The 125,219-nt window shown below is 34.4% G+C and overlaps 4 protein-coding genes and 2 long non-coding RNA genes across 6 annotated transcripts; 2 read left to right on the forward strand and 4 right to left on the reverse strand.

The window, feature by feature from the left end:
• Positions 1-3,346: 3,346 nt before the first annotated feature.
• On the reverse strand, positions 3,347-7,598 carry LOC126729197 (uncharacterized). Its single transcript, XR_007656537.1, has 5 exons — positions 7,490-7,598; positions 5,959-7,137; positions 5,260-5,357; positions 4,418-4,536; positions 3,347-3,522 (listed from the first exon to the last, which is right to left on the reverse strand). It is a non-coding gene; the product is annotated as an uncharacterized LOC126729197 (long non-coding RNA).
• Positions 7,599-47,690: 40,092 nt separating this feature from the next.
• On the forward strand, positions 47,691-48,697 carry LOC126729205 (uncharacterized). The gene is made up of 2 exons (XM_050434886.1): positions 47,691-48,178; positions 48,306-48,697. The coding sequence occupies exons 1-2, from the start codon at positions 47,837-47,839 to the stop codon at positions 48,468-48,470; spliced, it is 507 nt and encodes a 168-aa protein (XP_050290843.1). The 5' UTR covers positions 47,691-47,836; the 3' UTR covers positions 48,471-48,697.
• A 6,286-nt stretch (positions 48,698-54,983) lies between these two features.
• Positions 54,984-62,497, reverse strand: LOC126729219 (pumilio homolog 2). Its single transcript, XM_050434888.1, has 9 exons — positions 61,276-62,497; positions 58,972-60,494; positions 58,743-58,884; positions 58,536-58,643; positions 57,918-58,130; positions 57,722-57,832; positions 56,817-57,011; positions 56,217-56,391; positions 54,984-55,459 (listed from the first exon to the last, which is right to left on the reverse strand). Exons 1-9 carry the CDS (start codon positions 61,951-61,953, stop codon positions 55,422-55,424), a joined length of 3,183 nt encoding a protein of 1,060 aa, XP_050290845.1. The 5' UTR covers positions 61,954-62,497; the 3' UTR covers positions 54,984-55,421.
• A 4,297-nt stretch (positions 62,498-66,794) lies between these two features.
• Positions 66,795-68,756, reverse strand: LOC126699117 (uncharacterized). Its single transcript, XM_050396749.1, has 2 exons — positions 68,648-68,756; positions 66,795-67,282 (listed from the first exon to the last, which is right to left on the reverse strand). Exons 1-2 carry the CDS (start codon positions 68,754-68,756, stop codon positions 66,795-66,797), a joined length of 597 nt encoding a protein of 198 aa, XP_050252706.1.
• A 15,171-nt stretch (positions 68,757-83,927) lies between these two features.
• On the reverse strand, positions 83,928-86,909 carry LOC126729235 (uncharacterized). Its single transcript, XR_007656569.1, has 3 exons — positions 86,580-86,909; positions 85,394-85,456; positions 83,928-84,151 (listed from the first exon to the last, which is right to left on the reverse strand). It is a non-coding gene; the product is annotated as an uncharacterized LOC126729235 (long non-coding RNA).
• Positions 86,910-114,268: 27,359 nt separating this feature from the next.
• Positions 114,269-116,148, forward strand: LOC126729246 (E3 ubiquitin-protein ligase RDUF2-like). The gene is made up of 2 exons (XM_050434889.1): positions 114,269-114,726; positions 114,817-116,148. Exons 1-2 carry the CDS (start codon positions 114,357-114,359, stop codon positions 115,605-115,607), a joined length of 1,161 nt encoding a protein of 386 aa, XP_050290846.1. The 5' UTR covers positions 114,269-114,356; the 3' UTR covers positions 115,608-116,148.
• The last annotated feature ends 9,071 nt before the right edge of the window (positions 116,149-125,219 follow it).

Raw genomic sequence — 125,219 nt, forward strand, 5'->3', positions numbered from 1 at the left:
ATTGCTGAGATGTACCTTCCGTACTTTCACTTTTCCTGGTAAGCTTGTGTCGTGGCTATGGTTAATTTTGCAGCTTAAAGATCAAGTGCAACTCTATAAAGAACAAGAGGTAATATCACAAAGGTCATAAACATTTGTCCACGCCATTAAATTTGAACTTAAAATGCATGTATTGATATTTCTTTAATTTTTATCTATATTTACTACATATTTAATTCAATTGGATGCATTTCTTAATAATAACCGATGTAGGATCTCTCACTTAACTTTAGTTATTTGTCAAAACCATCCCCACCTCGTCTCTTTTCCCCAATTTTGTTTTTGTTAAGTTTTTCCAATTCTTCATTTTGACTAAGTTCCCCTTTCCATTTAGTTACACTGATGATATGGAGCTTGATGATTCTGTGCATATGGCTATTTTGATGCTGAAGGAGGGGTAAATGAATGTTAAGCTTTTTTTATTTTTTTATAAAGAAATATGTTTTTATTTAAAAAGCTACGGTGGGGTGCAGCTAGAATGGTAAAAGCTAGGGCATTGGTGGAGCTCGATATATGTTTTTATTCAATGATAGTAATTTTTATCGTTGAGTTTTTTCTTCATTATTCTTTCTTCATCTCTAAAAAAATCAGGCTTCCATCATGTTTAAATATTTTTTATTTTGAGAACTATTTTCTGTTTGGCAATATATTCTTTTGACATACAATATAGACTTTACCTTTTGGTGCTTCTCTTACATGCACGCCATGTTCTAGGATTGTGCCCTGTATTGCGCCTTTTTATTGAGAATGTTTTACCTGTAAAAATACAAAGCATCATACAACGTATACATCTTTTTAGGGGGATGTCTCATCGTCTCTTGCTCAGCTTCCTCCAATGCAGTTACATCAATTATTGATGGCTTGAAGAGATTTTACATTGAAAAGCCAAAGCCACTAGAAGTTGCATGTCTTTTGTTTGCAAAATGGAGATATTCTGATCTTTCTAGCTTTGTTGTCAAGTTTCAACTCTGGTTTTTAAGACCTCTGTAACAGAGGATTGATTTTTATTTGTATTTTTGCAGACGAACAGTGATTTTGTTGCTAAACCCATGATCTTTTGGGTCAATAATCAACTGGAGAGACAAATTCTATAAACATTTGCTAAAGTGCAACTATCCATGTTAGTCAAGTTTTATTTTTGTTTGTCCCTTCTGATTTGTTAGTATGACTAGATCTCAAAAGATGAATGTCCCTTATAGTTTGTTTGAACAGGTGCTCAAATTGGACCAAAGCCTACAAAAGACAGATCTTTTGTTGTTGTTATGGTATCACTAGTCACCCTCACTTTCCTATGTTACTTCTGAAGGCTAATTAGGTTTAAAGGCGCTATAAAAACAACAATGTCGCATCAACCCTTGGTACTAGACACCAGCAGCTTATTATAAGAGGCAGTTTATTAGTAAAGTTTTTATCATCTTTTTCAATTGAAGGTTAGGGTCACGTGCTTATTAATTGATTGTGTCATGTGCTTAATTGTTGATTAGTTAGGAGCCATGTACTTAACAGTCAGTTAGTTAGATCAATAGATCGGTGTAGCCAGCTGGCAGTTAGTGTTAGTCAGTTAGTTGTGTTCATGAATTGTGTAAAGGTGTGGAGATGGATTGTAAGAGGCCTGCAATCAGAATTCAGACTGTTCATATTCCTATTCTTCTCTAATCCCTTTCAATTCTTCTAGGAGGCATGGCTGCCCTCTTAGTCAGCCACTCACCCTTCATCCATTTCTATTTTTCCTGTTCTTTAATTTCCTGTTACAATGTTTTGATTTGTCCAGCATCATTGTGATAAAAGGTTCTCCATTATCCCAAGAAGTTTCTTTTGTGCTTTGTTGTGGAGTTTGGTAATTCAATTTGAGTTGACATGGGGTTTTTGCTGTATCATGTGGTGGGCTTTCAGGTGTGTGTAAGAGATATTGTCCGTAATTGTCCTTCTCATTTACTTTCGAAATTGTTAGATATTGATTTTGTTGCTTCATACAGGTACTTGAAACAATGCTAACTGTGTTGGTGACTGTATTTGAGGACATCGAATGCTCCGATATGGCTGATGTTATTGTTGAACTGAATCTTCTGAGTGCTTCAAATGCCCTTTAAAGAAGGATTTTTTTTTTTTGATAAGTGCCCTTTAAAGAAGGTAAGGTAGTTCTTTCATTCCTTTGGTTTCTTTCTAGCTACTCCAATATGTAAATGTCCTTAACACAGTCAGCCCTATCAAATTCGCAACTCAGTGGTTCACCGAGTAACATTGCTACAGTTATCATTTCTTATTGACTTGATTTTTATCATTGCTTGAAGTTATGAGTCAAAATTAATGTTAGTTTACGTTTTGGTATCTGAAAGATGTTTCTGTATGGCTTTACTTGAAATTTGGTCGATTGTGACCTGTTATGTTTATCTTTACTGTTTGTTTTTGTTTCTTGGTGAAATTTTATGGCTTTGTTATACTTTTGAAGGAGAATTTACATATGATGTAAATAATTCTGTCATATGTCTTTTGGGTTTTAGTTGGACAATAATGAGCTTATCTACTGATGTTGCAAAATTGTTTCTATAAGAACTTTTGTCAACCAAGAATTGAAATTCTTTTCCTTTTTGTTTTTTGGGTGAGATTAAGAAAATATTGCAGGTTTACTGCTTGGTGACTTGTAAAAGTAAAAAGTAATATCCAATCCTTTTTCCTTGATGACAATCCTATGTTGTGACTTCTTGATTGAGGTAGGGAGATTGTTATATTTGAGGTAATGTTGCACGTGTTCCAACACTTGGCCAAATTAGTTTGACTGATTCCTGGTAGGTATTGAAATTCGAAGTTATTATGGTTGATTTGTGTGTAGGTGAAAGTCTTATTTGTAGTGTTTTCTTTTTTGGATAAACTTATTCATTGCTTTTTTTACATTTTTATTCAGTTTTGTTTGATCTTGGGCATCATTTTTCTGTGGACTAATTGGTTTCTACGAAGTCAACTAAAACAAAAAAAAAAAACTAACCTAGCATGAATGAAGGTGCACAATTTGGATAGAATTGATAGTCATAAAAGCTTCACTAATTTAGACTGCCCTGAATACAGTATGGAAATATGTCTTCTTTGCCTTTTTAGATTGGAAATATATGGAGTTAAAAGGGATATGGATGGTAGGGATAAACGCAAGTCTTTTTTTCCGAAAACCGTTTATGTTTTTTAAAGGTGTAAATGATTTTGATTTGTAAAAAAAAAAGCTTAAATGTTTTCTGCCTATATACTGTAATTTTCCGTTGACTAAAATTTTCTGACACACCAAATACCTGAAAACACAATATCAGTTTATGCCAAAAACAAATGAAACCTTAATAGTTTTGTTGTTTATTGGATTGGTAAGTACTTATACATGCACACAACATTTCTTGAATCATGATCTCACACTCCTTTCCATTATTGTTGAATCTAGCTCATTGGCTAGACCTTAAAGGTTTTGTGATGCGTTGTTTGCTTAGAATGGAGCAAGAGACCCTGCCAAAACATAAAGTTGGGGACTGCATTTTTTTGTCGTTGCCTGGTATAGAGATTTATAAATTCATCTTTTTCTAATTAGTCCACAGAAAAATGATTCCCAAGATCAAATAAAACTGAATAAAAATGTCAAAAAAGCAATGAATAAGTTTATCCAAAAAAGAAAACACTACGAATCGGACTTTCACCTACACACAAATCAACCATAATAAATTTGAATTTCAATACCTACCAGGAATCAGTCAAACTAATTAGGCCAAATGTTAATTAGGCCAAATGGAACATGTGCAACATTACCTCTAATATAACAATCTCTCTACCTCAATCAAGAAGTCACAACATAGGATTGTCATCAAGGTTAAAGGACTGGATATATTATTTTTTACTTTTCCCAATCTCACCCAAAAGTAAAAAGGAAAAAGAATTTCAATCTTGGTCGACAAAAGTTCTTACAGAAAAAATTTTGCAACATCAGTAGATAAGCTCATTATTGTCCAACTAAAACCCAAAACACATGACAGAATTATTTACATCATATGTAAACTCTCCTTCAAAAGTATAACAAAGCCATAAAATTTCATCAAGAAACAAAAACAAACAATAAAGACAAACATAACAGGTCACAATCGAACAAATTTCAGGTAAAGCCATACAGAAACATCTTTCAGATTCCAAAATGTAAACTAACATTAATTTTGACTCATAACTTCAAGCAATGATAAAAATCAAGTATATTAGCTTTAAAATCAGGTCAGTAAGAAATGATAACTGTAACAATGTTACTCGGTGAACCACTGAGTTGCAAACTTGATAGGGCTGACTGTGTTAAGGACATTTACATATTACATATTGGAGTAACTAGAAAGAAACCAAAGGAATGAAAGAACTACCTTACCTTCTTTAAAGGGCATTTGAAGCACTCAGAAGATTCAGTTCAACAATAACATCAGCTATATCGGAGCATTTGATGTCCTCAACTACAGTCACCAACACAGTTAACACTGTTTCAAGTACCTGTATGAAGCAACAAAATCAATATCTAACAATTTCAAAAGTAAATGAGAAGGACGATTACGGACAATATCTCTTACACACACCTGAAAGCCCACCACATGATAAAGCAAAAATCCCATGTCAACTCAAATTGAATTACCAAACTCCACAACAAAGCACAAAAGAAACTTCGTGGGATAAATGGAGAACCTTTTATCACAATGATGCAGGAAATTAAAGAACAGGTAAAATAGATATGGATGAACTTGGACTCAGCACCTAGGGCTGGCTAGAGAAATGATTAAGCAAAGGAAAAATGGTGAGTGACAGACTAAGAGGGCAGCCATGCCTCTTAGAGCTGGCTACACTGATCTAATGATCTAACTAACTGACTGTTAAGCACATGGCTACTAACTAATCAACAATTAAGCACGAGACCCTAACCTTGAATTACAAAGATGATAGAAAACTTTACTAATAAACTGCCTCATATAATACGCAGCTAGTGTCTAGCACCAAGTGTAGATGCGACACTGTTATTGTTTCTATAGTGCATTTAATCTTAATTAGCCCTCATAAATAACATAGGAAAGTGAGGGTGACTAGTGATACCAGAACAACAAAAAAATCTGTCTTTTGTCCAGTGTGAGCACCTGTTCAAACATATTATGAGGGACATTCATCTTTGAGATCCAGTCATACTAACAAATCAGAAGGGACAAACAGAAATAAAACTTAACTAACCTGGATAGTTGTATTTTAGCAAATGTTTATAGAATTTGTCTTTCCAGGTGAATATTGACCCAAAAGACCATGAGTTTAGCAAAAAAATCACTATTCGTCTGCAGAAATACAAATAAAAATCAATCCTCCGTTACAAAGGTCCTAAAAACTAGAGTTGAAACTTGACAACAAAGCTAGAAAGATCAGAATATCTCCATTTTGCCACCGAAAGATACCCAACTTTCTAGTGGCTTTGGCTTTTCAATGTACAATCTCCTCAAGCCATCAATAATTGAAAATTAAGACATCCCCCCTAAAAAGATGTATACATTGTATGATGCTTAGTATTTTTATAGGTAAAACATTTTTAATAAAAAGGCGCAATACAGGGCACAATCCAAGAACATGGCATGCATGTAAGAGAAGCACCAAAAAGGTAAAGCCTACATTGTAAATCTAAAGAATATATTGCCAAACATAAAATAGTTCTCAAAATAGAAAATATTTAAACATGAAGGAAGCCGGATTTTTTTAGAGACGAAGAAAGAATAATGAATAAAAAACTCAATGATATAAACAGTACTATCATTGACTTATATATATAAATTTCCATCGAGCTCCACCAATGCCCTGGCTTTTACCATTCTAGCTACACCCCACCACAGCTTTTTAAATAAAGAAATATTTCTCTTTAAAAAAAAAGGCTTAACATTCATTTACCCCTCCTTTAGCATCAAAATAGCCGCATACACAGCGTCATCAAGCTCCATATCATCGGTGTAACTAAATGGAAAGGGGAACTTAGTCAATATGAACAAGAGGAAAACAAAATTGGGGACGGTTTTGACAGATAACTAAAGTTAAGTGAGAGATCCTACATCGGTTATTCTTAAGAAATTGAATTCAATTGAATTAAATATGTAGTAAATATAGATAAAAATTAAAGAAATATCACTACGTGCATTTTAAGTTCAAATTTAATGGCGTGGACAAATGTATATGACCTGTGATATTACCTCTTCTTCCTTACAGAGTTGCACCTAATCTTTAAGCTGCAAAATTAACCATAGCCATGACACAAGCTTACCAGGACAAGTGAAAGTACAAAAGGTGCGTCTCAGCAATGTGATGGGTAACCTGGCGGGCTTTTACATGATTCCAAGGGGGAGGCAAGTCAGCGAATCATTTCTTCACAGAAATCTCAAGAGACTTTGCATGCTTGAAAAAGGTGTGTTTCAATAAATTCCGCCCCTTTCCAGGATCTTTCACCAGACACATTGCAACCATTTCTTTAAAAGACTGATCACATAAGGAAATCATGCAATTAGAATATTATTCTATAAGAGAGACATTGGAAGATGGCAATCACCAAAGAACATATCTTATGAACATGAATACCTTAAAAACTTTCAAAATTACAAATAAAGACACAGAAGACAAACCTGAAAAATTTGTTTTATAACAAAAATATTTTTAAATAATTGTTAAAAAATCTTTTAGAAGCATATTAAAGTATAGCCACCTAAATAATGAAATAAGAATTGTAAAAAGTTGACTACCTGGCTTGATAGGAGGTAGAACTCATAAAAGACAAAAAAAGAATTGAAAAGAAACATCTATTTACACATCTTTTGTTCAAGAGGGTGGCAGGAGATAAAAGAGCTCTTAATGTGGGACACTGTGAGGCAGACAAAGCAATAAAAAGCACACATGGACAGAAAGGGCAAAGGGCAAAACAGTAAAAGTGAAATAGGATTATAGATCTAAGAGCTAAAGAAGAAGAGATCGGCGTGAGTGGAAGAAGATCAGTGTTAGAGGTAGTGCGTTTCAGCCTTTTATTTTGGAGCAGAAAAACGGTTGGGACACGCATGCGGCCATGTCCAACAAGTTTCCCGTGTCCTTTACAAAAAAAAAAAAAAAAAAAAAAAGAAAAAAAAAAGTCAATAAAAACAAGACAAGTAGACAAATTTACAAGAGGAAAGTGCAAACCCTTAGTGGCGCAAGCTTTGAATCCACCACATGTAGCAAATTGAAAAAACACATACCCAGCTACATAGTTCAACTAGCATTTAACGAAAAATAAATTTACAAAGTAAAAGAGAAAATGAAAAACCCTAACGAACAATTGTTAAAGCTAAAGTAGATTGGAAACAACTAGTTAGGGTAGAAGCACAACCAAAACTTAGGTAACATAAAGCAAACAGTGACTCAAAATGAGATATATAACATGCACTACGAATGGCCATATTACCAAACACTTAGCAGACAAGGGGAAAGTGCAAATCCTTGGTGGCGCAAGCTTAGAATCCACCATGTGTAGAAAACTGAAAAAACACATACCCAGATACACAGTTCAAGAAAAACACTTCCAAGAATATAAAAAATAACAAATAACAAAACAAATTCAACTTAGAAGAATATACAAAAGAGAACAACAAAATCAAATCAACCTTACATAAAAGGATAAAGGATGCAAACATAAAAGGATGCAAATGCATCACCACTGGAATTAAATAGATTATACAAAACAAAAAATAAATACACAAGCATCATTTAACGAAAAATAAATTAATAAAGTTAAAGAGAAAATCAACAACCCCAACAAACAATTGTTAAAGCTAAAGTAAATTGGAAACAAGTAGTTAAGGTAGAAGCACAATCAGAACTTAGGCAATCTAAAGCAAAATGCTAAAAAGATTATGATAAATAACAGTAAACAGTGACTTAAAATGAGATTTATAACATGCACTAAGAAAGGCAGGAGTTGCAAAACAACAAATAGAAAAACTAGCATATTACCCAACAACTATAAAGGTAAATCCAATTAACGCTGAAAGAGGGTTATATAAAACAGTTTAGAAGTGTGACATTTATGCAAGGTACTTGGAATATCAACCCAAACCAAGACAATTTCACATCAAATGTAAGACCATCCACATACTTAGCGAGGAAGGAAAACAAAGCTTACCTGAATTTCTTGTCGGTACTAGTTATGCCAAAGTAATAGAAGAAAAGATGTAATTTACTTTCATCTCTGAATAATAAACAAAGGATATATAGAAATAGGCCCAAAATAAACCACTCCATAGACAGAGGATATATAGTAATAGGCGTAATTGGGTCACCAGTTTGCTGCTCCAATTCAGACAAGTTGGAAATTTAATCCTATCAATTAATCTACATTAAATTGATCACCCTGCTACAATGTGAACGAATGCAACATATATTTGATTAATAATATCTCTTCAAAGACATGGCAGGCAAGAAGAGCAAGCAGTAACCTACTGCACTTGAGCTAAATATCATCAATTTCAGCTGGGGTTAGTTTTCTACAAAAAGCAAGTACAACAAAACTAATATGAATTAAAAACTACAAAAGAAACTTCAAAATAAGAGAATCATAAAAGTCTAGGAATGATAAGAAAATCAGAGTTTAACGGGGACAGTATCAATAATAAGTAGAGGAAACATAAATGATAAATTTTTATGGGAAGGAGGCTAATTAAAGACGATATCAAGGAAAGGGGGTTTTATGTTGCCATTGTGAAATTAGTAATGACAAAGCAGAAGGGTTTCATCATCATTCTAAATTAGTTTTTTTATTGGAAAGCCACACCATGTGAGTTTTAAATCCACGACTTCTGTCCCACTATTGAGGGAGAAGAAGTGCTAATCAAGAGCTAAAGCCCATTGGTGAAATTAGGTGGTATGCTTACCAAAAATTAACTAATGATATGAATATTTCTAGTAGTGTCCATAGATTATACATGTTTTTTTAAGGTAAGCTAAGATTATATACCAATATGTGCATACTGTTACCAAAAATCATGCATGGTCTGGAGCTTCAGCAAAATTTGTGATGTTCTATCAGCCAGCTGTAGACATGTATTAGCCTAGCAAGTGAACAGTGAGACTATTTTACCTGGGGATTTAATTACAAATGTTTCATCAGAACACATGAAACAAAAGAGAAGCTGCTCTGCATAATTACTTGAAGACTGAGAAAGTAGTCGTTAATGCAATATGACAACAAACATGACCAAAGGCTTATGAAAAAAAACAAATGATTGATGAGCATTACATTTGTAAAAAGGAGCATACAAGCAACAAAATAAGAATACTAATACCAAGAAAAAGCATGATATTATAGACAAACCTTAGTTTAAGAGAATCTCTATTCTTTATCTGATGTGAAAAAAAAAAATTCAACAATTAACTGTTAAGCACATGGCTTCTAATTAATGTTAATTAAGCACATGACAATCAATTAATAAGCACGTGAAACTAACCTTCAATTACAAAGATGATACAAAACTTTACTAACAAACTACCTCTTATAATAAGCGGCTGGTGTCTAGTACCAAGTGTTAATGCTGCACTGTTGTTGTTACTGGTGCTTACTGATACAAAACTTTACTTACTCATGCTTATTGGTGCTGCATACATAATGCACTAGCTGCATCATATGCATTAAGCCAAGCTACTTCTCACAGGTGCCTAACATGAAGAACAGTCAGTACCTAGGCTTGCATGGATAGCACCAAGCTAGGAAAAAAAACACTAGAAGTCAACACTTAGGGCTGGCTGGAGTCAGCACCAAACCATGGACTCAATTTCAAAAGAAACTTTATTCATCAAAATAATCTCCCTTTCTTGGGGTACATACTTGGCTTATATAGACTATTGTATTCTAATTCATCACAAAGTGACACGATACATGGAACTCATTACATAACAAATAACAATAAAATTAAAAGAAGGTATCATTCATATAGAGATATTAACAATGGCACCATTAAGCATCCATATTAAAGAAAGTCACATTAAGTCCAGAAATGTACTCCATACCATACTTACGCGCCCATTGGCCACCAGTTGCCAACCATTAGTGCCGCCAACCACTGACCACCAACTGTCACATGGTCCACCTGATTCCAAGCCCATCATTACATGCCCGTTGCCAACCATTGGCTACCAGCCAACACTTGGCCTGCCTGTTGCCATCAATCATTGACCACGAAGAGTCCAAGTCACCTAGTAGGGGTCAAATAAGTTTGCTTGTTTTAAGATTATATTTCTACAAAATTTTAATTTTCATAATAAGAATCGAACATAAATAATCATCAATTGTTACATTATAACCTGATACCATGAATGAAAAGTGAAAACCAAAACCAAGAGAGATAAATCTAAATCTAATTATAAAATAAATGCAACTTGAAATCATAATAAGTCTGTTTTTGTCTACATTCTCAGTCATAATAGAATAGACAACAGACCTCATTATTAGTCAAAGATCAGACACAAAATTGTAAAATATCAAACTGGGGTACTTAAATGGTAATCAAATAAAGAGAGACGAAGAAACTACTCCATTTTGAGGACACATCTCTAGTCAATATATTAAATAGCATTCCTTTTAACCGCAGTCTAATATGTTACGCAAATTAGAAATCAAATATCAGGGACAAAACAGGGCAGAGCACATTCTAGTGTTTATAAAACGGGAGCAAGATTAGTAAATCAATGACAAACCCAGTAACCTAAAAAGAGAAAGACAGAAGCTTACATGGGAAAATGCATGTCCTTTGCAAGAACAACATTGTTCAATTTGCTTTTAACCAAATAATCAATTAAATTTTCCAATGACAAAATAGAACCATACAAAGAAGATTGTACATAGAGAACTTACAACAGTTGTATTGACAATACGAAAGAAGATTCCATAAACAAAACTTACAACTACAGTTACTGATCTGAACATTGGTAAGCCATGCAAAAGACATCTCCGTATTACTTGCCAACTATAGTCAAACTGCAAATTTTTCTCAAAAAAATAAGTCAGTTAAGTATGAGGATAACAATATTAAGTAGAACAATACAGAAGACACATATGATCATTAATAGGATTTATATTTTTGTGATACGAAAAAAATTTTCTTGCAAAAAAAGTGGAACTCAACCACACAAGAGTGCACAGGAGAATCCCTTCATGAAATTTATAGAACTAAAAAGTAATAAAAGTAATAGACTTGAACACAATTTAAATTTCCGTAGTCATTTACAATATCTTAAGCAAAGACCAAAAAATTCTCCATATATTTCCAAACATAATGTATTCAGGGTAGTCTAAATTAGTGAAGCTTTTATGGCTATAAATTGTATCCAGATTGTGCACCTTCATTCATGCTAGGTTAGTTGATTTTTTTTTTTTTTAGTTGACATCGTAAAAACCAATTAGTCCACAAAAAAATGATGCCTAAGATCAAATAAAACTGAATAAAAATATCAAAAAAGCAATGAATAAGTTTATCCAAAAAAGAAAACACTGCGAATAAGACTTTCACCTAGACACAAATCAACATAATAACTTCAAATTTCAATACCTACCAGGAATCAGTCAAACTCATTAGGCCAAGTGTTGGAACACGTGCAACATTACCTCTAATATAACAATCTCCCTACCTCGATCAAGAAGTCACAACATAGGATTGTCATCAAGGTTAAAGGACTGGATATTACTTTTTACTTTTCCAAGACACCAAGCAATAAACCTGCAATATTTTCTCAATCTCACCCAAAAAACAAAAAGGAAAAGAATTTCAATACTTGGTTCAGTTGGTTGACAAAAGTTCTTATAGAAACAATTTTGCAACATCAGTAGATAAGCTCATTATTGTCCAACTAAAACCCAAAAGAAATATGACAGAATTATTTACATCATATGTAAATTCTCCTTCAAAAGTATAACAAAGCCATCAAATTTCACCAAGAAACAAAAACAAACAACAAAGACAAACATAACAGGTCACAATCTACCAAATTTCATTTAAAGCCATACAGAAACATCTTTCAGATACCAAAACATAAACTAACATTAGTTTTGACTCATAACTTCAAGCCAAAAAGAAGTTTTTCATTACAAACAAGAACCAAATCAACAAGAACTTGAAATTCAATTCAAACAAATCAGAATCCAAAAAAAAAAAAAAAAAAAACCATTAGTCTAAACCAAATGAAAGCACAAAAAAAAACCCATTAGTCTAAAGCCTATGAATGCACAAAAAACCCATCAGTCTAAACCGTATGAAAGCACAAAAAAACCCATCAGTCTAAACTATATGAAACAAGTGAACTGTTAGACTATTTTACCTGGGGATTTAATTACAAATGTTTCATCAGAACTCATGAAACAAAAGAGAAGCTGCTCTGCATAATTTCTTGTAGACTGAGAAAGTAGTTGCTAATTCAAAATGACAACAAACATGACTAAAGGCTTATGAAAAAAACAGAAGATTGATGGCATAACATTTGTAAAAAGAAGCATACGAGTAACAAAATATGAATACTGATACCAACAAAAAGCATGATATTATAGACAAACCCTAGTTTAAGAGGATCTCTATTCTTTATGTGATGTTAAAAAAATTCTTCAACAATTAACTGTTAAGCACATGGCTTCTAATTAATCAACAATTAAGCACATGACAAAATCAAGTAATAAGCACGTGATTCTAACCTTCAATTACAAAGATGATACAAAACTTTACTAATAAACTACCTCTTATATAAGCTGCTGGTGTCTAGTACCAAGTGTTAATGCTGCACTGTTGTTGTTACGGGTGCTTACTGATACAAAACTTCACTTACTCATGCTTACTGGTGCTGCATTCATGATGCACTAGCTGGATCATATGCATTAAGTCAAGCTACTTCTCATAGGTTCCTAACATGGAGAACAATCAGTACCTAGGCTTGCTTGGATAGCACCAAGCAAGGAAAAAAACCACTAGGAGTCAACACTTAGGGCTGGCTGGAGTTGGCACCAAACCATAGACTCAATTTCAAAAGAAACTTTATTCATCAAAATAATCTCCCTTTCTTGGGGTACAAACTTGGCTTATATAGACTATTATATTCTAATTCATCATAAAGTGACACAATACATGGAACTCATTACATAACAAATAACAATAAAATTAAAAATTGGTATCATTCATATAGAGATATTAACAATGGCACCATTAAGCATCCACATTAAAGAAAGTCACATTAAGTCTAGAAATGTACTCCATACCATACTTAGGCACTCATTGGCCACCAACTGTCACATGGTCCACCTGATTCCAAGCAGGCCATCATTACATGCCCATTGCCAACCATTGGCTACCAGCCAACACTTGGCCTGCCTGTTGCCATCAATCATTGACCACGAAGAGTCCAAGTGAGGAAGCAAAACAAAGCTTACCTGAATTTCTTGTCTGTGCTAATTAAGCCTAAGTAATAGAAGAAACTTTCATCACATAATTATACTCTTAATGCTACAACCAGAGTGGAAAATTCACATTTACAACTAGCCAATTTTAAGTCACTAACAGCATCAATTAATATTTTAAAGAGTAAATCATATTGCATTTGAGACAAGGCAATGCCATAAGAATTTCATAAATTTAGTGTAAAAGAAGTTTTCGGTATGCCAAAATGCTCATAGGTGCAACCTATTAGATAATCCAGTCCTTAATTGGAGCTAGTTATTAACTATAATTTAAAGAATATCAGAAAAACAAATACCTGGTATAATTGTGGTCCATAGTTATCAAACCCAGCAACCAGCAGAGAAACTCCAAAGGGCCTTACACCACTAGCAAGAAAAGTAAAGACTCAACTGTACTCAATTTCAAAAACAAATAAATAAATAGTAAACACGCTTCCCTAATTTTATGATGCTTAGAAAAATATGGTGAAGCTTACTAACCTTAGTTCCATTCCCATAACAAAAGCAAGGCTGGTAGTTGCCTTGAAATATAATAATGAAAAAGTCAGGGACAAGAAAGTCAAATAAATTTCTCAAATTTAATAATAACACTAAAAATGCAGGTTCTAGGAGAATTCAAAAGTTCTACAATTTCAAAAAAGAGAAAAAAAAAAAAAATTTACATTCCTAGAGCTTGTATCCTTTCTTCCTTTTCAAAATAGGTAATTTTGACCAACATGCCAAATATTTTGGTTCAGAAAAAGATGAATTTATAAATCTCTATACCAGGCAACAACAAAAAAATGCAGTCCCCAACTTTATGCTTTGGCAGGGTCACTTGCTCCATTCTAAGCAAACAAAGCATCACCAATGAGCTCCAGCTTAAATGGCACTTCTGCTTCCAACAATAATGGAAAGGAGTGTGAGGTCATGATTCTAGAACCGTCAAGTGCATGTATAACTACTTACCAATCCAAAAAACAACAAAACTCTAAGGTTTCATTTGTTTTTGGCATAAACTGATATTGTGTTTTCAGGTATTTGGTGTGTCAGAAAATTTTATTCAACGGAAAATTACAGTATATAGGCAGAAAACATTTACACCTTTTTTTTTATAAATCAAAATAATTTACACCTTTAAAAAACATAAAACTGTTTTCTGACAAAAAGACTTGTGTTTATCCGTACCATCCTTATCCATTTTAACTCCATATATTTCCAAACTAAAAAGGCAAAGTAGTGTTCTATGTAGCCAAAACTTCTCCATATATTTCCAAACAAAATGTATTCAGGGCAATCCAAATTAGTGAAGCTTTTATGACTATCTTGTATCCAGATTGTGCAGCTTCATTCATGTGAGGTTAGTTGATTTTTTTTTTTTTTTAGTTGGCATCGTAAAAACCAATTAGTCCACAGAAAAATGATGCCTAAGATCAAATAAAACTGAATAAAAATGTCAAAAAAGAAAACACTACTAATAAGATTTTCACCTACTCACAAATCAACCATAATAACTTTGAATTTCAATACCGACCAGGAATCAGCCAAACTCATTAGGCCAAGTGTCGGAACACGTGCAACATTACCACTAATATAACAATCAAGAAGCCACAACACAGGATTGTCGTCAAGGTTAAAGGACGGGATATTACTTTTTACTTTTCCAAGACACCAAGCAATAAACCTGCAATATTTTCTCAATCTCACCCAAAAAACAAAAAGGAAAAGAATTTCAATTCTTGGTTGACAAAAATTCTTATAGAAACAATTTTGCAACATCAGTAGATAAGCACATTATTGTCCAACTAAAACCCAAAAGACATATGACAGAATTATTTAGGTCATATGTGAATTCTCCTTCAAAACTATAACAAAGCCATAAAATTTCACCAAGAAACAATGACAAAAACTAAAGACAAACATAACAGGTCACAATCTACCAAATTTCATGTAAGGCCATAGAGAAATATCTTTTAGATACCAAAACATCAACTAACATTAGTTTTGACTCATAACTTCAAGCAATGATAAAAATCAAGTATATTAGTTTTAAAATCAAGTTAGTAAGAAATGGCAACTGCAGCAATATTACTCGGTGAACCACTGAGTTGCAAACTTGATAGTGCTGACGGTGTTAAGGACATTTACATATTGGAATTGCTAGAAAGAAACCAAAGGAATGAAAGAACTACCTTACTTTCTTTAAAGGGCATTTGAAGCACTCAGAATATTCAGTTCAACAATAACATCAGCTATATCGGAGCATTCGATGTCCTCAACTACAGTCACCAACACAGTTAACACTGTTTCAAGTACCTGCATGAAGCGACAACATCAATATCTAACAATTTCGAAAGTAAAAGAGAAGGAAGATTATGGACAACATCTCTTACACACACCTGAAAGCCCACCACAAGATAAAGCAAAAACCCCACGTCAACTCAAATTGAATTACCAAACTCCACAATAAAGCACAAAAGAAACTTCCTGGGATAATGGAGAACTTTTTATCACAATGATGCAGGACAAACCAAAACTTTGTAACAGGAAATTAAAGAACAGGAAAAATAGAGATGGATGAACTTGGACTCAGCACCGAGGGTTGGCTAGAGATTTGATGCAGGCCAAACCAGAATTGTAAAACAAGAAAAATACGTACATAAAGGATCGATAAGAACTGATTAAGCAAAGGAAAAATGGTGAGTGACTGACTAAGAGGGCAGCCATGCCTCTTAGAAGAATTGAAAGGGATTAGAGAAGAATAGGAATATAAACAGTCTGAATTCTCATTGTGTGCCTCTTACAATCCATCCCCTCACCTTTATACAATTCTTGAACACAACTAACCAACTAACACCAACTGCCAGCTGGCTACACTTATTTAATGATCTAACTAACTAACTGTTAAGCACATGGATTCTAACTAATCAACAATTAAGCACATGACACAATCAATTAATAAGCACGTGACCCTAACCTTCAATTACAAAGATGATACAAAATTTTACTAATAAACTGCCTCTCATAATAACCTGCTGGTGTCTAGTACCAAGTGTTGATGCGACACTGTTGTTGTTTCTATAGTGCATTTAAACTTAATTAGCCTTCATAAATAACATAGGAAAGGGAGGGTGACTAGTGATACAATAACAACAACAAAAAATCTGTCTGTTGTAGGCTCTGGTCCAATGTGAGCACCTGTTCAAACAGATTATAAGGGACATTCACCTTTGAGATCCAGTCATACTAACAAATCAGAACGGACAAACAGAAACAAAACTTAACTAACCTGGATAGTTGCATTTTAGCAAATGTTTATAGAATTTGCCTTTCCAGCTGAATAATGACCCAAAAGACCATGGATTTAGCAACAAAATCACCGTTTGTCTGCAAAAATACAAATAAAATTCAATCCTCTGTTACAGACGTCTTAAATACTAGAATTGAAACTTGACAACAAAGCTAGAAAGATCAGAATATCTCCATTTTGCAAACAAAAGATATGTAACTTCTAGTGGCTTTGGCTTTTCAATGTACAATCTCCTCAAGCCATCAATAATTGAAAATTAAGACATCCCCCCTAAAAAGATGTATACATTGTATGATGCTTAGTATTTTTATAGGTAAAACATTTTTAATAAAAAGGCGCAATACATCATTGTTGAAACAAACAGAGCGTTCAATGTAAGATCTCTTCAAGCCATCAATAATTGATGTAACTGCATTGGGAGAAAGCTGAGCATGAGACGATGAGAGAGGAGATACAATAGGCAACAAATGAAAATTAAGTCATTCCCCCCAAAAATAAGTATGCATTGTATGATGCTCTGTATTTTTATAGGTAAAACATTTTCTATAAAAAGGAGCAATAAGGGCACAATCCTAGAACATGGCATGCATGTAAGAGAAGCACCAAAAGGTAAAGCTTATATTGTATATCAAAAGAATATATTGTCAAACAGAAAATAGTTCTAAAAATAGAAAATATTTAAACACGAAGGAAACCTGATTTTTTTAGAGACAAAGAAAGAATAATGAATAAAAAACTCAACGATAAAAACTACTATCATTGACTTATATATATTTCCATCAAGCTCCACCAATGCCCTAGCTTTTACCATTCTAGCTGCACCCCACCACAGCTTTTTAAATAAAAATATATTTCTTAAAAAAAAAAAAAAAAGCTTAGCATTCATTTACCCTCCTTCATAATCAAAATAGCCGTATGCACAGAATCATCAAGCTCCATATCATCAGTGTAACAAAATGGAAAGGGGAACTTAGTCAATATGAAGAATTGGAAAAACTTAACAAAATTGGGGAAAAGAGTGGGGTGGGGACGGATTTGATAGATAACTAAAGTTAAGTGAGAGATCCTACATCAGTTATTCTTAAGAAATGCATCCAATTGAATTAAATATGTAGTAAATATAGATAAAAATTAAGTTCAAATTTAATGGCGTGGACAAATGTTTATGACCTGTGATATTACCTCTTGTTCTTTACAGCGTTGCACTTGATCTTTTAAGCTGCAAAATTATCCATAGCCATGAGACATGCTTACCAGGACAAGTGAAAGTGCGGAAGGTGCATCTCAGCAATATGATGGGTAACATGGAGGGCTTTTACATGATTCCAAAGGGGTGGCAAGTCAGCGAATCATTTCTTCACAGAAATCTCAAGAGAATTTGCATGCCGAAAAAAGGCGTGGTTCAATAAATTCCGCCCCTTTCCTGCATCTTTCACCAGACACATTGCAACCATTTCTTTAAAAGACTTGACCACATATGGAAATCATGTAATTAGAATATTATTCTATAAGAGAGACATTGAAATATGGAAATCACCAGAGAACATATCTTTTGAACATGAATACCTTAAAAACTCTCAAAATTACAAATAAACACACAGAAGACAAACCTGAAAATTTTGTTTTCTAACAAAAATATTTTTAAATAATTGTTAAAAAATCTTTTAGAAGCATATTAAAGTCCAGCCACTGATACTGTCTACCTAGATAATGGAAAAAGAACAGTAAAAATTTAACTACCTGGCTTGATAGGTGGTAGACTTTTAACTCATAAAAGACAACCAAAAAAAAAAAAAGAAAAGAAAAGAAACATCTATTTACACATCTTTTGTTCAAGTGGGTGGCTGGAGATAAAAGAGCTCTTAATGTGTGACATTGTGAGACAGACAAAGCAATAAAAAGCACACATAGACAGAAAGGGCAAAGGGGCAAAACTGTAAAAGTGAAATAGGATTATAGATCTAAGAGCTGAAGAAGAAGAAGAGATCGGTGTGACAGGAAGAAGAAGATCGACGTGGAAGGAAGAAGAAGAAGATCGGCGTGAGTGGAAGGAGATCGGTGTTAGAGGTAGTGCGTTTCAGCCTTTTATTTTGGAGCAGAAAAACGGTTGGGACACGCATGCGGCCATGTCCAACAAGTTTCCCATGTCCTGTACAAAGAAAATGTCAATAGAAACAAGACAAATAGACAAATTTACAAGAGGAAAGTGCAAACCCTTAGTGGCGCAAGCTTTGAATCCACCACATGTAGCAAACTGAAAATACACATACCCAGCTACATGGTTCAAGCAGCATTTAACGAAAAATAAATTAATAAAGTAAAAGAGAAAATCAAAAACCCTAACGAACAATTGTTAAAGCTAAAGTAGATTGGAAACAAGTGGTTAGGGTAGAAGCACAATCACAAACTTAGGTAACCTAAAGGAAAATGCTAAAAGGACTACGATAAATAACAGTAAACAGTGACTCAAAATGAGATATATAACATGCACTAAGAATGGCAGGAGTTGCAAAACAACAAATAGAAAAACTACCATATTACCCAACACTTAGCAGACAAATGTACAAGAGGAACGTGCAAACCATTAGTGGCACAAGCTTTGAATCCACCACATGTAGCAAACTGAAAAAGCACATACCCAACTACATAGTTCAAGAAAAACACTTCCAAGAATATAAAAAATAACAAAACAAATTCAACTTAGTAGAATATACGAAAGAGAACAACCAAATCAAATCAACCCCACATAAAAGGATGCAAACGCATCACCCCAAGAATTAAATAGATTATACCAAAACAAAAAATAAATACACAAGCAAATAGAAAAACTAGCATATTACCCAACAACTATAGAGGTAAATCCAATTAACACTGAAAGAGGGATTATGTACAACAGTTTATAAATGTGACATTTATGCGAGGTACTTGGAATATCAACCCAAACCAAGACCACTTCACATCAAATGTAAGACCATCCACATGCTCAGTGAGGAAGGAAAACAAAGCTTACCTGAATTTCTTGTCGGTGCTAGTTATGCCAAAGTAATAGAAGAAAAGATGCAATTTTACTTTCATCTCTGAATAATAAACAGAGGATATATAGTACTAGGCCCAAAATAAACCACTCCATCGACAGAGGATATATAGTAATAGGCTCAATTGGCTCACCAGTTTGCTGCTCCAATTCAGACAGGTTGGAAATTTAAGCCTATCAATTAATCTACATTAAATTGATCACCCCGCTACAATGTGAAGGAATGCAACATATATTTGATTAATAATCTCTTCAAAGACATATGGCAGGCAAGAAGAGCAAGCTACTCCACTGGAACTGAATATCATCAATTTCAGCTGGGGTTAGTTCTCTACAAAAAGCAAGTACAACAAAACTAATATGAATTAAAAACTACAAAAGAAACTTCAAAATAAGAGAATCATAAAAGTCTAGGAATGATAAGAAAATCAGAGTTTAACGGGGACAGTATCAATAATAAGTAGAGGAAACATAAATGATAAACTTTGATGGGAAGATGGCTAATTAAAGATGATATCAAGGAAAAGTGGTTTTATGTTGCCTTTCTGAAATTCGTAATGACAAAGCAAAAGCGTTTCACCATCATTCTAAATTAGTTTTTTTATTGGAAACCCACACCATGTGAGTTTTAAATCCACGACCTCTGTCCCACTATTGAGGGAGAAGAAGTGCTAATTGAGCTAGAGCCCATTGGTGAAATTAGGTGGTATGCTTACCAAGAATTAACTAATGATATGAATATTCCTAGTCACATCCATAGATTATAGATGTTTTTTTAAGGTAGGCCAAGATTATATACCAATATGTGCATACTGTTACCAAAAATCATGCATGGTCCAGAAAAATTTGTGATGTTTGATCAGCCAGCTGTAGACATGTATTAGCCTAGCATTACAAGTCCCATGCAAGTGAACAGTTAGACTACTTTACCTGGGGATTTAATTACAAATGTTTCATCAGAACTCATTAAACAAAAGAGAAGCTGCTCTGCATAATTACTTGTACACTGAGAAAGTAGTCACTAGTGCAATATGACAACAAACATGACCAAAGGCTTAGGAAAAAAAGAGAAGATTGATGAGCATGACATTTGTAAAAAGGAGCATACAAGTAACAAAATATGAATACTGATACCAACAAAAAGCATGATATTATAGACAAACCCTAGTTTAAGAGGATCTCTATTCTTTATCTGATGTTAAAAAATTCTTCAACAATTAACTGTTAAGCACATGGCTTCTAATTAATCAACAATTAATTAATAAGCACGTGATTCTAACCTTCAATTACAAAGATGATACAAAACTTTACTAATAAACTACCTCTTATAATAAGCTGCTGGTGTCTAGAACCAAGTGCTAATGCTGCACTGTTGTTGTTAAGGGTGCTTACTGATACAAAACTTTACTTACTCATGCTTACTGGTGCTGCATTCATGATGCACTAGCCGGATCATATGCATTAAGTCAAGCTACTTCTCATAGGTTCCTAACATGGAGAACAGTCAGTAACTAGGCTTGTTTGGATAGCACCAAGCGTGGAAAAAAACCACTAAGAGTCAACACACAGGACTGGCTGGAGTCGGCGCCAAACCATGGACTCAATTTCAAAAGAAACTTTATTCATCAAAATAATCTCCCTTTCTTGGGGTACATACTTGGCTTATATAGACTATTATATTCTAATTCATCATAAAGTGACACAATACATGGAACTCATTACATGACAAATAACAATAAAATTAAAAATAGGTATCATTCATATAGAGATATTAACAATGGCACCATTAAGCATCCATATTAAAGAAAGTCACATTAAGTCCAGAAATGTACTCCATGCCATACTTAGGCGCCCATTGGCCACCAGTTGCCAACCATTAGTGCCGCCAACCACTGACCACCAACTGTCACATGGTCCACCTGATTCCAAGCAGGCCATCATTACATGCCCGTTGCCAACCATTGGCTACCAGCCAACACTTGGCCTGCCTATTGCCATCAATCATTGACCATGAAGTCCAAGTGACCTAATAGGGTTCAAATAAGTTTGCTTCTTTTAATATTATATTTCTACAAAATTTTAATTATCATAATAAGAATCGACCATAAACATTATAACCTGAAACCAGGAACGAAAACGAAAACCAAAACCAAGAGATCTAGATCTAAATCTAATTATAAAATAAATGCAACTTGAAATCATAATAAGTCTGTTTTTGTCTACATTCTCAGTCATAATAGAATTGACAACAGACCTCATTATTAGTCAAAGATCAGACACAAAATTGTAAAATATCAAACTGTGGTACTTAAACGGCAATCAAATAAAGAGAGATGAAGAAACTACACCATTTTGAAGACACATCTGTAGTCAATATATTAAATAGCACTCCTTTTAACTGGAGTCTAATATGTTACGCATATTAGAAATCAAATATCAGGGACAAAACAGGGTAGAGCACATTCTAGTGTTTATAAAACGTGAGCAAGGTTAGTAAATCAATGATAAACCCAGTAACCTAAAAAGAAAAAGATAGAAGCTTACATGGGAAAATGCATGTCCCCTGCAAGAATGACATTGTTCAATTTGCGGTTAACCAAATAATAAATTAAATTTACCAATGACAAAATAGAACCATACAAAGAAGATTGTACATAGAGAACTTACAACAGCTATAATGACAATACGAAAGAAGATTCCATAAACAAAACTTACAACTGCAGTTACTAATCTGAACATTGGTAACCCAAGCAAAAGACAACTCCGTATTACATGCCAACTACAGTCAAACTGAAAATTTTCTCAAAAAAAAAGTCAGTTAAGTATAAGGATAACAATATTAATTAGAACAATACAGAAGACACATATGATCATTAATAGGACTTACATTTTTGTGATACATAAGAAGTTTTATTGCAAAAACAGAGGAACTCAACCGCACAAAAGTGCACGGGAGAATCCCTTCAAGAAATTTATAGAACTTATAAGTAATAAAAGTAATAGACTTGAACACAATTTAAATTTCCATGGTCATTTACAATATCTTAAGCAAAGAACCAAAAATTCTCCAAATATTTCCAAACATAATGTATTCAGGGCAGTCTAAATTAGCGAAGCTTTTATGACTATCAATTGTATCCAGATTGTGCACCTTCATTCATGCTAGGTTAGTTGATTTTTCTTTTTCTTTTTTTGTTGACATCGTAAAAACCAAGTAGTCCACAGAAAAATGGTGCCTAAGATCAAATAAAATTGAATAAAAACGTCAAAAAAGCAATGAATAAGTTTATCCAAAAAAGAAAACACCGCGAATAAGACTTTCACCAACACACAAATAAACCATAATAACTTCGAATTTCAATACCTAGCAGGAATCAGTCAAACTCATTAGGCCAAGTGTTGGAACAGATGCAACATTATCTCTAATATAACAATCTCCCTACCTTGATCAAGAAGTCACAACATAGGATTGTCATCAAGGCTAAAGGACAGGATATTACTTTTTACTTTTCCAAGACACCAAGCAGTAAACCTGCAATATTTTCTCAATCTCACCCAAAAAATTTCAATACTTGGTTGACAAAAGTTCTTATAGAAACAATTTTGCAACATCAGTAGATAAGCTCATTATTGTGCAACTAATACCCAAAAGACACATGACAGAATTATTTACACCATATGTAAATTCTCCTTCAAAAGAATAACAAAGACATAAAATTTCATCAAGAAACAAAAACAAACAATACAGACAAACATAACAGGTCACAATCTACCAAATTTCATGTACAGCCTTACAGAAACATCTTTCAGATACCAAAACATCAACTAACATTAGTTTTGACTCATAACTTCAAGCAATGATAAAAATCAAGTATATTAGTTTTAAAATCAAATCAGTAAGAAATGGTAACCGTAGCAATATTACTCAGTGAACCACTGAGCTGCAAACTTGATCGTGCTGACAGTGTTAAGGACATTTACATATTGGAGTTGCTAGAAAGAAACCAAAGGAATGAAAGAACTACCTTACTTTCTTTAAAGGGCATTTGAAGCACTCAGAATATTCAGTTCAACAATAACATCAGCTATATCAGAGCATTCAATGTCCTCAACTCCAGTCACCAACACAGTTAACACTGTTTCAAGTACCTGTATGAAGCAACAAAATCAATATCTAACAATTTCGAAAGTAAAAGAGAAGGAAGAAGAAGATTGGCATGAGTGGACGGAGATCGGTGTTAGAGGAAGTGCGTTTCAGCCTTTTATTTTGGAGCAGAAAAATGGTTGGGACACGCAGGCGGCCATGCCCAACAAGTTTCCCATGTCCTGTACAAAGAAAACGTCAATAGAAACAAGACAAGTAGACAAATTTACAAGAGGAAAGTGCAAACCCTTAGTGGCGCAAGGTTTGAATCCACCACATGTGGCAAACTGAAAATACACATACCCAGCTACATGGTTCAAGCAGCATTTAACGAAAAATAAATTAATAAAGTAATAGAGAAAATCAAAAACCCTAACGAACAATTGTTAAAGCTGAAGTAGATTGGAAACAAGTGGTTAGGGTAGAAGCACAATCAAAACTTAGGTAACCTAAAGCAAAATGCTAAAAGGACTATGATAAATAACAATAAACAGTGACTCAAAATGAGATATATAACATGCACTAAGAATGGCAGGAGTTGCAAAACAACAAATAGAAAAACTAGAATATTACCCAACACTTAGCAGACAAATGTACAAGAGGAAAGTGCAAACCCTTAGCGGCGCAAGCTTTGAATCCACCACATGTAGCAAACTGAAAAAACACATACCCAGCTACATAGTTCAAGAAAAACACTTCCAAGAATATAAAAAATAACAAAACAAATTCAACATAGAAGAATATACGAAAGAAAACAACAAAATCAAACTTACATAAAAAGATGCAAGCATAAAAGGATGCAAACGCATCACCCATGGAATTAAATAAGTTATACAAAACAAAAAATAAATACACAAGCATCATTTAACGGAAAAATATATTAATAAAGTAAAAGAGAAAATCGACAACCCCAACAAACAATCAATTGTTAAAGCTAAAGTAAATCGGAAACATGTAGTTAAGGTAGAAGCACAATCAGAACTTAGGTAATCTAAAGCAAAATGCTAAAAAGATTATGATAAATATCAGTAAACAATTAATCAAAATGAGATTTATAACATGCACTAAGAAAGGCAGGAGTTGCAAAACAACAAATAGAAAAAGTAGCATATTACCCAACAACTATAAAGGTAAATCCAATTAACACTGAAAGCCAAGCTCTTCTCTAAACTAAAAGCCAAACTATAAAGACTTTCTGCAATGAGCAATATTCAAATAAAGGCAATAACAGAAGCGGGTATGCTAAATATGTTTTCAAAAGCTAAAATGCTAATGCAACAAATAACAATCCATACCTGAATAACCCTCTAAAAATCGTCTATATGACATGGACCATTTGCGTTACTTTCAAGACTTCCTATAGGAACCCCCAGAGAATAGGATTATACCTTTGTAAGACATGGCAGAAAAAAAAAAAAAAAAAAAACCAAATTAAGCAAATAGAATGTAAAGAAACCAGATAATGTCATCCAATTCCTTTGTCTGGGAAGAATGGGGAAAAGTTTAAGAATCACAAGCTGAACTTGAAAACAATCTTACAGGCAATTCCAGCTTTTCATCATTAACACCAAGAAATTGAAAGGTTGGCAATTGATGAACATGATTAAGATCAGCATTTAATATTTTTTTATGATGGAGCACAATTTGTAAATCCTTCAAGAAATATACTCACTATTAGATATATAATAAATTTTTAAATTAGCCTTTCTTAAACCTATTAAAAAGTTACACGTAACAGAATGAGCATGCTTATGTAACTTATCAAAACCACAACAAAAAAAAAAAAAAAAAAAAAAAAAAAAAAACAAAGAGTATGCTTATGTATAATCCATAAAATTATTTGTTTCATTTAACTATATTGCTAAGTAATTGGTTTCATTTACATATGTATTAGCCTAGAATTACAAGTCCCATGCAAGTGAACTGTTAGACTATTTTACCTGGGTTACAAATGTAGTTGATCACAGGTACATTTTTCCGTCACAATTCTTCAAGACCTGGCACACAGAAAAGATAAATGCCATCTCATGAACATGCATAGACCAGAGCTACCCAGACACCAGTACTGAACTTTCAGCTTCAGCGAATAAACTTCAAAACAAAGGAGTAGCATGCCATATGGAGAATGGTGATGTAGACACGTTCTCCCAAAAATCTTAAAACATGCAATCACATGACCAGTTTATATCCACTTGAAAAACAGTTTATAAATGTGACATGTATGCAAGGTATTTGGAATATCAACCCAAACCAAGACCAATTCACATCAAGTGTAAGACCATCCACAGGCTTAGTGAGGAAGGAAAACAAAGCTTACTTGAATTTCTTGTTGGTGCCAATTATTCCAATTCCAATGTTGATGCTCGAAATTTGTCCTTCAAATCTGATAAAAATAAATCCAACTAATTAGAAAAATCAAAACACATCACCTCAAAGTCTACAGGAGATTGGGACTGAACATAATACCTTAATAATTAGCAAAGTCCTGCAGTGTTTTGACTGTTAGGTTGGTATGCTACTCCCTCAAGTGTTAAAAATATTTTCTACATTTCTGTAATTATCAGCAAAGCAACCATATACATCACCTTCTTAACTAATTTTTAGGTACAAAAATGTAAATTGTTAATAGTAGAAAATCTAAGTTACATTATCCTTTCCTTCTCCATATATGTGAATAAATCATACACTCATCTAAACTCCTTTGGAAATACAGTAAGAAAACAGAATATAAAGAGAATTCCTAAATGAAAAATAAGAAAAGAAAAAATGATTACCAGTGAGTTTACAAATTTGGCACAATTTGAACAAGGTCTGAATTTTAAGTTATGTTTGTTCCTTGCCTTATCCATAATGTGTGAGACATCAAATAACTGATAAGTTCTCCAAAATAACTAAACCTCAACAAACAAGAACAGATTATTGGTGTTTGGTTCTGAATAAAAAGTGAAACACGTGAAGTGGTTAAATAGGCTATCAGATTCCAAACTGTATGTGTAGAAAAGAACATGCATAATACTGCCTCAAGTTCAAATGGGACTCCACAGTCAAAAGAAGCAAGGGCTAAGGCTTACAAGGTAGAGAAAGAGCCAAAATAGCAACGACATAGAAAGCTAAAAGTTCTTATACTTTTGAGCACAGTGTTGCTCTAAAACTAACATTATTCAAAGGAAAAAAAATTTGAAAATGATGGTATCCTCAAGTCTTTAGTTATTATTCAGGCAGGAAAAAAAATTAATCTATAATTTCTAATTGGGTAACACATAAAAAATCCGATCCAATCAATCCCTGAATTCTTTCGTACTTCTTTGACTTTAAAGTCAGTCTTCAAACAAACATGTGATGATGCAATAACCACCAGTTATTAATGATGCAATGAGTAAAATAATTATTTGTGTAATAGATTTTAAGATATACAAATATGTGGGGAGTTTATATAAAGGAAAATTTTAAAAAGGAACCAAGAGAACACCTTTATAATAAGCCAATGCTTGTAGTGTAGTTAGAAACACATTTTTAAGTACACACACAATAGAAGGGTTATGAAGAATCTATTAGAAATAACATTTTAGCACAAGAAAAGTACTCCCCCACCCCAACAAAAAAAATTATGAACTGTGCCATTTTTATTTTTTTTTTTAATATATTCTATAATAACTAAAAAATTATAAATTGCGAATTCGTTAGATACTCAGTTAAAGATTCATAAAACTCAAAGATACCCTACATGTACAAATTAAACAGATATACTCAGTCAGAAAGAGAGGGAAAGAAGCATGCAAAAGACAAAAAATCGAACACAGAAAGAGGGATTGTATAAAACAGTTTATAAATGTGACATTTATGCAAGGTACTTGGAATAAAAACCCAAACCAAGACCAATTCACATCAAATGTAAGACCATCCACATGCTTAGTGAGGAAGGAAAACAAAGATTACCTGAATTTCTTGTCGGTGCTAGTTATTCCAAAGTAATAGAAGAAAAGATGTAATTTTACTTTCATCTCTGAATAATAAACAGAAGATATATAGTAATAGGCCCAAAATAAACCACTCCATAGACAGAGGATATATAGTAACAGGCTCAGTTGGCTCACCAGTTTGCTGCTCCAATTCAAGAACAACATTGTTCAATTTGCTGCTAACCAAATAATCAATTAATTTTCCAATGACAAAATAGAACCATAGAAAGAAGATTGTACGTAGAGAACTTACAACACTATGTTGACAATACGAAAGAAGATTCCATAAACAAAACTTACAACTGCAGTTACTAGTCTGAACATTGGTAACCCATGCAAAAGACAACTCCGTATAACTTGCCAACTACAGTCAAACTGCAAAATTTTCTCAAAAAAATAAGTCAGTTAAGTATGAGGATAACAATATTAATTAGAACAATACAGAAGACACATATGATCATTAATAGGACTTACATTTTTGTGATACGTAAAAAGTTTTCTTGCAAAAAAAGAGGAACTCAACCGCACAAAAGTGCACAAGAGAATCCCTTCAAGAAATTAATAGAACTTATAAGTAGGGCAGTCTAAATTAGTGAAGCTTTTATGACTATCTTGTATCCAGATTGTGCACCTTCATTCATGCTAGGTTAGTTGATTTTTTTTTTTTAGTTGACATCGTAAAAACCAATTAGTCCACAGAAAAATGATGCCTAAGATCAAATAAAACTGAATAAAAATGTCAAAAAAGCAATGAATAAGTTTATCCAAAAGAGAAAACACTGCCAATAAGACTTTCACCTACACACAAATCAACCATAATAACTTCAAATTTCAATACCTACCAGGAATCAGTCAAATTCATTAGGCCAAGTGTTGGAACACGTGCAACATTACCTCTCTGACATAGGCATCATCGGCCTCGGCTTCCGTGCCAGCGGAGGCATGGAAAAAACCCCTCACCGGAAAAATGTTGTTGTTGTTCCCGAGAAAATCTTCGAACCCTTTTCTAGAGCATTCAAGAAGAGAGAAAGAGGGTATCAGATTTTCTCCAAAACACAAACATGCGATGTGATATGGTGAATACTGATGAAACCCTAACCATTTTGGAGAGAGAGAAGGATAGAGAGAACTCTGGGATTTCAAATTTGGGGATTTGGGAGAGAGAATGAGAGAGCCGTTGGGATGTATGATGGAATTTAGAGCATCTCCGTAAGTCTCCAACATTTTTCCAAATTTTTTATTGTTGAAGTAATTAACAGTAAAATTTAGCTTTTACCTGTCCACTTTTTCAAATACATTTTTAATAAATTCTCTATCTCATTTAAATATTATTTTTTCATTCATTATTTATTTTTTTTTAACAACTACACATCTTCTAATATTTTTTTATATAACACATCATTATTATAATAGAAAAAAAGTATTTGAAGAATGAATAGTAACCCATCAGACTTGATGGGCTACTACTCATTAGCCAAAAAAAATTCATGTTTGCCAAAGCTGTTGGAGCATCTACAATACACCTCATTCTCCAAATTTTAGCTACTAGAGCCGGATGCCCAAACCGTTAGAGATGCTCTTATATACAAAATTATGTATTGTGTTTTACAAAACTGCCACACGCCCCAATAAGTTGATTTCCATTTTCTTTTCTTTTTTTCATGGAAAATGCCGCCTCATTGATAAATACTCTATTTAAAGAAAAATTGTAGGTGAAAAAAAAACAATTAATATTTTGACAGTTTTTTCATATCTCATAAAAATTGTGTCAAAATTTTTCTAAAATAATTGTTAACTAATACCTTAATAGCACTCATTAGCATGATCTTTTTTTTATCCCAAATCCAACTTTTACCTTTTTTCTTGAAAGGTAATTTTTATTTTTTTTTAATTATTAATGCATTTTTCAATCACAAAATTAACTAAGGGTGTAATGCGATTTATATCCAAAATTATTTCACCAAAAAAAATCACAAATCATCACATTTTTTGGTATTTTTGTCATTAAAAATCTAGCAACCTTGAATTATTAAAAATGAAAATTATTACCGTATAGGGAAAAAAAATGAGAAATTAGACTTGACACACATGTGATTAGACAAGTTTGATAGTCCTTCCTCCTCTTAAATAATTTCAAAAAGTAATTTTCATCACTCTATTTTTACTAATATATAATTTTATCATTTTTTATGTTTTTGATTGATATTATTTTTTTATGAAATTGTCATATTCTTCTAACTATTTTTATTATGTATTATATTTTTCTAATTTCTTTTGGTACAATTAAAATTTTTAAGTTTCAAAGTTATTATTCAAATTCTCATTCTCTTAAGGAGATTATTATGATAACCAAAACTTATCATATAATTATAATTGATATAACTCAAATAATTAATAGTACTCTCAACCCAGACTCATATTTTGCTATTCTTATGTAGGTACACTAAATTGGACCGAAATAATCTGAAATTGGCTAAATAAACCGAATGGACCAATATAGACCGAATGGACCAATGTGGACCCAATTGGACCGAGTAGATCAACGTGGATTGAATTGACTGAATTGGCCAAATTGGACCAAACTAGAACAGATTGATCATATTGGACTGAAATTGACCGAATAAACTAAATTGATCGAAGTAGACCAAATGGACCCAATTAAACTGAAGTGGACCAAAGTATACCAAATTGGACCAAAATTGACCGAAGTGAACGAAAGTAGACCAAACCAAACCAAATTGATGAAATAGACCAAATGTCAATCTGTTCTTAGCATAGCTAAGATTGTATTTTGATATAAACTCAAATTATTACTTCCAAAATAATCAAGTATTAACTCAAACAAAATCAAACAAACCAAAACTGAGAGAGAGAGAGAGAGAGAGAGAGAGAGAGAGAGAGAGAGAGAGAATACTATTTTAATGGGGAACTAAAAAATATAACACCAAAATGTATGAACCCAAAATAGAGTTTTAAAAATCATAATGATTCATCAATATAAAGTAGAGTTGCAAGAAAGAATAAAAAATGAAGAGAGAGAGAATAACCACTTTTCAAGAAAGAATGCGAGAGAGAATAATTAAAATTTGATAGAAAATAATATAAGAATAAATAAAAATAAAAAATATTGTAATAATCACCAAATTATCCAAGTCATGTTAGTGCATTGTTTAAAACGTACTTTGGTTCCCATGGCCAATTCGGAACAGCCTCCAAAACGGAATTCAAAACTTTGGTTGTCAAAACACCATCACATAGCCGCCTAGAACTAGGCAGCTATGTGAAGGTGTTCCAGCAACACCTTCACTTGTTCCCTCATATTCCTATAAATAGACCCACCTCATTTTAGCAATTTCATGCACAAAAATCCCAAAAATTCTCCTCATTCTCTCTCTCTTTCTTTTATGAATTTCTTTAGGAATAGTTTTTCTCCCTTTTTCTTTATAAAATCTCTCTCCAAACAAAAATTTCAGTTCTCTTTTCCACCATTTTTACACCTCCAAAACCTTAGGCAAGTGGGTAAGTTTGTAAGAAATGGGCTAGCCCCAATAAGTTGATTTCATTTTTTTTTTTTTTTATCCCAAATCCAACTTTTACAATTTTTTTTTTTCTAAAAGGTAATTTTCATTTTTTTTTAATTGCTGCATTTTTCAATCACAAAATTACTTAGGGGTGTGATGCAATTTATATACAAAATTATTTTCACTGAAAAATGCACAAATCATCACATCCTTAAATATTTTTGACATTAAAAATCTAGCAACCTCGAAATATAAAAAATGAAAACTATTAATAGTTGTTCAAATCATATTATATACTCAGATTGTATGCTTGGGAAAAAAGAAGGACATCCTTAATAAAAAGTACTATATTCCTCAAGGCCCACACCAAATCCTTTCCTAAAGAGACAACACGTTATATCTGTTCATAATATAAATATTTCATACGCATGGGGACATCCTGTCCTTGAATTTCTAGTTGAACAATTAACACTTTTTACATTATATATTTAATAAATAATTGGTGTAGGGATTGTGTGCATGCTGAACTGTTTTGGATTTGTTTAGCAATAAGAGTTGATTAGAACATTTAATAGGTGGTTAGGTACCTCTACAAGAACACTAAAGTTCCAATGAAAAGCACACAAAGGTTTAAGATCACTAATTCTCAGAAATTGATTACAAAAATGAGAGTACAAATGTACTTATCCAATTTGTCATACAACTAACAACCATTAATTTCTTACCAAGTGTTAAACTAATACTGATTCCATCTAATACAAGTAACTAATTCACTAATAAGACTAACTAATTCAGATAACAAACACTGCCATATAATTCATTCTTTTAAAATTTATCGATGACTCTCAAGGCATAAAGGACAAAGCACAAAGCACTTTCACAATAATAATTACTCTAAAAGAGGGGGAAAAAACCTGCAACAATTGAGACAAATCAGTGGACTGCTCACTGAAAACGGAGTCCAAGAAGTAAAAAGGAAGAAGGTAAAAATGGGAAAATACTCCTTTAATTCCAAGTATAAAAGGAGGTATCCTTACTGGCCAACACAAAACACAAAACAGAGAAAGAGGAGAAGAGGGGTAAGAGACACAAAAGGAGAGATAAAATAAGGAGAGAAACAAGGAGAAATGAAGCTTCACAGACTTGTGCACCCTTGGAAATAAAGCAATAAAGTTGTGAGTTGAGGCCGAAAATCTTGTGACACTACCCCCCTCCACACACACACACACATATATATAGTTTTGAGAATACATATACTAACTTGTTGTAAGCTAACATTTACTTGAAAGTATTTGCATGAGAATTCAATATTTACATCAAGGCTTATACCAATAGAAGAAAAGAGAAAAAGCCCATTGTATGGTAGAAATTGGTGAAAGGTTCTTACTGTAGTAGAAGAAATTCCATAACATAATTTTTTATACTTGTTTAACTTGTTGATAATGTCATAAAATTCAATTCACTTATTTTAAAATGAATTAATAAAATTTAGAAATTCCAAAATATAATTCTAAAAATTCTACAAAATTTAAATCCATCTTTTAAACAAGTTATTGAAGTATATAAAGAGGAAGGGCATTTTCTATCCAAGAGCTAAAAGAAGTCCACTGCCATCTAAGGCAACTTCTTGTCGATCGGATAGAAACAAAAACAACAAAAGAGAATGAGAGAGCCGTTGGGATGTGTGATGCGATTTATAAACAAAATTATGTATTATATTTTACAAAACTGCCACACGCCCCAATAAGTTGATTTCTTTTTTCTTTTTCTTTTTTTATCCCAAATCCAACTTTTACCATTTTTTTTCTAAAAGGTAATTTTCATTTTTTTTTATTGATGCATTTTTCAATCACAAAATTACCCAGGGGTGTGATCCGATTTATACACAAAATTATTTCACCAAACAAATGCACAAATTATCACATCCTTAGGTATTTTTGTCATTAAAAATCTAGCAACCTCGAATTATTAATAATGAAAATTATTACATTGTAGGCGGAAAAAAATGAGAAATTAGACTTGACACCCATGTGATTAGGCAAGTTTTGATAGTCTTTCCTCCTCTTAAACAATTTCAAAAAGTAATTTTCATCACTCTCTTTTTACAAATATATAATTTTATCCTTTTTTTATGTTTTTAATTGATATTATTCTTTTATGAAATGGTCATATTCTTCTAACTATTTTTATTATGTATTATATTTTTCTAATTTCTTTTGGTACAACTAAAATTTTTAAGTTTCAAAGTTATTATTCAAATTCTCATTCTCTTAAAGAGATTATTATTGTAAGCAAAACTTATCATATAATTACAGTTGATATAACTCAAATAATTAATAGTACTCTCAACCTAAACTTGTATTTTGCCATTCTTCTGTAGGTACACTGACTTGGACCGAAATGATTTGTAATGGACTAAATAGACCGAGTGGACCAATATAGACTGAATGGACCAGTGTAGATCCAATTGGACCGAATAGATCAACGTGGACTAAATTGACTGAATAGGCCAAATTGGACCAAACTAGAACAGATTGACCAAATTGGACTGAAATTAACCAAATAGACTGAATTGGGCTAAATTGATCGAAGTAGACCAAATGGACCCAATTAAACTGAAGTAGACCGAAGTATACCGAATTGGGCCAAAATTGACTGAAGTGAACGGAAGTAGACCTAACCAGACCAAATTGATGAAATTGACTGAAATAGACTGAATGTTGATCTGTTCTTAGCATAACCAAGATTGTATTTTGATATAAACTCAAATTATTACTTCCAAAATAATCGAGTATTAACTCAAACAAAATCAAACCAACCAAAACTAATAGAGAGAGAGATAATACCATTTGTAATGGGGAGCTAAAAAATATCACCAAAACGTATGAATCCAAAATAGAGTTTTAAAATTTATAATGATTCATCAATATAAAGTAGAGTTGCAAGAAAGAATAAAAAATGAAGAGAGAGAGAATAAAAACTTTTCAAGAAAGAATGCGAGAGAGAATCATAAAAAATTTATAGAAAACAATATAAGAATAAATAAAAATAAAAAATATTGTAATAATCACTGAATTATCCAAGTCATGTTAGTCCATTGTTTAAAACATAATTTGGTTCCCATGGCCAATCTGAAACGGCCTCCAAAACGGAACTCAGAACTTTGGTTGTCAGAACACCATCACATAGCCACCTAGTGCCAGGCAGCTATGTGAAGGTGTTCCAGCGACACCTTCACTTGTTCCCTCATATTCCTATAAATAGACCCACCTCATTTTAGCAATTTCATGCACAAAAATCCCAAAAATTGTCCTCTTTCTTTCTCTCTTTCTCTTATGAATTTCTTTAGGAATAGTTTTTCTCTCCTTTTCTTTAGACGTAAATGCACTTTTAGTCTCTACATTTTTTACTTTTTTTCATTTTAATCCCTACATTTTATTTTTATTACTTTTAGTCCCTAAACAAATTAACGCGGGACATTTAAGTCATTGAAGCACTATTCCGTCACCAAACTAACGGGAAAGTTGATGTGGCTGATGGATCAATAAAATAATAGGGAAATAGGGAAAGCTCACATACCAAGCAATCTGGCGCGCATGATTTCTCCAACTCCATTTGGCAGAGCTACTTCCTTGAATAAGATACCAAAAATGCTTGGGAGAGATACACATGCAATTTCTTTTAGTAAATAGCAAGATCTTTCTCTAAAGATCTGTTTATTTCAGTGAAACATATTTTCCGGTATTCCATACTACAGAAAACAAACATCAATGGAAAACTAACCATTTAAACTATGAAATCCACCCCATTTGAGCGGTATAAGTTTTCCAGAACATTACAGAGCTCATAAACCAACCACTCTCACTCTCACCTGCACACCACAGACCACACACCAACCAACAGTAATGCCACTCTCTCACTCTCTCTCTCTTCTCGGCTTGGTCCTTGAAGGCAAAGTCGTTAACCCCACCATCGCCATGTCACCCAACATGAAGTTTGTCATCACTGACCTCATCACTAGTATTTTAGTAAAATACTAGGACTCCTTGCCAATTTGTTTCACAAGGGCCATTTCGTCGTCATTGAAGGCTTCATCAAGCACTTCATGGAGGAGATCAGAAAGGAGGTCTCAATAAAAAGTGAATCAAAAGCAAGCAATCACTTGGAATTACAAGAAATGTTAATGATTTTCCATGCACGCAAAATCGCAAAAAAATGCTTTCTAGCTCATTTTCAAGATCACAACTAAAACACAGGAAGACAAGTTAGTTTTCCTAAAAACATTTTCTAGAAAATGAATCATTTTTAGGAAAATGTTTTGTGCTGAGACAAATAGAACGTTAAGTCTTTAAGGATATCTAATTGGAATTTGAAAAGAAATGAGAAACATTAAACATAGGAACTGCACAATGATGCATCTGGCCCTAAAAAGGCATTCCATAATTGTGTTCGCTTTACATTGATGTTTTTTTCTGTAGTATGGAATACTGGAAAATATGTTCCACTGAAATAAACAGATCTTTAGAGAAAGATCTTGCTATTTACTAAAAGAAATTGCACGTGTATCTCTCCCAAGCATTTTTGGTATCTTATTCAAGGAAGTAGCTCTGCCAAATGGAGTTGGAGAAATCATGCGCGCCAGATTGCTTGGTACGTGAGCTTTCCCTATTATTTTATTGATCCATGTAAAAAAAAAAAAAAATCATTATTTTATTGATCCGTCAGCCACATCAGCTTTCCCGTTAGTTTAGTGACGGAATGGTGCTTCAAGGACTTAAATGTCCCGCATTAATTGGTTTAGGGACTAAAAGTGGTAAAAATAAAATGTAGGGACTAAAATGGAAAAAAGTCAAAATATAGGGACTAAAAGTGTATTTACGCCTTTTCGTTATAAAATCTCTCCCCAGACAAAAATTTCAGTCCTATTTTCCACCATTTTTACACCTCCAAAACCTTAGGCAAGTGGGTAAATTTGTAAGAAATGGGCTAGCCCTAATAAGTTGATTTCATTTTTTTTTTAATCCCAAATCCAACTTTTACAATTTTTTTTCCTTCTAAAAGGTAATTTTCATTTTTTTGTTTAGATCGCTGCATTTTTTAATCACAAAATTACCTAAGGTGTGATGCGATTTATATACAAAATTATTTCATCGAAAAATGCACAAATCATCACATCCTTAGATATTTTTGTCATTAAAAATCTAGCAACCTCGAATTATAAAAAAATGAAAATTATTACCTTGTAGGGAAAAAATGGGAAATTAGACTTAACCCACATGTGATTAAATAGGTTTTGATAGTCCTTCCTCCTCTTAAACATTTTTTTTTTTTTTGAAAAGTCTAAAATTTTATTTATTAAGAAGACAATATAGAAACATCATGGATGAGAGTTTGTTCCAAGAAACAAGGACACTCCTCTATCCAAGTAGAGAAATCAACCAAACCAAAAGTTTGTTTAGCTAACAAATGAGTAGGCTTATTACCTTGTCACCTCACATTAGAGAACATTACATTCCCAAATTCATGACATTCTGCTAGCATCCCATAAATCAATGGGGAAACAGAGGAAGGGGCATGTGACCATTCCTTGAGGGCTTGAACAATAACCAATGAATCTCCTTCCAGTACAAAGTCTCTGATTCCCGTTTCTTAGCAAAAATGATCCCAACTTCGAATGCCTTCGCTTCAGCCTCAATAGTTCCCAATGGAGCATGAATCTTCTTACTCAAACCTGCAATAAAATTCCCCACATGATCACAAACTATAACCCCAACACCAGCATTCTTTTAAGCCTAAAATATTGCAGCATCCACATTGATTTTGTATGATGGAGAGGTAGGTGGAGTCCAATTAATTTCCAGCCGAGTATATTGTTTCAGTGGGATGGAATTTGCAACCCAATACTCTTCCAAATAGCACTTACACCAATTGAGTAACTACAGGCCAAATTTTCTTTCCTTTCCATGACGAACATCATTCCTATTTATCCATAAAGCCCAAGCAATTGTTACAGCAAGACCAGTTTCCTCCATACCCCACTGAGATTCCATCAAAATATTCCATAGAAAATCAAAGAAACTCTAGAAGTTGATGTCATCGGGTTACAAAGAGATGAACAGTCCCAGGTTTCTCGAGCTTTTGGACACACTGAAAACAAATGCAAAAATGACTTAGGTAACTCACCACATTCATCACATACACTATCAATCAATACCTTTCTTCGAACCAAATTTTCCTTAGTTGGCAAAATGTCTCGGGTAGCCCTCCAAGCAAAATGTCTAATTTTGTAAGGGATTTGAATTGACCACAATTTCTTCCAGAACCAACACAAATTATTTTCATTAAAACAAGAGCATGCCTCCTTTTCAGATTCTAATTCTAAAGCCACCTTATAAGCACTTCTTACTGAGAAAAAACCATTGGAAGTTTCTGCCCATACCTGTTTGTCATCTGGTAATCTAACACTCAATGGAATTCCTACAATTTCCTCAGCTTCAAACGGTAGAAATGTTCTTTGTATTAGCATCTGATTCTAGCTCCTATTGTCAACATTAATAAAATCACGTATAGACTTTAGTGTCTAATGGAGATATACCTCTTGGTGAAATTACTTTATGCGAGGTAAAGCCGGACACCCACTTATCTATCCAAACTTGGATTTTCCTACCATTTCCCACACGCCAACAAATCCCTCTTTGTACAATTCTTTGAGCAACCATTAAACTCCTCCAAACATATGATGGTTTCTTACCCAAAGATGCATTCACAAAGTCATAGTTTGGAAAATATTTGGCCTTAAAAACCTAATAAACAAGGGAATTCTGCCCCATTTGAAGTTGCCAAACTTGTTTTGCTAAGAGCGCTAAATTAAACTACTTCAATTACTTGAACCCCATTCTCCCACATGACTTAGGAACACACATTATCCCGACTCAACCAAGCCATTTTTCTTTCATCCTTTTTGTTTCCCCACCAAAAATTTCTTATCATAGTAGTCAATTGATCACACAGGGAGTCAGAAATTTTAAAACAACTAATAGTGTAAGTTGGAATTGCCTGAGCAATTACTTGAGTCAAAACCTAGGTGATGGATGAGAAAGCAGCTAGCGTTATTCATCTCAACTTAGGTGATGAGGTCATTCACAACATCCTAGAAGCAAAGACCGCAAAGGAGGTTTGGGAAAAACTAAAGGTCTTTATATGAGAAAGAATCTGACGAACAAGTTGTACGTGAAGAAGCAATTGTATAGTTTGCATATGAAGGAGAGTTCAGATCTGTTGGAGCATCTCAACACGTTTAACATGTTGAACACCCAACTGTCAAGTTTTGGGGTGAATTGTGAGGACGAAGATAAAGTGTTACTCTTATTAGCGTCGCTTCCTGCTTCTTTTGATCATCTAGTGACTACGTTGATGTATGAGAAAGAGACTATAGTACTTGAGGAGGTGACTAGTGCTCTCTTGTCACACATAAAGATGAAGCAAGATGGTGATGATTCTCAGGCTAATGGACTTATTGTAAAGTCTAAGTCAAGCAATAGAGGCAGAAGCAGGTTAAGAAGACGAAACTCCAATAGGAATAGATCACAGTCTAAATCACGTGCAAAGAAAGATATAGAGTTCTTTTATTGTCACAAGAAAGGACACTATAAGAATCAGTGTAAAGAGTTGAAAGAGCATTTAGAGGAGAAGAAGAATGAAAAGAAGCCCCTAGAATCAGCTAGTGTTGCTGAAGAAACATTAGATGACAGTGAAGTTGGTGCAGATTTACTTTCAATTTCATTAGGAAACAATGTTCTATTGGAATCTTGGATTTTAGATTCAGCATGCTCATATCATATGACTCCAAAGAAAGATTGGTTTGACACGTATAAGCCTTACAACGGTGATATGATCCAAATGGGTAATGATGCTACATGCCCGGTTATTGGAATTGGTACCGTGAAGATCAAGATGTTTGATGGAGTTGTGAGAGTTCTTAGTAATGTCAGACATGTTCCAGATCTTAGAAAGAATTTAATTTCTTTAGGAGTATTGGATGATTTGGGCTATTCATACTCATCAAATGGTGGAATCATGAAGATTACCAAAGGTACTTTGATGGTGATGAAGGGACAGAAAGTAAGCACATTTTACAAATTGATTAGGAACACAGTTGTAGGAAGAGTTGCAGTCACCACTCCGATGGAGTCTAGCACTGACGACACAAAATTATGGCATATGCGACTTGGCCATATTGGTGAACATGGTATGTTAGAGTTGCACAAGAGAAATTTATTGAAAGGGGTGAAAACATGCAAGCTAGACTTCTACAAGTATTGTGTGTATGGGAAGCAGCATAGAGTCAGTTTCAAGACAGGCTCTCATACAAGTAAGGGTGTTCTTGACTACATTCATTCAGTTGTTTAGGGTCCAATATCAGTTTCTTCTCATAGCGGTGCTCAGTATTTTGTCAGTTTCATTGATGACTACTCTAGAAAGGTATGGATTTATTTTATGAAGCATAAGTCTGATGTGTTTGGCATATTTAAAAAGTGGAAAGCACAGGTTGAGAATCAGACTGGCAGGAAAATAAAATACCTTAGAACAGATAATGGACTATAGTATAGAGATAAAGAATTCATAAGATTTTGTGAATTAGAAGGCATTACTCGTCACTTCACAGTTAAAGGAACTCCACAGCAGAATGGGGTTGTAGAGAGAATGAATAGAACCTTAGTAGAAAGAGACAGATGCATGAGATTGAATGTAGGGTTGCCTAAGATGTTTTGGGCAGAGACAGTTAACACGGCAAACTTCATTATTAATAGATCTCCATCATTTGCCATTGATTTCAAGATTCTAGAAAAGATTTGGTCAGGTAGACCTGTTGATTATTCGAGTCTAAAAATCTTTGGTTGTCCAGCTTATGTGTATTTGCAGAGTGGAGAGCGTTCTAAATTGGATTCGAAATCAAGAAAATGTGTATTTCTTGGTTTTGAAAAAGGTGTTAAAGGCTACAGGCTTTAGGATCCAATCTCAAAGAAAACGGTGACCAGCAGAAATGTCATATTTGATGAAGTCTTTATGTTGAAACAGAATGAAGCAGAGACATGTGATGATAGTCCATAGGAGAAATTAATTGTTGAGGTGGAGCTTGACAAGAATAGTTCACCCAATGATAAGGGTGATGTTGAGATTGATCCACAGCAGCAACAAGAAGAGCCTTATCCAATTGCTAAAGGTAGAGAGAAGTGGGTTCACAAAGCACCACAAAGATATGGCTTTGAAGACATGGTTAGTTTTACTCTTATAACCAGCGGTGTAGATCCATTCACTTTCAAGGAGGCTACAAATAGGAAAGACAATGATAAATGGCTTGTAGCAATGTCAGAAGAGATGGAGTCACTACTGAAGAATAAGACTTGGGAATTAGTGAAATTGCCTAAGGGAAAGAAGGCTATTGGTTGCAAGTGGATATTCCGCAAGAAAGAAGTATTGTCAGAAAAGGAAGGTGAAAAATTCAAGGCACAGTTAGTGGCTAAGGGTTACTCACAAAGAGAAGGAATTGATTATAATGAGAATTTTTTCACCAGTTGTGAAGCACACCTCAATTCGAGTAATCCTAGGATTTATGACAATGCATGACATGGAGTTAGAGCAGCTAGATGTGAAGACCGCATTCCTTCATGGAGATTTAGAAGAAGAGATTTACATGCAATAGCCCGAAGGCTTTAAAGAACCTGGCAAGGAAGATTATGTTTGTCTGTTGAAGAGATCATTATATGGCTTGAAGCAGTCTCCCAGGCAATGGTACAGACAGTTTGATTCATTCATGTTCACACATGGGTACATGCGCTGTGAGTATGACTGTTGTGTTTATTTTAGAGTACTTGCTGATGGCTCTTATATATTTCTTGCTCTATATGTTGATGACATGTTAGTAGCTGCAAAGAGTAAGCAAGAAATTGTGATGTTGAAGTCTTTGTTGAGTAGTGAATTTGACATGAAGGATCTTGGAGCTGCCAAGAAGATCCTTGGGATAGAAATTCTTCGAGATAAAAGGGCTGGTAAATTATGGTTATCTCAGAAGGGATATCTTAAGAAGGTGTTAGAAAGGTTTAGTATGCTTGATGCAAAACCTGTTAGTACACTGCTTTCTGCCCATTTTAAATTGTCCTCATAGTTGTGTCCAAGTTTAGATGAGGAGTCAGAGTATATGTCTAAAGTTCCATATGCAAATGCAGTTGGGTGTCTCATGTATTTGGTGGTGTGCACAAGGCCTGATATTTCTCATGCAGTCAGTGTGGTCAGTAGGTATATGGCAGATCCAAGTAAAGAGCATTGGAATGCAGTAAAGTGGATCTTTAGATATCTTACAAGCACTCGTGATTTTGGTATCCTATTTAATAAGAGAGCTAGTATAGAAGCTGTGGGTTATGTGGATTCCGACTATACAGGGGACCTTGATTCTAGAAAATCTATGACAGGCTATGTGTTTAGGTTTAATAGTGGCCCAATTTGCTGAAAGTCTACATTACAAGATGTAGTTGCTTTATCCACTACAGAAGCAGAATATATGGCGATGACAGAGGCAGGAAAAGAAGCCGTTTGGCTTAGTGGACTGGTTAATGAGCTTCGTTTCAAGCAGGATAGCATGGTGCTACATTGTAATAGTCAGAGTGCAATTCATTTGGCGAAGAATCAGGTATATCGTGCAAGAACAAAGCATATTGCTGTACGGTAACACAAGATCAGAGAATGGGTTTCGTTTGGTGATATTTCTTTGTCAAAGATTCTCACTAGTGAGAATGCTTTTGATATGTTAACAAAACCAGTTCCAACAGACAAGTTCAAGCACTGCTTGGACTTGATTGGTGTTTGCAGCTTATGAGCCCTTAAGGGTTAAGGTGGAGGCGATGGAGGAGTTTGCTAGCGTAGCTTGATCAATTCAAGCCAAGGTGGAGATTTGTTGATGTTGGGCCCTGTGTGGCTTGAATTAGCCAAGCCCAATTCGGTCTTCTAAACCGAATACAACTAGGAATAAACATCCTAGTACAGCTGACCTATGACATATATATATATATATATATATATATTAGGTTTGGGATATACGGCAAGAGAGAGAATTAGAGAATTCCTAAAACCTAGCAGTAGCCGCATAAGAAGAAAAATAGAGCTTTCTTGTCTTGTGGGTGAGAGAGAGTTAAGGTGTAATTGGGATTTGGGTTTCTTGAGAGTGTTCTTGTGCACTATTATATCTCCCTATTTTTTTATAGTGAAATTTCTCCATTATCTTCGTGAAGGTAGGCAGTTTCTCGAACCACGTAAATTCTTATATTCTTTATGTGTGCTTATTATTTAATTTCCGCTTATTTACTGTTATTGATTTGAGTCCTAGGATGCTATCTGCACAACACCAATTATTGCACAAACCCATCTATTCTCACCTTTTGACTTTCTACTATTTTTGTCTCCTCTCTTTCCCATACGTTGATTGTTATTCGGCTCAAAATGATACCCAACATTTTCTACCTACTACAAACTAGGCCAAATGTTGTTTGCTCTCAATATTCTTTTATAATTCTCTGTTGAGTGACAACTATTTGTTTAAAGCAAATGCTATCAAATTTGTACCAATCTTGCTTTTATAGACTTCACGACACACTTTTTTTTCTTTTTTACTAAGCGTAAATAGGATATATATCTTTGCAGTTCGATTAAACCATACTATTACTAATTCTCATGGGTCGGTCCATTTCCTTAATACTATTGCAGAGATAGCAGGTTATTCATGTGTATCGTTGAAGCATATGTCAAGTACAGATCTTCAATGCACGAGACCCACCAAGAGTTGTATACATTACGAGAATGAGTTGATAAAACCTCACATGTTAAGGTTTCGTTGCAGTACCTGTATTTCATGTTTATTTTCATACTAAGTAATATCTCAAAAAAATTTCTTGAAAATTTTATTGTCAAAATTAAATGGATTCTGGTTTTTGGTTTTTTATGTGGTCTGCTAAGGTTGTGAGTAACCTGGTTGAAGCAATTACTATCCTTCTGCTCTATTAGTAGAAGAAAGGCAATTACTATCCTTCTGCTCTGTGAGTAGCCTGGTTGAGGTGTATTCCTTTGGCAAGCTTTAGACATTCTTGCTAGGGGCAGAGCTAGGATTTTTTGTTTAGGGAGGCCAAATTTTGGTATTAATATATTAGTTTCAAGTCAAGATAAACCAACGTATATACGCAAATATAAACATTAATATTTTAATTTTTGATACTAGAGTAGGTCATAATTTATAAATATATTGTACATAAAATTGACAACTTTCAAATATGTATATTCGCAAGATAATTTTTTAGGAAAACTTATCATTTTTTAAACTCCAATGAGTATACAAAAGTTGTCTAGTTTGATATTAAACATGTACAAAAAATGAATTAGAGAAAACAAAAACTACCTTGTCTCTATAACTACTAGACCAATTGACAAATTCTATTAATTTTCAAGAGCATTATTGGACTAATTCAAACATTTGGGGAGGCCAACTTTTATATTTGTAGCTAAATATTTTAAGTTTTAATACTTATATATAATATAAAATAATTTTTTAAAATCTGGGGGGGTGGGGCAATGGCCCCCCAAGCAATGCTATAGCTCCGCCCCTGATTTCTTGCAAGGACATGCTAAACTCCTTGTTGCATATGTCACCGTCACATACGCTGACATGAACAAAAAATACCATCATTAATTAATTCAAATTATTAAATTTGGTTCTAATAGTCATATAAACAATCTCGAGTACGGTGTTGTAAGCTGGTCGTTCTGAAAGCGCTGTTGGCCAATGCTTGGTGACACTGGTTCAACATGAGTTTGTGTAAATTTGTCAAAAAATACTAGGCTATAATTATTTAGTCAAAAACTTTGAAGGATAAAATTATCCCCAAATAGCCGTTAAAGCAAGCAGAGAGGTCAGATTAGTAACGTCAAATTTGCTGTTCCATAAAGTCTTTCTGTATTGTGCTTCACCATGCAGTTAATTTCCATACGAGTGAAGCTTTGGCAAATATGGTCCAGACTTAATTACTCCATAAAATAATAGGTACAAGTGATCATGTGAGATGTAAATGTCAATTCTCTTGTTTATTTAATACAAGTAGTTTGATCAAGGGTTCATCAGTCTCTTTCTTTTTTCTTTTCTTTTTTAATTTTTTTTTTATCTTCAGAGTACTATTTTAATTTTTCTAATTAGTTGGATTTTTTTTTTTAATCAGATTTGAAAGACAAATTTTGAGCAAGAACATTGAGACTGGAATAATTAGCACCGACAAGAAATTCAGGTAAGCTTCGTTGTCCATCCCCATTAAGCTTGTGGATGGTCTTACGCTTGATGTGAATCGGTCTTGGTTTGGGTTGATATTCCAACTTGCATAAATTTCACATTTATAAACTATTTTTCAAGCGGATATAAACTGGTCATGTGATTGCATGTTTTAAGATTTTTGGGAGAACGTCTCTACATCACCATTCTCCATTTTTTTTTTTAGATTTTGCTAGGCTGCTATTTAAGGCCTTTGTTGCACCAAGTTGGCTTTTGTAAATCGATTTGATTCTGTTCTATAGTAGCATATGTATACTTTATTGCCCCTTTGTTTTGTATAGCTGGTAATAATAAGTTGCCAAATTTAAGTTCACTTTGTTACTGAAAGTATGTGCATCCATTTTGTGTATTTTTAGGCTGCATTTGTGGATTTTATTTAGGACAAAATTTAGTTACAAAATTGATTGTAACCTAAGGCGACAAAATTGGTTGTACTCAATATCTTTTTATTGGTAGTGAATTTTGACAAATCCATCATTAGATTACATCTTCTTCTTAGATCCTCCATACTTACAAAATTTCTAAAAAATTAAAGAATAATAGTTATGTCATTAATAAATTGTTTATGTGGTTCCCAAACCCAATGGCACTTCCTGTGCAGGAATTGGGCTTCCAATTTATTTGTTAGTGGGTATCCCTGAACTCCTACTATGGCAAGTTTCAAATGCTACCTTGACAGCCCAACTATATAACCCTCATACCTCTCGTGCTTAATTCCCTCTCTTTCTTGGTATCTTTCTTCTCATGTTCACTCCTATTTCTCACACCCCAATTTTTACCAACCAACCCCTTTCTGCCCTCCTACCTTCCCTTTTATAGCCTCTTCTTAGTGGGGACCCAAATAATTACCTTTCCATCTTTTCCCATGTGGTCCCCACCTCTGTCCAAAATCCTTAGTAACTTGGTCAATTCTAAAGACTTTCTTAAAACTTGCACCTGAAGCCGAATGGTACTCGGTAGCGGATTCCCCCAAGGCACTAACAACATTTGAGAACCGATCCAAGTATTGATTGTTACCCCTTCAGTCATCCCCAACCCATTCATTGATACTGGGCCGAGTCCAGTTCAATAACAATAGGCCATTACCAAACATTGATCCTATGTCTCTATGATATTGCTACTTGATTGGGCCCATCCTAACAACAATGGGCCAACACCGGCCACCGATCCCATGTCCCTATAGTTTAAATTGCAAGTTTTTGTAATTTAAAATTATGTATAAAATATAAGCTTATAGATCATATAGTAAATAATATCCGATTGACACAAAATTTGACATATGTATTAAGAGCGTAAAAAATATGCAATTCAACAATTAGGATTTTAAAATATGTAGTAATGTTTATTTAATCGAGTAAGGTTATAGCCCTGAGCTACAACTTGTTTTGTAGCTAAATTTTGTCCTTTTATTTAATCCCAGTACTCTCAGCATGTTTTTAGCTGGCTACTTTTTAAGGAGTTTGTTGCAGTAAACTTGTCTTCTCACAATTTGCTTGTAAGTGTTTTATATTTCCCTTAATCATGATAGTATCCTTTATTAAAATTATTTTATGAATATTGGTGCTCAACAGTTTTTTTTTTTTTATAAGGTAATTTCTTCCTCCTTTTATACTTGAAATTAAGGGGTATTTTTCCATTTCTTTCCTTTTTTTACTTCTTGAACTCCGTTTTGGTAAGCAATCCATTGATTTGTCCTTATTGCTGCAAGTTTTTTTTTTTTTCCTCCCTCCCTCTTTAAGAGTAATTATCATTGCGAAAATGCTTTGTGCTTTGAGAGTTATCGATAAAATTTAAAAGAATGCATTATTTATTAAAAATATAATGTTAAAAGGGTTAATTGTGCAACTAGAAATTCAAGGACTAACCACATACATATAAATTTAAGGATGAGATTTGTAAAAATCTCTTCGAAATATTGCCATTCAATTGGTTTCTTAAAAGCCATTCTCAAAAAAAATAAAATAAAATAAAAGAAGGTTTCTTAAAAGCAATTCCTTTCCTTGTTCTTAATTCCTTTTTCACACTTGGTTTGAGAATACGCAACAATATGTACTAAGCCTTATCCACGTGTCTTAGCCTTAAATTTTTTTTTTTTTTAAATAATGCTAGAGAAACACCTAACTATACACCCCATTGCTTTCCTTGTGATTGATGCAACTAAATTTTTTTTTTCAGCAAGTACCCATGGTGGTTTGTTGTGTAAGTGCTAAAATTCATTCTCAAATTAACCCCCACTATTTTGTGAAATTAGTTGTGGGTGGCAGGAAAAAAAAAAACCATTTTGTACACAACCGTCAACATACTACCACCAATTTGGCAAGTTGTTGCCTCCATTTTTGTAGAGTCCATACTCAAATAACAATAATTGGTGAAATGATTGAATAATATTATTTATAGTCTAATGGAACTGTTAAATGGAGACATAAGCTGATAAGCATTACAATAAGATTAAAGACCTATCATAAATCACATTTTGGAGTGCAACACCTAATCAACTAATCTGCAAATATTGGGATATACCTCTAGGCAATGAATAGACACCATATCCTCTACTAATTGATGTATGGCAAGGTCTGAATTTTATTTTTAATTTTTCATTTTAAACTTTGGTTATTTCAACCAAAAAAAAACACCTTATGACAACACACACATAATATAAAATGGAACACTCCGAATAGAATCTAGGATTTGTATCCATTACATAGGTGATAGGACTAAAGCCTAATTGCTTATCTTAAGACATGGCTCTTTGTACACCACTCCCCAATCCAGTCCAATTTTAACTTTCAGTTTTTAAAGGTTGGAAGCTAGAAACAGTCTTGTAGCCCAACCTTCCATAACTTGGGGTTGGCCTGATGGGCTTTAGGCCTGGCATCCAAAGATTCAGTGGAACACAAGCAAAAATGTGATGACTTACCTTGGAGTTTCCCTCTCTCATCCATCTTGGCACTGGAGGCTGGAGCAGCTTTTGCCACCAGCAGAAAGAAAGATAAGTGGCAGCAACAGATGAACCATGACTACCACATCTTTATCTCTATCTCCAAGGTTTTTGCTCTCCATTTCCAAGCCCAAGCCTTACAATTCTGTTAACGCCCATAATTCCTCTCTACCATTTACCTCAACAACAACCAAAAATACCGTTCTTTTACATAACCCACCTCACAGAATTACTCAGAAAAGCACCCAACTTTGGAGAATCTCTTCTGCCTCTGAAGGTGAAGTAGTTCTACCATCAGAAGCCACCCCACTAGAGAATTCCCAGGAGATAGTGTCAACCAGTGATGATGGTGTCTCCACCATCATATCAACTCTTCTCTTCATTGCTTTTATTGGTCTATCTATTCTCACTATTGGGGTAAAGTCACTTTACAAAAAAGTTCCATTTTTTCATGTGTAATTACTTGTGTTGTTTGTTCTAGTTGCCTATAATTGTGACTCTGCGATGTGGATTGTTGCTAAATTGAGTTGGTTTTGGGTCCCAGGTTATCTACATAGCTGTGACAGATTTCTTGCAGAAGAGGGAGAGAGAGAAGTATGAGAAAGAAGAAGCTGCTAACAAGAAAAAGAATGGGAAAAAGAAGAAGGTGAGAGCAAGGGCTGGGCCAAGGGGGTTCGGGCAAAAGATTGATGATGGTGATTATGAATAGAATGTTCAGTGTAAGTTTTTCACTGGCTTTGTATCTCCAGATTGAATGGGTGTTCTTTAACCTCTTTTTCTTTGACCAAAAGGAATGGGTTTTCTTTTTCTTTTTCTTTTTACAAAAATTTTATGCTCATTCCGTAAAAGTGAGAGCTTTTGTGTACTGCGTATGACAATCTTATTAATTCAAGCATACATGATGCTCAATCAAAACAATGGAGCTGATTTTGATTAGCCTTCAAGACTTTATGGTTCTTTTAAAAGTTGCAAAAGTATTTGGCATTAATTCCCTACTCTACTCCCACTTGGATATCTAAAGCAACGAACTTTCTGATTTTAGGACATTCTTGCTTAATGGTTTGATTATGAAACATGAATTCAAATACAAGAGATGGAGAGAGCTTGATGCATATGTGATAAAATTTTCTTTGGCCCAGTAGTTGGATGTCCACCTTTATTTTTTGCTCCCCCTCCCCTCTTCCTTTGAGAATATCTAGAGTGGATGAAGTTTTTCATATTGGTCAAATTTATTTTTTTTCCTCAAGTTGTGTTAATGTAGTCCCTAAAGTTGGTGGTTTAGTGTTCTAAACTATGTGATTAATTAAATCCTCTTTTATCTCTTCGGGTCTGAGGACTCCTACATTCAGTAATAGAAAAAAAATCTATTTTGCATCATATTTGGAAGAGCCGAAAAGGTAATATCAAGGGTTGCACTTCCTTGTGAAACTTAATCTAGCATCTTACAACACAATGTGACAACAACCATACACTACCGATGTCTGCATTCAAGGCATCCCTCTGGCTCTGCCTCAAGATGGAATGATGAGTGACGGTCATCCTCACTTCATCTTGCTCATTGCCAACAATCTGCACATGTTCCAAATTTAGTGGTTGCAACTTGCAACTAACCATGAGGATTGAACTTTTTGTGAGACTTAATCTTAATCCAATACTAATGACACGAGTTGACAACAGCCATATATCACATGTATCTACGTTTTGGATGGCATGCCTCTCTTGTAAAAGTATTCACATGTTAAAATTTGGTGAGGATCTTCACTTTGCATCGAATTCAATTATGTGGAACTCATTGTTGGAAATACACGTTCGAGTGAAATCTCATATTGAATAAAAATGTCAAGAGTGAATAGTTAATACTTAATATAAACATAGTTGAGCCCAAACTCAGAGACTTGATATCTTTGCTATGGGGCCTAGGCCCTAGAGTGTGTAAGGGCCTTATCACATACACTTTTCCAACCATTCTTTTAACATATTGATTTGCTCTTTGAATTTTTGTTATCAATTAAAAAGGAAATGCCTCTTAGGTTGTTCTTGAACCTTTGCATGTGAAAGTGCGTCCAACACAAAGATCAATGCTATAGTTTCATCATAGGGGTTGTTCGGTCTAAGAACTGTTAAGTGACTAGCTTTACTCCCAGTGACATGAATCAACTTTTAAGGGCAACACATTCACCTAACTCTCAGCTCTAAGAGATTGTTCCTAAACTTATTTTAACTTTGTTGATTATTTCCATTAAACTTGTTTTCTTGGCTGAAGATTTTGTGTATTAATAGAAAATATTTCCAACATATTCATCAAAGTGAAATCCTACAACATCTGAAATGATGTACTCCTGGCCTTGGTTTTGCTCCCATGCGGTGGCAGCTCCAGCATTTTTTTTAGAGGGGTTAATAAGTACTAAGAAGATGAATCATGAGTAAGAAATGAATTTTGCGGTTTACGTGGCTTTTTTATTACAAATTTGTCCATAGTGTTGACAAGAAAACAAAAGATAAACTATAAGTTCATTTGATATATTATTTCTTAATACTATAAACATATTAATTGTTGTTGATAAGATTAAATTGTAGAAATTATCTATTGTTTCTTAATATGTTTAGATCAAATTGGTTTATATATATATATATATATATATATATAAAAGCTAAGATATTGTCAAGGGGATTATATTCAAGTTTATTTTAATTTGAATTAAAAAAAAAAAAAAAAAAAAGGGGTCAGGGGTTCAAAATATTATTTTAAAATTAATATACATAATTCTTTTTTTTTTTTCTTTTTGGCCAGCTCAGGGGGTTCATCCCCTAAGCTTCACTTGTCGCTGCCCATTGGCTTTGCCATAATAAGGATTAGAAGGAATACAGTGGTGGACTGGTGATTGGATTGGAATATGACTATCTATAATAGAATATCTCTGCCTTTTGCTGTTGACATTGAACTTTCTGTCGGTTGGACAAACTCAAATGCTCTGTCAGCATGAAAACAATTGATGTAATGCCAGAAGAAATCTGCTACAAGGGTAGAAGCTTTTAGTCAATCAAAGTGCTTCAGAACTGCATGTGTAAAATCCTAAACCTCAAGACAGGCAGCAAGGACTCTCATAAAATTTGAGATAGGGGTTGGCATGATTGGTTGCATCCAATGGGTCCTCTTCATCCCAGATTCTGTTTTAGGGTGATATGCGATGCAGCTAGCAATGTTGATGCAAAGATCTCTATTATTCTAATTTCTAAGGAGAAAGGATTGGATTTGGTCCCCTACTCAATCAAAGGACTTAGTAGAGAGATTCAGAGTCAGCTGCATCCACCTAGCTGATGAGGATAAAACAATCTAGTGTATAGATGGAATTTAGTTTGGCTCTCTACAACAATTCCTTGGCATGCCTTTATTCTGCGGTTGGCCTTTAAAATAGGCTTCCAACCGGAGATAGACAACTGCAATGGGGAGATCATGGTGATGCATTGTGTATTTTATAGAAAGTACATTGAACACAAGAATCATATTTTCTTTAGGTGGGGTCTTCTCTAGTAGAATACGTAAAGCCTTTATGACTAAGTCCTTGATTGATAACCCAGTAATAGGGTGGGACAGATTGGTGGCCTGAACTTGCAAAATTTGAGAGGAAAGGATATTAGTGCTGTGATTTGTAGGCTGGTTTATGAGAGCAGCTTTTTGTAAAATCTGGTGTCAAAAAAATGCGAGAATTTTTGGGGGCAAAATCCTAAATGAATAAAGCCAAATACAGCATATTTGTTGGGAAAACAGGAACAGGCATTGTGGTTCTGTTTTGAAGTGTCTTTTGGGAGGTTGTGTTCTGTTGATTGTTTTGCTGAGTTGGGTAGTATTTTGGTTTTCTTTTGTGTTGCAGCTTTGTACTACTTTTTGGGCTGTATTTTGTTCTTTCTATGAGTTGTAGCTTTGATTTGTTGTTTATTCTTCTTGTGTTTTAAAGAAAGTGTGCTGTTCATCAAAAAAAAACCTAGAGTTTTCGAAGGAAACACTAGAGAATTTCAATGGAACTACGAGACTCTTGACGTTAAATAATGATCCAATTAGCTTCTACAAATTTGAGAGAATGAACAGTGCTTGCTTATGTGGCCACTCATGGCCGGTTGGACAAATAAAAATTGTTAATATGAGAACATGATCCCTGCAAAATTGGCTAATATGAACCCACTAACCAAGTGATTTACCAATAAACGACCAACTTGGCAGAATGACTAACTAAATTTTGTATTACACAAAAAATATAATTTTTTTTTTTTTTTTTTGGCAGACAATCTGCAAATAATTTAGAAATTCCATTTAGGTCAATCAGCAACTTAAAAGTAATCAAGGTATCCTAAATCTTAAGTTTTGCATGGAACACCCGAAACTCATTTTAGCATTATACTTTGATTGAGAAACTTACGTGAAAACATAGGATTGGTCCATAAAATTTGAAAAATTCTATATTTAGTCTTCAAAAAATTATAATCACGCTTAGTTAACCTCCGGAAGCCTTGTTAGTCATAACGAAACCCCAAAACTGGCTATCACATTTTGTGACGTCATAAAAAATTTAATGGAGAGGATTTGAAGGACTAACTTGATATGTTTATAATTTTTTAAAGACTAAAAAAATTCAACTTTCAAGAACTAAAATACAATTTTTGACCCATTTTAGATTTTAATGTATATTTTTACCATAAACTTTATCACCAATATACACATTTTTAATGTTGACTTCAGAAATTGTCAATTGTTATATAGCCTAGTGGCATTTTGTATCTTCAAATATGGTCAAAATCACGGTTGCTTAAGGCCTCAATTTACAGTTAGCACTTAGCACACAATTGCTGGGAAAAAATCAATAAAGTTACATTTGCATACTTGAATTTAGATTTGGATTTTAAATCCTAAATACCTTGATTCTAAAAAATTAGATTTTGAAATTTTTTATTTGAATATGTTTTATATACATTGGAGTATTTGAAATTTAGAATTTTAAAATCTATTGTTTGGATATTCTATAACCTATAAATTATGATTTAAATTGTTATGCTCCATTTGTTTTGAAGTGAAACATTTTTCAAAAAAAGAATTTCAATTTTCAAGTGTTTGTTTACAGGTAAAAAAAATATGGTCAAACTTGTGAAATATTTTCTGTTAACCGTAAAATCATTTATAAAAAGTTGTAAAACGTTTTACCTTTAACTTTTAGAACTTGATAAAACATTTTACAAAAACACATTATGCTATCCCTCCTCCTATCTAGTGGCTAAGTCGTTGATCCAATGGGCTAGGCAATCGGTGTAGATGGTCTGGTGGCCGAAGTTGTCTTTTTTATGACTGGTGCCAGCTATCTAATCACTAGAGACATCATTCTAATGGCCAGAGCAGCTCTTCCAATGACCGAAGCCGCATTTCGATGATCAATGTCAACAGTACGATCACCGAAGTCGTTGTTCCAATGCACTCGCCGAAGCCTGTCGTTGTTTCAATGCACTTGCCGAAGCCTTTGTTCTAACAACTGGTGTTAACAATTTGATCATTGGAGAGACGAGGTAATCGAAGCCCCCATTTTGACAATCGATATCATTGTTCCGATTGCCATTCCGAAAATCCAATCACCAGAATCCCAACATCAATGGCTATGCCACCGATTTTGTGGTTTGTTTAAAAAAATTTACATGTCACACCCAAACACTTGAAAATATTTTACTAAAAATGTGTTTTACATGTAAAATATTTTACTTCAAAACAAACATAACAAAATCTCTTTTTTACTTCCTCATTAATCAATAATAATAATAATAATGTTTATGCTATTAATAACTTCACTCATTTCCTTATAATATTATAATTATAATATATCATTATTATCTTGCTAGTTTATTTCCTACATAGACAACATGGTTGAATATTCAGATTGTTTGGAAATAGTTTGAATTAGCTCATCATACACGCTCAACTTTTAACAGTGTAATACTTATAATTTGATGAAATGACCATGTATCTTAATAAAGATTGAAACTGCATAACAAATGCAATAATCAAGTATTATACAAAACAAAACCAGAGAGAGAGAGAGAGAGAGAGAGAGAGAGAGAGAGAGAGAGAGAGTCAGAGTCAGAGAGATGGTGTTGGAGTGTTGGACTTCAGCACTAACTTGTGAACTTTGTCTTAGGCTGGAATAGATGAGTTAGGTGGTCAGGTTTAATTAAAGGTATGATCCCTCCCCATTGTTGAATCACTTCTTTCACTGTCGCTATAAACCAATTTGTCACCAACAGCGCCAACAAACCCAAATAAACAATTCACCAAAAAGAAAATCAAAACCCATTAGATTTGGGCAACCTCTATTCCAAGGTGACTTGGCCTCCTTCGATTTCTTCAAAGAAGCTTCAACCAGAGGTCATGTGGTAACCCTTTTGAGAATCTTTGTGCCCTAATGAGCTTTTTGTTACAGGCGAAGGGTTTAAAAATAGGTCTAAACTCCCAGTAGCCTCAACCCCAGGTTGGGGTCTCAAGCATACCCGAATCATTGAAGGTCTTCAGCTCAAGCCAAACCCTGGTGTTTAGAACCCCCAATGATAATGTTATGAAAGGCTTCGTTAAGGACCTGAATGTTGTGGTTGGACTCGATGCAAAGGCCTAGAAATTTGGGGTGGGGGGGGAGGGGCGATTTCTTTGTGAATACCAGACAAAGTCAAATCGACAAAGCAAGCCGACTTGGTCTGAGTTGAGTGGAGCAACAAAGTCATGGTTTGTGTCAATGCATATGCATAATAGAGAGAGCGGAGTCAAAGAGGGAATAGAACTGAGCAAGAGTACCTGTCGTGGTGGTTGGCGTAGGAGGATTTTTGAAATTTGTAAGGCTGTGAATTTATTTGCAACCAATGAATTTGTTGTCTTAAAATCCTAGTTGTATTTGGCCCAAATTCAAGTCCACGTGGTCCAAATCTTGCCATCCAAACGGACCACAAGTAAATTTAATTCTATGAGCACGCCCTTGTAGTATTCAAGTAAATTTAATCCATATGAGCAAGCCTTCGAGCATATTCATCCATGGTACAAAAAATCAAACTAGGAATACTTCATATACTTGACAAGTAACAAGATTGAACTTAGCCAACTCAAAGAAAGAGCATGTGACAAAAAATATTGAAGACATGAAATGAACGGAATTAACATCAAAGCTATATTGCAGAAAATAGACTAGAAGAAGATACGTGATTGCATGAGAAAATTGTGCTTATAATCAAAGAAAAAACGTCAATAACCATACATCAAAAATATCCCTGGCCTCAACCTAAACATAAACAGCTCTCCACATGGCAACATTTGTACAGTCGCGTTAACTTAAAATCTACCTCACCATTCAATAATTTTTACACCCTTAAAAAACTTGTATAGTCATTTTGTCTCCTCTGCAGGGGGATCAGGTGCATTCAACATCTGAGCCTCGGCTTGCTTGATTTTATGTATATAAACCTTAAAACTACATAATGTACAGTTTTGCCGTACAAGCAACAACTTTATTTCCAATCGGCCCACACCTATCACAAAAGACAGGTAGAGTAGTAGTATCTCTAGACATGGGGGGTGAAAGAGAGGAAAAGAGGAAGCTCACACTGGCCTCAGTTAGCTGTACAGAACTTTTTCCTACGCTGCCTAAGCAGGGTGTGGAGACTGAGCTGCAATTCTCCTTTCTGCAATCAATTTAATCGATCGGTTAGCAAGCTATTTCATTATGGAAGAATCCTAGGATCAACAGACAACAATCTTTTAAAGCAGATGATTATAAATAAATAGATAAAAGCTAAAAGCAATATGACATTCATGTTGCATATATAACAACATTTGAAAGCCCATGTGTCTTTTGAAACTCAACAATGACACATAAATCATAATGATATAGCACAAAATTTAGAGGGTCAAACCACAAAAGAGTTAAGACATGCTCAATGAGTTGATTCCCTATATTAAACCAAGGGATCATTAGTATATCTACTGCAGTGAAACCTTGATCTCTTCTTGTTGGGTGGTAAATTCCAACGATGCATTTATACAAATGGTCCACTTAGAATGAAACCTTTTTTTTGGGGTCATAAAACTAATACAAGGCAGAAAATTTGTTCCCTACAGATAGAAAAGTTGGACATAAGAACGGATGTCTCTATACCTACACATCCAAGCAGTGAACCAATAGGAGTACAAAGAGGAACTATTGGTCTAAGAACCAGGGAGCATCATAAGAAACCTCAGAATGTGAGATCAGCAAGGTAGCTCAAGAAAACACTTGTTACAGTTTGCTTACTGGGTGTGGAAAAAATTATAGAAATTCTAACATGTACATGCATGCAAGCCAACACAAATACATATAAAAGTATCTAAATCTACATACATGCATAGAAGTACAAACTCATATATATATATATATATAACAAGGGAAGAATGGATGAATACCCCCAGCAGCAACAAGTTTCTCTACACGTGCAACAATATGCTTTCCGTAAGTGTATTTTTTCAATGCACTCAAATGAACTTTAATACGTGAGAGGATCAGCTCACGCTGCTGGTCATCACAAGTCTCCAGAACTTTTTGAACAACGTAGTTTGCGAATTGATCTTTCATCATTGCCTGGATAACAAACAAAAGATAACAATAATGAAAAGACAACCAGTGTAAATGGCAAGCAACAGACCATAAAATAAAGATTAAGACAGGTAAGCCTGATAACTAGTTAACCATCATATCATGGCATCTACAGATCTATTTTTTGTCATCTCAAAAAGGTGTGAACCAAAGCTCAGAACTAAAAAAATCTCTTGCTTCACATTCTATAAAATATCATCTTCTGGAATCCACAAGACTATAGAACAGTATCTTTTTGCAAGTTTACAGTGAAACTGCAGTTGCAGCTGCAAGAAAATCAGGTCCCACCACATTATCATTTTACATGTCAAAGGGCTTACATACCCTCTCTAAAAGCTCCCACATTTTGATTAGAAGACACTGAAGGTCAGGCCTACACAAAAACTCAATGTTTCAACACTAAGGCATACCTGAAGCGGCTCATTTTCATCGGTAGAGCCAAGCATCTCATTCACTAGTAACAGGCGTTCAGAAGGACCACCAAAAGTCAAACACTTCTCCACAACATTGGAGGCAAACTTCTGCTGACTCATTTGAACTATCTTTCCAGCTAATTCTTTAATAATAGCAGAACGCTCATGAGGCTTTCCATGCTCCAGCACATGCTGTTAGAGAAATCAAAATTGCAAAAGATCAATTAAGGAAGCATCCCCAAATAATGAAATAGATTATACGAACTAATGAACTGAAGACACATTTAGAAGATCCAAAATTCAGAGCTGGGACTTGAAAGCAGCATTAATACAAAGAACATTTGGATTGTTCATTCATGAAATGAAACAAAAGGAGCTGAAATCTGAGACACAAATGTAGATGACAATCAAACCTCTAAGAGCAGAGTTCCACATCAGAACTCTTCTATGCCAAACAATCAATGTTATTAGCACAGATTGTGGTTTCAAGTCCAATTGACACTAAAAGTAAAAGATGGGAAAGAGAACCATAATGTTTTTGAATAAAGAACGAGGAAGACAGAGAAGCAACAGTGTTAACTAACAGAGTGGAACTTTGGGAACATAAACTTTAATTTCTAAGAATTAGAAAAATAAAGTACCGGAAAAGCATGCTGGCAGGCAGTGCAAAAGGAAATAACACACTTGAATGACCTAACAGTAGTTAGGATGGTGCTTAATAATAAGAACCAGGATTACCAGATCCAACCATATCAAGAAAGCCAGCATCCTGTTAAACACATGAATCCTATAGCCCAAAATACAAGACAGAACATGATATCATAATTTATATTGCCCTCATAATAATAACTACCGCACATATGGGTCCAAGCAGAAAGTATTCAGGAAAGATGATTATCAACCTGAACAACATAATTGCCATACTGATCTTGTGCCAACATGCTAACTGCACCTAAAATTTCATCCATAACTTTACTCTGCGTTTTTGGGTCGTTGCAGTGCTCTAGTACTCTCTGCAAGACAATGTCAGAGCATACAGTTCTTAACAGTTCAAATGAAATAATCAAAACTAGAACTAACAGCAAAAATTTTCTCAACCTGTATAACCCGACAACCATATGGATGGGTGGAGAGGGTGACAACTTGATCAAAAAATGTTGAGACAATAAAGTGTATAGCATCTTCAGGAACACATTCAATACATTTCTGGATGACATGGTTCCCATTCTGATCACGTACACAGCGCATGACATGACCTTCAAGCTCTTGGACCATTGTGATCTTCTGATCCAGATCAACAACTTCAATAGCCTGAACAGTTCAACAAAGCCCATTACTGCAACAACCTTCTTTGAGGAAAAAAAACTCATATTTTAGTCATTAGCCCTAAGAAGATTGGGAAAAGATACAGTAGTTATCAACATAGACTCTAAATTTGTGTCAAAGTAACTATTTTTCATGCCTGACACAATAAAAGAATTATACCGTAATTTCAAAGATTCAATCTCTTAAATTGACCAGAAAATGGAGTCCACAGAAACTATCAGAAAAAATTATTATTCCCAAACTACCAGAACAAAATATTTCAGTCAAACCGAAGAAAGATGACGGAAAGTTTTAGCAGAACGCTGCAGAGCATAAAAGATAGAGATCCATATATGAAAAATGCTGGGCACAAAATAAAAACACCAAAACATTGTTTAAAATAATTGATACCTTCTGGATCACTCGACAACCATACATTTGAAGGCTCAGTGTAAGTACATGGCTGAAAAGCTTGTTGGCCAATTCTCTTCTCTGGGATGGAAGTCCATGCTCAAAAAACTGCATTCAACAACTGTGTTAGTTAAAGCAAATACACTAGACTAGAGGGTATTGAAAACACAACTATAAATTTAAAAAAAAAAAAATAGTGCAGGTTACCTTCTGAACAACATAATTACCAAACACATCAGTCATTAAAGCAAGAGCTTGGGGCATGATTTCCTGATAAACCATGTTTTTTTCTTCTGTTGTGGCTGTTTCAAGTTTCTGTTGAATAAATCGGCTCCCATACTGATCCGCACTGCTCATAAAAGATGTAAAACCACAAAAATCAACTTTGGATGGTAATAAAATAATGGAGTACAACAAATCAACTAGTATTACATACCTGAATTCAACAACATGACCAGCAATTTCAGAAAGTTCAAAACACTTAGTTTTATTGCTCTTAAACTCTTCTAAAAGTGAGGATGCAAAGCTTTCATCGATGTTAGCTGGATCCAGGTGCCAAGGTCCCATGATGCCCCCAGCTAAGTTCCTCATGCCAGTAGGAAGACGCATAGGACTTCCAGGCCCAACTGGAGAGTTTGGCATAACAGAACCTGCCATAGGACTTCCAGGATAAGACATGCCAACACCGAATGCAGGATTTCCATAATAACCATGATGATTAGAGACACCAGATTTACTTCCCAATGGAACACTGTACTGAGACTTCTGAGGGGATAGAATAGCCCCAATATAAGCTTTCTGCAGCTCGAGTAAATTCATGTATGAGTTACCTAAGTAGTTCCTATCCATAGATGGGTCATTAAGAGCAGCAAGCTGTGCAGCATAATCAGATGTCCTCAAGTACTGATACATAGGATCAACAAATGGCGCTTGAACAGCATTCCCTGTCATTTGGTTACCCATTCTACCAAGATTATGTACTTCAGATGCAGCAGCTCCAGAGGGCAAACCTCCTCCAAGAACTCTTGAGTCCATCCCAGGGGCTGCCATGGCAGAAGCCGCAGCAACATTTTCATACAAGGGTGGAAGATTACCAGTTCCAAGTTGGTTAGCCATCATGGACGCCAGTGATGGATTTACAGAATAACCATAGTTAATAAATGACGAATTTGTACCATCGACATGCTGATATGAAGCAGCCAATCCACCTCCACCATTAGTAGATCCTTTTAGGTACGAATTGCTAGAAGGAAGAGCAGATTTTTGCATTTCAGCCTGCCTATCTGAGGAGGGGATTTTCAGGTCTGACCCACCCCCATTGTTCTTTCCCAAATCAGAGTAAGATACTTTAGCAGATTGAGGAACAGAAGGCATATGCAAATGCCCAGATTCTGACTTTTTAAGGTAAGAATGTTGCTTAATATGATTCTGACTCCCTTGCAGACCAAATAGATAATTTTGTTGACTCTCTACTTCCTGTTCAAGCTGTGATGGCAGATGATTTTCATCATCCAGCACACCATTTGTTGACAAGTTCATGCCAGATAAAGCAGCTACCAGATCTGCAGACTCATTAATGCCAGATGAGACACCATTAAATGAGTTTGGACTAGCGATGACTTTCTTTTCCGATGTGCCAACTCTGCCTCCTCCAATAGGAGTAAGGCAAGGGCTAGGAGCCCTAGCAACATGTTGGGGATCTGGAGTGGTGCTTCTTGACAAGGAAGCACCTAGAACAGCAGCATAAGAATATGAAGAAGGAGGGCCCATATTTTGGACAGAAGATGAGCTCTGACCATTTGTACCAGATCGCAAAGCATCAGAATTTTTCAGTTCACCACGCAAATGAGCTAGCTCAGCTTCAGCAGATCCTAATGTCTCAACATTCTCATCAAAAGCATTACGACTGGCTGGACGAGAAGGATGCCCAGTGACAGGAGATGAACGCCCCATGTCATCCTGCACAGGTACTAATTCTTAATGCCAGGGGAAAAAATTTAAGGGGAAGTCAAGAGAAAAAAATTCAAACCAGGAATAGCAACTGCGCCAATGTAAATGGTAGGCCAAATTTGATAATAGTAAGAAAGATAGACATGCAGACAAGACCAAAACTAAAAGCATAAGTCTTCAGAACAAAACTAATGAAACACTAGTTAAACAACACTATAACAATAAACATGGAGAAGAGAAAGGTCATATCTTAAGCGATAGGAGATTAAAGGGTATTAATATAAAATTCACAAATAACAATCATATCAAAGATAAAGGATGACATTCTTTTGTAGATATGAAAGTGCAAAGTAATCGAAAGAGCAGCCAGCTTAAAAATTGGAACCTAATACTCACAAGCTTACCTGAGACAGACTAAAATAGGTGTTATGAGTTTAAAATAGACACCTAATATGAAGGCATAAAAACTGGTGAGGATGAACATATGGCTCTACATATCTCAAGAACTCAAGTCAACGATATAGACTGAGCAACCATTGGATATCAAAATCATATGATTCCCTAATCAGTATTCATATTAATCCCAAATACAAGGGATTCAACTTCTATGTAGACTGAATTACACAAAAATGATAAAGTCCGATCAAGAAAATAGCAAGAAAATAATCTGCAGGTGCAAAGTACTTTGATAATCAATCAATAAATAACTGCACAAAAACAAAAATATACCAACAAGCACAGTTCAAACAAAAATATTAACTTTTAAGCACAACCAAAGAAGGAAAATCACCTGAAAGATTTCAGCAAGACTCTTTTGTTTGCTCCCCAGCCCTAAACCCGGCAAACCAATCAGTCCATCACCACCCCACTCAGCAGAACCACGGCCTTTGTCCGACTCAACCTCACTGTCTCCTCTCCTCGTGTTGAAGCCCGGCGGCATTGAAAACAACGACCTGCCACTGCCACCGCCACCATCATCGCCCCTATTTACTTTCCTCCTATCTCCAATCCCACCCAACACCGAACTCCCACCTTTCAACCTCTGCGTATACCTCCAGTCCTCCTTTGAAAGCAAAGGAGGCGGAAGCCGCGGATTCAGATTCACATTCTGGTAATAGTACGAAAGATAAGCTGGATCAGACCTAAGTTCCTCCTCAGACACAAAGCCATTCCCATTCTTACTTTCAGAAAACTCCGAAAACACGGCACTACCACCGCCACCACCACCGTCGCCTCCCCCACCAGCCCCGCCACCACCAAATAACCCACCAACAGCACTCAATGATCCCTCCACAGTTGGAGGAGCTGAACCACTTCTATAAATATTAAGCTCACGCTCACGATCATCAGCCTCTTGCCTACTACGCTGTTGCTCACGTAGCAACATACCTATCTCCTTCTCCAACTCATCCCCAAACGAACCATCGTTACCTCCAAGCATTGGTCTTCTCCCCAATTCACTCAACATTCTTTCAAAACCTCAAGTTGATCATCTCCGCCTAACACTCACTATTAACCAAAACTAATCAATACCCACTTCCTAAAACCGAAGGCTAAACCCTAAAACGCCCTCAAGATCAAAACTTTTCACACAAAAACTGATAACCCCCTAAACCCTATATATACAGCTCCAAGAATCCTAATCTTGCTTTCTTTTAACCTAATCAAACCCCAAAATTTTCAAAACCCATATACCCTTTACAAAGCATAATCAAAATCAAAAACTTACCCACCTCAGGAATCTGATCACTGAAAACAAATTTGATTTCCCGCAACATGTTTTCATGGTTTCAGCAAAACCAAACAAATTGAAATCAAATTTAGAGAACCAAAAAAAAAAAAACAGTGTGGAAACTGAGGAGTGGTTAAGAGAGATATATATAAGACAAAGAGAGAGTAGGAAAGCAGTGGAGGCTGAGATCAATCAGGCGGCGATTGGTTCTTACAAGAACCCTTAGGGTTTTGTTCCACGATTAAATACACTCATATACTACTAAATTCTTTTCCTTTTTTGGTTTTTCTTTTCTTTTTTTCTTTTTTTTTTGTATATATCTCAATATTTTATTTTTATTTTTTATTTTTTTTTAATTTATAATTTTCCTAAAGATTAGGGTAATTGACCAAGTGATAACCGACTGATGTAGGGATTTTTGTGAAGACTGAAATTGATGCTTTGGGTTTTTTTTTCTTTTTTGCTAGTGTTCCAAAACTGACACGTAAGTGCCTTAGATGCGGTGCTTTAAGAAGGGTTATTAATTACGTATAGTAAAAATGTGGAATTATAGGTAAAAAGTTTGTGTCACAACTCAATAATTCTCATAAAACAAAAAACAAAAAAACTCAATAATTTCTCAACTGCTCCACTTTGGTTGGTTTTGAATTTCATCTGTGGATGATTTCCGAGTTCTTTGCTTGTATGGGGATATATTAAGGACAAAGTCTCTGTGCCAACAGACATATCATGTCATCTATGTAACACCTTTGTAACAAGTAACATCACATGAGTGAATGTAATTTAATGTAATTCAATCCCACATGATATTTATTTATTAGATTTTTACAAGGCATGTTTGTGACAAGAGATAGATATTTTTTATAGGACAAAATTTAAATACAGTACTTAAGTGTTGTTTCTTAAATTTTCCTTCTAAAATTCGGTTATGTGGCTTTTTTCCTCATAGAATGGAAGTGTATTTTAGTTAAGTACAAACACATGGCTGAATCTTAAGAGATGGAACTTAAGGAACAACATATAAATACTGTACCTAAGTTTTGCCATTTTTTATATATACATCATCAATAGATTGGGTGTGAGATTTGATCTTTGAATGTTTCCGTTGATAATATTAAGAGATGTTAATTAAGATACAAGTCTTGACACGAGATAATTTTATAAGTTTCGTTTGTTTTAAAATAAAATATTTTCTTACTTTCAAATGTTTGTTTACATGTATTTTAAAAGCTAGGCAAGTGATCACAACAGGCATGCTTTGGTGTGTGGGTGATGGTAAGAGTATCAAGATCTATGTAGATAGGTGGCTACCTGGTACTAGTCCTTCAAAAATTATTTCTCCACAAGTGGACATGGCCGGAGAATAGATAGTTTCTCAGCTGTTGGATTCAAGTACAGGTGGCTGGAATCACCATCTAGTTGAGTCCTTATTTCTTCCCTTTGAGGCACAGTAGATTATGGGCATTCCATTATGCATGTTACGGCAAGAGGATTGTATTATTTGGCCAAGATGTAGCTCACGGATATATTTAGTGAAAACAGGTTATCAAATGCTATGTGAGATGGAAAACAATGAGGGGGCATCGGCTTCTTTGGTGGAAACATCTAGAAACTTTTGGGGGAGTATTTGGAAAACTAGGGGCCTGTTTGGTCATAGTTTTCAAAAATTGTTGTTTAAAAAAATGTGAAAACTATGGTTTAAAAAGTGTTGTTGAAAAACATGTTTTTAGTGTGAATAAAACAAACAAAAATGTGTTTGGTATCATGGTTTAAACAACATTTTTCAGTTTTCAAAAAATATAAAATATGTGTTTGGTATGTATGTTTTGAATGATAAAAAAAAGCTGACCAAAGTACGAAATAACATTTTTTTAATCAGGAGAGAGAACATCCATATATTCCCGTTGCTCCTCTCTTTCCTTCTTTATCCCTTCTCTTCCCTGAGAGCAGAAAACCAAACCCATGCACAGTCCTCATCTCCATCAACGCTAAAGAAGATCCACGACTGGGCTTCACGTTCCTCAGATCTCATCTCCATTGTCAGCACAAGACCCAGCAACTAATCGAGCTTTTGTTGCCGCCGAGTTGCCAACCCATCACTCCAAGATCCAGGTTCGAATCTCACTTTCACCTTGCTTGTCAATGGGTTTTTGTCTAAAGACCGAACCGTTCCTTCTTCACTCACAGATTTCTCACTTTTTTGGGTTTTTTTTTTTTTTTTCCTCACCAATCGGGAAAACCCCCAATTTTTCTGTTCTTTGTTTGCTGTCGAAACAATATTTGATTTACAATCCAAACATACACGCCCTACATTCTCGAAATCTTTTAGGTACATTCTCTAAATCTTTGGCTGTTGAAACAATGTTTGATTTACAACCCATTCGATTTTTCATTTTTCTTAACACTCTGTTTGGTTGCCAAGAAAGCTGATTATTAGTTTCATGTTACTGTTAGTTTTAGTTGATTGGGTTTAGTTTAATTATTCATGAATTTAAGCTTGGTGAATTTGATGATTTTGTGGTCGGTTTGACTGAATTTCGTTAGTGAATTTTTACTATTAGTTTTAGTTGATTGGGTTTAGTTAATTATTCATGAATCACACCTGGTGAATTTGATGATTTTGTGGTCAGTTTGACTGAATTTCGTTAGTGAATTTTTACTATTAGTTTTAGTTGATTGGGTTTAGTTTAATTATTCATGAATTTAAGCTTGGTGAATTTGATGATTTTGTGGTTGGTTTGACTGAATTTCATTAGTGAATTTTTACTATTAGTTTTAGTTGATTAGGTTTAGTTTAATTATTCATGAATTTAAGCTTGGTGAATTTGATGATTTTTGTGGTCGGTTTGACTGAATTTCGTTGAATTCAATTTGGATATGATGGATATAATGTGGTGCTATTTAGGCCAATTCCTCAATTATAGTGATGAACAGAAAGGTTTTGTGAGGTTTACTTTTGGTTTTCTCTGTTCTGGTTCTATGAATGATGGTTTTCTAATTCAAAATTTTGAAAGTTTGGATTAATCTTGCACCAAAAATTGAAAACAGTTATAGGAAATTGCATAGCCATAGGGTCTGCTTGGATATGTTGCTATATTTTTTGTTGCACGAATTGATAGCATGTTCAAATGGCTGTTTAATAGTGTTGATTACGTTCTGTAATGTGTAAGTGAGTAGGTTTATGGCTTCTTCTCGCAAATGTCGAACGCAATGCGTGAGGATATTGACGATGGCCTTCGATTCCAAAATTCCAACTGTTTATGTGGCTTAAGAGCAAGCGTAAGGATTTCGGATAAACGAAATGAAAACCGATACAAACTATTTCAATGTTGCCTAAAAGATGCATGTGGGTTTTTTCAATGGTGTATTCCTTTGAAGACGCCATTGTCATATGCGGAGGATTTCCAGTTACTACAAAAAGAGTTGTGTGTATTGCAAGAGGAATTGAGGGTCATGCATGACAAGGTCCACCCCTTAGATCAGACCAAAAAAATGGTCAAGATAATGTTCATTGGATGGTGTTTGTTATGCATTGCACTTGTACTACTGCTAACTATGACAATGGTCTAAACCAAATTGTTATGATGATGTCTTGTAACCATATTAGCTTATTATGTACTATCGACTCCTCATGAACTTGATGCACTGTGTACTATTTATGGACAATCTTAAGTCATCCATTTTGCTAGTGCTAGGTATATGTATGGGGCTGACTCTTGACTCTTACAACTGTATGTTATTGGCTTAATAGTACTTTTACAATAGTATGTTATTGTCGCATTCCTCTAGCTTTCCTTTTTCCTACATATATATTTTACCAACACAATAGTGAATGCTTAAAATTTAATTTTGTCAATAAATTGTTAAGTTGTTAAGTTAGAAGCTTCTGCTTAACCAATTGTTGGAATTAATGTTTTAAACAATTGACCAAATTTACTATCTTTTACCAACAATTTCAATCCAAAAAACAGTCTCAAGTTAATTGCCATAGTACCTATAAATAAAAGAAAACCAACAATGTCAACAACAGTTACAGCTTGCGTTATAGACTTTCCAAGAAATACAAATGGTTCATAATTTTTGCATCTCAACTGCTTCATTATATATTGAATTGCCTTCACACAACCTAGAAACTATATTACTAACCTTCATTCAGCACTTTTACTGTATCCTTGAATATAATAATTTCATCACAGTACCTGATAGGGTCTTACACACTTCTTTCCTTTCAATAGGAATAGAACCATATCAAACCTCAAATAGAGTACTTAGGTGCCTTGATAAGGAAATAATATCTTATGGGACAATCACATAAGATATGACCTCCCTGACAAGAGTGGTCTAATCTCAAGAGATCTTACTAACCACTTGAGAAGCACAAAAGGAACAAACCAAAAGGAAAGAAAAAGCAAAATCCAGTTAAAAATGCAAACATAGCATGATGTCATTGCCTAATGCCTCCATAACTAGCATCTATTTTTGTCACAACATATTCTTCAACAAAAATAAGGTTAAAACTTAAAACAGAGTTTGAATACTGTAATATCCACATTTTTTACAATCTATTCCCAAAAAGCTCAATCACGGTTGCCTGTGTAATCTGTCCACATAGCAGCAGTTATCGCATCACGATACTCCGACATCGTTCGTTGTGCCCGAGTATTAAAAGCTTCTTCAGTGCCCCAACTGCCTACGCGTGCAACTCCCGCTACGGTTGCGTCGCTGTTACGCACAAATGATCCTTCCCACATATGGAACATTTCATCCTCCCGGTTATATATGCGGATAAAGTTTTGCAGTGAATAGCAAGCGGTCACAATCAGCCGTTGTCTAGAGAGGGAGAAGGAGTGCATTTCATTCAGGATCGAGAACCTCGCCTTCAACACGCCAAAGCATCGTTCAATCACCATCCGCAATGACGAATGCCTATAATTGAACAACTCTTGTGAGGTAGTAGGCTGCCGGTTCACACCTCGAAACTCTTGGGCATGGTAGTGTGCGGACTTGTGTGGGGAGAGGAATGCACTGCCTATTGCGTACCTCGAGTCAACGAGGTAGTACGATCCTGCAATAAGGGTAATAACCATTGGCAGTTAATGTTACCCAACACAACTATTTTTATGTGACAATAAAGGAAAAATTGCAAAAGGATCACCATACATAGAAACATAGTTACCATTTATAGAAGTGATGATGCCTATTAGCTGAAGTTTACAGGAAAATTATTTCATAGGATGGGATAAAGGAATGCGACATGAAAAAATAGAAATTTTCTTCTTTAATTTCTCATTCTCTGTCATTCTCTTCTTAGCTGTCTAGTAAGATTATGGCTCACTGTAATTGGAGGTACCTACCCTGCTTTCAATTGGAGAGTTTTTAGCTAGCAACTGAAGTTTACAGGAAAATTATTACATAGGATGGAATAAAGGAATGTAACATGAAAAGACAAATTTTCTGCATTTATTTCTTATTCTATGTCATTCATTGTATTGTCTAATTATTGATATCTGCATCTTTATGTATCCTATTCATTGGATGCATCTGCATTTTGATACTGACTAATGGGGTGTCTAAGGAAATGAAACTAAGAGCAGAACTAACAAGCCATCTTGATGCAAGAAGAAGGGCAGCGGCTTCTAGTAACTATAAAAGCCAATTTCTAGCGAACATGAGGTCAGTAATTTCAAGTGTTAGATTTTGTAGATATTTGTCTTATGAGGTTATGGTTCAATAATAAAACCTGATGCATTGCAGTCATGAACTGAGGACACCTATGGCTGCGGTAATTGGTTTGCTGGACATTCTCGTATGTGATGATTGCCTCACAAATGAACAATATTCAACTGTTACACAGATTAGAAAATGCTCAATAGCTCTACTCCGGCTTCTTAACAATATATTGGATTTGAGCAAGGTGAGCTATAAAACAAGCCAACTACTGATTTCTACATATTGTGTATCAAAACAAGCTAGAGTATATGTTCATACAGTTACTAAGTGGAGAGAATTAGTTGATCACCTTCCAGTAACTATCTACTAGACAATTGGAAGGAAAAACACCTAGATTTTTATCAGAAGTTAAGAACCACACTTAATCAGATGACAACATGCTTAGTATAATGTTTGTTGAGCGGATTTACCACAATAATTACTTCTTCACTTTCAACTATCACAGCAATATTTTGAATTTATAAGAAACAACTCAAAATCACAAGAGTGACAGAATTTTATTCTACATACTGTAAGTGCAAATTTTTGCAAATCTAATCAGCAATTCTATCAAGTTCATGACATGTAAGTGCAACTCATTTATCGAAATTTTGTCAGCCTTAGTTCTGTAGTGCTACAGCTACAATTATGAAAGCTATCATACTGATGCAGATGCCCAAAGAACAAATCCAAAACCAAATGCACCAAAAAAAAATTTTACCTCTAGGCGGCCAAGGGAACTCATACTCGGCATGTCCAAGTGCGTCCTGCATGACTCGTGAATCATTCGCACTCCCTTCCCATCCAGAATGCACATACGTAAACCGCATGTCGAAGTTGCATGCACACATCACGTTTTGGGTGATATCACTTCATCTATCTATGAATGCGGTGGTCCTACCAGATGGGGCAAAAACACTTATGTGCGTCCCATCGATGGCCCCCACACATTTCTATTAAAAAAATAGCTAGCTCTAATTAGGTAAGAGCAGAATTGATGTGCAATCAGATCTCTATTCTCTATTACAGATTTTTCAGATTTTAATGAATCAAAGCGATAATTTATCTAAGAACTAAAAAAAGAAAAATCAAAGCATACCTCAAACCATGGGTAATATTTCTCATTCCCTTAAAGTGAATGAGGAAGCTCAGCTGCATCAGCGTCGGGCCGGATGATGAGACATCCCAAAGCATGGATAGCACGCAAGGCACGCCGGAATCGCCTTTGAATGGTATCGAGAAAATGTTGGAAGCGGTTGGCAGTTAGCCGATAGTCAGTGTTGTATCCGACAATAAGTAACATTGTCCTAACGGCCTCCTCAACTGAAACAATACCAGTGTCCTCCTCTAATAGGTGCAGCCGCTTCAACTCATTACACAAGTGCCTAAAAATGGTCTTGTCCATGTAGAATATGTCGTAACACACTTGGGGATTTCCTTCTAGTACTTCAATCACATATGACCTCCCACTCAAGATACTAGTGCACATAGGTCACTTCAAGTAGTACTTTTGTACGTACTCTATGCATAGCTGAACGTAGACTGTGGCAATCTCAAGTTCTACCTCACTATCATACTCATCTGAATCGGGGTCAGTCATGACTGAATCACGATCCGAATCGGTATCAGCAATAACTGAATCACACCTGTGGGCAGCCAAAAGGTTTACATCAACCACTGTAAAGAAGTACGTATATATATATATATATATATATGTTGCTATATGTATATATATATATATATATATATATATTGCTGTATGTATATATATATATATATATAAGTCAGTATATATATAAATGAGTATATATGGTTGTATGTATATATAAGTGAATATATATATTTCTGCATAAGTGAGAAAATATAATTCTGCATAGCAATTTTTTTTTTTTTTTTGAGAAGTGATTCTACATAAGTGAGTATATATAAATGAGTATGTATATATAAGTGAGTCTATATGTTGCTGGAAGCACTACATACATATATATAGATGTTATTGTGTGTAACAAAGAAATTTTATAAATATATATATAGATGTTACTGTGTGTACCATAGAAATTCCATAAAGAACATATCAGACTTTCTAAAATATATATATATATATATATATATGTCACCAAACAAAGCAATCCATATAAGAGACGACAACCACAAAACATATTTCTTACATAACTAGCATAGATGTCCAAAGCATTATATAGTAATAATAAAGGAAGGTAGCATGCAAACATTATCCAAAATATTAGCATAATACAGTCTTTGCCTATTCACATTAAAGCAAAATAACTAAACTAATTAACTTCCTAGTAGCTCTCTAAACGGCGCACATTCTCAACCACCCCCACAACTACTGCAATCCACCCCCAATGAACTCAATCCAAGCCCTTCTCCTATCGACCGTCATAGCAAAAAAAGCGACTCTACTCTTGAAGTTATGAAGCTCCTACATGACCTTGCAATATGTGACATGATCCACATTGGTGTACTGGTTGAGCAATGTTACAGCTTGTGTAACTGACTCAGTGTCACCCCCCACACCAGAGCCTTCAGTGTCAGTGGACCTTTTCCCCCTCCGGTTCCTCATGTCAGTAAACCCCCAAATAGCCTCAGTCATGCTTTCAAGGGAGTGCCCTTTCTTCCTTTTTCCACTTGAATGAGATGGTTTAGCTAACCGCTTTTCAGCTTGCCTCCAGTTTTGGGCTTCACTTGGTGTGGACAACTCTTCCACATCATCCACACTATCGGTGTTGACATTGACATGCACCCCTGATGATAGGAAGGCTGCATCTAGCTCTTTCTCTTCGTCACTGTTGGGAGCTGGTTGGGCAGATGAAATTTGGAGGAAACCCATGGCTATGTTTGAATTGAAAAGCCTGCCCAACAGGTTGTAATGTTTCAACCCCTTTTTCTTGAAGTCCTTGAATTTATGATTGACCTATTAACAACCATATATATTGGGTTAGATGACTTATTCATATAAAACCCAATACAAATTAGATGAGTAATTATAATAACCCTATAATAATCATCCACTCTTAGATACCAAAAACAAAAAGAGTAACAACATTTCCTCAAAATTTAACTTTATATCAAAATCACATTTTTGTTTTCTACATTAATAAACCCCTTAGATCAGATTTTATTTCATTCCTAAAAGCATCATCATGAGAAAATGCTACAAAAAAACTATTTCAGCACACTATTTATTAATACACCATTTAATAAACCTCATATTCTTGATATGCAGGGAAAGGTAAACAAAGATACGTATACACTTGCAACATAGTGCTGGTCCATATAAACATTTTTGTTTTTGCCTTATCACTATCTTTTTTAGTTGTGAATACATTCAGTGTTTAAAAGATGAGTCATGCTATTATGAACACAAGGTAGATTTCAGCATCATTTTAATTACAACCATAAACTTTGCATATAGCTAATTGTAATAAATTTTGTTTGGAGTATGTTAAAGGACTTACCGCAAACGCAGCAGCCCATGCTTCCTCACTGGCCTTCACCGTATTTAAAATGGGGTCCCATCTCATTCCTGTACATGCAATGAGCTGGGAGAATGTGTGGTGTCGACCTTTCATTCGTTGATATTTTTGTGTAAGTTGTGCCTTCTTGTAATTTTTATTCGCACGTTTGTTAAACTCATTCATAACGATTGTCCAAGTTCCAGTCTTGAACTGGCCTTGGGGCATATTCCCTTTAGCGTCTTCTTCTAACAATACATCAATGAAATGTTTCTCGACTGCTTCAGGCCACAACTTCCTATCCTTGGCATCAGCTGTTCTCTCTTCCATCTAAATAAATTTTGGTATACTTACATAGACTCGTCATTTGAAATTGTATGATATGGATTAAAAAACATTAACTTTCTACTCACTAAAAGACCCAAGTAGCAGGCATATAAGAGAAACTAAGGTCTAAATCTGGAAATTTTAACATAGATTTTCTGAATTTTAATATAATATAAGCAAGGCCAAGGACCATAAATGGTCATATATGATATGAGAACCCAATAATTGAAAAGCCTGGTATTGAGAGCATCTTTATCCATGCATCTACTTACTCTTTGTTGGGATAATGGCCAGCCTTATTGTTTATTTTTTCAAGAAAAAAGAAGGGGGAGGGGGAAGGTAACAAGGGTAAAAATGATCTAATTAGATTATTATACAGCAAGAGAGCCAAAGAACAGTAATCAGTTGCATGTGGACATTCCTATTTGGGCATGGAAACAAGCAGTATTGAACACATTATATGGTTTGTGTGTTTGCAACTGCAAAAATATAATTGTTCCTCATTTTATTTTACAAGAAAATTTAACAAAACTAAAGGAAAAATACATAGGTATGCATTGTATACACATCAGCTTATCATACACTTGCAGTGGCATTGTATATTTATATAATTGTAAGTGATTATCCCTAAAAAAAAATTATAGTGATGTCAATTTAATTATATCATGGACCCTTTTATTTTTTACCAACTAAAATGATAGTAGAACTAATTCAATCAAAACCTTTGTACAAAAGGCAAGAGGAAATTAGGACAATCTCTATCCATATTATGTACTATATTTGACACTAGCCTCTTATTTTGTCAACACCACGTACATAGAGACTATAATAAATACATATGATATAATTAGAATTAATTTTTAAAATATTGTATTTCATCAAAACTTAAAATTTTGTCAAATGAAACTTAACATATGTTTACAGTTTGCAGTTATACTTACACCTACTGATCTCAAGTTCACATCAGCAACAACACAGAGGCCACAAAATGAAAAGAAAATACATGACCTAGGTACAAAATTATAACAAAACAAGCAAAAATGATTCACTACCTACGAAATTATAACAGTTTACATTTAGGCAGACCTACCAGTAAGGGAACACGGTGAGAGGAGGAAGCAGATGCTCTGTATAGCACGAGAGAGGTGGATGAGGATGAGAACGAGGCTTCCATCTGAATGAAGATGTGGGATTAAATAAGCCCTAAGCTGGATTAATGTCAACTGATCTGAGTTAGATTAGGATGTGAAAGAAAGTTGCAACAAGTAATTAAGAAAATTACAAATCTTTACCTAACCAAGCCCTTCAGACTGTGTGAGTTTGGCTTTTTGTTAGCACCAGAGCTTCGTAGGTGAGGAATTATGATTTTGAGAAAGGGGTTAATGTGATTGACTGAGGTTGGTGATGCGGTGTAAACTGAGTGTGTAGAAGATGCGTTTATGATGGGTCGGTGAGGATTTAATGGTGTTGGGTCAGTGAGGGGAGTTATGGAGGTGGAATGGTGCTGGGTCGGTGAGGGGAGTTATGGAGGTGGGTGAGAGTTCTGGGTTGCTCTGACTGATTGTGTGATCTTCGTACCAGGTAGAGAGGATTCGGGCATGAAGAGATGAGAGTAAAGAAAGGAGACAAACTTGAAAAAAAGCTGACCAGGTGGACCCCATAAGAATGTTCAATTTAATTACCAAAGTGCCACTGAAACTAGTGTTTGTTGTTTAAAATCAGCTCCGAGGTGATTCCAAAAAACTCTGTTCAAACATGGGTTTTTGAACAATATTTTTCAAACAACCCTGAACAGAAATGGTCCACCAAACACGTTTTTTAAATTTTGGACACTAGTGTTCAGTGTTTAAATACTGAACACTATGTTTTGAAATGGGTGACCAAACGGCCCCTAGAGTTCCAAATAAGGTAAAAGTTTTCCTGTAGCGTGCTTGTTCTGATGCCCTGCCCACAAAAGTAAGCTTGCAGAAAAGAAAAGTGTTGGATAATACATTATGCAGTGAATGTCAGATTGCCCCTGAGGATTCTTTCCATGCCCTTTGGAGTTGCAAAGCCCTTCATCCCGTGTGGTTACCGAACTATTCTTGGCTTCGAGGTCAATTTTCTCAACTAAGATCAGTTTCTGACTTGATGAGTGTTGTCCTTAAGGAATCGGCTAGACTAGATGTGTTTGCAATGGTAGCTTGGTCTGTGTGGTTTCGAAGAAATAAATTAAGATGTAATGAGCAAAGTTTGCCCATTCATAAGGTCTTTGAATCAGCTTCTAAATTACTGTCCAAGTTCCAGCAAAAACTCCCTATTCGTGGTCCAAAACCGAAGCTAGCCCTTGCTATATGGAAGCCTCCAGCCCCAGGTGAGATGAAAGCAAACTTTGTTGGCGCAGTTTTCGTAGATTTAGGAGAAGCAGGAGTCGGTTTTGTTATCTGAAATGAAAATGGAGAAGTCATGGTAGCATTATCTGAGAAAATTGCTCTCCCTTCATCAGTGTAAGTACTGGAAACGGTGGCAACAAGAAGAGCTACTGTGTTTGTAGTGGAGCTTGGTTTTCAACATGTTATTTTTGAAGGCGATGCTGCAGGTGTGATATAAGCTTTGTTTATGAGGGATTTAGTTCTTGCACCAGCTGGTCACTTAGTTAAAGACTTCAGGTCTATAGTGGGTTCCTTAAGAACCTTCTCTCTCTCCCATACTAGAAGGCAAGGTAACAAGGTTGCACATGCCTTAGTAAGGGGAGCTAGATTTTCTTTTCCTTTGCAAGTTGGGATGGAGGATGTTCCACCAAACATTTTACATTATGGGTCTATTTGGATATCGCTTATTTTGCTGAAAACTGAAAACACTGTAGCAAAATAATTTTAAAATGTGAACAGTAGCAAAACACTGTAACAAATAATCTGCCGTGGGTCTTCATTTGTTGGCTGAAACTGCTACAGTACCATGGGTCCCAATTTTAAAATGCAAAATGCTGCAAATGTGCTAGGCAAATGCATGCTATGTTGTTGAAGATTTTCCAACTAAATAAATAAGCCCATTGGGTGTTGACTCTCAAAAAAAAAAAAAAAAGGTGGTAAAACTTGTAAAATATTTTCCCTTAATCATAAAATTCTTTATAAAAAGTTGTATAACGTTTTACCTTTAAAATTTGGTAAAAATTTTTTCCAAAAACCCACAAGGTCTCCCCTTACAATGACTAGGTCGTCAATTCGATGGCTGGGAAGGTAGTCTAGTGGCCCAAGCCGCCATTCTAGAAGTCATCAAGCTATCTTTCTAGTGGTAGTCATCAGCAATCTAGTGGCTGGAGCTGTCGTTTTGACAACTGGTGTGGCGATCTGATCACTAGAGACGCCGTTTTGACGGCTATCATTGGAACCACCATTTTGGCAATTCGGCACTAGCGGCTTTGGTGATTGAGCCACTAGTTTCGGTAATTTACTTGAAAATTTTTATATATCACACAAAAACATTTGAAAATGTTTTACATGTAAAATATTTTACTTTAAAAAAAAATGGAGCAAAGGGAGCCTTAATGTTCTAGAATTGTGTGTTGTTTTTTTCTTCTTCTAGGGGTAGAATTATTATTGTTATTGTAAGGGCAGGTTTTGGATCCTAAACCTAAAAGGTAAAAGGATTAAGGCCCAAAGAGCCCAATATAAAAAATTTGTAGAGAATGGGCTAAAAACTAAGCTTCAATAAATTAGATTAGTTCACAATGGACTAAAGATAGTAAGAAAGCAAGGAAAAGACAAAGAAAAACAAGTTTTTGCAAAGAAATTCTTCCTCGGCAAAGTCCGAGAAGAGTAGTTCTTAAATATATTGCTCTTTGACTTGATTACAACTACAACTCTTAACGCTACAGTCTTTTTTACTATCAATTCTCCGATCCCTTCTACAACGGGATTTTTCTTCTTTATATTACCATTCTTCACTCCATCTCAACCATCCACGTGTTGATCAGATGACTAACTTTTATCCTTGTTCAGCACCTTCCTGAAGTTTTTAGAGATAGCTGTAAGGCTGAATATCACTGTTCATGTATCACCTCCACATTAATGCGGCCAGATAGTTAGCTACAGAGCATTCAATGCGGTGGTAGCAGCTTTCCCTTAGATATTTCTTACTTTCTCATTGCCTTATCCCTTCCTGATGCTTATCTTTACCAGTAGAACCGCCCAAAACGTTGTTCTTGATGGCAAGTCCACCCTTCTGACCTCTGCTCTGTTAAGTCAAGGTGGCATTCGTCCTCAAACCTCCTTCCTGAACCCTCTTGACTAGACCCCTTTCTTTATTCACTAATGTGCACTTCCACAATAACATTTACCCATCTTCGGACTATTAAGTGTTCTCAGATAGGGCCCACGACCCAATATACACATCTGGGCCAGTCATCTCTACAATTATTATTATTATTATTATTATTGTAGGATTAAGGGCCCAAATTATATATTGGGCCTTGGGCCTTGTCTGAGAGCGTGGGTGGTTCGAGGAGGAACGAATGGTAATGAACAGTTTAGGCTCAGGATATAATGAGCAAGATACAAATGGGAAGGTTGTCCGAGGAGGAATATCTCCTTGGATACGATAAGTACAGCTCAAATATGTATTCCAATGATCAGAGTGACCTTCTATGAAGTTTCAGTGATAGGGATGTGCATCATGAACATACGAGAAGGAGGGGAACCCAAAAATATCTAAGGAAAAGCTACTATCACCGCATTGAATGCATTGCAGTTACTTTTCTGGCCGCATTTATATGGAGGAGACCTCTGAACAGTGTTCCCTTAACTACCATAACTCACAGAAAGCCAAAGAATGTGTCTGATGGGACAGGTACTCAAATAAGGGTTCAGATTACCAACAAGTGTAGGATCAAGATGATCCAAAAGGAACTATATAATGTATGAGACCCTCCATGAGGAAGGGGATCAGAAAAGTAGAAAGAGAATACTGTAACTATCAAAATTATACTTGTATTCAGTCTAGTTGATTTATATAAAGACTTACCTCCTCGGACAGTGAATTGATTCAGATCAGTGCTTCTTGTTCTTGTTTGATCATCATTTAAATCCATAATAGCCGTTGTCCAATTCATTAGGGCCTAGTTCTTTGACCCACTCTCTACAAATTTATTGTACTGGGCTCACTGGACCAAGATCCCATACATCTTGGGCTTGGGCTGAAAAACGTGTCCTTACAATTATTATTATTATTATTACACAAAGTTTGAATCGGATTACATCATTTTTTCTGTTAATTTTTTGCTAATATAATGATTTCAACTTGTAATAAAGTATTTTTTTAAACCATTTTTATTATAAAAAAAATTAGAAAGAAGATTATTTGTCTATTGCTTTACTCACATGTGATATGTTTTTAATCCTGTTAAGAATATTTTTTTTTTTGTTTCATATGACTTTTTATTTATTTATTTATGTATGACATATTATGCAATGATGATATTAAGCTTAAGAATGCAAATATTTTGATTTTGATTTGCACAAATTAATATAGTATCATATAAGTATTTATTAAATTTGAAGTATAATTAGAGTAAAAATTAATTTCTACATGGATTGTGCCCTAGTTCTATTTATCATTGGACTGCTTTGAATTAGGCCTAGCCGAGAAGGCTCCATAACAGGCGAGCTCCCTGTTAGAGGTCCGAGCAAGACCATAGTAATCCCCAAATTGTGTTCTCACTTTCTCTCATGTATCTTTGCCCTAAATTTTGTTCCAACCCCTGATCTTTGCCCCTCCCCTCCAATTTATACCCTCGTTTCCATGGGACATTCATGATGAGGGAATATCTGGTCTATCGATGAGTCCCTCCACCTAGGGGTGTCCACGGGTCGAGTTTGTGCCCAACTTGGACTCAACCCGACATTATCGGGTGGGGGAGATTTCGACCCATAACCGACCCGCCTGAAGTTTCAGATTAAGCAGGTCGGTTTGTATCGGTTTTCAGGTGTGAATCGGTCGGTTTCGGGTTTTTCGATTCACTGGTTTTTGGTCGAAATCTGGCCAGATCTTGTCAGATCTGGTTGGATCTAACGAGAGTTGGGTGAGATTTCCTTTAGATCTATAAAAATTTGGCCAAGATTTAGCCGAGTCGGAGTCGTGCTTGAGTAGATCTGGGTTGGATTCGCCTGAATTAAGCATATCTGAGTAAGGAAGAGACTAGATCTTGGCCAGTTTTGAGCTAATCTGAGTGAAGGACGCCCAAATGTGGCCGGATCGGAGCTGAGAAGCGCTAGATCGTCACCGGATCTACGTGATTTTCGTCGTTCTTTGAGTTTTTGTCGGGCAGGTTGGGTGGCTCAGGTTTTTGAGGACGAAACCCGCCACTCAACCCACCGGAGTAAGTTTTAACGGTTTAAGACCCATCACCGACCTGTCAGAGGTGTCAACCCAACCTTGACGGGTCGGTTCCGGTCGGGTTGGTCAGTTCCGGCGGGTCTTCAGTTTGCATGGACACCCCTACCTCCACCCATGAGGTTTGGGTGGTTTCTTAAGTCTTGTCCACTATTCCATTATGCCATGTCATGTATCAGAGAAAGGGCCTACTATTTGCTATCGAAGTGGCACTCTAATAACTTATGCCCGACGCCAAATCCCATGTTCGATGGGCGAATTCTCCCAAGGCACTACCTTATATCTTTGACTCATATGGGATCTCATAGGGAAGTTTGCCAAGATGAGGTCCCTTACCTAGAATGCTTCATTATACTCTCGGCTAGCATAGGTCTATTGAGGGCTGAGACCACCTCGAAAATGGGCCTAAGTTGTTCTGGGTATGGACCCACTCTTTTTGGCCCACCCATAACTTTCATTCCATTCCATTATTTTAAAGCATTCAAACAAGATAACTTAATACTATTTCATTCATTTATTTTTCCTTACTTAAATGCATTCTATTTTTTTCCGTTTCTTTAAAGTTTATTCATTCCATTTCTTCTCAAAAAAAAAAAAAACAAATACTCATTCCATTTATTTATGAAGTCTCAAAGGAAGTATTCTATTCTATTTTTATATATATATATATATATATATTATAATATTAGCCATAAATCCAAAACGATACATCAAAATAAACCGAATAGAAATATTTTGTTACAAACTGGTACCGTCATTAGAACGAAATTAATTGTGATTTCAACCAGTTTGGAGGGGGTGTTTAATTTTAGGACCCCAGCAATAAATTTCTCAAACATTAGGTTTCTAGAGTCTAAAAAAAAAAGAGTTTCTAGAGGTATGCCACATGACGAATGGGTAATTAATAGAAATGACAATTTGATTTTGTCCTCTTTCTTTCTTTTTCTTTTAAACGTAAAATAATTCTACAATTCTACTCTCACTCTTTTTTTCTTCTCTATTTGTCGAAGATAATTCTTCTTGGATCCGTTTGTCAAAGATAGGTAGATACCGTTGGGGGTACCTCTCACCACATTGTGTGGATCTCTACCACCTCTAAATCATACACATCTATATATATATATAAAACCGAAGCTTTTGAAGCTTCCACAATTTTCCACATCAGCACAATATTAAAAGCTTCCACAATTTTCCACATCAGCACAATATTAAAAAAATAATAATAATCTATATATATATATAAAACCAAAGCTTTTGAAGTTTCCACAATTTTCCACATCAGCACAATATTAAAAAAAAATAATAATAATAATAAAACCAATTTTCCACATCAGCACAATATTAAAAAAATAATAATAATAATAATAAAACCTTTTTAAAACCGAAACCAATTCTACCACTATTTTTTTTTTCCTTTTTTATTTTAGGTTTTATAAACCGGAACCCAATTCTACCACTATTTTATTTTTCTTTTTTATTTTAGGTTTTATACGGCTTTCTCTCTTTTGCTGTTCTCTCTAGCCTGCCTCTCTCAATTCTCAAAACCCCTAAACCATGAAGAAATCAGGTAATAAAAACTGAATTTGGGTTAGATTTTGTTTGAACTGAGGTCTTTGGGTTAGAATTGATTTTGTTTTTGCTATTTGCGTTAGATTTGATTTTGTTTAGGATTTTTTTTGGGTAGAAGAGATTGAAACGACGGTGTGGCCTCTCTGCAAACTGTTCTTCTTCCCTTACGGATAAATCTCTCTCGGTAAGGAATCGGTAGCAGTCTTAAGATCATGCGTATCCAATTTATTCCTCCCTCTTTATCTTTCTAAATATTTGTTTTATTCATTTTCGTTGGCTTTGCTTCTTTTTGTTGATTCCTATATTGAATTACTGTTGTTGTGTTAGTAATATTTTCTATTCAGTTTCTTTTGCTGATACTGTCGTTGGGTATTGTTAGTGCTGCTTTTGTTAGGTTTTTGCTAATATTGTTCTTGGGTATTGTTAATGCTACTTCTGTTAGGTTTTTTTTTTTTCTTGGATTTAATTTTGTGAATTCTTATCTGGGTTCATGTGGCTACCACTTAGAAACTTGGTTTTAGGGTATAGTTTCTCTTCTAGATATAAATTCGAAATTCACAAGGAATTTTAAATTTTAATTTGAACCAAGATGGAACCACAACAGACTTTGAGATTGTGTATTTGAACTTTTAGGGAAATCTGATCTTTGGGTTTGAATTTTTTATGATTCATTTTGTGGTGGGTTTCTGCTTTGAGATTAGAGTTTGGTATTGGTTTCTTTTGAATTGTGGGTTTGGCTTTGATTTAGAGGTGGATCTGTGAATATGAGGTCATATGTTAAATATTTTTACTGATTTGGTAGACTATTGGTGGTGGGATTGATATTGAACTTGGACTTGGTCTTAACGTTTTGGTATTTAACTTTTGAAGACAATTTCAGGTTTTGCAAATGGGATAGGTTTATGTAGTAGAAAGGAGATGAATTGAATCACAATGGTCTTTATTTGAACGTTTAAGGGATATTGGGAAGAAGGTTTGATTTTTTATTGATTTAGTTCATGGTGGGTTTGTGCATTGAGATTAGAGTTTGGGATATTCTCTGCAAATTTGAAATTTATCATTGAGAATGAATTGTGCATTCATGTTGCTAAACTCATCTGAATAGAGATTGTAGTAATGCATGTCAATGACTATATGGTTGAAGTCTTTAGCAAATGAGAGTTGCTCCTTTGGATCAGCATTCCCCAACTGGTTTGAGAGGATCACATAAGCACTTGGTGTGTACTTTCTCACGGCATCATACCTGGATTTATAATAGTTTTTAAGGTTGTCTAGAGTGACTCCTGATGCATGAGGTTCGTTCATTAACTCAGTTGCTGCAAGACTTGGATTGTTGGCATAACTGCACAAAAAAAAAAGGTCTAATTTAGGATTTAGGGAACATTCAAAATTTATCAGTTTTTTTTTTTTTTTTTTTTTTTTTTTTTTTTGAGAAGCAAAATTCATCAGTTGCTCTAATTACATTTGGGTCTTAAAATTTTTTTTTTAAGTCTTGGTATTAAATTTAGGTTGTGAGTTTTTTATCGTAGTTGTTTTTATGGGTTAGTTGAATGGTGGGTTAGCATGCAAAGCCAAGGTTAGCGCCATTAAATAGGGATAAGGTGCCATTGCAAATCTTTAGAATAATATATAGTTCATGGCTGTGGGAATTTACTTTTTGAACTTAGTATTTTATAAATCTTGGGGTCTTGAAGCTTTATTTCATCATAGTTTGCCACAAATCCATTGGTTTTGTATGTATGACCTATTACCTATCCCTTTAAAAGAAAAGGTCTGTGAAAGGATGTTTTTGGCCCCTGTTTGATACTTTCTCAATGGGTATCATGATTCATGACAAAGTTATTAAAATCTGCCCACCCATTTTAAGAGAGACTCATGGCCATCATCTATCTCTAAAGTATGATCCTTCATTACATCACTTACCAGATTTTATTTATAGACTTATAGTAACCCTGTTCTCTAACGGAGAAAACAAGGAATATTAGAAATAGAAGCAGTTGCACCCTGTTTCAGCATTAGTGTCTCATTTGCTATAGAGTTTATAAAATTAATTTTGCAAGTGATAATGTCCTGGAGTTTTGAGAAATCTTCTTTGATCTTTTGGGAGTTTTTGGAGTTAAAGTTTTGTGATTAGGATTTAGGGCTATTTTAAAATTGTTTTTCTACTTTTAACATAAAAACATTTTTATTTTTCATTTTCCTTATCCTTCTGCCATTTATTATATATCAAATTTGTATTTTGGCAAAAAGTGCCAGCCTCCCATCGCCGTCATATACCGCCAAAGCCGCTACCAGTGCAGGTATTTTAATTTTTGTTATCTTAGATTTAGGTATTTGGATTTGGTTTGATTTTCTTTAATTTAGGTATTTGGATAATTGGTTTTGATTAATGTTGAATCCGTGCAAAATCGAAGATATCTGCTTCTTCTTCAACTCTTTCTCAACCTTCCATCTTTTCCCTGAAAAACACAAAACATGAACTAACCTCTGGCCTCTGGCCTCTAGGTTATTGGTGTTATATACCATAATTTTATTGGTCTTTATTTGTTTAGGTTGATTGAAATAAATAAAATTTAGTGGTAATATGTTATTATGCTATAAATTGTTGTTAATTTTAGTAAATTTTAGTTTTTGCAGTAGGGTTAAAGGTATGGTATTTGTTTAGTTTGGATTTCTTAGCTTTTAGTTTAGTTTTTTTTTCTTAGCCTTTCTGAGATTTTTTACCCCAGCTTCATTGATTTCTTTTTTGTATTCTAGGGTTGATTAAATTGTAGTTTTAGTTGCATTTCTCTTTGTATCTGTAATTGATTGAGTTTGGGTTTGGAACTCTATAACTGAGTTTAGTACTGTGTTTTGACGATAATCAATTTGATTTTTTTTGTGTGGAAACTGAGCTATGGGTTTGAATTTGTTTAGTGGTAGTCTATGGTTGTTCTGCATTTATGCTTGCTTTCAATCAATTTGATGTCAGAATTATGACTTAGGATCCGATTTGCTTTTGTTACAAAAAACACTTTAAAGTTGTCTTTCAATCTCTAAGATTTTCTATGCACAATTTGGTTTTAATGGATTTGTGATTTTGGTACTAAAGACAGTGGAACAAAGGAAATTTTCTTGCTTTTATGCACAATTTGGTTTTAAATTGCAACAGAGAGGAATTAAACTCTTTTATTTAGTTATTTAAGGATACAGCTCTACTTCAACATTTTTTAAATATTATGAATACAATGAATATTTAGTGGAAGTCAGGAAATAAATGAAATTGAAAAAAAAAAAAAAAAAAAAAAGCCATAGCAAAAATACATGGTATTGGGACTTATGTACAAATTAAAAACTGTTGGGAGAAGCTGTCATCTTTTGGGACAATAATGATATTTTATGTCCTTCTATTATGGATATAATTTTTATTTATTTTTAATTTAAAAAATTAGTAGCATTCTCGTGCGATGTTCTTTTATAATACTTATTAAACCAAATGTAAAAGTATATTATGATTATTGTAATATATTACTTCATAATATCCGTATTTATCTCATTTTTAATATTACTTCATAATATTATATGTTTCATCTTATATCAGAGTCAATTTAGCTTTCAATAATTGAAATTAGAGAGATATTTAAATCTGAACGTGTTAACATTTGATTTAAAACTATCCCGTGCATCGCACGGGTTTGCGACTAGTTGTTAGTAATTAAGAGGACCACATATATGTTTAGCGAAAAAAGAGAGGATCACATATATCACATTTATGCCTAAGTAAGGAGTTGGTTTGAGGCTAGCGTGGTCAAACTTGAGAAAGTTTAAAATCCATTGACAAATAGTAAGCATATAAATAACACCTTCAAGGCTGATTTACTCTCAACTTTATTTAAAACTAGTTAGCAATTCATGTCATGCGTAGGAATGTTCAATAAAATGTTATTTTATCTTAAAAAATGACTTTCTCTCTTCTTCTTTTATTTTGTATATAAATATGAAATTTGATCATTATTAAGAAACACTTGTTTGTATAAGAAATTTGATAATTATTGTCACACCCCAAACCCGATACCTAGATTTGTGATTATTGTCACACCCCAAACCCGATACCCGGATTTGTGATTATGATCGGCATGCTAATATCAAGCTTAAGCTTGATATTAACAAGAACCAACTTAACTTTTTCCAAAAATTTTACAAAAGCTTCCCTCTTTCTTTTCATTATTGTTTCTTTACTTAAATGATATAACTTTCCACTTGATATATAGAGCATATACATTGTACCTCAAAGAATAACACAATCCATTGATTATTCAAATTCTAAATTTCACATAATACATCTCTTAATACTTTAAGGTACACACTTTCATTATATCATAAAATACACCATACTACAAATCTAAACATCAAATTGCTAATTTAGGATCTATACATATAAAACTAAAACCAGCTCCTTCCAAACTCGACTAAGGCTCCATCTGCTCTAACATAAAACCTGCTAACTGAAAGAGTGGAAGGGGTAAGCTACACAGCTCAGTAAAGGTAAGATATATGAGAATTTAATAAGGATGCATGTAAATCAAATCATTTCATTCTATGAATATTCGAATGGGAGAACAATTTTTCATGCATAGCATTTTATACTATTCATAATAATAACTTATACGCTTTTCATAGGAAAATAATTGTTCCCCATTTTCTTATCTGAATAATATTACCAAAACCTTTCAGATTTAATTTCTTTCATTTCTTACAAAGTCACCAAATGTAATATTGATTGTTTAAAATCAATATATATGCATATTCTCATTACAAAATAATCATTTTAACTTAAATAAGATAATTAGTAACTTTGTCTTAAGCTAGAAGCATCTTAAAGAATAACAAAACCTTTCTTCCTAAACTTCTTCTCAGAAAATATTATAATTTTCATAGTCATAAAATTTAACGTTTCATAAAGAATAAATATCTTATAACCTTTTAACATAAACTTGTACTTTCATCAAAAGCTTTATCTTTAAAGCGTAACAAAACTTCATAAACTCTTACCTTTAAAGAACAGCTTTTCTTTTCATCATAAACTTCTTTTCATGAGAATTTTTAACTTTTCATAATGCATTTAAACAAAATCATTCTTTCATGATTAATAAAATAATATAGCTGTTTATAAATAACTTATTAGTTAGTCCATATCTTATAAGTCTATACTTATTTGGGAGGCTTTTAGCACCACGGTACTAGGCATCCAGCATTCCCCACAATGCCAGGTATTCCCAGGATCACATCATAATACATATCTTTCAACCATGGGGGTAGGTTGACTTCCTCCACGAGTTGGCCGTAACCAACAAGGGCGGGTACAGCAGAGCCAATCCCACTTAATGGCCAATCATATAACATTTTCCATGGAAAGCCAGTAATTAACCCCTACTAACAGAGTTCAGATCACCAGAGGACATAACCCGAAAACCTTTCATACTTATATATCATACTGAAATTTCTTATTTTGCATAACATTTCATAATAATAGCATTTCTATTATTTTCTTTAAACATCATGTTCGTGGAAATTAGTAATAGCATTAATATACTTAAATCATATACATAAGGTTTCGAAAGCTCACAAACATATCTTTGTCAAAATAATGATTATATGTCATATCTCTAATCAAACACCTTTTAATGCATGATATACTTTAAAATAACCTCATAACTTACCAAATATCCATATAATTTATCCCTTACCTGAAAGCAGAGGAACTGAGAACCTACAATCGAAGGAGCTTATATTTGGGAAACTGGTAGCACCTAAACCAAATATCAAAGCTTATCACTATCCATTACTCCTTATCATAAACTTACACATTCATCTCAAAACCTATCTCTTATAATCAAGGAAATCTTATTCCCACCTCAACGAGGTTCCCACAAACATATTATGCACACATCAACAAATAATGTACCAAACTAAAGAAAACCATCATTCTCATATTTATATCATATCTCCAGAGGTGCCAACTTCATTTCAAAATGTGCTTGAGATTAAGGCAATAATGCATGCATAAACATAAACTCTTTTAAGCATGGTCATGTAACCATATACACTCTTAAAGCAACATGCAACATGTTGAACAAAACAGCTTCATAAATATAACCGTCGCATGGTTTAGAACCCCTCCTTTAAGTACTAAACCTCAAACCAAGTTACACAAAATTTATCTATGATCCAGACATACCAAATGATAAACATAATAAATTATAGCTCAAATCATTCACCCTAACTTTAAAATTAAATCCTCAAAGTTAGGCATTTCCCTTACTGTTCACTGTTTTATTCCAGCAGCATATACTTCACTTATAAAATACAAATGGGCTATCAATTCACATCCCAATGTCATGAAATTTTACAAAACTACTCTCCTGTATGTCCAGTATATACCATAAAAATTTCGGAGTCAAAGCATAAACCCATGATTTACTAAAAATCACGCAAGACATCATACTCAAATCTGTCCTGACAGAATTTCTTGCAACTTATAAATTAAACCATTATTTTTATCTTCATCCAAATGCTGTGAGACCTCTTCCATAACAACCATATGTGTCTTAGAATTCATAAAAACTAATCCTAGCATCCTAATTCACAACATATGATTTAATACATATTTTTCTTGTTATAAACATCAAATCTGTCACAGAGACAATTTCAGTACATATTCTTACAAAATCATCAACAAATAGCCATAGGCCTTAATTTCATTTGGGTATTTTTATACTCATACTATACATATTAAAATATGTTAATAAGCATTCAATTGATCACAACATCATCAAACTCTCAAATCACTAAAATAGAATCATAGTTCAACCTCTAAAATCAGGATAGAGGATAAAGAAATAGAAATAAACAAATGAAGTTTTGATTACTTACCCACAAACTTTGAAGACGAAACCTTAGGGTTAGACTCTTAATTTCTTCTTAGAGAGATGTCTATGATTTTCGGTGAGAACGTAAGGGAGAGAAGTTGCCGTGTAAGAGCAAAGAGAGAAGAAAGGAACAAGAACAAAGAAAAAGAGTAGAGAAAGAGGGGCTGGACTTTCTGGTTTGGTGCAGCCAAGAAGATAAGATAAATGAAAAGACTTTTGGGGCAGCAACAGAAGATAAGGAGAGTGGATTTGAGAGAAAGACTCAAGGGAGCTTCCTAACTCTTTCCTTAAGAGAAAAGAGAGTAAAGTTAGAGGTGAGAATTCTAATTTTGCATGGACCGGTGGAAAGGAGAGGCTTCTTGGATGTTTGTCTTGAGAAAAGTCAAGGAAGAAGTATGGTGGAGCTTGGTGATTGCATGGCCAACCAAGTCTTGGTCTTTGGGTTTGTCAACATGCATGAAACTTTGGCATTATGTGTTGAATTCCCAGTGGTTGCATGTGGGTAAAATTTCTACTATACTATCTCATGCATCATGCTTAATTAAAACACCAACTATGTATGTAATAACTTAACCCACTTAATATAGTTTTGTACATATTTAGTATATATACATAATACAAATAGTCATTCAATTATTTATAATCTTTACAATTCTTATTGTGGGGAAGGATTTTGTTCCACGCCTGGCAAGCTATTTGTCATCTTTGGGGAGTCAAGCCCACAAAGTTTTGTTCTCAGTACCGAGGGTGAGGTTTGGGATTTTTGGGGTGCCTTGACCTTGTGACACCCTAGTCCCACATCGGCAAGAGATGCGCCCTACTCATGGTCGCTCCAAGGGCTTATAAACCATGAGTGGGGCGCATCTCTTGCTGATGTGGGACTAGGGTGTCACAGGGTCAAAGCACCCCAAAAATCCCAAACCCCACCCTCAGTACTGAGAACAAAACCTTGCGGGCTTGGCTCCCCAAAAAGAACAAATAGCTTGTGGGGCGTGGAACAAAATCCTCCCCCACACTTATTTAATGGCATTATAAAATAATATGTTTATTAAATACTCTTCTATTAATTATAAAAAGAAAATGGTTTAAAATAGTAATTAACCACTTAAACACATAGTTTAATTATAAAATTGGGTCGGGGTGTTACAATTATGGTAGCTATTAATATATATTTTTAATTATTTGTTTTTATATTAAACTATTAAATATATAATTATGATAATTATTAATAGGTATTTATTGTGATAGTATTTGTATATGGAACTATTTATTCTATCATTTAAAGAAAATGTGACATAGTAAAATTCTAATTAAGGGTTAAATATAGAATAAAATTTAAATTCAATTAAAAATATAAAATATTGACATATAAAATTGTGACAACTAAAAAGTTTATATGTCAAAATAGTATGACATCAACCAAAAATAAACATTTTCAATTTTTATATACCAGTTGGTAACCCATGCAATGCACTGAAAAGTTTAATAACATATTTTTGTTTCTATATTTTATTTTTTTACTAAATATAAAATTAAATAATTATGGTAATTATTAATAGGCATTTATTGTATTTATATATAGAACTATATATTCTACTATTTAGAGCATTCACATTAGTCTCCTCAAATTTTTAGTTAAACTAACCCAAAAAACCTTATTTTTTCTAGTTTAGCTATCTATCTTTTTCATATACATACATCAGCCTCAATACTTTATTGATATAGAAATTAAATATAATTTCCTCTGTTTCACATTTTTAATCTCAAATTCTACCACCACCTACATCCACCGATTACAACCCAACAGGGCTGCATACCCACAACTAGTTTCTTAGCAGATAAAGAGAATAAAGAAGAAATGATTCTTCAGTGCAAGTCTAGAATGAACAAAAGGAGAAAGGTGGAGAGAAAGATAAAAAGAACAAAGAAGATTTTTTTTTTTTTTTACTGAAGAAAGAAGAAACTTCATTGTTCATGATATTGATGGCAAAGAAAAATATTGAAGGGAGCTAGCTAAACTTGTTTTTGGCTCTCAAAGCAACTTTGTTTCCATTCCTTTGAGTAGTTTCTCTTCAACTAGGGTTGATTCAAGTGAAGAATCCAAACATAAAAGGACAAGAGATGAACTTGTTGCAACTATCTTGAAAAAACCCAAATCACAAAACCAATAAAATAAAAAAAAAAAAAAAAAAAAATCAAACAAGAAGAAGAAAAGTCAAATTAAACGTCAGGTGGAACCATTGGATCACACCACCATAACAATACCAGAAATGCACCACCACCAGACCATATCTCATCACCACAAAAAACACACAAAAAACCCAAATATGATGAAGAGAGAGGAGAAGAGAGACTCCATATTGCACCACCATCAATCCACTGCAGTGCCCGCCAAAAACACTGCTAAACTACATCGCACCACCGCCTCACCCATCAGAAAATCCGCCTATTTGGTGGTGATTGTTGTATTACAAAGAAAGAGAGGAGAAGAGAGATATACGAAGACAATGAGAGAGAAGAAAGAGGGTCAGATGGAGAGAGAGAGAGAGATTCAAGCGAAGAAAGTTAGACGGGGAAGGGAGAAGAAAGTCAGACAGGGAGACAGAGTGTCTGACTTGAATAGAAAATAATTATTTTTAATATAGTGATGCTCAGTGCCTCACTACAAGTAGCAAGAACATTGGGCACGACAAAATTTTTTGTTAACTTAGCGAGACTGTATGGTTGTTTTGGTTGGGTTTAGACAAATTTTTGCTAAAATATTAAGTCGGTGAGACTGATGTAAATGCTCTTAAAAAGAATATGATTTAGTTAGATTTAATGAAGGGTTTAAACTTTAAATATAAAATAGAATTTAAAATTAGTTAAAAATATATAATTTTTTTTATAAACAAGGGTATTCATACCTCTTTGAGTATCTAATTATTCCTTTGAGCGTATGCAATTCCCCATTTCATACAAACCAGGTTATTCTAGGGAGAAATCCCATAAGGGTGGCCCTAAGATGCTGACAAGAAATATTAAATCTAGAATCTCATGGATATCATGAGACCTTAGGAATGGTAACATATAAAATTTTGAGGCCTTAAAACAAATATTATAACAAACTATCATAAAATCAATAATAATAAAAAATGTCTTCAGTTTTATATATGTTATTATTATATAAAGATTGTAGATGTTAATGTTAGTGTAATCGCAATGCTCTACACACAATTTTAACCCTTTATTCTTTGCTCTGCACAATTTTAACCTTGTTCCAAGAGTCCACAGTGTTGCTTTGGTTAAGTGTCAAATAATGAGTGATGCTAAATGATATATATTATACAAAGTAATAATGGAAAAACAGGGTTAACACAATAGACAAATAGAAAATAGATAACTTGAAGGCACAATATTGTTTTCCTTAGACAATATTTGCCCCCACATTATTGTTGTTAAAGGGTTATCGCAAATTTGTCCCCAAGATACAACCAAGATGTTGGGTTTTACAAATAGCAATTTTGAAAAATGACCACATGATTTCTTGTGTTTCTCTCTAACTTACTATTTTGTGGAGTTAGTTATTTTCAAGTGAACATAAGCCTCTATTTATATCCATAGGGTTATGTTTCATCAAAAGGCACGTACAGAGAGTTAAAATGTTTCATAAAACCGTTCACAAGGCTTGAAACCTCTTCAACCTTTCCGAACAGTCACCAAAAAAATTCTGCAGAAAATTCAACTTTCGAGTTTCGATTGATCGAGAGGTTCTTTCAATTGATCGAATGCTCTTTTCAATCGATCGAACAAGAATTGAATAGCGATCGAGCCAAGTAGAAGCTCTAGGATTTTTTCTTTACCATTTCGATCGATCGAGCCAAAGCTTCAACTAATCGAAAATGCTTAATACAGAATTTTCACTTAAAAAATTTCAGAACCTGAATTTTCACTTTATGAAACAATATTCTCTAAGCTCAAACAACATTATTACAACATATCCTTGTATATACCTATATATACAACATGATATGTTAACACCTCATAACAATATCTAAAATATAACTTTTTTATATTCTTAGCAAAAAAAAAAAAAAAAAACTTTTTTATAAATACAATAAAATTTTGAAAATTGATAACGTCCACTAAATTATAATTGCTATTTATAATCGATTCAATATATTAATAAAGGTTTTTTTTTAGGTAGGATTTGAATCTACAATATCTAATATAATATATATATATATATATATATATTTTGTTGAGAAAATATAATATAATCTTTGAATTATTACCTTCTTCTAAATAATAATAATGATCATAGTTATAAATAAAATACTGAAAAATCTTTTGTTTTGATGGACTGGGAAATGTTTTATGATACCCATGATCATGAGTGTAATTTGAACTAATTGAAAATAAGAAAAAAGATGTTGGAATTGGAAGTAAATAGTGTTTATATTAAATAAGGAAATATTTATGACTACATGCTTTATTTGGGTGTTCAATTGGTGAGAATAATAAATTTATTTGGGTGTTCAATTGATGAGAACATAAATTGGAAGGAGAGTACCGGTCATTTAGTCCAATATAATATATAACGCCCATAAATCTCTGATCTCTCTGTCTCTGAGTCTCTCTCTCTCACTTTACGGTTTTTCATTCATGGCCAGTAGCCCCCCATTGAAGTAAATTGAAATGGCAAATGTAAGTTGTAACTCATTCATTAGTCAATGACTTTGCAAACTTCTGTTTTTTTCTTTTATAATGGGCTACAGTTTTAGCTTTTATCACAGTTTTTTAGTCTGATCCCTCCAAGTTTGTAACTTTGTAGCATGTTTAAGAGGCATTTAAAATCTGGTGATTTCGCAAACCTATTGCTTGAAGAGTTCATAATATAGATACAGCCTTCTAAATAGTAATTATATTAACAAGAAATAGGAATTCATCGTCATCTTCATCTTGAATCTAATGATCCTACAAACCTACACATCAAAGTCCAAGCAACTACATAATGAGCTAAAACATTTGCATCAGAGGCAGATCAAAAGGAAAAAGATTAATAGAGGAAGGAACTTAATGTCATCCATAATAGAGGTAATGGTATGGTCTGGTAAGAATGAAGATAACTGAAAGAGATATATTGATGAATGATGACAGTCAGTGCATCTCCCTCCATAATGAAATAGCAAAGACTGAAAGACCCAATTTAACAGCCTCTGAAACATCAACGAGGGCTGCCTTAGCCTCAGCCTACAAAGGCTCAACACATCTTGCTTGATCAAACCAAGCACTAATTATACTCTCCCATGATGATCTCAAGTCACAACTGCAATAAAGCTGTGATTCCAATCTTACAGCACTAGGAGGGTAGAGACTAGTGACTTAATTTGATATTAATTTTGTAGTTTTTGGTAACTTATTTGTTAATTGCAAGACAAAAAGAGTAACAGTTTATTTCCAAAAAAATTAATTTTGTTGCTCATGTGGTAAAAGATGAGATAAAAAGTAAAAAGCGAGAATGGGCACTCATCAAATTAGAGAGAAAACAATTTATTTTTTAACTATCTCTAGCCAAAACCAAAGGATCATAAGATGCTTGCCTTTTTAAGACTTGGTTCTGTATACACTATATAAGTATATATAGTAATTCGTTTTTTTTTTTTATAATTTTTTTTAATTAATTTTTTTTTTTTAATGTGATAGTTACAACAATAGAAGAGGGGAATTTGAAACCCAACATTTCCGTTGTAAACACTTAGAGTATTAGCATCTGAGAATGCAAAAAAAAACTATTTTGTATTTTCAAACACTATTTTATCTATTTTACCAACTCATTTTACAACTTACTCTATATCCTAGTTTTTTATTTTTAAATATAACTCAATAAACTAATATAAACTACTTAATAAAATAATATAAAGTATTATTCTCTCTTTTTCCTCCCCTTACTTTTTCTCTTTACACACAATCACAAAATTAAATTAATATATATTTTTTTTAAACCTATGAATAGTAAGGTTGCATATATAGGTTGCAAATTTTTTTAATTTTACAAATCCGGATGGAGTGGATTTTGGGTGGCTTGGGTTGTAAAATAGCAACTGAGGGTGTTTACACCCCTCAATGCTAGTGCTCTTAGAAGTATCAGTTAAACTGTAAGACTCTTGACAATTATCAATCACAGTTGATTCAAAGTATTGATGTAACAACAAAAAAATCATCTACTACATTTTGAAGAATGTCCCAGAATTGTGAATAATTGAGCATGTCTTTGACCCATACCCGAGCATTCGCAACTCATGCCCTCTCAGCCAAGCGTAGAGACCATGGAGAGTACAGCCAGATTAGTTTTTATTAATGGGGCCAAATTTGATTTAAAAAAAAAAAAAAAAAAAAGAAGAAGAAGAAGAAAGTATCACTTCCCCTTTACACAACGGACTGCACAAATCCTCCGTAGGAATTCAAGTATTGAGGAAACGTGAGAAGGAAAACATTAGCATCCAACGCAATCTTCCAAATGAGAATTGTTTATTCTCTCGATCTCTCATATAGCCTTGACTTCGCAGTTATGTATTGTTGGTTTAGCACACCAATAACAATATAATCAACCTGATATCACCTTGGTTAGCCCAAAAAGACGAACCTAGATTAACTAATCATCAAAAAAGTTCAAAGGTATATGAACCTCCAAGACTCACCTCACAGTCACTGAGGTACGATGAAATGTCTCAAAGATCTTTCTACTATCCTAGTTCCCAACTATCAGACTCATCTAAACCTTATCAACTTATCTAAACTTACCGAAAGAAAATAGGTTTGTTATCTAATTTTTATTGGCAGATATTAAATTATTAATTACAACTTGGTTGTAATCAATGACTACAACTTAATTCACTCGATATTTTTTTATTAGATGTAAATTTTGACAAATTCACTATATAATTACATTTTCGTTTTATATTCTCAATGTTTGGAAATTTTAGAGGATCAAATATCAATAGTTATATTATCAATTAAATGTTAAATTTCAAGTTTTTATAGTTTAAAATTATGCATAAAAATAAGTTTATGGGTTGAATAATAAATAATATTTGATTGGCACATAATTTGACATACATATTAAGAACACAATTAACATGCAATTCAACAATTAAAATTTCAAAATATGTAGTCATGTTAATTTTTTAAGTGAAAGTTGTAACCAAACTTTGTCCATAACATTTTATCAATATCATCAGTGATACTCTCTATGTACCTCTTTTGGCCACGTCCATAGCTTAGTATTACAATAAAAAAATAAAAAAATTGAAAATAAGTTTGGATTATAAACCATAGTAGATTCTATATTAATTTTCGAAACCCTCTCTCTCTCTCAAATCAACATTCTTATGTTTTTTTCAATGTTAATTATTAATATTTTCTTCATCTTGAGTTTCTCCATTTTTAAATATCCCATAACCAATTAAATGGTATAGTTTCTATAGTGAAATTTTTATTTTTAATATAGATTACCAAATTCTCTACCAACATTAAAAAGGAAAATTCCAAGGAAACCAATGAAATCTTTAAAGTCAAGAATAATTACAAAATTTTAGTAGATATAAGAGCACATTTTATAATTAAAAAAATGAAAATGATTAAAAAAATTTAGAATCATTTATAAAGAAGAACAAAAACAAAAGAAAAAGGAAAAAAAAAATTATTATCTCTATAATCATTGAACCTATGACCAATTTTTTTTTTTTTTTTAAAGGAACATTGGGAAATTCAACTTTTTTTGGGGCCAAATGGCGAATATGTCCACGACCACCATTGTTGCCTCTAAGCAACTAGCAAATGGTGTAAGATCATTAATCCCAAAATGCTCAGTTTGTTTAATATTGACATTTTCTAAAAATTGAATTATTTTTCAAAAAACTTTTTGTAGAAAACTATCTCATTTTCTTATATTTGATAGTGACCTTTGAGCACTATCAATGGGGATGTAAAAAAATACATATTTTAGGTCCTCACACACTACTTTATTTATTTTACCAATCCATCTAACAATATACCTAACATCCTCGTTTTTATTTTTACATAAAACCTAATAAAATAATATAAACTGACTAATTAAAAAATAAAAAGTAAGAAAAGAGAGAGTGTGGGATTAAAAAATATTTTTTTCTTTACAACTCCATGAACAGCAAGGTTAAATATATGCAATGCACTAGTCCTTGCATAATAGAAAAAATGTGAAATTGACACATTTAAGCCTCAAAACTACTCACATCAATCATTCTAAAATTGTGCATATTTATACGTTTGTTACAATAATCGTGTAACTGTGTATTCTATTATTTTATTAATTTCATAATTTCGCACATTTTTTTCTTTGTTCTTCCTATGCAAAACGAACACTCCTCTTCTCCCTTATCTTCTTTTTCCTCTGTTACACACAAACACACACCCACATGGATGAACCAACACAGAGACACACAAACACACCCACATGGAAAAACCAACACAGAGAGATATAACACTATTGTGAACTTGACATGCTAACATATAGATCGGCGCTAGTGGCTTGCGAATCGTAAATCAAAACTAGTGGCAGAGATCGGCACTGGTGGCTTGTGGATCGACAGAAATGGGCCTAGATGCTTGTGGATCGGTGCTGGTTGTGGAGATTGATGTTTGTGGGTCAACGGGAATGGGTTTTGATGTTTGTGATTGGTGCTAGGGGAGATTGGTGATCTGTTCGAGAGAGAGAGAGAGAGGAAGGAGAAGACACGTTTGATCTAATATGAGCGACTAAAGAGATAAAAGCACAAAAATAAAAATATAAAGAGATATGTACAAAATAAATAGATAAAATAATAATAAAAAATTAAAGAAAAATTATTATTTAAATATAATGGAGTGTGAAATAGACATTCTAATGTTGGTGTTTTTAAAAAAGTAGTTGTGTAAAATAGAAAAAGTAGATTCTTGTACTAAACTAGATAGAAAATTTTAGACTGACTGATGCAATTGCATTTATTGTAACTAGGATAGAAAATTTGTTGGGTTTACATACCTGAATGGAGTATGATTTTAAGGGTCTAATTGCTAAAATAACAACTAGGGGGTTTTTACACCCCAATGCTAATACTATTATAATGAGTTGAAAAACTATCTCTTGACTTCCTTTATTTAGTTTTGCATGAGATAAAATTGATTTTAAAATTTTTTTAGAGGAAAACAACTCTATCTAATGCCAAGCTAAATAAAGAAAGTTAAGAGATATTTTTCTTTTGACCAATTTTTTTGATACTACCAAATATAGGAAAATGCAAAAAACTATCCGTACATCAAGTTTTCCATTGATATAATATATTAAAACTTTAAGAAAGATGAAGTCCTGCAGAAAACAATCAGTACTCTAGGGAATCAAAGAGTACAATCGGTTACATGCGTATAAATTTCTTTGCCAAAATTAATGGGGCTTTTTAGAGTTGTTTGTTTGCATTCAAATCAATTACATGCGTATAAATTGCTTCGCCAAAATTAATGGGACTTTTTAGATTTGATGTTTAATTTGTTTGCATTCAAATAGTGACATGACAATTTTTAGTATTTTTTTTTTATTAAAATGATACATCTTAGGGTCCATTTGTTTTGGCTTCAAACCATTTCAAGAAATCATTTTCTGTAAAACCGTGTGTTTGGTTACGCATGAAAAATAGAATTTCCGGAAATGCATTTCATTTGACCGTAAAAATAAAGGCTTTGACCCGGAAATCATTTTACGTTTCTATTTTCACTTCAAACCATTTCTGGACTCAGACGCACAAAGAGAGAGAGAGAGAGAAAGAAGAGAGAGTAGAGAGAAACAGCAAGAATACAACGCAACAGAAGCTGAAGCGTCGATCGCACCACCGGCGAGATCGTCGCATCCCAGCACCACTGAGATCGTCACCACCCAAGACCGATCCACCCAAAACCGATCTCGTTCTCGACCCAAAGCTCATCGGCACCACCGTTCTCGCCATCGTTCTCGTTCTCGACCGCCAGTCACCGATCTGATCTACCCATGAGTAACCCAGTCACCGATCTACCCATGAGTAACCCAGTCACCGATCTACCCTTTTTCTCTCTACCCATGTCGAACCCAATCACCGATCTACCCATGACGAACCTAGTCACCTCCCTCTCTCTTCCTTCTTCTATCCATTTGACCGGATTTGATGAATTTTTTTTTGGTTGGGTTTTGTTTCTTGTGTTTATCTATTGAGAAATTATATTATATATTTGTTTGGAAGCTGAGAAAATGTGAGCAACAAGTAGAAAATGTGTTTGTTATAGTATTTTCAAGTATATAACCAAACACCAAAAAATATTTTTCAAATCATTTTTTGAAATGCAACCAAACACTTGAAAATATTTTACACTGAACCAAATGCAGCCTTAGCTAGATTCTAGCTAAGTGTGTGTTTAGATATGTAGCTCTTTTATGAAAGCTGATTTGTTGAAAGTTGATCGGGGTTTTCAAAAGCATACATAAGAATTAAAAAAGTTAAAATAGTACTAAAAGAAAAGGCTACATACACTAATCTCTATTGTGCATAATGACCTTACCACAATATGATTAATCTATTAATAAGATAACAGGCACATATTCACAACTATTTTGCATTATTTGTTGATGTTATTTTCCGATAACGGTACCTTTTCATGTATCAATTACTAATACTATTTTTAGACGAGTCTCTATATAGTGATAAGACACCTCAATGAGTGTGAACAATGTCTTTTTTGTTGTTGTTGTTGTTGTTGTTGTTGTTGTTGTTGTTTATAAACTTATGGTTGGTTTGATTATCAAAAGGCTCATGTTTAATTTTAAACAATAACATGTATGTTCAATTATTTTGGCCCAAACTATCATTTTAAAAGAAAACCATGATATATAAAGGAAAACGCTACTCTTCTTGGGTTCACTGCCTCTTGAAGGTCTGACAATTTGAGTACTTTTGAGTTTTGAGACAAACAAAGATATGATCTATAGTATTTTGTTTTTCCTCTGAAAAGTTTTGGTGTATGGTTGGTAAAATGATTTACGTAATACAAGTGTCAACATCATAGAGATTAGAGAGTAAAACGATCGAAGAGAAACTTTAAGCAAAGCTTCCTGACAATGAGAATTGATTCAATGACCAGAATTGCTTTTAAAGGAATAGTTCCAAATGAGAGCGATTTTTCAGTCTTTTTTTCCTCGATCCGGGTAGGTAGGTATTTGGTTCTAACAGTGGCAAAAAATCTTTCAGTCTTGGAAGAGTTTTGTGTCAGCAAAGATCAAGATAGGTAGGTTATATTAGGAATCAGAACATGATGAAAGAGTTTCATCAATAATGAAATGATGTGCCATTCCTCCACCAACCACTCGTGTCATTCTCTGCTTTTCAGTCAATTTTAACGTTAATGAATATTGCTCATGCACGTGGAAATGTTTAATTACATTATCTCTTGTATCTATATATGCTTTGCCTATCATCTCTTTCATCTTGAATTTAAATTTTAGGTTGATCCTTAATTGCATGATCCAAGCTTATTTTTATTATGGTCACAAGTTCACAACACAAAAAAACTTGCCCAAAAACATGTGATATTGGAACTAATAGAGGCTATCGGAAATGCTAGGTAATTTAGCCCACCATCCTCTCATTCTTGATGATAATTTTTTTTTTTGATAAACTGATGATAAATTTGTATTTTGGGATCCGAATCAACAGAAGTCTCTATATTCACTTGGGATTAGTCAATAACTAGGTGCTCTATAACCCCTCACATCATGACTCAGTTTAGCCAAATCTAGTTTAAACCACCCCCTTTTTTTTTCTTTTTCTTTTTTTAAACAAACTTATATTCATATAGACCTACATAAAAATCTTCATTTATTTATCTGTTCTATTAATTAAACATCATTATTTTTTAATAAATATAGGAGCACAATTTTTTTTCACTACTTACTAAAGTGATTGATTATGAGTAGCATTGTTGCAACGTTACCGCACCATCGTCACACAAACCCACAATCCCGAATTTTTCAACAAAACTGTCACACAAAGATTAGATCACTTCTCCGTTGTAAGTCAACGTTTATGACATAATCGCCTATCATCCTTCCTGCCACTCACTGCTCGAAGCTTCAAAAGTTGCATTAGCTCAATGCTTTGGCCTTACCCGTTTTTAAAATTAAAGAAAACCCAATTGATGGAGGTATTGTTCACAGCCACCGTGAAATGCCAAACATAAACCACCATCCTTCGTCCTTTATATTTGATAATCTGTGGGGATTGGTGTATGAGAGAGAGAGAGAGAGAGGATATATATATACACAATTAGTAAGTGAGAGAGTACGTATGAGAGAAAGAAACTAAAAAACAAATCATTTTTGGTACTCATCTATTAATGAATAGTGTCTCAATACCTGTATTGAAGTATAATTTCCTATTTAATTTGGTTTACATGTTATTGAGCCTAGTGCTTGTTATTGAGCCCCGTGCAAACCAGTTTTAGGGAGTATTGATATATTGGGGCTAAAAGTGTTTAGGGTTTTTATTAAAAAAAAAAAATGTTAAGAATTCCAATTAACTTAACTGATAAAGTTTTTTATTTTTGAATTAAAGATTTAGGTTTTGAATGTTACCTACACAAAAAATTAATTACTATCTTAACTTAATAATAGAGAACAACCATCATAAAATGGACAATTATAAAAAATTCAAGAAATTCACATTTAATTAAATAAAAAATAAAAATAAAAGCTCATGAAGATCGAAGAGGGCACCATCAAACATAGCCATCAAACATCAGTCGCGCTATGTTTGATTTTATGTCACTGTACATGTTTGCTATATGTCAGATTGTCAGTTGTCACATGAGATGAGACATGCATGCAAGTTATCGAACGCTGTTGAACAGCCTCGTGTGAAGTGGAAAGTGGTCAAACTTTTCAACCTGCTACATAATATTTGCCCTACCTAATAATATATGGTAGAAGTTGAGGCAGACTGGACCTTGGAAAATTAGACTGACATCTGTTGGCCTACCCTAAAATCCAAGGTGGGCTTTGTAGTCTGAACGGAGCATATGGGTTGGGAAAGAGTGAGCAGGTCAGTCAAGGATTCAGATGGGTCAAGTCCATGTTGATCGGGGCTCAACCAAACCCAAGCCACAGTCTCTCATGATGGGGATGGGCCAATGAATAATTGACTCAGTCCTTCAAGAGAAAAGGTCTTCTTTGGTCCCCACTACAGCACTACGTACTCCCAACTATAACCACACTGAAAGGAATGGGTTTGTGTTCTTAATTGAAGACTTTTAATCAATTAGAACACTTGCTTTTGTCTTAGGCAGGAAATGACACCAAGAAAAAACACCAATTAAGTGTACTACGTATCTCATTCATGATATCTTAAGGTAACGCGTTTTCCTGTTTGTTTAGAGGTCTTTGTCTCACAAGAATGTTGCTTTTTGTAAGCTTTTATGATGAAAAAGCTAAGTTTTTCTTTTACAAGGAACTTTAACTTGGAAAAGTTAGGGAGAGCGGAAACAATTAGAGGCATCATCAGAAGAAGTAACCTCAAAGACTGTACCTAGAAGGTTTAAGATTCCATTTAGCATCAATTTTAACTTTGAAAGCTTTTTTCTAGCTACTACTCCCTCTTTTAGTTTTACAATAGGATAGACGGGTTGTATTAATTTGTGCCTTGACTTGCAAAACAAAGTTCCCTTCTTTCTGGGCAATTATGGTAAGGCATCAATGAGAGCGTGGTGTAATCTCTCTTTTCTAAGAAAAAAGGAAAAATGTTTGGTGATTTATACCATTCTTTGGTAAAAAGTAAAAAAACTAGGAAATTACATAGCTTTCTATTTCTTTTTTTCACATATGAGGAGGATGATCCTAAAAACGTTATTACAATTAACAATTCTATAATTGGCAGAACAATATCTTTTTGAGTGCAACAAATTAATTTGAAATGAGTTTCTTTTAAAAATACATATCATCCAAGATACTCACGAAATATAAATAAATAAATAAATAAAATTTTCTTGATTTTGGTCTCAAAGTTGAGACAAAGATTGTCTTGAGATCGAGACCAAACTAATCTCATCCCCATGTCAATTCAATTGAAAACCAGTTACGTACATGTCATTAGCATGAAGCGTCACAAATGAAATGTAACCTATTTAATTTGACCAGAAAATCAAGGTCGTACTGTGTTTATAAGGCCATCATCGCATGTTGAGATCAATAATTCAAGATACTATAATATATATGGTTTACAGTTTGTGGCCTATTTTAGTTTCATTGACTAGGTGTGCTTATAAGACACGTGTGAGCTCTATTTATTGCGTTAGAAGAAGCAAATGCAAGTGAATTAGGTTGAAAAAGGCAAGAGTTACGTAGTCTTATAACTTAATTGACACAGAAAAATGACACATTTTGATAGATTTAATAGAGACATTTAAGTGAATTCAAATTAGCTCAATTGGTAAAGTTTTTTATGATTGAATAGGAGATCTGAGGTTCAATCCCCACCTACATCAAAAACTGATTGATGTCTTGATCTGATGATAAAAAATTATCATAAGAACCGGACGTCAAAAATAAAGACATGTAAGGTTCAAAATTTTCATGCTCTGCAATCAAATTATTAAAAAAAAAAAAAATTGAAAAACTACCTCATTTGTCTTGTCTTGTGGTGAATTATATTCTTCTAAAAAATAATTGAGACATGAAAAAAATTAAGTAAGGTTACTAAGAAGTTTTTTTTTTTTTTTTAATAATAAAAATTCTTGGTTTATTGACTAGTTACTATAAATTTATAATTTTTTATTTTGATAATTTGATAGTTACAATAATAAGAATGAGAGATCTAAACCTTGTATATCTCCATTTGAATTGGTCAATTATATAACAAACTAGTTATTGTATATAGCTTTCGAGGCAATAAATGAAATTATAAATATGACAATGTCACCTTATAATAATTAATAACATATATTTAGTGTTGGGGGGAGGGGGGGGGGGGTAGAGAGCCCGAAGAGAAGGAACCCTTGACAAGATTAACCCGATGAGTTATTAAGGCCCAGCGGTCTAATAAACCGGGCCCGACCCAATCAAGGCAACCTAAGTACTTGAAGGACTAGAAAAACCGAGGGTTACGGCTTGCCCGAGGAGGCTGAGGAACATTCATTAATGACAGAATGACCCCTGAATAGTGTCTTCACAACTTGTATCCTACACTACCACTACCAGCAAAGCAATGATAGGACAAGTATCCAAAAAAAGATTAGCAGCCCTCAAAGTGAAAGGCTGAGATGCAATTCAATGGCTATAAAAGGAAGAAAGATCCCACTAAAGAAAGAATCGGAAAAAAGTTTAGAGAGAGATAAAGAGACTAGTGTAATACCGAAAACTGTATTTTCCAAGGATAAGTGATCCTCGGCCAGCCCGAGAAGAGATTTAAGTAAGAATCTTTTTCTTAATAATTAAATTTATGTCAAGTGTTATCTTTGTAGTTAATCCCACTTCTTTAATCATTAAGCTGTATTAATTGTATTGGGTTCTCTTCTTAGCCTATCCTAATTGGGCTAGGCTTGGGATTTAGTTCTGCCCCTACATTTAGTAATCCTTTTCTTATCTTCGAGACAAAGGTCATTTGTTGTTTATTTTCAAATGCACTTATATGGTATTAAAAATATAAAATAAATAAAATAAATAAAAGTTATAATCCCATAATTTAAAAAAACAAAACTTTGTATTTGGGCTTCCATCATTCATTATCTTTAGAAGAAAAAAACCGTGTAACTTTTCAAGATTTTAGATTTACATGATGACCAAATTGGTAAAGGTATTTGTCCACTATATATTAACATTTTTTTTTTTTTTTTGAAATCATATTAACATTATGAGGACATATTCTTATAATTTAGCTAATGCGTAAAAAAATGCTAAGCTTTGTATAAAAGCTAAATACCCATATGCAAAAAATACGTGAGCTTAGTGTGTGTATATATTTGAAGTAATCTTTATGTTTAGCATTTAAATTTACAATCTTGTATGTCAGCTTTATTTGGAGCAATGTATGAATTTCAGCCGACATTACATTTTATTTTGTCTTCTTCTCAACCATAAAGTTTTACTGATCTCGTTTCTCTTGATAGATATGTTGCATGTAATTTTAGATAACCATAGAGGAAAAGATAAGCTAAAAAGCCTATTTTAGAAAAAGATAAGCTAAAAGCCAAGGTGCATGTCACAATTTTCATAATTGGTTTTGTCTCCTACTGATATTGTCCAACGAAGGAAATTTTGGATTTCAATCTTTCTTGTTGTAAAGAAAAAAAAAAGTTAAAAACCTTATTAACTAATTTTATCCTGTTTCTCCAATATGAAGATTGAAGAATCTAGAATCGAATTATCAAATCCCCCACTTCTAATAAAAGAAAAAACCACAACAAAAAATGATTTTTATTTTTATTTATGAAAAAAATGACTTGTGTATTCCATTATACCACAATATCCATAGCCAAAATCTCAAGTTTCACTATTTTTTTTTATATGATTATATATAATCCATTTGTAGAGGCATTATGAAAAAAATTATCAAATTTACTTCAATTTTTTCATTAAGGTCAAGCTCATTGCTTTAAGGGAAAAAAAAAAGGTGAAGCTCATTGGCCAAGTACATGGCACGAAGTTAAATAATAATGCATGCCCGCGCATCTTATGGGAGTTGCAATCATAGAGTTTCACGCGTGCACCGGAGTATGGACAAACACTACATGCTCTCTTAGGAATGAATGGAAGGCAGGCAAGAGCCAACAAGAGAGACACAAATGAGTGGGCACTGGGCACCTAATATTCGCTTTTGCTCTCCCGGCCTAACCAAACTCAGATAAAGAACAATTAGTACAACTAGCAATGCTTAAAAATAAATAATAAAAATACTAAACATAATACAAATTTTATTATATATCCTTTACAAATTGGGTGTTAATATGTGAGTTCCAGTTAGCTCAATTCGTAAAGTTTCTGATGGTTAAATAAGAGATTTTGGATTCAATCCCTATTTACACAAAAAACTGATTGGTATCTTTAGTCTGATAATAAATAGCTATCATCAAAACCATAAGTTGAAACTCTATAAAAAAAAATTAGTGTGTCAAAAAATATAATAGATAGATTTCAAAAAATATAATAAGTAACAAATGAATGTTTGAATAACTATTTTTGTGTTTAGAACCTCGCCTCCTCTCTACTGCATGCATGTTTCTAAAAAAAATACTAATTTTCTTTTTGTGATTAATGACACATTAATTTGAATAACTTTCTTTTTATTTAATTTACAAAGATAACTTTAAACAAGTTTAAAACTGAACTTTCTCCTTTGATTTATAAGAAGCAAAGGAAGAAAAAATAATTGTTTGATAGTCCTACTAATTAAAACCCTTTCTTTTCTCATTTTTCTCTTAAAATTGAGAGAGGAAAGAAATTGGTAGACAAGGAGGAACATAAATCCATTTCTTTTCCTTTCAACCAAACAATAGATTTGCTTTCTTCTCTTGTTGATGGTTTCTCAAGTTTCTCAAATGAGGCTCACACTGCATCAGGAAAGTGAATAAGTGTACAGATGCACTATTATGAATTGGAGCAAACCAACATGCTTCTTTTATTTACTATTGATGGGACTGACGAACCTTGGCACAACATAGACGAACACAGGAGAACCATTAATAAAAACATTCAATGCCATGGACAGTTACCAACTAGTGTGCAGACCGTTGGAGCCTCATCAAAACTCATATTCATAAGCCCCGAGGCGTTACAAAAAGGGCACTAAAACTACAATTAAGACCCCAACGGCTAGAAACCATGAAGCTGTATATATACACCCTGATCAGAGGCAAACCAGGTATATATGATCCACTCAAAAATACTCTGATATTCAGAACTCTCTTATTATTCTCAAAAAGCTTCCATATACTGACTTTGGCATTGGAGACGTTGTAGTAAGCACCACACCAGTGACCACCTTAGGAGAGACTGTGTCCTAGGTTTGTAGGAACAACGATGAGGATTCATTTCCATCTGGACGAACCAACAGGACTGATGATCTTACACATTATCAACTATGATGCTCCCCCTTTAGATATTGTTAATTTTTTTTTAATTTGTGGTTTTGATTTATGACTTATTTGAGAAATGTGGGTTTGGTACTTGATTTTGAGAAGATGTGGTAATGAATTGAATATTTGAATTGATAGTTTATGTGGTATAAACTAGTAAAACTATGTGATATATATATATATATATATAAGTGTAGATATCTCATTTTATATCTGTTAATAAATTTTGGTCCCCGGTTCCAATGATGAGCTTGACATACGTCAACCAAGGGTAATTTAAGAGTTCCCAACAGTTTGGAAGTAATCACACTCAAAAGTGCTTAAATCGTTTTGAAAACAGTTATGAAAAATGACATTTGCTCACTGTTTTGACCATAACTTTTGATCAACAAAGAATTTTTGAGTGAGATTTACTTAATTGGAAAACAAATATCCTAGGCTTCGATTTGAGCAAAAATTTTGTCTAATTTGGATTTATATTAAGTGAGTTATGACCATTTGAAGTTGGGCTATCAGAGTTGTCAGGATTTAGGGTATACGTACGCATGAATCAAGTGTGCGTGTGCACACTCGAAAGATGCATACATACACTCATTTTTCTGAGCAATGGAACTTCATTTTTATGGGCCAAAAACATCATTTTTTGATGTGGGCCAACCTTTAGACCCTTGAGAACTTCTAAAGACCTCTAAAAAGCCCCGAAAACCCTAATTTTAACTTATAAATACTCATTTTATGTCTCCAATCAAAACCCTAACTAAAGAGAGCTTATTTTTTGCCTCCATCTTCTCTAAAACCCTAGTTCTCTTTTCCAAACTCACATAGCAGCACCTAAGCACGTTTTTGGATCTTTGTAAACCTACCCTAATTTTAACTTATAAATACTCATTTTATGTCTCCAATCAAAACCCTAACTAAAGAGAGCTTATTTTTTGCCTCCATCTTCTCTAAAACCCTAGTTCTCTTTTCCAAACTCACATAGCAGCACCTAAGCACGTTTTTGGATCTTTGTAAACCTCTCTTTAGTTAGTTTTAAGGCAGAAACTATTTTGCCAATTCATTTTCTAAAACCTTTTCAATTATAAGTTTGTTCTTGAGTTGTGATTATCCTAAAAATTATTGTGTTCTTCAATTATTCTTGTTCCCTCAATCCAATCTTTGTGTTGTAGGTACTAAGGGGTCAATTAAATAATCTTAAACTCATAATCTCAAGCAGGATGAGTGTTCTTTCCATGAACTCCTCCTTTGTTACATGATTCACATGAGTTCTTGATGTAGTTTCTCTAGTTATTATATTTTATTTACTTGTTGTAGGGAATTTCACCGAATTCCCAACCTGTGAGAAACAAAAAATAGAGAAAACACACGCCAAAAAAAACAATCACATGCACAAGACAATATTTACGTGATTCGGCAATTTGCCTACGTCCACGGAGTTGCAGAGATTTCACTATTATTAGGGAAGAATACAGAGTACAAAATTGCGGCTACAATACCTTTTTCTCTCACCTTCAAGAATACGACAACAACAACCTACAATCTTAAAAACCCTAATCACGGCAAAGTCAGTTTATATATATGAAATGGGCCCAAAAAAATTTTCCTAGGGGCGTTGCCCCTGGACCCCCAAAGACTTGTCCATGAACACTCCAGCTTGGGCCTATCGGCCCAAACCTCTACTCCATGGACTAAGTTTCAGTAAATCTCCCATTAAAAAACCACACAATATTATTCGAATCGGGTCGGGTCGTCAAACCAAATCAAACAAAACTAGGCTCCACAAAGCCCAACACTTGTTGATTTTAATTATGTTTGATATGTTTTAATCTGATTTTAGGTTGTTTATAATTTGTTTTGGTTGTTCTTGTTTTATTATTTTAGTTTTATGTAAGTTTGACATGATTATTTTTTTTAATGTTAGTTTAGTTTGCTATTTGATTTGTTATGTTTATTTATTTATATTGATGCTTTGTGTTATTTGTTTTATGTTAGTTTAGATTTTTAGGGTTTCTAACATGCTTGTTTGATTTTTTTTTTAATATCTTTGAATGATTAAATGAATAAAAATGTGATTTTTCGGATCTGTGTTAAAGGATGCGCATGCATCATTGAGTATGCATGCGCATGGTTTCGACCATGCGTGCGCATAGTTGAGTATGCATATGCGCCCTAAACCCAAATTATGACAAAAATCTTGTTTTTATTTATTTAATCATTTTTCTCATGTTCTTTAATTCTGTTTGACTCTATTTAGGTTAATATGTTGTGTTTAATTATTTTCCATGTTTATTTTGGTATTTTTGCCATGTTTGATTTATTTGTGATATTTTTTCCTTTGTGTTTATTTAATTGTTATTTTTCCATGTTTAATTTATTTTGTTTGATTGTGTTTTATTTGTTTCCTTTCATATTGTGATGTGATCCTTAACATGTGTGTGTTATTTTATTTAAGTGTATGATGTATGTTTAGGTAAGGATTGTGACTCTTTTAATAACTTTTTTTATCTAAATATGGCCTAGCAACACATAAAGGAGGCCGGCCCACAAGCCAAGTGATCTTGGGTACTTAGGGCTGGCTGAATGGTGGAGCAAAAGATGCGGTCGTCTAAGGCCCCAAGTAAAAAAAAGGCCCCCAAATTTTAAACAATAGAGTTATTTATAATCAATAAATAAAATAATTTTTTTTACCAGATGAAAAACAAATAAAAAATAGAGAAAAATGTAACGTTCACAATATTTTTCACAACACTTTTACATCTAATGCTAAGTAACAGGTTGTTACAGCCTGTTATTGATGGCAAAAAAATAATTATAGTGATATTTTCAAATAGAAAACAAAAAACAACTTAAAATCTAGGATTTGTTGTAAAAAATATTGTAAATGTTGCACTTCTAAAAAAAAATAAGAATAATAATAAGAGTTTAGTTAGCAAAATTGTACTAGTTTTCATCTAAGTCTACCACTAACGCCACTCTTTTACTTACCACTATCAATCTACCACATCAATAAGTATGAAAAATTTTGTCAAATTTTTTGTCTATAAAATTTCTAAAAAAAAGAAAAAATTCAATGTAGTTTATGTTAATCAGTAGTAATTTTGCAATTAAAATAAGATAATCAATTTTCGCCTTAGGCCCCAAAATACATCAAGCCGCCCCTATAGGTACTTAACACCTCTCCAAGCCGTACCTAAACTCTAGACCCATAATCTGGTACGCAAAACTATGTATCTAAATAAGTGGTCCAAAATGTCTAATATAATTATTAGATCTAATCTAGGCAGTGACTCCATTTTTCACTCTATGCCACGGTCCACTCTAAGGCTAAGACGAATTCCCTTGCGCCCACAATAAATGGTAATTTCAAAATAGTATGAAGAAATATACTGAAATATTTTATTCCAATGGATAGACCCGATCAAACACCAAAACAAAGAAATTGAAAGCATTACTGTTAATGTCTCCACTCTTCAACTTTTTTGACAACGTAGTACTAGGTAGTGGGTAAAATCCAAGTGGCGTCTCCTCTTGCAATGTGGGAAGGGATTGGTAAAGATTTTAGGTAGATTTGTTTAATAGATCCCATGCTTGGGCAATACATTGACTTGTAGAACACACTGCTACCAGAAAAATAGAAGAAGAAGAAGAAGAAGAAGAAGAAGAAGAAGAATACTTCATGCTTACATGCAAGGTATTATGTTTATTCAACGGTAGATAAGAAAAAGTTAGCCTATATAATATATATAGTCTATTTTAGACGAAATATAATACAAAATATCTTTCTTCATCTTTCACATTGTATATACATCATAATTCCTCTATCATAACCCATCATTTCATATGCCATCGTCCACTAGTATGTTCCATGATAAGTAAAAAGATTTGAACTTAATTAATTCTTTACTTATAGCCTTATAGGTGCTATCTTTGACCCTTAAAGGAGGTTTATGCGTTCACGAACATGTATCAACCATATATATAATATAAAATAAAATCGTACTAGACCTTTAATTGGCAAAAGCAAACAGGAAAAAAAAAAAAGAAAAAAAGAAGGAACACAGTCTTTTTTATTTCTCTCAATCTCATAATTAAGATTTTATTTCCACATCTTAACACGTGATTATGTACATGATAGTATAATAATACCACATCATTGTAAATTTAAATAATGTTGTATTTAGATATAGTTTTAGATTTAAAATATTTAATCAAAATCAAGAAATATATCCATTTCGAAGGGAGATGATTCTAATACATAAAACAGGGTTTGGGGCACACCCGCACCCCTATGTTAGGGGAGTTTGTTGCCCTTATCTCCACCCAATAGGCATCTGTAATTAAGGCCTTGCTCCTGTCAAAAATTAGATCAACAAGAGAGAAACCCAAGTAGCTTAAGAGAGAAACTAGATTGATGGTTGATTTATGAAAGAGGTGTTGTATATATAGGTATATACAAGGATAGGTTGTAGTAATGATATAAGGTTGGAGAGTATTTATTTGTAAAATGAATAAAGTGAAAATTAAAGTTCTGAAATTTTCTAAGTGAAATTTGAAATTTAATATTTTCGATTGGTCAAAACTTTTATTGTTTGATCGATCGAAGTAGTGAAGGAAATTATACTGGAGTCTTTGCCTGTTTTGATTGATACTCGATTCCTATTCAATCGATCTCTTTTCGATCGATGCTCGATTCCTATCAATCGATCAAGACTTGTGAAACAGAATTTTTGCAAAAATTTTTAATAACTGTTTTGAACATTTGAAAAGGTTTCAATCCTTGTGAACAGTTTTATGAAACTTTTTAACTCTTCACACATACCTTTTGAAGGGTTATAACCTTATGAGTATAAATAGAGGTTTATGTTCACTTGAAAAATATATTATCTCTCCAAAATAGTAAGTTTAAAACAAACACAAGAAATCCTGTAGATATTCTCCAAAATTTTTATTTGTAGAACTCAATAACTTGGTTGTATCTTAGGGACAAGTTTGTAGAAGCCTTTAGCAACTTGCGTATGGGGACAAATATTGTCTAAGGATAACATGTAATTGTACCTCCAAGTCAATCACTAATTTCTATTTATTTGATGTGTTCATTTTATTATTTCATTATTATTCATTGATTTGGTGAAATCCCCAACAAGAGGCATGTCGGTTGTTGAAAGGAAGGCTGGTCCTAAGATGGGTGATGAGTTTGCAATGGAGTACAATCTATATATATATATATATATATATATATTAAAAGTCAAAATTTAGAGAAAATCTAATTAAATTTCAATTTAATTATCAATTTTGTGCCACGTGTCTCATTTAATTTTTAATTTTTTGTGCCAAGTGAACTATTGAATATAAAATTGAAGATTCTAAATCCAATTATACTCTAAATTGGATTTCAATTGGAATTCAATTTTGCACCACATGTTCATCTAATTTTTAAATTTTTGTAGGATGATTGATTTTTTTGCCTCTGGTTGATAGGGCCCTTGGCTTTATTGTAATAGGGTAATAGTTTTCTTTTGGCGTTTTCTGGTATTTTTTTCCCCGGTTTGAGTTTTGGGGTTTTATACTTGTATTTGGGTTTGACCTTTCTTTCTTTTTAATAATATTTTCTAGCGTTTATCTCAAAAAAAAAAAAAATGTAAACTAATACCATGTATAATTTGAACTATATAATTGTGATTGTTTTTAATTGTACCCATGTATATACACAGAGTTGTTACACACTAATGATCATGGGTGACAAATAGATTATGAAACAGGAAGGAGGTAAGGGGATCGAGAGTGACCTGAGGGAATAGATTGCGTGCTCCTGGGTCAAATTCAGTTTACCATCCCTACTAATACAATAAATAGCTAGCATTTTACATGTCAATGACTTGACATTTTACATGTAATATAACTTTACTTATTAAACCAACTACTTGGTCATTTCCCCACCTTTGAATAACAACAACTTGGCAATAAACTAGAGAAGTAGTAAATGATAATTAAAAGGGTGGAAACTCAAGCACGTTTATAATAATAATAATAATAATCCTAACCACACGATGACAAAGGAGTGGGACCCAAAATCGTCAATTCCTCCACAGTCCACACTAGTAATTTGTAAACGAGTGAGAGCGCCTGGGGGCCCCACATTTAAGACACGCACAGCAAAAGAAAACCACCGAAGACCTTAAAAATAGATTATAGTATTTAGTCTTAGTCTTAATAGAATAGTAACACTAACACGCACGGCATGAGACTTGTTGCCTCGTTTAGGAATCTTCTTGGCACAAACAAAATAAAGACAATTAACGACTATTTGAAATTTCAAACTCGGCGTCCCTAACCCAAACCAAACGTAAGTAAAAAGTTAATACTTGATTCGACCGACCGTCGAGTCAACGTTTCCAAACCGCTGGCGCTGAGTCAGGTACGCTCCTCCCCCTTTCCTTTCCTACGCGCCAGGCCCCAACTTCACGTCAACAACGTCAATTATTATTATGTCCTTTTCCTTTTCTTTTTTGGCACATTTTAGGAATCTATTGTGTCAATTTAATGCCTTGAAAATTTGTAAAAATAAATTAATTTTCCCTCTTTTTTTTTTTTACTTCTCATAGAAATATAATTGTTCAGACTTAAATCATAGCAATATAATTATATACCTTTAAAAAAAAAAAAACTCTTTAGTCTTTTTTTGGATAATTTTAGTCTTGTATTAACTATTAATAAAGATTAAATCTAACAAGAATTTAAATTTCTTTATTTGGTAAAATAAGTTATTTTTTTTAAATAATTTAATTTATGAAAAAAAAAATTAGAAAGCATAAGATTGAGTTTTAAAAAAATAATTGAAAAACTAAATTAATATAATCAGTAATATAAAAAACAAAATTAAACTTTTACATCACCAAAATTATAGTTTGCTACGGATAGAATTTTTCGGTTCAAATTATTTGTGTATTTAATTATATGATTTATTATTTAAACAAAAATTACATGATATATCAAATAATCATATTACTTATTTAAATGATTTAACAAACATGGTGTTTACTATTAAATACAAATCATGTGATTAAAATACAAGTGTAAGGTCTTATTAACTACTATCCATTGATTTCATTTAAAGAATTTTTTTTTTTTTTTTTTTACCTTATAGTTTATTACAATTCAAGCCAAATGATATAGTTTTATATCTCATAAATTATTTATCTATAATCTATATAAAACTGAAGATTTTGAATTTTAATTGATCTCATAATATTGTGCTACATAAAATTTTAAGATCTCACAATTCTACACATCATTGTTCTAATATATATTTCCTAAAAAAAAATTCTAATATATGTATATGTGGGGTACAAAAATTTAATAAGATAATAATACCACGTGTCATACTCATAACCGAGAAGGCCATTACTATGCCGAGAAGTTCATGCACTCAAACGGTAAAACCAGAGGGGGGGCATACTGTGGAGGAAGAGCTTCAAAAAGGGGGTTAGCCCTGACGTGACTAGAGGGATGGTAGCTACACCACGTTTATTGCACCTCACCAAACCCTCTGGCCGCATTTATGTGGAGAAGACTCCTGAACAGTACTGTCTTAGTTGCTGCAACTCATAGAAGACTGAAGAGGGCGTCTGATGAGACAAACACTCGAGTAGTGGCCTGCATAATCAACAAATGAAAGGCTAAAATTAGCCAAAAGAGGATATATAATGTGAGAGATCCTCTAAGGATAGGGGGATCGGGGGGAATTTGTAGAAAAAACATCGTAGCAACAAGAACTGAAATTGTATCCAAGTCTAAAAGAAATATATTTAAGGACTACTCTCCTCAAATTTTGCCGAGGAAGGATTTCTTTGCATAGAGTTTGTCTTTCTTTACTTTTTTACTATCTTTAATCTACTGTGCACGTTGTTCGATCCATTGAAACCTAGTTTTTAAGTCTACTATCTACAAATTCATTGTGTTGGACTATTTGGGCTCTAATTCAGCTACTTCTTGGGCTTAGGATCCAAGTCATGCCCTTACAGTATATATATTAACTGAATTTAAATTTCATTCTATATATAAACTTAATCTTAATAAATGCATAATAGTAGAATTTATAATTTCATATATAAATATTGATGGTGTTACAAAAAAGCACCAACTCCTGAACTCGTCCATATGGCTCGTCCAATGAAAGACCGACTAGGGGGAACCAGGCACATGAGGTGATCGTCCCAAGCGTCCTGGATAACCTCGTTCGTCTTTGGATGGACGAGGTCCCGTGAAAAGATCGTCCATCCTTAGAAACGTTTGGACTGGCGAGCTCTACACGGAATTAAGAAAAAATGAATGCATAGGGAAAAGTCATCCCTAATAGTCTCGACCGTCCTTAATAAAGGATGGACGAGTTCATTGGGTTGAACATGTTAGACTATAGACGACTTTGATCTCCACCAAGTGTAAGGGACGAGTTGACCTACTATGTGCCAAGTTCTCCATTAACCATTACGGAACATAAGTCTAAATAAGGTAACTTCCATGGCGGTTATGGAAGTTACCTCCGAATCCTCTGGACTCCTCGACAATAGGAACAGTTATTTAACAGATAACCGTTCCGCGTATGCTATATAAGCATTCATCGATGAGAAGGTAAGAGAGACTCAGAGACTTTTCTCAGAAATTACTTCCTTTTTACTGGGAATTGCAAATCCACTAACTTTACCATCGGAGGACTTTTGGCCGGTCCCCACCCGTCCCCTCTGACTTAGTATTTGTTTTCAGGATCAAGCTCGAGGATCATTAGCGCCCGAGACTTTCAACCTACTGATTTCCAAGAAATCATCAAATACAATTATATTAATGCCTATTAATAAATACCATAATTATCAATTTATATTTAGACAAAAGTTAAAAAAATAGAACAAGAAAATCATATTATGTTATTGCAAGTGCTATTGACCTTGGTTGACGTGATTATATTGCACTGCATAAGCTTTTGAGATTTTACCATTTTACATGTCACATATATATTTTAATTGAATTTAAATTATATTTTATACTATATTTGCTTTATATTTTTAAGGAAAAAAAATTAACGGATACCCTAAGGGATTTAGGAACTATTTTTAGAAACATTTTATGGAAAAATAATAGAGCAATTAATTTTTTTTCACAATTTTTTTAATATATTTTCCATGAAAGGGAGCTATCAAGTTAACATGTTTAATAGTACTAGAATACATAATTCTATACATAAAGTATAAACACAATCAAAATAAATGTCTATTATTAATAATAATTATCATAATTACCAAATTTTATATTTAGGTAAAAAAATATTAAGTTAAACTTTTAAATTGAATTATGAACTTTTAATTAATTTTGTTAATTTCCTCTCCTCTCAATTTCCAAGACTTTTCTTTCTTTCCCACGTGACGGAGGCAGTAACAGCGTGAACCTTTTGATCGCAAGCCGCGTGGATTTATAGTTTAAACTTTAAACACGTAGATGGGAATCCACTGACGCCGTTAAAAAGGTACTTCCTCGCGTTGCCTTAAATATAAAGCCTTTCTTCACCTTCTTTTTCTCATTCATCAAAAAAACACTTTCATATTTTATCTCTCTCTCTCTCTCCTAAGTTTTTTTCTTCTCAAAACCACCGAAGATGTCTTCGTCTCCGACGACGTCGTATTGGTGTTACAGATGCTCTCGCTCTGTCCGTATGTGGGTACATGACAACAACATAACCTGTCCACACTGTCACGGTGGATTCGTCGAGGAAATCGACACCGTTCCTTCCCCTCCTCCTCAATCGGAAAGTCTCCACCGTCGATTTCCTCCCTCCGCCATGTACTTATTCGGATCCACCGCACAGGACCCGAATCCGACCCGACGATCTCGTCGCAACCCGGGTAACCGCTCACCCTTCAACCCTGTCATCGTCTTGCGTGGCGGAGTTGCTTCGACTTCCGATTCAGAACCCGCCGCCGCCGACGCCGACGCAATCGGAGTAGAGAGGATCGATAACGCTAACGGTAACGGGTTTGAGTTGTACTATGATGATGGAGCCGGGTCGGGTCTTCGCCCACTTCCACCAACCATGTCTGATTTCTTGATGGGTTCAGGTTTTGACAGGTTACTGGACCAGTTGACCCAGATCGAAGTAACCGGGTTCGGGCGACCCGAGAACCCGCCGGCGTCAAAAGCAGCGATAGAGTCTCTCCCCACCATAGAAATCGTCGAGACCCACGTCTCGGCCGAGTCGCACTGCGCGGTCTGCAAGGAACAGTTCGAACTCGGATCCGAGGCTCGCGAAATGCCTTGCAAGCACATATACCACTCCGATTGTATCCTCCCATGGCTCTCTCTCCGAAACTCTTGCCCGGTTTGCCGGCACGAGTTGCCGAGCGAGCGAGAGCGAAGCCGAAACGAGAGCGAGGCCGAGATTGCGGTCGAGGCGGAGGAGACGGTGGGATTGACGATTTGGAGGTTGCCGGGAGGTGGGTTTGCGGTGGGGAGGTTCGCCGGAGGAGGAAGAAGAGCCGGAGATAGAGAATTACCGGTTGTGTACACGGAAATGGATGGCGGGTTTGGCGGGTCGGGTTCCGGGGCTCCGAGAAGGGTTTCTAGAGTCAGACGGAGTAGCGGTAGTATTAGTAGAATTGGTGGAGGAGAGAGTGGTGGGTTTCGGAGGGTTTTTCGTAATTTGCTCTCGTTCTTGAGGTTAAGAAGGTCTAGTTCTAGTTCTAGTTCGAATTTCAGTTATTCTTATTCTTCATCGTCTTCGCAATCTGGGTCTGAATCTGGGTCTATGAGAACAAGTCAGAATCATTCTGGTTCGGTGTTTAGTAGGTACGTGCGAAGGCGGAGCAGAGCTTGGGCTGTGGAGGATCAAAGTGAAAATGGGAGGTATTGAATGTTGTCATTTTTGGTTTAAAATGACAAAATTTTTGGTTAAAAAAGAAAAATCTTTTGGGTTTATAATGATGGCCAAGAATACATGTAGCTGACCTGATTGACCATTCTGAGCTTTTGTTTATGGTTGGTTTAATTGGGGAAGTATATGAGGAAGAAAGGCATGGGTGGATTTAGCTGTAAATATAGCATTTTGATTTGGGTCTTTCCTATCTAGAACTGTCAAGTCTAAGGTAAAAAGAAAAAAAGCTTTGTTTTTGGGAAGTTTGGCATGAAATTGGGAATGAGTACAGAATTGGGCCAGTTTCTTGTTTGTAAGGCAGGCTTCTTTTGTTGTAGTACTGAAGAGGAAGTCAAGTTTTGCTGGTCCTGAAGATATTGGATGGTATATTTCGAGCTGGAGAGAGTATTTTTGGATACTCAGAAGGATGTTTTTTTTTGGTTTTTGGAAGTACGGAGATGAAGAATTCTTTATTTCTTTTGTTCTATTTGTTGTAAACTCTAGCTTCAGTTATATATGTCAAATTATTTTCCTTGGCGAATCAATATTTGTTAAATTGTTGCTAGTCTCAACTCTCGAGCAACGCTATTATGGGATGTGTTATTTTGATTTGCTGCAAATGGCAGTGGGATTAATATTCAAATGCTCAGAAGGATAGCAGATTTGAGCAATTATTAGCTAGTTTGAAGTGCTGTCTTGTGTCTGAAGAATACAAATATTCCCTGTCTAATTTTAAGTCAAAATTTGTATGCTGCCAAAGAGCTTGATTGCACAACACACCTGTCTCGAGAGCTGCTGGCTCATAATTTGTGCCTAGTCTATTGGTATCTGCGTAGCATAGGGATGTCTGATCTGCCTTTTGGCAAGATGGTGCATGGCCTTTTCTGGCTCCAAAGCAAAGCACTAAACTAAACTTTACAACTTTAGCATGTGCTTGGCTTTTTGAGAGGGGCTCTCTTTGCCTTTTCCCTCATGAAATCCACTACTAGGTGGTCTTGGAACATATAAAGTAGAAGCTAAAACGTACCAATTTGACAATACCCTGTAAAAGATTTTGTATTCTTCTTGCTTTTGGGCAAGATAAAGAATGAAGAATCTTACACATCCCAATTGCTGTAGCCTGTAATTTTTGTAACTCAGCGAACGTTCCCAATGCTATCAAACATGCTTTGCATTAGCAGAGGAATTCAGATATAATCTAGTACCGGATAACTTTTTCCACTACATCTGCCACTCTCTCACAAAAGAGAGGTTTACCATTATGTGAGAGGAGAGGGTTTGCTAAGAATTTTGTACATGGTAAACAAGCTTACATAAGCCCCAAAATAAAGGTTGATGAATCTGGCGAACAGGGCTGACATAGAAAAAGACAATGGTTCATTGAACTTGATTAAACTCTTGGACCAATCTACTAACTTGATCAAACTGTTCTTATCCAAGTTCTTATACAAAATTCAACTGGCAATACTTTTGTTTTTACTATTTTGGGCCATTGAAAATACTTCTAATCATGAATTACAGAAAAAATCACATAAATAAAACATGGATATCTTGGAATCTCCCCATTATCCAATTGTTTGTGAGCAATTGAATAATGGATACCCTATCCTTGGACACAAATTTTGTAATTTAATGTGACACATACTAATATATAATATAATAACATATATAATATAATAAAGGGCAGCCAACTCAGTCACACACAGCTTTTAGAACTTGGCATCATTATCTAGTGGTTGAACCGTAGAGAGTCCTACCTTGCTTTTGCTTACTTCCCCAAATATCCCAACCTACTGAAAAAGTCATCATATTTCCGATGGCCTATATTGCCATTACCTAACATCTCAGTCAGTAGGTTGACACTTCTTCAGGATATAAAAAAATTATAAATACATTTGTATAGCACCAAATTTAGCAATCTTTCCCGCAAATGCAGTAAAATGTTTACAAACAGCTGACACTTCTGTTTGGAAAATAATATGCCAACGGGCCAGCTGTGTTTTGCACTCTGAACCAGCTTTCAGTGACGTGTTCAAGGCTAAAGCATGGAAAAACTATTTTTTAAGTAATAAAAGCTTAGGATAAGGGGGTTAGTGAGTTTGTCCCATCTGTGGACCGACACAAAGGGTACTGTGCTAGTGACCAAATTGACAAGAAACACACAGATAGACCCAGTTCGCTAGCCTTTTGCTTTGTTTTAAGAAAATGAAATTGACTCCTCCTGTTCTGGTAGATGGGATCATTTTAGCCATTAAAAAAAAAGACTACAGGTTATATTTCATAGTCTATTCGGTGCAAATTTTACTTCCCTAGTGACCTTTTACCTGTTCTCACAATTATATATTTTTTAATTATTTTTTTTGGTTTAAATAAAATGAATTGCAGTAATTGGCAAAACCCCTTAGATATCAATGATAATTTTTTTTTTTTTTTGGAAAAATGTTTAGTCCATTAGTTTATACTGAAAAAAACTATTACACGCTCACAAAGCTTGCTTCACATTAAGATTTTGTGTATATACCTGCTCTTCTACATGGAAATGAGAGTGTTTTTAATCGGTGATTATGTCCTCTCTAAAGTATATTTGGAACAAACGGAGATAAATGGCAAGAATAAAAGAGCAGAGAGAAAGGTGGCTAGAATATATAATATATTAAAACTTAGTATATTCAGTTCTCCTTCGTTTATTCTCACTTCTCATTCCATCCCAACATAAAGTAAGTTTTAGAAAGCATTTAATAAATGGCCTCACGCTTTATTTGTTTTGATGTTGATGTTTTCTAGAAAATATGTTATTTTTTCAAAAATATTTTTCATAAAATAATATAATTTTTCTATATTTAGTAGCAACTTTAAATAAGCAAGAAAATGATCGTATAATTTCCTTTATTTAGTTTACTCTAAGATTTATATATATATATATATATATATATTTTTTTTTTTTTCAAAAAAATTTAGTGAAAAATAATTTCTAAAAATAAGTCATACTTTTTATAGGGTCACAATTCGGGGCCCAAGCCCAAAAGGTATGGGGTCTTGGTCCAAGGAGTTCAGAAACAATGAATTTGTAGAGAATGGACTGTAGAACTAGGTCTTAGTGAATTGGATAATGGTTAATATTGGGCTATACAACAGTTGAACACAAGTAAAACACGTTCGTATCCATAGATCCTAAGTCTGAGGAGATAAGATGAATATATGCCGGTCCCTGTTCGAAGGTACGGTTGTTTGTATTGTTACTCTATTCTCTCTTCTTCCTTCTGTCCCTTTTCCTCATGGAGACTCCCTTTCTTATATAGTCTTTTTGAAGCCATCGTGGCCTTACACTTGTTGATCATCTGGATCCTTACTTGAGTGCTTGTCCCATCAGACACCTCCTTTCAGCCTTCTGTGAGTTGTGGTGGCCAAGATAGCACTGTTTACAGGTCCTCTTCACATTAATGCGGCAAAAAAAGTAGCTGCAACGCATTTAATGCGGCAGCAACAGCCTCTCCTTGGATATCTTACGTTTCCTTCCTTCCTACGGGTCTGTGGGACGCATCCCTACTGCTAATGTCTATTAGGGTGGGTCCTTTTGGTAGACAAAGTGCATATTTGAGCCATACTCATCACTTCCGAGGAGGCATTCCTCCTTGGACCATCCTTTAAATGCCCCCTATCCACGAGAGCTGGGTTGGAAATCCTTTTGGCATCCACTTCCTCTCCTCGGACATTGCTAATAGTCCCGGATGGGGCCTAAGGCCCATTACATGATTTTGGGCCTTTGCCCCTACACTTTCTATATTGACCAAAGATAATTTTACTTTAACTCACTTTTTCTGATATTACTAAATACTAAAAAAATGTGAAAAACTATATTTTTATATAATTTTTCATTGAAACAAACAGAGGGTCATGCAAATTATTTAGTAATTTCTCTAGTACCAATTTTTTGTTTTCCAATTCATAGCCTTATTCAATGGAACCCTTTCACAAAATCATCTTCTCATATATGTGGGATCAACACATTAATACAATAATTCTGAGAACTTAAAATATTATTTAAATCACAACTCTTCTAACTATAGAATTATTTTTTTAAAAGACTTATTTCTAATTGTGGGAGGATGAGAAGCCGAGGACAGGAATGAATAAGAAAAGACCAACACCAGAATAGCACACCTCAGGAAGTACTATCAAAGAATTCTTGAGCAAATAAGACAACTCAAACACAAACCCAAGAAGATTAGAATGCCCAAGGACCCTAAGGATATTGATACTTCCTCAAAAGGGCTGAAGTCCATTTTTGAAGACCATTAGGCATGTACCGAGGAAAAAAAGGAAAGTTTGTCATCAAGCAAGAGAAAGAAGAGTACAAATAAAGCATTCATCATCTTCACATTCAATACTTTGTACTCACTTAGTTAGCCACATTAATGAAGGAATGACCCCTAAACAATGTCATCACAACTCACAGTCTAGTAGAGAAACTTTCTCGTAAGGCCCTGATAGGACAAGTATCAAGGGAAATCAACGTTAGCCCTCCAAGTGGAATGCCAAGATACAACTTGGATGACTATATAAGATAGAGAGATCCCTATGAGAAGGGGGATGAAACCTTGAGAAAGAAGGAGAAAGAGAGAAATATCATTATAACCCAAGAACAAGTGTAATCCTATATCCTCGGACCAAACCTAAGGATCTTAACTTAATGAATTCTAGACCAATATCATTCAGTTTCCTTGTCTCACATATAATTCAAGCACTTATTCAATTATCATTTGATTAATTCACTTTATAAGGGTAACTAAGGTTGATCGGCACTCTATCTTTATAAATTAATTGTGTGAGGTTAGAGTTGATCCTAGCCAATTTTAACCCGCCACACTAATAATAATAATAATAATAATAATAATATATTAAGAGGATTCAAAATGATAGTTAAGATTTCAAATAATGTCAAAATGCCCTTAATCTAATTAGATTATCCTTATTCTTAAAAAATAATAGAGTTAAAATTGTAATTTAACAAAATTAAAAAAAAAACCCTACCAGAAAAACTTTTTTCCTAAAAATTAGCACACTTTCTATCTAAACATATCTCACGTATATTTGATACATTTTTTCCCTTACAAACTAGCATATACTAAACCCAACAGTTTACTCCATTTAAAATCTTCAATTTTAGTTTTATAAAAATCATTTCTTGTGTAACCTCACTAACAATAGATAAATTCAAATTAAAAAATTATATTAAACTTAAAATAAAAAAGAGCATCATCGCATATGCAGTGCGCATGTGATGAAGTTAGTAATAGTTATTGTTGGTGTTATACAAATCATTGTGGAAATAATAAAGTAAGTTATAATAACACTCATTTTTTCTCTCTCTGCTCTCTCTCTTGGGTGACCAGAGTGTAGAACCTCCATTATCTTCCTTGGGAATGATATTTTCTACCTCTAATAACACTGTTATTAGTAGGTTTAGTGGGATGCAATTTTTTGGGGGTGGGGAAACACTTCTTTTCTTACAACCTTTATTTTCTGCTGCCTATCTTTTCTTTTCATTAACAATGGATGACGTCCTTGATGACTGGAAGAAGCTCTCCCTAACTGACGTTGAGGGAGCAAAAGTCAATCTCAGAAAATCCAAAAAACGAAGTGCTACAGAGTATGTCCTAGCAGCGAAATTTTTGACCAAGAGGGCCCTCAATGTGGAAGTCATTGGTCGAACGTTTAAGCCACTTTGGAGGGCAAGGAATGACTTTAAGATTCGAGAAGCTGATGATCATATACTCTTATTTGCTTTTGAGTATGAAAATGATGCTGAAATGGTACTAGCGACAGAGCCATGGGTATTTGACAAGCATCTAGTTCTCTTCCAGCGATATGATTTCACTATCCCAACTGGAAAACTGAGGTTTACTACATCAAAGTTCTGGGTTTAGATACATGGGCTACCACTAAACATGCTGGATACAGAAACTGCTGTTGAAATAGGTGAAACAATAGGTCCTGTTTCTAAAACAGAGCACGACAAGGAAATGGTGGGAGGTACTTTCCTACGTGTGAAAGTAGAAGTGGATGTCACAAAACCTCTCTGTAGAGGTCGGAAAGTTGCTCTCAATGATGATAATGAAATTTGGGTCTCCTTCAAGTACGAAAAACTTCCGAATTTTTGCTATTGGTGTGGCATGGTCTCTCATGCAGATAAAGAATGCGATGTATGGCTTAGTAGCAAAGGAAGTCTTAGTCTGGATCAACAGGGTTATGGAAATTGGTTGCGAGCTTCCCCCTTCAATCTGAAGAAAACTATAGTCACTACTGTTTCAGGAGTAGGCGATGGCTTTGGTCCTAAAGCTAACACAAGCCACCAACCTTATTCCGATGAAATTCTGGCTACCAATCACAGTGGAGGGGAGACTTTTGAGTCGGAAAAGGTACCTAATCCAGGCTGTACAAACTCAGGGGAGGAGTTACAACATGCCACGCGGACTGAATTGAATACATTAAATGAGGAGGGGAATTCCATAACAAAACCGTCAACTGCCCATAATTACCACATGGACCACGACATGCAATTAATTGGTAAGGATTCGGACATTAATAGCATGAAACATGGAGGCAACGTATCAGAAGAAATCAATCAAAATTTAAGGAGTCATACCAATGTAGACTTAATTGGCGTGATAAATGGAGGGCGGGCAGTGACAAGAAAGGAAACCAGCGCAAATCCCATTTCCACGATCTCAGGGGATGGAGTTAACGCAGTGCAGAATTTTCGGGCAGTAACGGAATTTGAGGACACGTTACGCGGGATAGACGTAGCCATTTCAAAATTTGATAAAGCTAATGTGGAGTCTGTACTCAAGGCTTCCGATCCTACCTTGGGCTTGTCCAAGGCCCAAAAACAAATAAACCAGCTGGGACCGGTGGGCGGTGACTCAAAAGGTGACATAGAGATGCCACAAAAAAAAGGCCCACAAGCTATTGAACTTAAGCCTCGTGGTTGGAAGAGATTAGCTACTGAACGAGCCCATGTTGAAACTCAAAGTAATACCATGCAGAGCATTCCTACGCAGAGGAAACGCCAGGTTCGTGAAGAAGAAAATGAAAATGAAGGTGGAGCAACGGGGAAGAGGTTTTGTGCCATGGACACCATACTTGACCAAACGGCGGAGGCTGCGGGACAGCCCCGCCGAGAGCAATGAGTTGCCTAGCCTGGAACTGCCGTGGGCTTGGGAACCTACTGGCAGAAGATGAGCTTGAAGCTATTATTCGAGCAAAAGATCCCTTGATAGTTTTCTTGTCAGAGACATGGTCTGGAAGAAAACAACTTGAAAAGATAAAATGCAAGATAAAATATGAAGGTGTGTTTACCGTTCCTAGTCAAGGCAGGGGCGGTGGATTGGCTCTCTTATGGAAGTCGGAAGTGACGGTGTGGATAGACAGTTTCTCAAAGTTTCATATAGATGCTGTGGTGAACGGAATGACGGCGGAGGCATGGCGCTTTACCGGTTTTTATGGTGAACCAAATACAAACTTTAGGGAGGAAGCTTGGAGTATGTTACGGATGTTACGGTCCAAACCACACTTGCCATGGTGTTGTATGGGCGACTTTAATGAAATACTTTGGACGGAAGAAAAGAGAGGAGGTAGAATCAGAGCACATGACCAGATGCAAGCTTTCCGGGATGTGCTAGATGATTGTGGTTTTGTGGATCTTGGCTTCACTGGACCTGAGTTTACTTGGCACAGTAGAAGGTATGGTCACCTAATATGGGAACGGTTAGACAGGGGAGTAGCCAACTATGATTGGTTAGCAAAATTCCCGGCTGCTTCAGTTCGCCATCTCCATTGCTTCTCATCAGATCATCGTCCCATTAAGCTGGTTTTTGATCCCAATAGCGAGTCACAACGTTGGTTCCAGCGACCTTTCCGGTTTGAAGAGATGTGGTTGACTGACAGGGGATGCAGTGATACTGTCCTAAGAGCCTGGGAAATTCAACAAGAAGGCAATCCCATGTTCAAGGTGTCAAAGAAGCTCAAGAAGTGTAAAAAGATGCTCAAGTCATGGAGCAAAGATCACTTTGGTAGTGTAAAGAGACAATTAGCCAAGACAAAGGAGTTACTATGGAAAGCTGAAGAGGAAGCAGCCAAAGGTGGAAATTATGGGAATGTGATCCATCTTAGAAGGGAACTTAATATTTTGTTGGAGAAAGAAAGTAAAATGTGGAGGCAGAGAGCTAGAACACAGTGGGTGGCAAAGGGAGATAAAAACACTAAATACTTTCATGGAGTGGCAACCCAAAGGAAAAGACGGAACTTCATTAAAGGAATAAAAGATTCTGAAGGTACTTGGCAGACTGATGAAGGTGTTGTTTCGGACATTTTTGTGGAGTTTTTTACTAGATTGTTCACCCAGTCACAGCCCCATGATCTTGACCGGGTCCTTGAAGGAGTTAAGAGGGTGGTCTCTGCAGAAATGAATGCTGAGTTGGTGAGGCCGTACACCATGGAAGAAATTGACATTGCCATTAAACAAATGGCTCCCTTGAAGGCCCCGGGTCCTGACGGAATGCCGCCTCTTTTTTATCAAACCTTTTGGCAACATATTGGTCCAGAGGTGTCAGAAGCTGTCCTTTCTTGCCTAAATTCGGGTAATCTTCTAAAATCCATTAATCATACTTTCATTACTCTTATTCCAAAAGTGAGTAATCCTGAAAGTGCTTCAGAGTTTAAACCCATCAGTTTGTGCAATGTGCTATATAAGATTATCAGTAAAGTTATTGCAAACCGACTTAAACCTTTGCTAAATTCTATAGTCTCTGAAGCCCAAAGTGCTTTCATAGTCGATAGACTTATTACTGATAATATTTTAATTGCCTTTGAGTCATTGCACTATATGAAAAATCTCAGTTCAGGCAAGGAGGGTTTTATGGCCTTGAAGCTCGATATGAGTAAGGCTTATGACAGAGTGGAGTGGAGTTTCCTTGAAAAAATAATGTTGAAGATGGGATTCCAAGATTCTTGGGTGGCTTTGATCATGCAATGTGTATCTACTGTGACCTATTCCGTTCTCGTAAATGGTGAACCAAAAGGATTTATTCAACCTTCTAGGGGTTTGAGGCAGGGTGACCCCCTGTCCCCTTTTCTCTTCTTGTTTTGTGCGGAAGGGTTAAATGCACTTCTCAACAAAGCAGCTGATAATGGGGACATTAGGGGCTTATCTCTATGCCGACAGGGCCCGAGAATTACTCACCTCTTTTTTGCAGATGATTGTCTACTATTTTGCAGGGCTAACAGAATTGAATGTCAAAAAATTCAACAATTACTTGATTGGTATGAGGTTGCTTCTGGCCAAGTGGTGAACAAGACTAAAACCACTCTCTTCTTTAGTCATAACACACCGGAGGAGGTTCAACGAGACATTCAAGTCTTGCTAGGGGTGCCGGCTATCAAACACTATGAAAAATATCTTGGTTTGCCATCCTTTGTGGGGAGACAGAAAAAAGCTTGTTTCAATCAAATAAAAGAGCGGATTTGGGCCAAAATGCAAGGATGGAAGGAGAAGCTACTTTCTCAAGCCGGGAAGGAAATCATGATCAAGGCGGTGATCCAATCTATTCCCAC

The sequence above is a fragment of the Quercus robur genome, chromosome 1, assembly GCF_932294415.1.
Source record: "Quercus robur chromosome 1, dhQueRobu3.1, whole genome shotgun sequence".
Classification (NCBI taxonomy): domain Eukaryota; kingdom Viridiplantae; phylum Streptophyta; class Magnoliopsida; order Fagales; family Fagaceae; genus Quercus; species Quercus robur.

Bases quoted from the DNA above. Each gene is read 5' to 3' on its own strand.
- LOC126699117 (XM_050396749.1), bottom strand. From the start codon at position 68,756: ATGCGGTTTACGTATGTGCATTCTGGATGGGAAGGGAGTGCGAATGAT. The intron at 67,283-68,647 runs GTAAAATTTTTT...CCCTTATTGCAG, and splicing joins GTTCCCTTGGCCGCCTAGAG to GATCGTACTACCTCGTTGAC.
- LOC126729219 (XM_050434888.1), bottom strand. From the start codon at position 61,953: ATGTTGAGTGAATTGGGGAGAAGACCAATGCTTGGAGGTAACGATGGT. The intron at 60,495-61,275 runs GTGATTTTCCTT...GTACCTGTGCAG, and splicing joins GTCTTGCTGAAATCTTTCAG to GATGACATGGGGCGTTCATC. The intron at 58,131-58,535 runs GTATCAATTATT...TGAACTGTTCAG, and splicing joins GTTGTCGAGTGATCCAGAAG to GCTATTGAAGTTGTTGATCT.
- LOC126729246 (XM_050434889.1), top strand. From the start codon at position 114,357: ATGTCTTCGTCTCCGACGACGTCGTATTGGTGTTACAGATGCTCTCGC. The intron at 114,727-114,816 runs GTAACGGGTTTG...TGATGGGTTCAG, and splicing joins GAGGATCGATAACGCTAACG to GTTTTGACAGGTTACTGGAC.
- LOC126729205 (XM_050434886.1), top strand. From the start codon at position 47,837: ATGACTACCACATCTTTATCTCTATCTCCAAGGTTTTTGCTCTCCATT. The intron at 48,179-48,305 runs GTAAAGTCACTT...TTTGGGTCCCAG, and splicing joins TATCTATTCTCACTATTGGG to GTTATCTACATAGCTGTGAC.